Consider the following 143,418-nt stretch of genomic DNA (forward strand, 5'->3'; position numbering starts at 1 on the left):
AAGGCATTTTGTATGTAGGTATCAAGTCTTATTTTACATTAACGTAACAACCTTTTCTTACTGTTCCAACCAGGGCCGTTGACAGCTTTGGCTGGCTCTTGAACAAAGTCATCTGAAGGGCCCACTCACCCAATACATGCAATGTAACGTCAACTCAAATCTGGGCCCCCACTCTCGTTGGGCCCATGACAACTGACCCCTTTGTCCCCACATGTCAGCTTCTCTGGTTCCATTTTTTTTTTTTAAGTGTCATCATTGAAACAGTTTCATCTGCACATGGAGTGCACTCTTAAGTTCCCACTCTGCAAGATGTCTCACTGGGAAGGTCTTTTGATACACTTGTGATGTTTCTTGTAAATCGCCACCACGACTGCCACCATCACCAGTAGGGGTTGCTATTCTCGATGCAATCCCAAGTCTGCCACCCTGGGAAGAAGCCAGTGGTGATCCGCGATGGGCTGCCCAGCTGAGCACCCAGCTTCCGGATAGGCTTCTTGGGGCCTGCAGCAGCGTTACTGTTGTTGTTGTTGTTGTTTTTGTTGGTGAGGATGGAGGTGGAGGTTTCCTTCTTCTTATTGGACGTTGGCGACCACTTGCTTTCGTGGCTGCTCTGCCACGGCGCCGCGGCGACCAGTCGGTAGTTGTCGCCGTCGTTATTGTCCCAGTAGGTCTGGTCGGCCGCGCGGTAGCAGACGCAGAACTCCACGCGGTTAGCAGGCGCCACGTAGCACGGCAGCTCCACGGCAAAGGCGAAGGTGTCCGTCTCCTGGCAGCCGTACACGTTGTTCATGAAGGTGCAGTCCACGTCGCGCAGGCTCCGCCAGGAGTCGAAGGTCACGCGCAGCTGCACCGACTTCTCGAAGGCCAGGTTGCGCACCTTCACCGTGCCGGTGAGCGAGCGCTCCTGCAGCGTGCAGTTCTCCAGGCACACCTGGTTCCTGAGCAGCCGGCTTCGGAAGTCCAGGTAGTCGGCGGAGGGCTGGGGGAAGTCCAGCGTCAGGCTCTGGGACGCCGGCGGCGCCGCTGCCGTGGTGATGGCCCTGGTGGCGTTCTCCAGCTCCAACTGCAGCCGCGACAGCGCCTGGGTCACCTCCGCCGCCGGGTCGTCCATCATGGCGTTGCCGCCGGAGGAGAAGAGGTGCACGGCCGTCAGGGACATGCCCTTGGAGTCGGCGAACACCACCCGCTTCTTGTCCTTGGCTGCGACCTTGGTGGGGCTGTTGTCGCTCTGCCAGCCGGCCAGGCAGGGAGGCTCCAGGTCCAGGCGGTCCAGGTCGTCATCGCCTGAACGGCGCCTGGAGCTCAGGCAGGGCCGCAGGGGCTTGTAGCAGTGGGAGCGTTGGGCGTTGGCCAGGTTGCGGGAGGCCGCGCGGCAGTCCTCGTAGGAGCTGAGGAAGCTGCGCAGCGGCGGCGAGCTGGCGATGTACAGCTGCATGGCCACGTCCACAGGCATGGTGGGACCGGGCATCGGGGCACTCAGAACATGGAAGAAGCTAGCAGGAAGGGGGGAACATGGAGCAAAGGCACATTGTTATTATTCATTCTATTTATTATAAGTGTACTAGAATAAAACTGTAATGTCCCACGTGTTCACATTCCCTCACGTTCACGCACTCAGAACATGGAAGAAGCTACCAGGGAGGGGGGAACATGGAGCAAAGTCACATAATAGGCTACATATGTATGAATAATAATGCATATGTAATGAATAATAATATTATTATTAATAATAATAATAGCAAACATAATGAGGCAAAGACATTTTGTTCTGTCAGCAACAGGTGGTGCAGGGAGGGACTAAGTACATCTCACAATGGTGCAATTCTCTTTTCAGTCTGCTGCACTGACAAAGTAACAGTGGCAAGAAGTCAGGAGAGCTTCTGCATATTCTCAGTTTGGCATTATAAAACATTAGACTATCTATAGAGGACTAACTGTGTGCTGTTTTGTTGTTGTGGTTGTTGATGTTGTTGTTGTTGTTTTTAGTACTTCTCTTTTAAATGTTTGCATTAGACTCTAAAGAAAGACAGATTGGATATATCTTACAAGTTAAACATCACACAGCACAACTTTCAGCCAGCAAAGATTTTAAAAAGGAATGAATGAACCCATTCCATATAGAAACACAGAGTGCATGGTTTAAAACTCCTCTTACCTGGTAGAATTCATAACTTTTTAAACCATTCCAGAACTAGCCTTTGAAGTTCTTCAGACAGGGAAGTAGGTGAACTTCTGCTAAAACATCTCCTTAGCTTGCGTTACAGTTCACGCCCCCTCAGCTTTTGCAGAAAGCACAGTTGCAGAGCAACTCAACTCGGCCTCAAATATCAGGCGGCATATCGGGCTCATTTGCATATTTCATTTTGGAGACGCCCAGTAACCAATAGAGGCTCGGTTAAGTTTAGCCTCTGCCCAGTCAGAAAGCAGCATATCGAAAGACTGTGTCCAACCAGGCGAGGCGGTGCTTATGTGTTGTCACAGTGAAGGATTTCACAGAGACCATGGACCCCTGCTGACGGAAACAGTTAACTACAAGTATAATTATTTCTCCCCTGTATTACACGAATAAGAAAAAAAGAAATAAAGAAAAAGGGCATTATAGGTGTTAAATGCTGAAAAATTTAGCATGCAATGTATGCTCCACAAGAATATGTTTACAAATTAGCAGGACATACTGTATAAGAAATAATATCAAATCACTGATGTTCAGTTTGTTATGTTTGTATTACAAACTTTGTAACATTAGAATAAGGGGTTATTTTAAGATGTGTTACAAAATACTCAGTCAGAATCATGTGACTACACTGTCTTATTGTAATAGTTTGAACTAATAGGCCTAAATAGGCCTAAAATTATTTGTAATTGTGTATGTACTTTGTGTATCTACTTTATCAAGTCAAGTCAACTTTATTGCCAATTTCTTCATATACACAGGTCATGCAAGGAAATTCAAATTGCGTTTCTCCCATGCAAAGACAGACAAACAGGACTGATATTTAACAAGACATACATTAGCCTACAACTCAGTAGTACCAGACAGGACCAATAACAATGTAACAAGTAAGAAGTAATAATAATGTGATTAGTAATAATTATGTATCCACTTTAAGTTACGAGAAAGATAAGTAATAAGTGTTAATTTGCAGGAAAAAGCATGCGGGTCCCCTAGACTAAATATACACACTAAAAAATACTGGGTTAAAAATAACCCAAATTGGGTATTCTAATACCCAGTCACTGAGTAACTATTGGACAGCACACATACTGGGTTATTTTTACCCAATGGATTGGGTTAGTATTTATAACCCAGCATTGGGTCAATACAACATGCCCAGTAATGGGTTAAATTAACCCAGCCGTAGGGTCAGAAATACCCTGTACTGGGTTGCTGAGTTAACCCATTTCACTGGGTTAAAATAATAACCCAATCCAATGGGTAAAAATAACCCAGTATGTGTGCTGTCCAATAGTTACTCAGTGACTGGGTGATACTGGGTTAAACATTGGTGGAAACTGGGTTATTTGGGAATTGCCTTTTACTTTTCTCCAATTATTTCAGTTGTTCCCTTTGACAAATTATGTCGAGTTCCAAGCAAGCAACTATCATTGAATCTTATGGGACCAGCCAGCAGCTAGTTAATGCCACTGGTCAATGATAATTGCCTGCTTGGAGGTAGAAGTTGCATTGCCAAACTCAGGAAATGGCTGAAAGAACAGGAGAAAAGTAAGGCTCAATTACTCAAGGGGATGTGTAAATATCTGCCTATTTCCAGAAATGGTTAAATATCACTTTAACAATATGCAACACATTTGACCATTTTAAACACTCAAGTCACTGATAACCATTGCTCAAATAGAACCAATCTGATCACTATTAATGTTTTAAGTAATTTGTATACATTATTGTATACATGTTAACATATGTGATAATTCAATGACAATATACGAAAACACATCAAAGCAATGAATCAATGGAGAGAGAAATTATTTTCTGGTCAACCTTCCTTTATTACCAGGGATTCACGTTCTTCAATTTGCATCAATTCAAAGCAATATTTGAAAGGAAAAAAGTGTCCAGGCACGAAAAGAAAATCTGCAAAGATATTTTACAAAACAAATGAAACTTGATCAAAAATAAACATACAGCAAAAGTCATGAGACATTGCTTCTCTAAATGGTCTATGCAGCACTTTTTACATTGTATTGAGGAAAGGCAGATACAGTATTGGCAATAAGTCTTTGTAAGATAGGATAGCTAAACACATACAGTGTGCAATTATGTGTAGGAATCACCATGTGAAAGAGTTCAAGATGAGGTACACAGCATTTCTCTGAATGAAAAGAAAGACGGCAACTTAGCATTCAGTTACACATTAACACATTACAATTATAATGTGAAGAAATTGCAAGACACAGACTATACACTCCAATGAGTTGTGAATCCAATATTCATGCAATGTGCAAAATACAAACATGTAAATGAAGTTTCCAGTTCAACCCAATCTGACAAAATATGTAGTAAAAACAAAGGAGATACGCACTCTGTGCTTCTAAATTAACACTCCGGTGCAACCAGAGCAGGACTAAATGATAAGTACAAAGGAAAAAGAATCTGGTGCCACACGGATGTCTATTTTCTGTTATTTAATTTTTCAGTGCAGTAAGACTAACGTCTCGACATGCGTCTTCATCCTCTGAAGACGCATGTCGAGACGTTAGTCTTACTGCACTGAAAATATAAATAACAGAAAATAGACATCCGTGTGGCACCAGATTCTTTCTCCTTTGTACAAAATATATAGTAACTTGTAGACCTACTGTCTTTTGGCTTTTTAAGGAAACATGAATGGTACACATATTCAAAAGAGAAACAGAGGCTTACCATTTAGGTTTTCGTTCAGTCACCTACAACCATAGAAAAAAGTAAGAAAAACAAATTACTCATGTTGAAATACATTAGATGAATCTTTCATAAAAGATGCTTGTTGACATGCAAGTGTCCGTCACTGCGCAGACCTTTGTTATTTATGTTCATTTTGAAGTTTTTGAACTTGAGATGTCCAGGCACACTCTCTTTTTTTGGACCATGTTCGGGCAGTAGGCAGATGGAGGAGTATAGCTATTATTCATCCCCCCCATTACTTACCCATGACTGCCAGAAACATGGAGATTATTGGTGTCCCTGAACTGTGTTTTCAATTCAAGTTAATGAACTAAAAATTAACCTTTCATGAACATATGTGGGAGATTATCACTGAACGAAATAAAACTTTTTCCCCGACCCTAAACTTGTAGAATATGTAGAATATGACTAATTCATAGTCATGTAAATAAATAGTATACACATATGTGGAAAAAATCTGAGACCACTTGAAAATGTTCAGTTTTTCTGATTTTACTATGTATATGTAAAGGAGGCCAACTATCAAAGTGTGAGGTGGAATGTGACGGAGGTCATCTTGCACCTGTTCACCCCCCTCGGGCATCCTCGTCAACTACAACGGTTCGGCAGTGGGAGACACAGTACGATACCGCTGGGCCAAGAGACTACGGGTCACGGCACCACTGTGACGGAGGTCATCTTGCACCTGTTCACCACCCTCGGGGATCGAACCTGCATCCTAGTCAACTACAACGGTTCGGCAATGGGAGACACAGTACGATACCGCTGGGCCAAGAGACTAGTCTCTCGGCCCAACGGCACGAGACTGTATGAGGCTATCGGAGGGAGGTTTACCAACGTTCCACGCCAACTCTGTGCTAGTTAGCCTCCGTTACAGGAACGTTAGTAAAAACCTCTCTCCCAAAGCCTCAATACAGTGCGGTAACTGTGGGGTAGCTGACCGGTCCTTTAGCTCAGCAGTCTTGTATTGTGCCTCCCATTGCCAAACCAGATGCGTTGATGAGGTGGCCGGTTCGCGGCCTGAGGAAAGTGAACCGTGCAGGAACACCTCGGTCATAGATAGGTGTGTGTTTGAGTAAAACAAACATTGCTATTTCATTCTATGAACTGCTAAATACATTTTCTCCAAATTTCTAAAGAAAATATTGTCATTTTTTCCACGGCTGTATATTGAAGTATCCAGATACTCACTCTGTCTACAAAACCTCCAGGACAAGTGCTGCAGAGCGAAACAGATTTTGGTCACCTTAGAAATAAGGAAGAGAGAGAGAGAGAGAGAGAGAGAGAGAGAGAGAGAGAGAGAGAGAGAGAGAGAGAGTTAGCGAGTGTTGCTCAAGGTATTGCTGAATGTTACTTTCTGCTCTATAAAGGAAACAGACATTAATTACATGGGCCTGAAGGCTAAGCAAATGCTTTATCAATATCATGCAGTATCCCAACTGTGCTGGTGCTTTAATATTTTCTTAATAGCAAGAAGTTAGAGATGGAGGTGTTCTGTTAAGTTCCAATCTACATTCCTAATAAATACATGCATGTGATCATTATTTTGGCTTTATGGGGTATGGCTACATTAATGGCAGGCAACACATATTGAGAAGCAGCAATACTAACCTTGCTGAAAGAATAAGTCTCCGTTTTCTTTCAGTCACTTCCAGTCTAGGACAAAAAAGGCAACACATTAGAAAAAAAATCCAAGCAGCACCTCGGTCATAGATAGGTGTGTGTTTGAGTAAAACAAACATTGCTATTTCATTCTATAAACTGGCAAATACATTTTCTTCAAAATTCTAAAGAAAATATTGTCTTTTTTCCATGGCTGTATATTGAAGTATCCAGATACTCACTCTGTCTACAAAACCTCCAGGACAAGTGCTGCAGAGTGAAACAGATTTTGGTCACCTTAGAAATAAGTACATGAGAGAGAGAGAGAGAGAGAGAGAGAGAGAGAGAGAAAGAGAGAGAAAGAGAGGGAGAGTTAGCAAGTGCTGCTCAAGGTATTACTGAATGTTACTTCCTGTTCTATAAAGGAAACAGGCATTAATTACATGGGTCTGAAGGCTAAGCAAATGCTTTATCAATATCATACAGTATCCCAACTGTGCTGGTGCTTTAATCTCTTCTTTATACATGGATTCTAAAATTTGTTTATAACCTGACTGCGCAAAGCTAACTGTGCACAACTCAACCTCTGATTGTTGGAAAGCGCTGTCGGTCAAAAAATTAGCTCACGTGGTTGGCTGCCAGTGTCTTGCCCCTCTTCATAACATCATATTGATAAACACTAAGAACCCATGTATAGCAAGAAGCTAGAGATTGAGGTGTTAAGTTCCAATCTACAATCATAATAAATGCATGCATGTGATCATTGTTTTGGCTTTATTGGGTATTCCTACAATAATGGCAGGCTACACATATTGAGAAGCAGCAATACTAACCTTGCTGAAAGAATGCATCTGTGTTGTCTTTCAGTCACTTCCAGTCTAGGACAAAAAAGGCAACATATAAGAAATACTTTCTTTCCAAGCAATGCCTTGGTTTGGCAGCATCTATATATCAAATCACACAGAAACAAATATCTTTAGCCAGTTGAAAGTGTCAGTGTTGATGTGGAGAGGTGACCATTGCATGGCTGCATTAGAACTAGTTATCTGCAGTTAATTTGTTCGGGCTTCTGACAATGTGGACAGTTATTCCCCTGTTAAACATAATGCAGAAAGTCTCGTGCTGAAACTGTTAGTGAGTGACTGACGTGGCTTTAAAAGAGGCCTAATTCAAAACAATTGCATTGATGGCATCCTCTGAGGCGTCTGGTGAATAATGCTACAATATACAATGTTTGCACATACCTTAGCACAGACGGACATAACGTGATCAGCTTACAAAGGATCCGGACGCCAGTGCGATCTCTGGTTAACCTGGTGATTAATAATACAGTGAGTGCATACTCAAAACTGTTCGGGTGAAGCATAAAGCATAGTAAAGGATCTTAACACATGCACAAGCAATAACGAGACACACATATTCAGAGGGATAGCCTCAGTATGCTGGGATGGTCCAGACCGACGTCACATATCCCATCCCAAACTCGACCCCAGACGCACAGGCGGGTGACAGAGCAGCGCAGCAACAAGAAAACATCCGTAAAGCTCCAGTGAGCAGAGCATACATCAGGATGCCCTTGATAAAATAATTGCCTACGCTCGTCTAACCACAAACAATTAGCAACTCACCGGCTAGAGGTAGCCCACTAGACGTCGCCGGACTAGAGGAGCAGACAAGCCGCGAGGGGAAATCATTTTACAAAGTGCCTTGACAAGTTGTAGAATTTACTGCGGAGGCACTCTCCCCGTGAGCTCACTAAGTTTGGCGTTTCATACCAGCACTAAACCACTGCTATCTGCAACTAACTGACAGCCAGCTGCACGTAATCGCTAAACAATGTCAAGTTGCAGAATGTAATTACGAACGTCAAAATAAAAGGCTTCGGTTTAGTTATAATGTCCCATCACCCGACACCCCTAGTTGTCTCTCATTCAGACACGGGCTGCAAACAAATCTAACAAGTGCAGCACAACGGCAGGGGATGTTAAGAATAAAATACTTCACTTTCTGCTTCAATTACTAGTTAGAACATGCTAGCTAGACTCATATCTAACTAGAGCTAGCTTGCTGATAGCTAGTTTTTTTGTAAGCTTGAAGCTGCTGCTAGCCTCGCCCACAGCTCGGCCACCGTTTCCACCGTGTTTTATAAATGAAAAAGAGAAGTCAGGTGTTTACTGCAATTAGGCTATATGTAGGATAGGAAGTAGGCCTAATCGAATAATATCTGACGCTACCTATTAGGTCAACGTAGCGTGTTTGAACGTGCTAATCACTTCGAGACCGTGGTGGTTAAAATCTTGTGATAACATGAGAAACACTGTCTAAATGGTGGCGCCTTGTCCATTTTTTACCGTTATATCAAGTTTACTACTTAGACAGCACACATATTAGTTTAATTCATTACAAACCTTTCCTTGTTGTTGAAGGTTTTCCCCAGTTCAGTTGACTTCCAGGAAAAAGTCCGTTGGCTGGCTCTGATTTCAAATGTTATGATAAACCCAGTGATTGGGTATAATAACTCATCAATGGTTAGCATAACCCAGTATATGGTCAAACGACCACACACCAATAATTGGGTAAACATATAACCCAGCATGTTTCTATCAAATTACCCAGTGTGGGTATAAAAAACCCAATAAGTAGTAAAATTGTCATAAACCAGTATTTGGGTAAAGAAATAACCCAGTATTTTTTTGTGTGTAGGATTCACCATGTCATTTCAAAGTCCAGAGTCCACAGCAGCACGATGTCTCTGCATGGTGGTCCCTGAAAATAAACCCTTTTATCAACACTCTCCCTGTGATTACTCAATAGATGAGATATAAATAACAAAACAAACACATGCTATGGGCAAAGCCATGCCCTAGAGGCATGAAAACTTGATAACCTATGATAACTTTTCTTTTCAATGTATGATGCTTTCTTTTCAATGTATGGTGCTTAAATGAATGTACAGAATTGTGTAGAACTTTTAACTGTGTGTGATTTTATTGTTGGACCCCTGGAAGAATAGCTGGGTCTGCGTCCAGCTAATGCGGATCCTAATAAACTAAACTAAAGTAAAAGAAACTTGTTAATGTTATTTTAACCATTGTATGAGCACCAGCCTACTGCTCATCCGAAGAGTAAAAAAAGTATTGTTAATTGTTTACTTAATTGTTAATTTATCCTTAAGTGATCCTTAACACCCACACCCGACAAACAACCAAGATTAAAATCTCATCAAGAAGGTGTGAGGGAGTGTTAACCAGCATTGTTTACATGTAAACACATTAAGCAGATTTGACATAAGCACCGGTACTACTGTTTCATTGGGTTTGACCTCGCATGTGGGAACGTTCACAGTCCACTGGCTCAAGGTTATGTTCATATTTGTGCACGTGAGCGAGGTAGGCATACTCCCGTGTGGGAATCACACACACACACACACACACACACACACACACACACACACACACACACACACACACACACACACACACACACACACACACACACACACAGATGTGTGTGTTTGAATCCAGACACGATTTGGCAGCAAAAAATCAGCAAAAGATAAGACAGAGACAGTCAGTAGTCTGTGAACAGTGCACCATTCACGCCCGTATAGCTAACCTCACAGTGACAAAGCACATCCCAGAACGATCATCATGCCACGCCCTCTACTGTATACAGTCCACTGACAATGGCTCCTTTGCACCATCAGTGGCCTAAAAACATAAAGATCCCATTATGATCTCTGTGATCTCTAAGATCTGTAGAGCAATCTGATTATCATGTAGGCCCTGTCTTTTGTGTCAATTGTGTCACACACACACACACACACACACACACACACACACACACACACACACACACACACACACAAACACACACACACACACAGAGACACACAGACACACACACACACACACACACACACACACACACACACACACACACACACACACACACACAGTTCAGTTCAGTTATGGTTTATTTGAGTAGGGACAAATACACATCATGTAGGCTGTACAACAACCTAACAGATAAGTATCATAGCATTTGTAGCCATAGGCTAATTTCCAATGCCCGTCCCTAGAAGGGCTTTTAAAGTAAAATATAAAAAACTGTTTTAATGTTGTTTTAAAATACAACCTATCCATTCATCCAAGCATTCATTCAATCTAAGAAGACAGGCAATATACATACACATACCTAATCCTATATTAATGTACAGTCACTCGTTCATTCATCCACTAATTAATCAATTTGATAAAACATGTACAATAGCACCCCCCCCCCCTTACACACATAGTCAACTGCCACCCACCTCCCTCCTTCCCTCACACACACACACAGACACACAGACACTCAACTGCACCTCCTCCATCACCACACACACACAACACTCTGAACTGACCCCCCCCCCCTCACACACACACACACACACAGACGCAACACACACATTCTATCAAATCTTCACACACATAGAATCACACATGATTACATATCTGGTTGTTTTTTAGAAATTCCTTCATCTGACATCTGAACGACCCATGACTGTGATTGGCCTTGAATTCTGGGGGCAAACTATTCCATAAATTAAGACCTTTAATTAAAAACGAGGACTGACCAAAGGATGTTTTACGGTGGGGTATTCTACAGTTCCCTGCTACAGCCCCCCTGGTAGACCTCCCAACTGCCTGTATAGGTTGGGATAGGTCACAGAGCACTTGAGGGGCTTGACCATGCAGTCATTTATATATCAGGTTGATATTTGACAAAGCAATATAATTATCAAAGCTCATCATGTTCAGATCCCGCTGAACATCGCAGTGATGAGCTCTAATTGGCCTTTTAGCTAGAATTTTTAAAGCACGATTGTACAGTCTCTCCAGTGGTCTTGTTGCTGTGAGACCTGCCTGTGACCATGCAGTTATACAGTAGCCAAGGTGAGAGAGAATCATTGAATGCAGATATATATTTGCTGCTTCAAATGATAAACAATCTCTAATTAGTCTAAAAGTGCATAAGTTCAATCTAACTGTTTTGCTGATCTTCTGTATATGTTTATCAAATCTAAGATGTTCATCCAATATCAGGCCAAGGTATTTAACCTCTGTAACCTGATTTATTGGTTTGTCAAGGATACTGTTGTTTAAGATTGTGGACGTGGTGCACCTCCCAGAGGAAAAACACATTGACACTGTTTTACTTACATTGAGTGCTAGACATGACCTGTTCAGCCAGTGAGCTACAGTCTCCAGTTGTTCATTTAATTTTTGCGAGACTGCAGCCGCTGTTTTACCATAAGCATATAAAACAGCATCGTCTGCATACATTTGAAAACCTGCGTCTGGACAGGAGTCAGGGAGATCATTTATGAACATACTGAAGAGTATCGGTCCCAATACCGAACCCTGCGGAATGCCCGTTTTAACTTTTTGTAGTGATGACTTTGCATTGCCGATGGCAACACATTGTTCACGGTTTGTGAGATATGATTGGAACCAGGCCACTGTCCTTTCTGTTAAATTATAGTTAATAAGTTTAGATATTAGAATGTTATGATTAACTGTGTCAAATGCTTTTCTCAAATCTAAAAATACTGCCCCTACCAGGTTTCCTTTGTCTATGTAAGATTTAAATTGCTCCAAGAGAAAGCAGTTAGCGCTCTCTGTGGAGAATTTTGCTCTAAAACCAAATTGTAATGGGTGCAAATGTTTGTTGCCCTCTAGGTGTTCCATCAGTTGTGTGGCAACTGCCTTTTCCAGGACCTTGGATAGGGCAGGCAGGATGCTGATGGGCCGATAGTTGGTTACTTGGTCCTTAGCACCACATTTAAATATTGGGGCAACCTTAGCTTGTTTCCACGCTTCAGGGAATATCCCACTTGTTATAGAGGTGTTAACCAGGTGGGTCAACGGGTCAGCGAATGCATCAATATGTGTTTTTAAAAATGCTATATCTAAATTAAAAAGATCTTTGGAGTAGGTCGTTTTTAGCTTTTTAATTATTTGTACTACTTGACTTTTTGATACTTGTTTAAGTTCTAACATATGGCCCGTATGTGCAGCCATAGTCGGGCCAGACCAGCCACTTGTGTTAAAAGTGCTGGCTATATCCTCAACTGATTTAATAAAGTAATTGTTCAGCGCTTGCGCAATTCCTCCACTGTCTGTTATTGTTTCGTTCTCTGTTTTTAGTTCGTGTATGATATTTTGAGCTTTTTGTGGTTGTATTAAGTTTTTCAATTGTTTCCAGATAAGCAAACTATTGCCTTTTGCCTCCTTTAAGAGTGTGACGTAATATGTTGCTTTCGCTGAGCGCAGTTCTCTAGTGACTCGGTTGCGGAGTCCTTTATATTGAGCGAGAGCAGTGTTTGTCCGACTCTTTAGACAGTTCTTCAGCGCAAAGTCACGTTGTTTCATAAGCTGTCTAATTGATGAGTCCACCCACGGAAGGGATTTTTTTCTTTTGGATTTTTTGACAGGCTTGAGAAATTTTGACATGATTGTGTTGATAGCACACACACACACACACACACACACACACACACACAATCACACCCAGTGTCTAAATTAGTGTATGTTGTAACTGTTTCAAAGACGAATAGGATATTTCTAATGTCATTGAATGTTTCTGTGTGTCTAAAAGGCAAAGTGGTCAGGTCAAATATGTGAATGCGACATCATCGCCTTCATCTGAAACTTGGATTTATCCCTCTGCTGCTCGACACACATTTGACCCCTCTGGCTGCACCCAGTGGCTTTTCCCATTAGGCTGTGATGAGCTAGATTAGGGCTGGAATGTCCATCTGGCATAGGGGGCATTCCCCGGTGGGCCCTGCACAATCGTGGGCCCCTATTCTCAGAAATGTAAAAAAACAATAAAAAATATTTGATGAGTCATTTATATACCGGTGAGTCATTTCTGCGCTGATAATTATGAGGGGCTCTTTTAAGCCAAAAGTGCCCGTGCCCAATTTCCCCCCCAGTCCAGCCCTGGCTATGATGACATTGGTTTCATTATCTCATTATAACCAGGCAGGACTGGTCAAGAGGAGAGGAGAGGAGAGGAGAGGAGAGGAGAGGAGAGACAGGAGAGGTGAGGAGAGAAGAGGAGAGGAGAGGAACAGGGAGGAGAGGAGAGGAAAGGAGAGGAGTGGACAGGGTAGGACAGGAGAGGAGAGGAGAAGATAGGAGGGGGTGAGAGGGGAAGAGAGGAGCAAGGAGGAGAGGAGAGGACAGGAGAGGAGAGGAGAGGAGAGGAGAGGAGAGGAGAGGAGAGGAGAGCATCACAGGCTACAGTGCCACTGTTCAGTTGGACACTATGTGAAAGTTTACACACGGGTGACAGTCTGATATCAAACCTCTTTATTGGGTGTTGCATGCACAGACACAAAGACAGACATACAGACATAAAGACAGACAGACAGGCACACACACACACACACACACACACACACACACACACACACACACACACACACACACACACACACACACACACACACACACACACATCTATCTGTGACTCAGCAACAGGACTGAAGCGGAAAAGGAGAGAGATGGTGGAATGTGGGAAGGCTGTGACAGATTCTTCTCTTAATTTCCCTTTGGTCTGTTTATGTTTTGTTTGTTTATTGTTTCATTCTGACTCAACAGTAGCCACTCGGGGACTTCCGGTAATGGCGGGGTGCTGAGAGGCTGCGTGACACCTACCCTCCTGATTATAATTCCTTGAAAACATTTAATTCTACTCATATTCGAAATTTTTGATCTGATTTCAACACAATAGTGATAATGTCACAAACGAGGAGACAGACAGCTGCTCAAAAACTGCAAAAGCAAGAAAAAGACGTCGAAAGACCAGAACTTTCTGAATCTGAACACGAGGATGTTGAAGATGGCGACAGCGAAAATGAAACCCACGACGGTAACACTAGCAGCCCCAGCACTTCGGATGTCATGAAAGCAATACAAGGAATGGAAAAGCGAATTACTGAAAAGATAGATGGGGTGTTACAACAAGTCAAAGACATAACCGAAAGAGTTGAAGAGGCGGAAGAACGAATTTCGGGCGCAGAGGACGAAGTAACACAACTTAAAACTCGCGTTAACACTTTAGAATCCCAAGTGAAGTTGTTGCTAGAGAAAATGGACGAGATGGAAAACCGCAGTCGGAGAAATAATGTGAGGATAGTGGGCTTGCCGGAGAAAGAAGAAGGACGAGACGCTTGCAAATTCCTAGAAAGTTGGATTCCCTCAATCCTAGAGATGAAAGACACCGCGCTGGCATTGGAACGCGCACACAGAATCGGTCCACGACCCCAGACACAGACAGAGGAGGGAGCCGATGCCAATGCCGATGCCACTCCGCCTCGACCGAGAACTCTCATTATGAGGTTTCTCAACTTCAGACAGAAGGAAGAGGTGTTGCGAGCGGCCAAAGAAAAGGGGTCAGTGAAATATAAAGATGAAGCAATCCGATTCTTCCCCGATGTCACCGCTGAGACGCACAGGAAACAGAGGGCTTACGATGGAGTGAGACAGAAGCTGCGACAGAGGGGAATCGACAAGCACCGTGTCGTCTTTCCTGCACGACTGCTTCTCACCTACGACGGGAAAACCGAGCTGTATGACACGCCAACCGAAGTGGAGCAATTCATGGAAGGACTGGGTAACTGAGAAAAAGAGTTAAAACCATTTTTTTTCTTGCTATATTCTGATTTTGTCTACAGCTCAGGTTATGTTAAAGGCTTGAAGTAGGCTCAATTAGGCCTAATGTAGACGGACTGAGCAAGTTTAATAACTGAGGATTTAGTTTTTTTCTCTCTCCCCTTGGTTGACTAATGGACATTTTCTTTATGTTGTGATCTTCAAAAAAAGGGGGATAATATGAGACCTAGTCTGATTAACAGTGTGCCTTTTCTGAAAAACAAAAAAAGATTTATTTTTTTAAAGGCAGGTGTAATTTGAAGAAGTTGAATTTTTACTTTGACATTTTGAGTAGAATATTAGAAGGTAAAGGGTTGAGTCAAATGTAGGTGACTGAGAGGACCAATCAGTAGTTAGCTCCTCACAGATGTGTGGATCTAACATACCCATACAGGAAGTAAACGTAAAGGGGGGAGGGGGGATAGGCCAACATAATGAACAGGTTGGTGCGAAGGGGGTTACAAGGTTTAGTGTTAAAGTTCAAAATTGTGTGGCGTTTACTGTGTTTTTGTTTTTGTATGTGTTTTTTGCTTTTTATTTTGGCTTCTCAACGGTAGGTTCGTCTCATCGTTTGAAATGGGTGCATGGGGTGACTAAGTACAGTAAAAAATGTAATGTCTGAAACGGAAAAGGTGAAATTCATAACTTGGAATTGTAGGGGAATGGGTAGCCTTAAAAAAGTGAAACAAGTAATGGACAGAATTAAATTACTGCAGGCAAAAATAGTGTTTTTGCAGGAAACGCACATGACAACAGGGGAAACTATTAAAATTCAGAGGAGATGGCATGGTCAGGTTTTCTCATGCTGTTACGCCTCAAATGCCAGAGGAGTAATGATACTTATTCATAAATCCATCCCCTTTCAAGTGGAAAAAGTAGTGAAAGACCCAGCTGGTAGGTTTATTATAATTGAAGGGTTTTTGTTTGGAGATAAAATTAATTTAATTAATGTTTACGGCCCTAATGATGATAGTCCTGCTTTTTTTAGTGATTTGTTCCTTTCAATATCAGGTCTGAGAGGCCAACATATTCTGGCAGGTGATACGAACTGCACATTGGACCCAGGGAAAGATCGCTCAACAGGCTTAGATACTACACATACCAAATCTAGGAAAATAATAAAACAATTTATGAGAGATTTAAACATGTTGGATATATGGCGACAGTTTAACCCTAACGCTTTGGTTTACTCATGTTATTCTGGGGCCCATAAAACATACTCACGCATTGACTAGCCTACTTTTTGGTATCAGCAACACTGCTTTCAAACATAACAGATTGTACATATCACTCTGTGGTCATTTCTGACCATGCTGCTGTATCATTAGCATATACAGATAAAAGGATGGTCAACAACCCTCCTAAATGGCGATTGCAAGCAGGATGGTTACAAGACCCTTCATTTGTAGAATTTTTGGGCAAACAAATTGACCTTTATTTTGAAATAAATACATCTGAAACATCTGCTTGTATAAGGTGGGAAGCTTTCAAAGCTTACATTAGGGGTCAAATTATTGGCTACTGTAGCTCAAAATCCAAACAAGCTAGAAAAGACACAAAGCAGTTGGAGAAACAGATTAGTGAATTGGAAAGGACTATATATCAGAATAGAGTAGCAAATAAAGATGAACATGATAGACTACTTCTTTTAAGGGCACAATATAATGAAAAATCAGCAGTAAAAGCAGCAGCAAAAATAAATAAACTAAAACAGAATTTCTACGAGCATGGAGATAAAGCAGGAAAATTACTTGCTTGGCAAATTAAAAAAAGACAAGAGGAAAGGGCTATTGTTACAATAGAATCACCATCTGGAGACATCATAGATCCAGTAAAGATAAATGAAGCTTTCAGAGACTATTATAGTAATCTATATAGTCCAGAAATCTCTCCTCAGGATGAGTTACGAACACAATTTTTAGGAGATCTTGAGTTGCCTCAAATCTCAGAGGAAGATCATCTGAACCTTGAAGAGGGCATAACTGTTGAAGAGATAGCATTAGCTATTGATGCAATGACATCAGGAAAAACGCCAGGCCCAGATGGCCTTCCCATAGATATTTATAAGAAATTTAAAGAAAAACTGTTAAATCCCTTGTTAGATATGACATTAGAGGTATTTGAATCTGGCCTTCTTCCAGCATCAATGAGAGGAGCACTAATTACACTATTACCAAAACCAGGAAAAAGTAATACAAAATGTGAAAACATGCGCCCAATAAGTCTTCTTAATTCAGATACCAAAATTTTATGTAAACTATTGGCACGGAGATTGGAAGCAGTACTACCTAATTTAATAGGAGAGGACCAAAATGGTTTTATACAACGCAGACAAGGATTTCATAATGTAAGAAGGCTTTTTAACATCCTTCATAACCAGCGGAATGCGTCAGACACAGCCATCTTGTCACTGGATGCAGAGAAGGCGTTCGACCTTTTAACATGGCCCTACCTATTTGATCTATTGACTAAATTTGGTTTTGGGGAGAATTTTTGCAAATGGGTTAAAATTCTTTGTAATGACCTAGTAGCTGAGGTGCTTACGAATAATACAGTGTCAAAACCCTTCAATATAGCGCGGGGATGTCAGCAGGGGTCGCCTCTTTCTCCTCTCCTCTTTGTGATTTCTATAGAACCCTTTGCCATTGCAGTTAGAAAACACATGAACATTACTGGAGTTAATGTTGGCCAGATGGAACACAAAATTGCTTTATTTGCTGATGATGTTCTCCTTTTCCTTGAAAATACCGGCTCTTTTAGAGCTTATAGGAACATTTGGGAAGATATCAGGATACAAAGTAAATCACTCAAAAAGTAAGTTAATGTTACTAGACGATAATGATAGGGTACATTTCCAGAACAACCCTACAATTTTTCACTTAACCGATAGCTTTACATATCTGGGAATACGAGTTGTACCAAAACTAGAGAACATAGTTTCTGTAAATTATGAACCACTATTTGAAAGTATTTCTGATTCTATAGATAGATGGACACTGCTACCCATATCCTTAATTGGTCGCATAAATGTTTTGAAATTGAATATTTTACCCAAATTACTGTACTTATTTCAGAACATTCCTTTACCACCTCCAAAGCACCTTTTCATGACACTTACTAAGTTATTCACCAACTTCATTTGGAACAACAGACGTCCAAGGCTCCGCCTTTCACTCTTGTACTTGCCTTATGATAGAGGGGGGCTCCAGTGTCCTAATGTGCAATGGTATTATTGGGCGGCTCAGCTCAGAACCATAATGTTTTATTTTTCTACAGAAAGTCCCCCATCATGGGTTAATATGGAGTCAGCGGAAGTCGCACAGGGTCTTACCTTAAAAAGGTATATATATTCAGCTAATCTCAAACACCACCGGAAAAACTGTTCAAACCCAATTGTTCTCAATATGATCAATGTATGGTATGTGGTGAAGAAACACTTTGGTATTTCTAATAATTTATCTTGTTATAGCCCCATTTGGGGTAATACAGACTTCAAACCAGGCAAGTTGGATACTGGCTTTAAAAATTGGGCAGATAAAGGGATAAAATCTATAAAAGATCTGTATTCTTCAAACAAATTTCAGTCTTTTGAGGAACTAGTTAGTACATTTAATATACCTAGAAATCATTTCTTTAAATATTTACAAATAAGGAACTTTGTTTTTGTTGCACAGAATAATAGTTTAGACAGACCAGAGCTGAACAGTTTAGAGACAGAAATGGTAAAGGACTGCTATGCAAGGGGTTTAATATCACATCTAGTATAGTAGCAGAATCAAAAGAATCGTCAATCAATAAACTAGAGTCCTGGAGGAAAGACTTAAAAGAAGATCTGTGTGAGAGTGATTGGACAGAGGCATGTCAGGAAGCTCAGACACAAACAATAAGTGTAAGATTGAAATTACTGCAATATAAATGGTTGATGCGGACTTACATAACTCCAGCTATTCTACACAAGTATAATGAAAATATTCCTGATACCTGCACAAAATGCACCGTATTCAAAGGTGATTTTTATCATTGCATATGGGAGTGTGAACATATACTGTCTTTCTGGAAAGGTGTGAGGGATATGATTAATAAAATGACAAGCATTAATCTACCATTAACAGCAAAAATATTTGTTATGCACTTATACCCTCCTGAAATGCCTTTGAGAAGAAGGGAATATGCTTTTCTTGACATGTGTTTGTTACAAGCTAAGCGTTTAATAGCTTTGTTTTGGAAAAAAGTCCATGCACCACATGTAAATGACTGGCTGAAAGAAATGGCGACTAACATGATCATGGAGAAAATAACTTATATAGTGAAAGGTAAATGCAAAAAATTTGAGGAGATATGGTACCCATTCTTATCCTTTCTGGAAGAAGGTGGAGGTAATGGGATGTCAAATGTAAGCGATACTGATACTAATTGAGAAGCATTTTTATTTTCTTATGTATTTATTTTAATTTATTATTATTTTATTATTATTATTTTTTAAATGTGTATTATTATTTATAGTTTTGTTCTTTCTGTCATTTTGTTGTAATTTTAATATAAAAAAAAAAAAAAAAAAAAAAAACAGTAGCCACTGAGGCACCCATACGTTTTGTTTATTTTAGGGCTGGGACATTAACTAGTTAATTTCGATTAATTAATCACGCGATTCGATTAATTAATTAATTTGACTAAAAAAATAAATTGCAGTATAATATAGCTACATTCTGGATTAAATCAGTGGATTATGCCTGATGGTGAACAGCCTGCTGAAATTGAGATGAGTTCTCTCTTCTTTTAAAAATGAATAATATTTTTTAGAATAAAGGGGTATGCCACTATTTTGGGGCTTAATACAGTTCAAATCGTTGGCTGGGGTTTATAAAGGTGGTAAAGTGTCTTATTTTTCATGTTAAGTGTTGTCTTGCTTTAAGACAAGTTAAAAGAGGGAGTATGTAGTTAAGCTAGTGCAAGTCAATGGATCACTGGTAGCATGTAGCATGCTACACGGATCCGTTGACTTTCACTATCTTAGCGACATGTTCCCTCTTTTAACTTGTCTTAAAGCAAGACAACGGCTGACATAAAGACACTACACCACCTTTATAAACCCTGGCCAACGATTTTAACTGTATTAAGCCCCAAAATAGTGGAATACCCCTTTAAGCTTATTTATGGTAATTATTCAAAATCCATGTGAAAAAATATATTTGTTACTGTTCTCAAGTCAAATATTTAAATGCAATTAAAATGCGATTAAAATGTGATTAATTCGATTAATTAATTTCAAAGACTATAGAGTCATGCGATTAAACATTTTAATCGAGTCCCAGCCCTAGTTTATTTGTTTATTTTTTTCATTCTGACTCAACAGTAACTACTGAGGCACCCTTAGGTACTGTAAAGGACAGCACTCAGGCTGAGGACCCTTCTTTAGTTGCCTTATCATCGACTTTCAAATCTCTTCAAGATGCCGAAGGTATTGTGTCACTAAGAGGGTGTTGCCTGGCTATTTCTTTAGCATGGGTGAATAAATAAGAAAAAAAGAGTGCTGTCCTTTACTTCTTCAATTCATTTACTTCATGCGGGAATCCGCACCCCGTTAAAAAACTTTGAAGAAAAAGTCGATAGTGACCACATCTGTTCTTCTTTATGGTCTAACAAAGTGATCAGCCTGTGTGCTAATTAGAATTGGGTCATGTTGTGAATAACGTTACGTTATGTTGTGTTTGGCTGGCTGAGTTCGAAAAAAGTACCTATGAGACACAATGCAATGCTGCTATCGTCACTGTTGAACTGCTGCTGTTCTGTATCAAAGTAGACTTCTAGTTGTCGGCCTGTTCATAGAGTGAGAAAGAGAGAAGATTAAAGAGAGAGAGACAGACAGAGGTCTGCAAATTAAAAGTAAAAAAGACAGTTTCCTTCCAACACAGGTAACTTATCTGAGTAACCATGTAGACCTGTGTCTTCCGATCAGCTGATACTGGTAGGATCAATTTTGTGATAGGTCCTTGTTGGGTTTTTAGTGTTTTTCAGTAACAACACAGTCCTATCTCATTAGGCACAATGAAGTACATGGTGTAATACAGCTATGTAATATCATGTTCTAGTGTTGTACTTACACCAGGAATTTACTTTTATACTTTTGACACCTCTGAAGACAGAGATAGACAGACAGAGACACAGCGACGGAGAAAGAGATGAAGGCAACGGTAGACAAACAGACTAGGTGAGAGATATGGAGGTAGGGAATGAGAGAGAGAGAGAGAGAGAGAGAGAGAATTGTCAAGGAATGGAAAGGGAAGGGTGAAACAGGGTGAGAGGGACATCGTTGCTAAATTTATTCGTTGGCACTCCCTATGAATGTTTGGCCTGGACGTGAACTGTTACTGTAATAAAATGTAGGAGCAAAGCTACTAGGTGGACTGGCCACATGATCGCCTTGAAGCTGAACATAGCACAGGGATATGATGATATGATATAACACGAGACGGCGAACCCCCAGGCACATACCGAACAGTATATATGATGTAAAAGTGATGGCAGACTTAAAGGGGAAGTCCAGTTTTTTGAACATTAAGGCCATTTTCTGAGTGGTCTGCAATGTTTTAGAGTCCCCCTCACCGTTTATTTCATGTTTGCTGCAGTCTCTGTTATTTGGCTGATTTGGATTTGATCTCAACCAGCTTTAGAATGACCGTCTATGAGCACCTGCAACTCTGTTCTTAAAATCACCTTAAACATTTGTTTTCGAAAGTCTACAGCTCACAAAGTGGTTAGGGGTGTTCACTAGCAGTCCCTAACAAGTTTCAAGGCGAAATTTGGCTTCTGTCATTTTTTATTTGCCATTTTGTGAAAGAAAGTGAAAGTGAAAGTGAAACTTAATTTACAAATTGCTACATAAAACACACATAAAACATGACAGATGCCATATTTCGCTACAAAAATTGCTATGGAACACCAGTGTATATTGTTGAACACTTGCTGAGTTGCATATTCTTCAAAACAAATGTTAAAGGTGATTTTAAGAACAGAGTTGCAGGTGCCCATAGACGGCCATTCTAAAGCTAGTTGAGATCAAATCCAAATCAGCCAAATAACAGAGACTGCAGCAATCATGAAATAAACGGTGAGGGGGACTCTAAAACATTGCAGACCACTCAGAAAATGGCCTTAATGTTCAAAAAACTGGACTTCTCCTAAGAGGGCCAGGGGCAAAGTTGTATGAATTAGAAGTACGAGTACTCTTACAGATGTAATTACAGTACCAGTGTACAAACAGTACCTTCTTACAAAGTTGAAACCATGTACCAACCATACCACTAGTGTTGTGATTACATAAGAGTTCTTTTACGCACAACTCACAACTCTGGAACCAGTCTCCATTGATGGTGTTGAAGTGGAGATTGTAAGCACATCCACATATCTGGAGGTATATCTGGACAACAAACTCAGCCAATACAGATGCAGTGTACAAAAAAGGACAGAGACAGCTATATCTCTTGAGGAAGCTACGGTCATTCAATGTGCAACAAACTTCTCAGTATGTTCTATCAGACTGTGGTAGCCAGTGTGCAGTGGTGTGCTGGGGTGGAAGCACAAGGAAGAAGGATGTTGGGCGACTTGACAGACTGGTGAGGAAAGCTGGCTCTGTTGTGGGAGAAGAGTTGGAGAACTACACTTCAGTGTCAGATAAAATATCTATAGCCCCTTAATGCTCGCCGTACCTCCTGTGGCACGCTGTAATAGACATTGAAAGTCAACTACTATAGTACTACACTACTATGACAGTGCACGGGCCTTTAGTATTACATTATGACTTGGTCATTGCCATCCTGGTAACAGCTAATTTATAATGTTGTGTCTTAAGGGGCTAAGCAAACTGAGTCTCAAGAGCCATACAACTTTATAATCTGTCCATTAAGGACAAAGAGAAACTTCTGGACTTTTCTGCATGATCACCCTTATTTATTTGTATCATTTTTTATTTCATTTTTTCCTGTTACTTGCTTGCTTGCTTATCTTGTGCATGTCTGTAAGAATTGAAAACGTATCGCCTCCTAGGCCTTTGAAGATAGACACACCGTTCAAACACCAAAACGACCGGCTCGGCTTAGAGATGTTAATTTTTTTTTTGGTGAAAAACCCAATAGCAGTTTCCTATTCATTTTGAAGTGTCTCTGTTAAGAGGTCAGCGCATCTGCCTCAAGAGGTCCATTTATTGACTGAACCGTTTAACCTAAACTTGGTTGAAACATTTATATGCTAAAAAAATCAACTGTTCACTATGCTGATCATGCAGGATTGCTGTTTCCCCTTTTTTCCCCCATAAGCAGGTGCACTTTGGCTCAAGGAAATAAAGTTTCTTAAAATTATGGTCAGACTTAGCTCCAGTTGTGGCTGTTGATAAGGTCTGCCAAAGATTCCAAGGCACACTGCTAGTGAAGTTAAAAAGCCTTTAATTAAACAAGCTTTAATTGAAATTAATTAAAATAGTCCCCATCTCTTTCCACACTTGTTTTCTGTCGAACTGTGTACTATCTCAAATAAAGGCATGAAGTGCCCAAAAATATATTTAAAAAGAGAATAGAAAGAGTATGCAATACAATATAAAATTGTAAAGAGTATGCAAGGTGGCATAACAAGGTTTGTGCTGTCGAGAACATTTTTGTTGAGTACGGTTATGAAAGTCTTGGCATGACATGAGTCTTCACAAGCGTCTTAAAGGTCAAGATGACCATAACTCATAACTCTTTCCAGCCGTGGTGTTCAGTCCGGTCCAGACGCTGCTGTAGTCAGCTGACGTCTTGGGGGGGGGTATGGGGCGGTCGCCACCACTGCCCTGTGCAAGTCTCTGACAGCAGGGCTGGATTGGGACCACAAGAAAGCCAGGGGATTTTTGTGAAGACCCCTCTAAACTGTGGACCAGTCTCTGGAAAATCCACAAAAAAACCTCAACAGCATCAACCCCTTTGTTGACCCACTGGGACATGCCCTACACGCCAGATTGCCCGTGCACATCTGTCTTATACTGTAGGTATGGCATCATGCCCAAACCATTTGAGCTACATCTGATCCACCTAACCCGGTCAAGGTGCAGTCCTGACATACTGGATAATCACATGTCCAAACATAAACAAAACAGAACCTAACCAAAGATCCACCACATATCACTAGCAAATTAGGACATACCAATGTTCTCATACCAATGTTCTCTCTCACTCATCTTTTGTGGCATTCCATGATGCGATTATGTCATTTGTACTTGTTTTAATATTTGAGTTTATGCATTTGCTAATTTTCCAATTATGATGGTAGGTTATCATTCTTTTCTATTCTATTCTATTCTATTCTATTCTATTCTATTCTATTCTATTCTATTCTAAGCAAAGGATTAATGACAAGAAAGCTGAATAAGGAAGCATGTGCAACACCCACTCAAATAAGTAAGTAAAGTTTGCAATGCATCTGATTCTGAACACTACAGGGAAAATCAAAAGGCCAACCCTACCCTGTTCTGTGCGACACTGCACTCTAGTGGATACGATGTGTCATTGTAAACTATGAAACAGGGCACACTAGCCCAGACGTTGCTTCCAAAACGCACCATAACGCCAGCACGGTAAGCAGAGACTCTTCTATCGATTTACAGTTTCCTAGAAAAACTTTGGCAGCACCCCATATAAGGTGTGGGATCCACCATGGCACACAACCCCAGATGACCGAGGAGTCAACGTGCCACTGCTGTCCAGGACAGCATGGTTTGTTTACAGCAGTGGTTCTCAACCTCTTCTGTGCAGAAGCTTGCCAACGCCCCCGCCTCCTCATGAGCCTGCCAACAACCCCTTAGTAGAGCCCCCTTTGAGAAACCCCAATGTGCCAGAACAGAAGGACGGACACAAGTGGACAGATGGACAGAATGGATGGCTTTGTTTGTTATTTTGAGTGGACAAGGGCAGAGGTGTGTGTTTTTGTATGTGTGTGTGTGTGTGTGTGTGTGTGTGTGTGTGTGTGTGTGTGTGTGTGTGTGTGTGTGTGTGTGTGTGTGTGTGTGAGAGAGAGAGAGAGAGAGAGAGAGAGAGAGAGAGAGAGAGAGAGAGAGAGAGAGGGAGAGAGAGAGAGAGAGAGAGAGAGAGAGAGAGAGATGTAATCTGATGAAAAGTAAGCTGGCGCCACCTTGTGGCAGTGCAGAGTTTCATTTTACTCCAGCGTGTAGTAGACTGATGCTGGATCTCCCATGGTGCACTTGTGCACTTCAGTGTTCATGTTTCAGTGTGTATGGCGTGTTAGTTACGCACTGAAACATAGTGCCCGAAGTGCACAAGTGCGCCATTTGAGATACAGCATGAGTTTCCACGAAGTGAAATGAAACCGGCTGACATACCTCAGGCAAACAAGATGACGCACCAAGTGACAAAGTGACAAACTGCATAGACGTTTGACACTCTGCAGACACGTGTTCTAGACAAGATTCCACTTCACATGTAACACTTTGCAATAACAGATTTAAAGGAACATGAATCTGTTCATGAATTATTCAGGTTGATGAATCCATTTTATTTTTTAATATAGGAGGGTGTTGGCAGGCTTATGATGAGGTCAAGGGGGCATTTGATCCAGAAAAGGTTGAGAACCAGACCTGAGTCATCTATTTCACCAACAATGTTCACAGACGCAGGATGCTGCTTTAACATTTTTATAAAAAGCTGTCTCTGTGTGTACATTTTTGTTTACAATTACAGGTAATATAACGGGACAAGAGATCAAATCTATGTGAAGGTGTGGAGGACCTCTCATAATAAAAACAGATTTTAAACTGAAACATTTTCCATCTCTGAAAGAATACATGTGTTCATCCTGGAACACCTTTTAACCTCTCAAAAAGCCCCCAATTCCTTTTGAAAAGCAGTGTGCAAAGAGAGTCTCTGAAACACATGCTAATCTCAGGACATCACTGAAAACCTCCATCATCTCTTTTGAAAATCCACGTGCAAAGCAAAGAGAGCACAACAAAGGGCTGTGATTCCTGACCACAGGAGCCGTTGCTGTGACGTTGCACACTTCAGTGCTCACATTCAGGCCGCATGTCAAGGTCATTTGTCATTTGTCATACGCTTGTCACCTCAAAGGACGTGGCAGCGGCCCGTCACAGGGTGCCGCACCTCGGGCCAGGGCCACTGACAGCATTGGATAGGGCCAGGATAAAGTCATCTGAAAAGCCCCCCAATACATACTACATACAATGCAATGGGGATTCAGTTCTGGACCCCTCCTCTCTCTGGGCCCGGGAGAACTGACCCCTTTGTTCCCCACTGTTGGCTTCCCTGCCTTGGGCCATGCACTCTCCTGTGGCACCCATGTTGGGCTTTGTCATGGTGGCCACGGGAATCCATGAAGTGATAGAGGGACCTCCACGCTCCAACTCCCCTACCTCCTCCTCTCCTCTACTCCTCTCCTGCTCTCCTCTCCTCTACTCCTCTCCTCCTCTCCTCTCCTCCTCTCCTCTCCTCCGCTTTGTCATGGTGGCAACGGGGGTCCATGAAGAGATGGAGGCACCCCCCGACCTCCTCCTCTCCTCTCCTCTCCTCTCCTCAACCTCTCCTCTCCTCTCCTCTCCTCTCCTCTCCTCTCCTCTCCTCTCCTCTCCTCTCCTCTCCTCTCCTCTCCTCTCCTCTCCTCTTCATCACAGTGAATACGGGGTCTCCTCCACCTCCTCCACCTCCACTACCTTCTCATTTCCATCGCCTCCTCCTACCCCCCCACCTTCTCTTCCTTTTTTCCCCTCTTTAGCATGTCTCATTGCCCCCCATATACACATACACACACCAAAACACAGACATGCAAACCCAAACACACACGCACAGTGCATAGACATGTACACACACACACACACACACACCACTCATACACACACACACACAGAGCACTGCCGTGTCGCTGGATTTGAGGTTTGTTACTTAGTGCCAGGGCAGTGTAAGAACTCTGCAGCTCTGCGACAAAGGCAGGGCACACAAAAACACAACGGGAATAAAGACCACCAGTTAGGAGGGAAGAAAGAGTTGTAGGGGGTCTGGAACGCACGTACACACACACACACACACACACACACACACACACACACACACACACACACACACACACACACACACACACAACCAACACTCACACACACACACACACACAACGTGCAAAGAAATGCACATTGAAATGCACACACGCATGCACACATGCACACACACACAGTCTCTCTCTCTCTTTCTCGTTCTCTCTCTCTCTCTCTATCTCTCTCTCTTTCACATGCACACACACACCCACCCGCCCGCACACACGCACGCACGCACACGAGCACACACACGTGCACACACACACACACACAGGCACACATTTTCTTCATCGTGTGCCAGCGTTGGAAGCCAACCAGCAGTGGCAGTGGGGTTTCTTCATGAAAGTTTGGGCTTACTTTTTTTTTTTTTTAAACCAGGACGAAGGGACGTTTGTTTTTGTCCCCAACCCCTCACAGCAGCATAGAGAGCGGCATACAGGCCCAGGGCTGGGAAAAGTGGGTCTACCCCTGGGGTGTCTGGCGAGATGCCTGTCCCAAAACACTTGATTTATTGACAGGCGGGGACAACGCCAAAATGCACTCCTCTATAAGCTCCGTGTGTGTGTGTGTGTGTGTGTGTGTGTGTGTGTGTGTGTGTGTGTGTGTGTGTGTGTGTGTGTGTGTGTGTGTGTGTGTGTGTGTGTGCGTGCGTGTGTGTGCGCGTGTGTGTGTGCGTGGGTGTGTGTGTGGGTGTGGGTGCGCGTGCATGCCTGCTTGCGTGTGTATGCGTATATGTGTGTGTGTGTGTGTGTGTGTGCGTGTGCGTGTGTGTGTGTGCTCCATGGAGAGGGGGTCATATGGCGGCATGGGGGCTGGAGGAAGAAGGCTAATTAAGATTCTGTCTCAGTGGGCCTTTGAATGGTGTCAGAATGGGAAGAATGCACAAGCATCCTCTGTTCTATAGCCCCATCAGCTGCAGCCAGCACTCTGCCAGCCAGGGCAGTCCACTAATCGACTAATATTATTTTGCCTGCATTGCAATGGTCGATTGAGCTAGTCTTGCTTGTAACAACAACAATGACATAAACTTTTGCTAAATTTTTCTCCATAATATTGCCCTAACATTCAAATAAAATGCACAAACATAAACACACGCGCACGCACGCGCGTGCGCACACACACACACACACGCGCACACACACACACGCACGCACACACACACACACACACACACACACACACACACACACACACACACACACACACACACACACACACACACACACACACACACAGGGAAGAAAAAAGGGGGGTCTAAAGCAAAGGCTTAAAGAAACAGCAGGTCAGCGACTTAAGTGTATGCTGGTCAAACGGCTTCACATCTCGCTGCGTTCTCTCTTTATCTCCGCTGCTCCGTGTCCTGCTGTCTCCAATACAGCTCCTAATCCAATACATCTCCAGAAAAGATGAAGATCTGAATAATCGGGCAAATGACACCTGCCTCTGGTCCAAGTACAAAAGAGAGATTAACCCCGTTTGTGTGTGCGTGTGTGTGTGCGTGCGTGCGTGCGTGTGTGTGTGTGTGTGTGCCTGCGTGCGTGCGTGCGTTTTTGTGTCTGGGCCATGAGGCTCCGCAGTGAGCAGGGCTACTGACAGCTTTGGCTGGGCCCAGGACAACGTCATCTGAAAGGGCCCCCTACCCCAATACATACAATGTAATGGGGACCCCATCCTGCCCCCCCTATCTCCCTGAGCCCGGGACAGCATACCCCTTTTCCCCCCCGGTCGGCGGGCCTGGCGGTGAGCATAAGACAGGGTCCCAGTACAGTGCCAAGAGGAGCACCGTGCCATCTGTTAGTATCAGATGCTGGATGAAAAGGATAATACATAAAAACAGTGCTGCTGTGTGAACGCTAAGAAGCACAAGATGTTACGGACTGTCATACTTACTCACTTTTAAAAAGTGTGATGCAGCAATTTAAACTCCCCTTTCTAAGTATTCTCCTGCTAAGCCATTTAAAAAAATAAAAGGTAAACAAAACATGACCCCCTTTACAATGGTCAGGATGCCAGAAAGGGTTGAGAAACAAATAAATCTGCTGCATTGTCAATTCAAGAGTAGCGCGAGCCTGCCAGCTCCATGTTGAAAAGGGCAGGAATTCTACTTTAAGAAAACTGCAATATGAACACTTTAGAACTACTCAACTACTGCAACTGTTCAACATGTCAGTAGGAGACTAAAAATGTATACTAGTGGGCAGTAATCAGGCCAATTGTGCAGCGTGTGTCTATATGTGTATTGAGGGTGTGTGTGTGTGTGTGTGTGTGTGTGTGTGTGTGTGTGTGTGTGTGTGTGTGTGTGTGTGTGTGTGTGTGTGTGTGTGTGTGTGTGTGTGTGTGTGTGTGTGTGTGTGTGTGTGTGTGTGTGTGTGTGTGAGTGCGCGCGTGCGCGCGCATCATAGAGACAGAGTGGGAAGAGATTTTTTAAAAATACAATATTACAAGACACATAACGTTGTCACTTAGTTGTCCTGAATGTTTTATCTGGAATCTGTAATGTTATATTGTGTTACTACGACACGCGATAGTCTTCATTGCATTAAGATGTGTTCTGTTCACATGGTCACAAAGGACTCAAACGCATCCTTAAAATCTACAATTGTATTTATTCACAGAAGTAATAGAATTTACAAAAGAGTAACTGAAAAAAATCCTGATCTAAATGTGCATTTATTCACAAAGGTGCTATGGACTTTACAAAATGTTAGTGTTCTCTAAAAACAACAAAAGATTGTACCTAAAAGATAGAATCAGCTTTGCCTTAAATATTATACATCAAATTCTACAGACAATAACCTGTCCTCAGCTGTTTTTGTCTATGAAAAGTGCCTTGTATCTAACTCAAAGACTTAAAGTAAAAAAAGGGCGCTCTAAGCATTTCCCATAATGTGTACTCTCGTTTAATCATGTTCACAATAGGATTCCCACTTTTAATTGATTACGCTCCTTTACGGAAAAAAAACAATCGTTGTTTTCTTCTATGTTTCCTTTTCATGAAAGAGGCCATCTGCAACACCTGATTGATGGGGGAAAAAAACAATAATAGAAAAGAACACAGAGTGATTTATTTCAGAACCTCTTTACCCATCGAAGAACTTGACGAAGAAGGAACAGAGCGAGTGCCACCCCTCTGCGCAGTAGCTGGACACCTCCGAGTCTGCCCTCTGGCCCTCCTCCTCCCCCATGCCCCCTCCATGGCCCCCTCGGGCCCCCACCAGTGGCTCCTGCCTCCCCTCCCTCTCCATCCTCCGGGCAGCCAACTCCGTCTCCTTAGCCAGAGGTATGATCTCTGTCTCCGTCTGCCTCTCCCGCTCCCTCTCCCTCCCCCTCTCTTTCTTCTCCTTCTTCTGGTTCTGTCGTTCCTCCTGTACGATGTCCCCACCGCCGATGTCTTTCTCCTCCCCTTCTCCGCTCCTCTCCACCAGTCGGACGTGTGCGGCCCCCGGCCCCTTCTTGCACAGCCTGGTCTTCAGCACCTGTAGTAGATTAGGGGCATGTGTTTAGATTATTTATGGCCAACCGGTAGGGCACTCGTCCACCATGCGGCTGACCAGGGTTCGATTCCCGGCCCGGGTCCTTTGCTGGCCCTTCCCCGTCTCTCTCTCCCCACTCGCTTCCTGTCACCACCTTCACTGTCCTATCATAAAATAAAAGTCAAAAAGACCAAAAAAACATTGTGGGTCAAACGGTAGGACACTGCACTGCTACGCAGGTTTGATTCTGGCCCGAGGTAATGTCCCGATCCTCCCCCATCTCTGTCTCCCACTCGCTTCCTGTCACCATCTCAAAATGTCCTATTTGATGGGGTGATGGTTCTTCTCTGCTTTAGGGGTGAAAGCAAATAGACCATGTCGACCACTAAGGTTCAGAGGGTGACCATCGTAAACCATAGGGGCCAAGAACACACTTAATTGAAACAACCCCACACGCTTATCTAATCACCAGATGCTTCAGAATTAATTCTGGACAATATTTTGTCTTTATAGCCTACTGCATATTATATACATTTTGGGGCTTTTGTTTGAGATGGCAGTGAAGAAACACTGAGCTAAACACGGCACACCTTATTTGGCTGATGCACACAGTAAATGTTGTGGTGTTAATTCAACACTTAGAGAGTTGATTTGACATCATTTGGACTCAAATGAACTCTCTAAGTGTTAAATGAACACTGCAGAATTTACTGTGCAGCTACGTATTCTTCTAACCAGGACTGGACTGGGACCAAAAAACGGACCAAGCATTTTTGGCACAGATCAACCACAGATTTTCCCCCAAGGGGAAAATTTAAACAAACAAACAAATAAAAACAAAACAACCCCCCTCCAAAATAACCCCAAAATAAAACAAAACAAAACAAAACAAAACATCAGCCCCTGAGGGAAAATGCCCTGCATACCAGATGGCCAGATATTCAGCTCTGCTTCCCATACGGAAAGAAATGGTTAAGAATTTATCATTATTTATATAAAATATATATTCCATACATGATTTACTCCTGAAAGTGTCCCCTTTTGGTGTTTTCTCATACAGAATTATTATATGAACAAAACAGTATATGAAGCATGCAAAGAAAGTAATTGTGTACACATTATCTGTAAATGCCATGTACAATTTGTACTTTATTCATACTGGTCACCTATTGATTCTGTATGAGAAAAGGGGTCACTTTTTTGGTACATTTACAACAAAAATTATCTGTTTTCACTGTCATATAAAAATCTATTAGAATTTGTAAAACTTGCACAAAACTTCTCACCTTCTCCCCGTCGCAGGCATTGCTCCTCTTCTTCAGCTTGCCCACCACCTGTTTCCAGTACTGGTTGGCCTTGTCAGCGTAGGCCGTGCACTGCTCGGGCCGCCCTGCAAAGCGGCACTCGTAGGTCTGAGCCGGCGTCTCTCCTCCCGGGATGGTGCAGCTGACCTGCCAAAAACACACAAAAAAACAACTACTTGGAAATAAGGCATTCTGGTCCTGTCTTGAATTACCAAGTGGGTTAACAAGACATTTAATTACGCAGCAAGAGGTAAACCAAGTACACATAGATCTCTTTTTGAAGGAGAGACCCACACACATCAGGGTGTCTTTCAAAGTGCTGGCCACACAATGCTCACTTGCACAAGATTTGTGGGAAATTTAAATCACTGGAATCGGAAGAAGAGTCTGTCTGTCTGTCTGTCTGTCTGTCTGTCTGTCTGTCTGTCTGTGTATCTACTCCCAGGATGGACCAACTGACCTGCAGGGAGACGAGCTGGTCCTCCTGGGGTCCTGTGGCTCCATCCCCATCAGAGGAGGAGGGTGGCGTGGAGGCGGAGGTGGCCCAGGTGCAGCTGTGGCCGGCCTTGGTGCTCAGCTCTCCAGAGCCCGGGACGGCGGAGCGCGAGGCGGGACCCTGCGTCTTCTTCTTGGCCTCGGCCTGAGTGGACACGGTCAGGAGGAGGAGGATGTGGAGGAGGAGGAAGAGGAGGAGGGAGGCTGGTCGGCTGGTGTGCCGCATGGCTGTGAAGAACCAGGGCACCAGGCAATGTCTATGTGAGTGTGTGTGTGTGTGAGTGTGTGTGTGAGTGAGTGTGTGTGTGTGGGCTATGCAAGAGTAGTCCTTTTCTTTAGGTGCAGTCAGGCATCAGTAATTCACCACAGTGGGAGTGAGAGACCTGCACAAACACACACAAAAGGAAGACAAACGCAGGGTTAAACAAACCCAATGGGGTACAAATAATTAGCAGCGAGTGAATAATTAGGAGATGATAACTTTAATGGCCAAAGCATTTGGTCACACGCTTAATTTGCATAGTCCTGTAAGTGAACTTATACAGTAGTCTATTCTATGCAGAGTCTACAAACTCCACATCGAAGGTCTAACGGTACAGACAGGGTCTGATGAAGGTACATGTCAATTACCACTACTATATATACATATACCGGTAAATTCCTAGCTAGAGGTAAACAAAGTACATATGTCTATCAATATTATCAACAAAAACAAACTGAAATTTCACAAGCAACTCTGAAATGAATACACATCAGTCTGTGAGTAAAGGGTTCAATTAAAAAGTATTTCCAAAAATGTTCACCAAACACGAACCCCAGCATCATATGAACTATAAAGGGGTCTTTGTCCACCCCAGACATGGCTGGATCATGCCATCAGTGATGCATGCAAGCTCTCGCACCTGCTGTGAGAAGCAGCACACGCAGCACACGCACATACGCACACGCACATGCAGACGCACACACACACACACACACACACACACACACGCACACACGCACACGCACACACACACACACACACACACACACACACACACACACACACACACACACACACACACACACACACACACACACGCACACGCACGCACTCGTACACACAGTACACAAGTGGCCTGATTGCTGTCTTCATGGCCTTTCTTATGAAAAATTTACTAGCCCATGTCCTAAAAAAACACGTCTGATGTTAGAAACAGAAGTAGCCAGTAATGCACGCACAATGCAAAATGTTGTCTATGTATGTGTATGTAAAGATGGAGCATAGTGCTTACCGCGTGATGGTCTGTGTGTCAGCTTGGCTTGTGTGAGAGAAGCATGAAGACACTCAGATAAAAGGAGGAAGGGGAGAGGAGGAGAGCAGGAACGGGGGCAGCCAGGGAGGATAAAGAAGATAGGGGGCAGAGAAGGAGGGGGTGAATGGGGTTGGGAGGGAGCACAGAGAGAGAGAGAGAGAGAGAGAGAGAGAGAGAGAGAGAGAGAGAGAGGGAGAGAGAGAGAGAGAGAGAGAGAGAGAGAGAGAGAGAGAGAGAGAGAGAGAGAGAGAGAGAGAGAGAGGATGAATGGAGTTTGCCCAGAGCTACCCAAACTGGGCCCCTCCCAAAAGCCTGCCCCCATCTTACAGGCAAACACCCCCGAGTACCAAGGCAAACCGCCCTCCCATTCTCTCACCACTACTCCACCCCCTTCTCTCTCTCTCTCTCTCTCTCTCTCTCTCTCTCTCTCTCTCTCTCTCTCTCTCTCTCTCTCTCTCTCTCTCTCTCTCTCTCTCTCTCTCTCTCTCTCTCTCTCTCTGTGTGTGTGTGTGTGTGTGTGTGTGTGTGTGTGTGTGTGTGTGTGTGTGTGTGTGTGTGTGTGTGTATGTGTATCGCCATCAAAGGGGGGTTTAACTCACCCAATATAGCATACAACTAATGCACATGCAAAATAAGAATGCAGATGAGATGTATTAATGAGATATGGTTTAATGAGATATGGTTTCATTTACAGTATGCTGTGGGCATATAGGCCTACAGAGATGGGATATTGTACTGTATCTGATAGGAGATAGATTCTGGTTTTGTAAAGGGCCTCTCCATATGTTATACATTTTTTAAAACATAAGTTCCATTAGCCTACACAAATAAAGGAAGAGTTCTGGACTTACGGTAAATGGCAGCAAGTCCCCACAAGTCGGAACAATTTAATTCCTTGAAACGTTAAGGGGAAAAGCCAGAGGTGGCATAGTTATTTTCATTAAAATGGCATTTGACTTTTTTAAACAATTAATCCCCCTCTGAAAAAAATATATTACAATGGAGCAGAGGTGTCAATCCCGGGTTCAGAAAGTAAAAACCCTGCCACAAATTGGATCCAACCATCTCCGAATCACCTGATAATTGAACACTCAAGACCAGCTGCTTATTAGAGTCACCTGTGTTGGAAGGAAACTGTGGCAGGGTTTTTACTTTCTGGACCAGGAATTGACACCTCTGCAATGGAGTTCACAGTATGCAGGGCTGGCCTGTGAGTAAAAATGTCCCAGGCATGTTTGGCATAGACCAGCCCCCCACACATAGCCCCTCTGTGTTACTATGATATAATGGCTGACTCAGTCTTTTGTCTATATTAAAAAAAAAACAATCAATGGGCTGCCCTATTTAAATGGTGGGCCGTTCTCTGAAGGCAAAAAACGACACCAACAAACAAAACAAAACAAAACAAAACAAAACAAACCCAGCATTGGTCCCCTGACAACTGCCGGCCCACTGGGAGAATACCCTGTAAACGACATGACCAGTCCAGCCCTGACAGTACATGACTAGGCCTATTAGCTTTCACAGCAAAAAGCTTACAACATAGCTGAAATATTTGACTAAATAGACTGTTTAAATTCTGCTGATGCCTGAGGAATGGGAGAAATCACACAGAGATTTGAAAAAGCATTTACCGCATCAATAGGCCTAACCGGTTGTTATTTTGGTAGGCCTACACTCTGTCAGACACAGTGACAGAGGCTCCACCTGGTCGTAGTAGTCGGATCGCCTTGTTTCCAGGTAGGGAGATGACAAGTTTGCATGCTTGATAACATGACTCTTTAAACAAATTAAACTGTTGGAACGTGGAATGTGATACGGTCATGCATACAAATGTAGGCCTAATCTACATTTCCAATGAAATTGATTGTGATGGTGAATTATTTATGAAAAAAATATGTAAAAGAATGTGCGCGGGCAGTTTGCATTGTAAACAAATAAATAAACAAACAACAAATGAACAAACAAACAAATAGACAAATAAATAAATAGACCTACCACCAACACTGCATCACTAGCCAATAAAGCCCAGCAATGCCTCTACTTCCTGCACAAACTGAGGCATGCCAGTGCCCCACCAGCCATCATGACGACCTTCTACAAAGGGACCATTGGTAGTATCATCAGGAGCTGCACTGAGTACAACTGGAAAGCCCTGCAGCGTATAGTGAACTCAGCTGGAAAGATCATCAAGGCACCCCTTCTACACCGCCCGCCTCACCTGCAAAGCCCTCACAATTGTTAGGGACACTACCCAGCACACAACCTGATCAGCCTCCTGCCCTCCGGAAAGAGGTCCAGGAGCCAGTCCAGAACCACCAGACTCACCAACAGCTTCTTCCACCAGATCACATTTTTTTTTCAGGTGGCTCAACTTACCCCGTATATGTTCTACCCACCCATAACCCCTCCGCGACCCACCTTTGGGTCGCGACCCACCATTTGAGAAACACTGATGTAGAGTACAATGTAGAAAATAAGTAAATATTTTTGTTTGAGTTGGCTGAAGCATGCATAAAGTCATTCATCTCAACTCACCTGGGTATGATATGAAATAAATTATCTGGTTATGCTCAAATATCATAACATGGTGTTCAACCATTATACATCCCATTACGATAAGCGGCTCAACTTACCCCGTATCGAAAGGCTCAACTTACCCCGATGCCAAAATTATGTTAATAAATGCATTTAAAATTGATCATAAAAGTGCCAAAAGACTTTAAATATCACTCATATAGTAGCTTATTAAGACACATTTCAGATATGATGAGACCAGAAATTGTTCAATTTTTGTTTTCTCCAAATCCTCCATGTTTTGAACATGGAATTCACTTAAAGAGCAAAAAAAACATTTTCACAAATATCTCTCTTGCCAAATTTGGCACATGCTTCACTTTTCACAGGTGTTAGAAAAGGATTTCCACCACCTTAGAATATGGTGACATGTTAAATTTTATTTACCATTTTCGAGAAAAAGGGGGTGGCTCATCTTACCCCGGTCTCTGCTACAGTATAGCCTTGACTCATTTTTGTATTTTATTGTTATTTTGTCTTCTATTCTATTTGCCCTATATGTAAAATGTGAAATGTTCAATGTAAAATAAATTCTTTACTTCATCACTTTATTGTTACTGATTCATCACTAGCCATCACTGTCATCACTCACCAATAGCCTACATACTCAGCTATTAGGGTGACATAAGGTAAAGTGGGCCGCTTTTTGGTAGATCGCTTGGGAAAATAACAAAATAACATCTATTTATTTTAAATGTACATATATGATTAATAGCTACTATATTCCATCTTTTTGTGTTGTAATTATATTATAAAACGTAATTATTTAGGCCCTACAAGTCTTTAAAGTTTCGTTGTGACAACTTTTTTTGAATGGGCAGCTTCAGCCAAACTGGGCCACCTTATCAGGTTAAGTGGGCCGGTTAAATAAAAAAGGGAAAAAGTCAATCATTCATAATTTCTTTCGATGCTAAAACACAATGCTGTATAGCCACATGTCTCTGGACAGTGTTCATCCCATTTTTTCACTTTTTCTGTCTCCTATCTTTTCACATGTAGTGATTTCTTTTCACCTGCCATCTTCCCTCATCTTTTCTCCAAAGTGTACACAAACATAGCTATCTCCAGCTTGCTATCCCCAAACAACAGCAAACACCCATTGGTTATAATGGCGGCCCACTTAAGCTGAAGACGCGTGGCCCACTTTACCATAGGGGGTTAAGGTAATTTGGGCCACCAACATAAACCCTTTTTTTCTTAAATTAAGTTAATATATCGAACTACCACTATTTGATCTGATTTATACAAGCAAGACTGATGACATGAGTATTTTTTTTGAAGGAGGAAACCAACGCACACCAGAGGTTTCGAGGTGCAGGTAGCGGTGCAAGATCAATTTTGTAGAAGAAGGTACCGCACACTCTTGTCCATCGTGCTGCAATTTATTAACAAAACAACGTTTCGGCCCGTAGGCTATGGCCTTTCTCAAGTTTTTAAAGTTTTTTAAAAAAACTTGAGAAAGGCCATACGGGCTGAAACGTTGTTTTGTTAATAAATTGCAGCACGATGAGTATTTTTTTAATCTGTATGCATGTTTTAAAATAACTATATGATCCTTATAATATTCAGCCAGATTTGACATGCCAACCTACTTAGCATGCGGTTTCGTCATGCAGACAACATTTGTATTACTGCCCCTCCCACAATAACAACCAAAAACCAATCAAATTAAAGGGACAGTTTGGTCAATTTCAACATGCAGTTGTATTGCTCACGCTACCCTTGACTTGTCAGTACCTGGTGATGCCACATTTTTCGGCTCAGCCCTTTCCGAGATATGAGCAATTCTAATGGGGGCAGCGTTTGTTTACATTTTAAAAAAATGAAACATAGGCCAACTCTTAATATTTTCCCAAAAGGTACTGCTGTTTGCTAGTTATCTGCTGATGTTTTATAACCTTTTGGATGTTTTTGGGAATAAATAAAAATGTTTTTTTGAAATGTAAACAAAGAGCTGCCCCCATTACAATGACCAGGATCTCGGAAACGGCTGAAGAAGAAGAAGAAAAAATCTCAGGCACTGACAAGTCCAGGGTAGTGTGAGCATTACAACTGCATGTTGAAATTGACCAAACTGTCCCTTTAAGTGTTACTTGTCTAGCACAGTCATGGCAACAATTCAATATCCTTTGTAGACATTGGCTCTCATTTCCAGAGGCGCTGGGACCTCGAAATCTTAAGCGGCCCACTTTGGCTGATGGCCCACTTTACCTGATGTCACCCTATTACTTCATCACTGCTGTAGGCCTATTGGTCCATCACTGTTACTTGGCCTGTCTTGCACTTTAATGTCCGTTTTTAAATGTCAGTGTCCTGTCTGTCATTTAAGGTATATAGCTGACTCGACATACCCAGCAGAACAGTGTCCTTCCACCATGCCAGTAAGCGGCGCTACACATTCTTCTAAATTACTGACAGGACTTATAGGAAATCGGCGAGACAGTGAAGCAGCAGTTCTCGCCGGTGAAAGAAACCAACGTTGTGAAAACTTCATTATAAAGCTTTGAATTATAATTTGAACACGTGAAATACATTTACAACAACCATTCTCTACACCGCTTTCGTCCCTTGTTTCGCCGGAACATGTCGATGTGTATATGGTAAGCAAATAGACTAGTTACTCTGTGTTTAGTAAACCATAGTATGATGGCTAAGCAGCTGGTTAGCATGTTGATACTAGCTGAGCTAGCACACAAAGTGTGATTTTTAGTAGTTTGACAGATCACGTCAGCCGGAATGTGCGCATAGAGATGTAATAACGTTACTGCTGTAACACCATCACTGGAACGCTTTGCGTTTACGTTTGAAACGGACAATTCAGCCGAAAACATTTTGCTACCAAGTTACAATGACTCGCCTAGTCTCCTTCAGAATCTGAAGTTGATTGGAGACGTAAATATCGAGTTTATCAGGATTTAAGCTGTCACTTTCAAATGTGCCTATAAACGCTTTTATGATTGTGGTCTAATCTTACAGAATTGGAGCATTGTGTGGACCTTACATTTTTGAAGGTAACGTGGAGACGTTGTGCATCCCTCATACTGATTCTAATACCATTCTTTTGTTTACTACTGAGAGCTGACGTCCGTCCATTCCTCCATGTCTTGTAGGAGAAACAAGTGGAGCGAGTGAGTGACACAAGGGTATGAGTGCCCGCAGGAGAGGAGGAAAGCCCAACCGGGGAGGAGGCAAATTCAACAAACCCCGAGGAGGTGGTGGCGGAGGAGGGGGCGGAGGGGGTAGGAAAGGAGGGGGCGGCGGTGGAGGCAGTGGCTGGGACGATGGAGATGATTTCTGCCTCAACATGGGCCCACCACGCTCCCACAAGCCCAATGCCGGCAGTGGCCGCGGCCGGGGCAGGGGTAGGGGTGGCCGGGGAGACGGTAGAGGAGCGGGTGGGGGGTTTAGGGGTGGCCGGGGAGATGGCAGAGGAGGGGGCGGGGGGTTTAGAGGTGGCAGTCGGGACGGCAGGGGAAGAGGGTTCGCTCAGCCTCCTTTCCGCGGCCAGAGCCGCCCACGGCCGGACGATACGTTTCTGCAGCAGTTCAGGGCTGAGCAACCGGCTGCCTCCATGCCCCTGCAGAAGATCCACATGACCTCAGAGAACCAGCTGCAGGTGAAGGAACTGCTGAGAGAACTGCAGAGCCAGGAGTACAACACCGGCCACAGGTGTGTGTGTGTGTGTGTGTGTGTGTGTGTGTGTGTGTGTGTGTGTGTGTCTGTCTGTCTGTCTGTCTGTCTGTCTGTCTGTCTGTCTGTCTGTCTGTCTGTCTGTCTGTCTGTCTGTCTGTCTGTCTGTCTGTGTGCCTGGCCGTCTGTCTGTCTGAGACTGAGTGATGGGTGTGACTTGTGTGACTGTAAAGATTTTGTGTGCTGGAGAGGTCAGATGTGCCATCCTTTGGGCACCTTTTTGCTACTTGATGTGAAATCGGTATGCCATGATCTAAAGACGGTGTGTACAAACACCTGTGTGTGTTTGAAGTAGAGATGCACCGGATCCTGATTTTTAGGATCCTGCCGGATACCGGATCCACTGCTTAAGATCCTGCCGGATCCGGAACCGGATACCGGATCCTACGAAAGGGTTGAAACACATAGTCTACTCGCACACGTAGACCCTTTTTATTATGTTGGCTCAAACTATTTTTTTAGACTCATTGGCTTACTTACAAACTGCCTGCAACGGCCGCTTCCAAAGGGCTTTCACTCCATGCAGTGATTGGGGTTGTGAAAGACTGACTGAAAAGCCTAGGCTACGTAAAAACTAGAGATGCACCAGATCCTGATTTTTAGGTAACTGCCGGATACCGGATCCACTGCTTAAGATCCTGCCGGATCCGGATCCTGTGAAAAACCCTATTATCCTGCCTTTTCCGGATCCGGAACCGGTGCATCTCTAGTTTGAAGCCTGTGTGAATGTTATGATACACCTCTCTGATGTGTTTGTTAAAACACAGTAGAATTAACTGAAGTGTCTCTGTGTGTGTGTGTGTGTTTGTTTGTGTGCCTCTGGATCTGTGTGTCCGTCTGTTTGTTGATTTGTTTGTCTGTCTGCCTGTCTGTGTCTCCCAGTGGCTCGGAGTATGACGAGGAAGAAGAGGAGTATGAGGAGGAGGAGGAGTATGATGAGCTGGATGTGCGTGATGAAGGACAGTACTGGAGGACGCGTGAGGAGGGTGTGGAGAGCGCTGAGGCGTATGGGGAGTGGGAGTACGGGGAGCTGGAAGGGGAGGAGAGTGACGCACGCACCCCCGAACCCGTCGCCTCCCTCTTCGCTCTGGGCACACTCAGCAGGTTCATACAGCAGACACATACGTACTTGAACACACAAACTTAAACCAAAACCTAAATACACATTATGTATTGTGTTAAATATAGGGACATTGCAACAGCACTCACACACACACACACACACACACTATTGTCACTGTCATTGTATTGTGTACTGTTGTGTAAGCTTCTCTTTTTTACCTGCAAACAAATCTGCCTTCACACACACTATGTGGTGGAAGACCGATTCTTTGAAAAAATATTGGGTCATTTCACGTGAAATCAGACACTTTGGGACCCGACCGACCCGGATTTCAATCATACTTGGTGTGCCTTTTTAGTAGCAAGGTAGCACCCCAGAACTGCATTGGTTTGAATCTGACACTAATATTAAGGGAGAAACAGACTAGGAAAGGTTCACATGTGAGGGTAGGACACTATACATTCAGCCTTGAATATATCAGTCAGTGTTAGTCACAAAAAGATGCCTGTGGTGTTATTTGAAAGCTCTTTTCTGACTCTACATATTACACAATCAGCTTGGAATACAACAACTCTAAGAATATGAATTATGATAAATTGAAAAACTATATTTTAAAATGGCCAGTTCCTTGTCCAAACGTAGCCGGCAATGTCATTAGCAACACCTCAAATTCTGGTGTTCGGTTCTTTATTCATTTCAGAGAGAATTTGACTCACAAATATGGCATCATACAGACCACTTACTAATAATATGGTAATACCATAGTAGCATCACATGACAAAACAAAAACAAAACAAAAATGGTCAGTTTCCATGGTCCCAGGTTTCAGAAACTAAGGCAGATGTCCATTTGTACACACCAAATGATGATATGTGAATGTTTGAACATTCCTTCTCTGTGTACCTGTGTCATCTTCCCTTTACCGTACTCCCTTCACTCTTTCAACTCTGCCTTCTCTGAATGCTGAAAATGGCCTAACTTCCACTGTGTCCATTGACAATGGGCAGAAGCTGTGTAGTTTTTGAGTACCTGGAATAGTTCTTGCAGATTCCAACCTTTTCAACAGGTTCTCAGCTTCATGATGGTACATCTCTGTTGTGGTAAACTGGCAATGGATGTTCTTGAGAGAGATGCACCATCATGAAGCTGAGAACCTGTTGAAGAGGTTTGAATCTGCAAGAACTATTCCAGGTACTCAAAAACTACACAGCTTCTGCCCATTGTCAATGGACATTAGGCCATTTTCCGCATTCAGAGAAGGAGTTGAAAGAGTGAGCTCAGTAAAGGAATGTGTTACATTTTCAAGCATCAAAGGGTATGTTGTAGCTGTATATGATGGCAACTGATGGCAAGAATGTGTTGATGAATGTATCCTGAGCACTGGAGAGGTGAAACTGAACTTCCTGCATCCTCATGGACCATCTCCATCCTTCACTTTTCCCTTCAGACCAGATAGACTTGTCATGGATCATCAGGATGTGCTTCTGGTAGTGGAACCTAACTGCAACGGGACGTACTTATACATTATCTACAAAAGACACAGCTGCTGCTTCAAATGCACTGGTAGAGTACAACATGAGAGTGTAGCCATTGATTATCTCTTTAAAGTACGGTAAAGGGAAGATGACACAGGTACACTGAGAAGGAATGTTCAAACATTCACATATCATCAGTTGGTGTGTATAAATGGACATCTGCCTTAGTTTCTGAAACCTGGGACCATGGAAACTGACCATTTTTGTTTTGTTTTTGTTTTGTCATGTGATGCTACTATGGTATTACCATATTATTAGTAAGTGGTCTGTATGATGCCATATTTGTGAGTCAAATTCTCTCTGAAATGAATAAAGAACCGAACACCAGCATTTGAGGTGTTGCTAATGACATTGCCGGCTACATTTGGACAAGGAACTGGCCATTTTAAAATATAGTTTTTTTAGATATTCAATTTTTAATTTTTCAATTTATCATAATTCATATTCTTAGAGTTGTTGTATTCCAAGCTGATTGTGTAATATGTAGAGCCAGAAAAGAGCTTTCAAACAATACCACAGGCATCTTTTTGTGACTAACACTGACTGATATATTCAAGGCTGAATGTATAGTGTCCTACCCTAAAATGTGAACCTTTCCTAGTCTGTTTCTCCCTTAATATTAGTGTCAGATTCAAACCAATGCAGTTCTGGGGTGCTACCTTGCTACTAAAAAGGCACACCAAGTATGATTGAAATCCGGATCGGTCGGGTCCCAAAGCGTCTGATTTCAATTGAAATGACCCTATTCTTACTTAAGCTTCTGTGTGTGTCCTTGTGTCTCTGCTTGTGTGTGATGGCATGCATGCATGTTTCCGTTCCAGGTACGGCTTTGACCGCGAGCGGTGTCGGCGCGTGTTTGAGTCGGGCCCGGGCGAGGTGGGCGGCTCTCTGGAGCTTCTCCTCCATCAGCTGATCTCGGATCGCTACGGCGCCGCCTCCATGTCCCCCGCCACCTCCGACCCGCCGTCCCTCGCCGAGTGCCAGAGCCTGCGCCAGGAGGAGGCCCTCGCCCTCACCGCCATCTACGGAGAGCGCTTCTGCGAGCGCATCATCGACCGCGTCTGGACCGTCGACCTAGACCCCGAGTTGCTCCCGGGAATCGTGCGTGATGAGCAGAGCAGCAGCGCTGGCAAGTCGACCAATCAGGCCAAGCGGGGGGCGAGTGGCGGCAAATCCTCCTCCTCCTCATCTTCTCAGATTTGCAAGTTCTACCTGAAGGGGGCTGGGTGCAGGTTTGGTGATCGCTGCAAGTTCAAGCACCAGCTCCCGGGGGAAGACAAGGTGGTCCATGACCCACTCGGAGGCACCCAGGCGGGCTTCAGCAGTGCGGACGCCCCCCTCTATCAGCTGGAGGTGCGCTTCCCCCCCGGCAACCGCTACCCTCACGAGCCCCCGCTGGTGGCCTTCGGCACGAACGACCCCTCCCTCTCGGGGGCGGGACGTCTCAGCGTGACGGAGTACCTCTTCGGCCTATCGATGAACGCCGCTCAGGACGGCGAGCCGGTGGTCTACACGCTCATCTCCGCCCTGGAGGAGGAGGAGCCTATCAGAGAGATGTTCGCAGTGGCGCATCACAAATATAGTGCCCCGCCCCCTGTATTGGCCCCGCCTCCAACAACTCATGTGGCGGCAAAGAGCAAGGTTACCACGACGACCAACGCTGGGGCTGTATCCAAGACAACACCAACACCAACACCACCAGCAGCAGTTAACAGTGTCAGAAACAGACAGCCAGCAGGTATGTGGGAGTGCATATTGTACCATACCTTGACCACACAATATGCTTTCAAATGCACATTCATGTTTTCCACTGTTTCTACTGATTGTTCATAAATCATTTTTCTTGTCCATCGTTAGAGGGCAAATGAGGGCAGTGGATACTTTGGAAAGACACGTTTTATGTTGCTTCTAATGTATTTAACGTACAGTACATGCTCTAACCCAGAATTAGTGTACTAACTGACTAGCCTCAGGCTGTTCAGTCTTGCCGTACCAGTTTATGAGGCGGTGAGGGAGATTAACATTCAGGCCAAACGGTTCCACAGTATGTGCATTCTCTAAATGTTTTCTGATGTATGGCAGCACGACTACAATATTTCCTCACAAATTATTTTACTATGTGCTGCCCTTTGCATAGCAGTCCCTTTCACTGTAGTACACTTGACCAATAATACTTATTCTGTGTGTGTATGTGTGTGTGCAGCGGAGCCTGAGCGTGAGGAAGAGGAGGAGGAGGAGGGTGCGGAGGATGAGGAGGAGGACCAGACGGTGGAGGTGGAGACGGAGAGCTACGTGAACTTCAGGAAGAGGATGGAGAGGAGGAATGAGGCCAGACCCCAGGACACGGAGCAGGAGGACAAGAAGCTCTGCAGGGACTTCAAAAGGAAACAGGTAATGCAGACCTGGACGCACGCATGCACGCATTCACACACGGGTGCGCGCATACTTACACATGCATTGCATAAGCATACAAGTGAAGTCGCACTCCACTTTATCCACTTAATCCACGCTCGACTTGCGCTTGTGGACTCGGTGACGTCAGTGACACTGGACATTTCGTCATTCAACATCCTGATTGCACATGAGAAAATGACCTTTGAATTTTGCTTGTAAGAAATACTGAATCAAACTTCTATTTCTTGTCAATGACGTCTTGTAACGCCATCACGATCCCACAAGCACGAGGGAGGGCTGGAGTTTGGATGAACTAATGGAATGAACACACAGACTTGTGCATTCAAAATATGCGCATGCAGTACAAACACAACACAAAACCAAACATACACACAAGACTTCAACACTACAACACATGGCCAGTACCTGGGATTAGGGGTGGACAGGCATGACATTAACAATTTGGCTGTAGGTTTTTGAAAATATTCTACAGAAATGTAGAATGTAAACAAAGTGTTGAACATTTAATTAATTAATTCCCAAAGGGAAAATTGAATGCCACCTGGCCATCCACACATAATGGCAAGACAGGACAAACGCATAATAACTAAGAGCTAAAAGATGCTTAGGAAACAGTCCATCATAAAAACACACAAACAATCACCACAACATGTGCATACTGAAGTTGTATGACTGAGTGTGTTTGTAATTGTAAATATTAATAGCTTTGTGTGTGTGTGTGTGTGTGTGTGTGTGTGTGTGTGTGTGTGTGTGTGTGTGTGTGTGTGTGTGTGTGTGTGTGTGTGTGTGTGTGTGTGTGTGTGTGTGTGTGTGTGTGTGTGTGTGTGTGTGTGTGTGTGTGTATCAGTCGTCCAGGCGCTACATGTCTCTGCAGCAGCAGAGGCACAACTTGCCGGTGTGGAAGGAGAGGAAGAACATCCTGCAGCGCCTGGAGGACAACCAGATGCTGGTGATCAGCGGCATGACCGGGTGAGGCACACACGCACGCACGCACGCACGCACACACACACACACACACACACACACACTCTCTTGCTCGGAAGTGTACTTCCTTATGAAGTAGACATATTTAGTGTGATGAAGTATTTTTATTTTTTTTGACAGTTGTTTGACAGTTCCTCTGCAAGTAGCTTACACCGCATTGTGTCCGTGTGTGTGTGTGTCCGTGTGTGTGTGTGTGTCCATCCCTCCTGCTGTCTGTCTGCATTGTGTTCATGAAGTTGTGGTAAGACCACCCAGATCCCACAGTTCATCCTGGACGAGTCCCTCGGCCGTCACTCAGGAAGGGGCGTGGCCAACATCATCTGCACGCAGCCTCGCCGCATCTCAGCCATCGCCGTAGCAACGCGCGTCGCCGAGGAGAGGGCGGAGCCTCTGGGACGCTCCACGGGCTACCAAATCCGCCTGGAGACCGTCAGGGTAAACGGCATCATTATTACCCTACACTACATTATATGACATTACATTACACTTAACTACACTGAGCAGTTTTTTTTTTATATGGTTGTTAGTTTTGTAAATGTGATATGATGTGATATGATATCTGTATTGGCCATGATATAGCCATAGCTGCTGAAATGGCAATAAATGTAAACAATCAATCAATCAATCAATCAGTCTTAACTACACTGCATTTCAGTACACTACACTCCACTCCACTGTCTACCAGCTCCAGATACACTACATTACATTACAATACACTGGTTACCAGACTGTCAGAATTAGTGGCAACCAACCTTTTGTGTTTTCCACACCACAACCTTTATTGACCCCAGTGCCGCAACCATAATTCGACAGTCAGTCAGCACGCTGTATTGTTTGCCACAATCACAGGGTGGCACTGACTATATGAATTGTCATAACTCTGTCTCTGTCTCTCTCTGTCTGTGTGCCCCCCATCCCCCCACCCCCCTCTCTAGTCCTCCAGTACCAGACTGCTGTTCTGCACCACCGGTGTGCTCTTGAGGCGTCTGGAGGGGGACCCAGAGCTGACCGGTGTCTCGCACGTCATCGTAGACGAGGTGCACGAGCGCACGGAGGAAAGGTGAGTTACACCAACATTTGCATGGTTTACTGCGACGCTTCGGTCTACTGACCTTCTTCAAGCAATTCAAACTTTGAACTGCTTGAAGAAGTTCAGTAGACCGAAATGTCGCAGTAAACCATGCAAATGTGAATAGTGTGCGGGAGCTTTCTTTGCTATAACGTTGGTGACCCAGGGGTTCCACTCCTATGCACCTGACCAAGGAGGTGTGCAAGAATTCTTCACTCACTGTGTTACACCAACACACACACACACACAATATGCCATTTCTGCTTCCAGGTGATGCTCAAAATTACTTTTTTACTACAGAAACCTAATGTCCATTTCTCCTTTTCCTCTCTCCCGCTCTCTTCCTCACCCCCCTACCCATCTGTCTGTATCTCTCTCTCTCTCTCTCTCTCTCTCTCTCTCTCTCTCTCTCTCTCTCTCTCTCTCTCTCTCTCTCTCTCTCTCTCTCTCTCTCTCTCTCTCTCTCTCTCTCTCTCTCTCTCTCTCTTCTCACTCCAGTGATTTCCTGCTGCTGGTGTTGAAGGATCTGATCCTGCAGCGTTCTGACCTGAAGATCATCATGATGAGCGCCACTCTGAACGCTGAGCTCTTCTCCCACTACTTCCACACCTGCCCCACCATACACATACCAGGTGAATAGCACTCCCCTCTATACACACATACCACCATACACTTACCACCATACACATACCAGGTGAATAGCACTCCCCTCTATACACATACTGTACCACCATACACATACCACCATACACATACCAGGTGAATATCACATACCACCATACACTTACCACCATACACATACCAGGTCAATATCACATACCACCATACACTTACCACCATACACATACCAGGTCAATATCACATACCACCATACACTTACCACCATACACATACCAGGTCAATATCACACATCACCCTACACACACATACCACCATACACATACCAGGTGAATATCACATACCACCATACACTTTCCACCATACACATACCAGGTGAATAGCACTCCCCTCTATACACATACTGTACCACCATACACATACCAGGTGAATATCACACTACTTACACTTACCACTATACCCTTGCCAGGTCAATATCACACCCCCTTACACTTACCACTGTACCCTTACCAGGTCAATATCACACACCACCATACACTTACCACCACCAGGGCCGGATTAATGCACAGGGTAGATTTGGCTGCAGCCCATGGGCCCCCACCTACAAGGGGGCCATAATTGGCCAAAAGTGAAAAAAATGTGACGAGATACAATATTGAAAAACGTATCTGTTGTTTTCAATACAGTTGGTAGACGTGTTATTCTTACTTCCTAGCTCGTAATTTTGACGTTGTCTATGTAAAATTGTCACAAAATTTGTATTCTGGGGGCCCCCACAGCAACCTGTAACCTAGGGGCCCCAGGCCATCTTAATCCAGCCCTGCTTACCACTATACACATACCAGGTTAATATCACACCACCATACACATACAGTACATGCCACCATACACATACCAGGTCAATATCACTCCCCACCGTACACACACCACCATACACATTCCAGGTTAATATCACATAAAAGGTTAACAGCATTCCCTACCTACCCTTGCTATCACCAGACTATCTCACAAGTGATGGTGTCAGCTGCAATCAAACAAACTGCAAGCATGTGCTTGTCAAACAGTACGCGTCATCGCCTTTCCACCCCTACCTTCAGATTGTCTCCCAAAGTACTGTACCTCAGGCTAGTGCTTTTGGCACTGGCATTCATGATGTCTTTCAGATAGGAACGATCATGCATAGCAACATGGGATTTCCCAGGCTATTCCCTGCTATACACAAACCAGGTTATCATTCCTCCACCGCAACAAAACATGTTAACATCATACCCCACCATACACGTACCAGGTCGATCAGCAATTTAAGCTGTTCTAAGATGGTTCTTTCTCTCTTTCTGGCTGTAGGACGCACATTTCCTGTGGCCCAGTTTTTCCTGGAGGATGCTATTGCCAAAACAAGGTGACATTTACCAGCACATTATCCTCTTTGTGTGCGTCACATGCACACAAACTGATCAATCACTTGTGTTTGATATTACACTTTCTCAGGTAGTTTGTGTTTTTTGCAATGTTGACTGTGTAAACTAGTGTTTCTCAACGGGGGCGGTACAACCCCCCAGGGGGCGTTGGGGAGCTCTAGGGGGGCATTGTGAAGAATACAGCTAAGATGGGGCAATGCTTAGTTGCCATTGGGGGACATTAGTCCATTTAATTGTTTAATACTAAGGGGGGCGTTGTCAGGCTTATGATGAGGTTGGGCGTTGGGAGGCTTGTGATGAGGCCAAGGGGGGTTTGTTCAAAAAAGGTTGAGAACCACTGGTGTAAACTGTTCACATGTTTGTGTTTGCACTCATATGCATGTGTATTAGTATGTTACGTAGCAACGTATGTGTTTATATGATGTTCCGATTCAGTTAATGAAATTATCATTCAAATGATTGAATTCTTTTTCAGCGATAACTACACAGTTTGAAACATTTCTATACAATCTCTGTTTAGGTACGTCATAGAGGACGGCAGCCCTTACCGTCGCTCTGCCAAACCCAACGGCCAATCCGGCGGCCGAGGGGGCGGGACCACTAAGAAGAGGGACCTGGTGGACGACATGACACAGGATGACGGCTGGTCCTTCGGCTCGTTCATGAAAAAGGATGCGGTGAAGGACACCATCCCTGATGACCAGCTGAGCTACCAGGACCTGCAGGTTCGATATAGCGGTAAGAACAGTTCATATCATTTAAAATTATAAACGAAATTATGTACTAGTACAGTACTACCAAAATTAGCAAAAATATGCACTACCCAAGGTAACACTTTATATTGGAGACAAAGATGTAATCATGTTGGCAATTACTGTACAATACAGGTGAAGAAACGTGTTTGTGCCAACTGCGTGTAGTTTTTGTAGCATATCTGTGGTATTCTGTGACTACGGTAAGTTCCAGTTAAGCACTGGTTTTAGGCAGATTTTGCCTATACATTTTCAGAAACTTTTGAAAGGCAGCACTTTTGGCTTGTTGTTGAAGCTGTAGCATGGATTTTTCTCCTTTTTTTGCAGGTTGCTCCAAGTCTGTGCTGAAGACGCTGGCTGCCATGGACCTGGAGAAGATCAATATGGATCTCCTAGAGGATCTGCTGGAGTGGATAGTGGATGGAGACCACGACTACCCACCAGGTGTGTGTGTGTGCGTGTGCGTGTGCGTGTGCGTGTGCGTGTGCGTGCGTGTGCGTGTGTGTGCGTGTGCGTGCGTGTGCGTGCGTGTGCGTGCGTGTGTGCGTGTGTGTGTGTGTGTGTGTGTGTGTGTGTGTGTGTTTGTATGTGTGGATTAGCAGAACCTATGTTACTCATATCACACTCATGGAGACACACACACACACACACACACACACACACACACACACACACACACACACACACACACACACACACACACACACACACACACACACACACACACACACACAAATAACTAACCAGGCCATTGAAAGGTTTTTCCTGTCGAGGACATACACATGCAGTGTATCACCTCCAGGACCCAGGAGACAAAAATCAGCTGTGTCTGGGTTTAATATGACTACAGCATTGTACTGCACTGCACTACTGTACTGTCTCGAAAGCATGGCTCAATGGTTAGAGTGCTGGCCTTCAGATCAGAAGGGTGCAGGTTCAAATCCCACCCCTACCAGCACCTTCATCCATGGTTAAAGTGCCCTTGAGCAAGGCACCTAACCCCACATTGCTCCAGGGACTGTGACAAATACCTTGTGCCTAAATACCTGTAATTTAAGCGGCTTTGAGTACCTAGGAAAGTGCTATATAAAACTGATCTATTATTATTATTACCTCCGCCGAGGAGGTAATGTTTTCAGTCGCGTTTCGGTCGTTTTCTGTCTGTTTGTTTGTCAGCAGCATAACTCAAAAACTAATCCACTGATTTGGACAAAACTTCATGGAGTTGTTGATAATCACCCAAGGAACGAGTGATTAAATTCTGGTGGTGGACTTTTTGAAAGATTCTTCTCCATTGCTGGCCTATACAGTACAGGCAAAAAGTATGGACTCACCTTCTCAATTATGCATTCTCTTTATTTCCGTGGATTTTCATTGTGTATTTTCATGCAGGGCATCAAAACTGTACTTGAACACATGGGGAATTACGTGCTTACCAAAAAATATAATTCTAGCTGCTGTCCAACAACAATGCCAGCTGTCTATCCACCTGACGTCAACATGGCACAACTGATGGCCCCACACATTTCAATAAGCTTATTTTTGTCTATTTTCAAATAAAAATGTCCAGTCAGTCATGTCAATCCTAATTGAACATTGAAGTCCTCCAATAATCACTAGAATTGTAGAACTAGAATTTTGAGACCTAAAATCTATTTTAAACACTTGCCGATACAAGCATTTTACAGACATTTTCTTGATCTGATATTGAGTCATAGCCAGTTACTTGGGGAGGTCAAATCTGTGTTGGAGGGAATCTGTGGCAGGGTTTTTCACTTTTACTTTTACTTTTTGTATCACTGTTTCACTTAGATAACTAGCTATGTACTTGAACACATGGGGAATTACGTGCTTACCAAAAAATATAATTCTAGCTGCTGTCCAACAACAATGCCCGCTGTCTATCCACCTGACGTCAACATGGCACAACTGATGGCCCCACACATTTCAATAAGCTTATTTTTGTCTATTTTCAAATAAAAATGTCCAGTCAGTCATGTCAATCCTAATTGAACATTGAAGTCCTCCAATAATCACTAGAATTGTAGAACTAGAATTTTGAGACCTAAAATCTATTTTAAACACTTGCCGATACAAGCATTTTACAGACATTTTCTTGATCTGATATTGAGTCATAGCCAGTTACTTGGGGAGGTCAAATCTGTGTTGGAGGGAATCTGTGGCAGGGTTTTTCACTTTTACTTTTACTTTTTGTATCACTGTTTCACTTAGATAACTAGCTATGCTGACCAAGTGACCCATTATCAGATCAAGAAAATCTCTCTTGTATTGCTTGTGTCAATTCAAATTGACTCGACTGACTGGGTATTTTTACTTGAAAATAGACAGAAAAATAAGCTTAAAAAAAGACTGAAATAAAAAATCCTTTGTCCAGGCACTTCAGTTGGTTAATGTGGTAAAAAAAGCAAATGCATTAAAAAACACCAACGCATTTCGGTGCTGTGGCCTTCATCATCTTTATCGTGCAACTGACGTAGTGGACTTTAAAAAATAATATTTTCCTCTTTCAGGACAAATTATACAAACAAGAAAAAGGGACAGCCATGGGTGCATGCTTTGTTCCCAACTATGCAAACTTGTTTTTAGGCTTATGGAAGGAACAACACATCTTTTCAAACCAAAACCCGTTTAAAGAAAGAGGCAGGTCAGATCAAACACATAATCAAGAAAAATTGGAAAATTATTGAATGTGACCCCACCCTAAGAGAAATATTCACAGAGCCACCAGGAATCAGCTTCAGAAGGGCCCCCACAATTAAAGATAAACTTGTGAGGAGTCACCTTCCTGCTGAGAGAAAAGACACTTGGCTTTGTCGACCGAAGGGCAGCTATCCCTGTGGTAACTGCAATTACTGTGACAATATGTTAAAAACAAACATTTTTACAGATGTATTTAACAACAAGACATACCGCATTAACAGTTTCATAAATTGCAATACCACACATGTAATATATAGACTGGAATGCCCTTGTGGCTGTTTTTATGTGGGACTCACTAAAAGGACATTCCGAGACCGAGTGTCTGAGTATTAATGGCTAAATTGCAAAATTATAAAAATGGGAAATTGTTAACAACCAATTGCAAAACTGACATTGAATTTGGATTATTGAGGATGAAAAAAATACTTTAACCCAGGTTATGATACAGCCTTTAGGCCAGTAAGACACAGCTCCTGTTATAAATGAGCAGTTACCAGAATGTCCTAATGTATTTCACACTCCAATGTTTCTAATCCTTTATACGATATAAGTTAGTTTACAATTAAAACATGAATAAATACAGATGCTGCTGCATGGTAAGCGATAATTATATATACTTAGCACAAGAATTACAGACACAATAATTATGTAATAGTATTTATTAATAATAAAAAAACTATAACAAAAATAAAAAATAATCATAATAATAAAAGAAAAGATAAGGTTTTTTTTTCGTCCCACTGCCTTCAAAATTTTCTTCGTCTTTTTATCCTCCAGAGTAAGCCAAATGCACCACTGAAATAAAAAAGTAAAGGTTTTAATTTTTTGTACAGTAGAATCAGTAAATAGTAGTAGTTGATGGATCATAAAGTACTCATCAACTTGTTGCAAAGTAGCTACACTGTAAAACATCTCTCATTTTAGTACGAACTCTTAGTACTAGGGGCATAAGAGCAAATTGTGGGCCATATGTACAATCCGCTCCAATGGACCCCTCCAGACATATACATGTATCTACACAAATCATTCACTATTTGGGGCCCCTTATACACATGGAGCCCTGGTGACTCAGTCACACTTTACCCCCCTGTAAGACACCCCTGATAAAAACCTAAGTAGAATACAAACCTGACAATCCCTCTTTACAGAAGGTCCTCACAGAACCACAAGTCTTGGGTTTCCCTGTCAAAGCTCTCCTCTTTCTCCATCCTTTGAGCCCTCTTCTGGGCCCGTTTGGCCTCCCATTTCAACAAGAAACTCTCTAGGCGCTGCCGCATATCCTCAGCCCTCAACAACGCCTTCCTCTTCTCCTGCTCCCTCTCTGATCTCCACTGAATATTTGTACAGTACCCTGATGAAACAATATATGGCCATTTAGTGCCTGAATGCAACCATATAGGACTTTTTTTTTTTTTTAACAAAATATAGTCATTGGAGTTTGAATATTTTATTAATTTTATATTAAGCTACATTGACAGTGTAATGTAAGATACATACATGAGATCTTTTCAGATAGATAAAAACATTAACTACCTGAATGATGGAATTATAAAGCACTTATAATGTAAAGTATACCATGAAAAATGGGAATTTGCCATATCTTACATGGTGCATATAGCTCGTCCCCCTCCTCCTCCTCTCTCTTGAAAGTCTTTTCGATCTTCTTGCTGAGGTAGTCCTTTGCCTTCTTGTTGATCCATTTAAGGACCCTCCTCCTCACACTCTTGTCATTCACGTTCTCATAATCCACATCAGCTGTTTCATGCTGTGATAATGAGGCGGTCTCGGATCTGCCATCTCCGTCTTCACCACCACTGGCATCTGAACAGCAGGCCAAGAGGTTCACCAGAGAGGGACTTTTTTCCAGGGTCCCCTGGTCATTTGTGTCATGCCATAGGTTGTCAGCATCAGCACCCAGTGAAGGACAAATAGGCACCACAGAAGGACTGTTGCTGTTGTGGGTTGCTTGGTCCTCTGTGGTGTCTTCCCTGGCCTCCCCCTGTTTCATGGCATTTTGTTCATCATCTTTGTGAGCTGAGAATGAGAGGATTTGGCTAAAGGGGTGGGTGTCAGCCCGGCGTGCTGATTGTACCTGATCTTCCATAGATTCGGTCTGTAACACACATTCATCAGTTCAGTCATACATTGTGGACAAGGAAAACAAATGATGCAAAAAGTATGGTTAAGTATTCAGACATTTGTTTTCTCAGAAATGTAATAAATGTGACCAGGACCCCCTGGCAAAGAGAACTCCACAGGTTTTCCTTACAAATCTAAATCTTATAAGCAAGTTGACACTGTCATGTATTTCTATATGTATTAATACCTTTGTAGAGTCTCACCACTGAAACAAAATGTCATTTACATAATGATCAACATCTAAATGAATCAACTCATGTGCTGTCCTGAGTATCAACTTGACAAAATGATCATTCTAGCTTTTTTGAATTTCTACCTGATGCTTATTTTCTGCCCTCTGCACTGCATTCTCCAATTGCTGTTTCATAGTGCTCTCTCCATTGGGTTGTCTCTGTGGCTCTTGCTCTACATCAGGGCATTCATCTTTCAATTGCTCTTCTTCTCTCTGAATAGTTTGGCTGCAAAGCTTGTGTGGACCAGCTGTTGTTTCTGTGCACTCATTTGTCTTTGTGTTAGATTTTTGCTGCTGTTCTTTTATCAGCCTTACTAATTCCTCCTCCGCTCTCTCATCATTATCATCATCAGTGCTGTTGATGGTCCATGGTGCAGGCATGCCCTCCCTCTGTTGCAGTCTGTGAATCTGGAGAGAAAGAGTCTTCTCCAGCTTTTGGAGCCTCTTAAATTCCTTCTTCATCCCTTGCTTTGTCAGCCCCCAGCTCAGCTGAGCATCACATTTGTCCTGCACTTCCTCTTGCAGCAATTCCTCTCTCTGTCTGCTCTCATATTTCCTTGCAGCCTGGTCTAGCCTTCTCTGCAGCTCCATCACGTTCTTCTCCTCCACCAGTAGTCTGAGCTCCCTCATTCTCTCCTCTTCTCTCTGTCTTGTGCTGCCTCTCTTAAGAAGCCGTTTAGCACAGCAGCGACACAGTCTGAACATGACAAACCGGCGTGTTGGGGTCCCTTCACCGATGTCAGTCGGGTATTGCTGAGGAAGGCCCACTGGGTAGACTGTGTTGGTGATGGCTGCTCTCGGCTGTTCCTGTGCAGGGCCACGACTTGCCTTACTACAGCCAAGCAGTTGACGTTTCCTGGCCATGCGGTCACGCTGTTTCTTGTTCATGGCCTGCTTGGATTTTGGGAGGTTACTGTATTCTGGTGCCTTCGGGATTTCGGAATAGGTACGTGCACGGCCTGACTGACCGCCCTTTCTGCCTTTGGAGGTACGTGGACTCGCAACACTGTAATTCGTGAAGAAAAGATCATGCCATGAAAAATAATATAAGGAAGGTCATTAAATGGGTTCAAAACATGCACGTTATGATGATGTGTCTGTCACAAGAAGGACATACCTGAAAGTGCGGTCATTATCCTGTGTACCATCAGACAGGATTTGTCTAAAGGGGTGAGTGTCAGCCCGGCGTGCTGATTGTACCCGACCTTCTATAGATTCGGTCTGTAACACACATTCATCAGTTCATCAGTTCAGTCATACATTGTGGACAAGGAAAACAAATGATGCAAAAAGTATGGTTAAGTATTCAGACATTTGTTTTCTCAGAAATGTAATAAATGTGACCAGGACCCCCTGGCAGAGAGAACTCCACAGGTTTTCCTTACAAATCTAAATCTTATAAGCAAGTTGACACTGTCATGTATTTCTACATGTATTAATACCTTTGTAGAGTCTCACCACTGAAACAAAATGTCCTTTACATAATGATCAACATCTAAATGAATCAACTCATGTGCTGTCCTGAGTATCAACTTGACACAATGGTCATTCTAGCTTTTTTGAATTTCTACCTGATGCTTGTTTCTGTGCACTCATTTGTCTTCGTGTTAGATTTTTGTTCCTGTTCTTTTATCAGCCTTACCAATTCCTCCTCCGCTCTCTCATCATTATCATCATCAGTGCTGTTGATGGTCCATGGTGCAGGCATGCCCTCCCTCTGTTGCAGTCTGTGAATCTGGAGAGAAAGACTCTTCTCCAGCTTTTTGAGCCTCTTGACTTCGTTCTTCATCCCTTGCTTTGTCAGCCCCCAGCTCAGCTGAGCATCACATTTGTCCTGCACTTCCTCTTGCAGCAATTCCTCTCTCTGTCTGCTCTCATTTTTCCTTGCAGCCTGGTCTAGCCTTCTCTGCAGCTGCATCACGTTCTTCTCCTCCACCAGTAGTCTGAGTTCCCTCAGCCTCTCCTCTTCTCTCTGTATTGTGCTGCCTCTCTTAAGAAGCCGTTTAGCACAGCAGCGACACAGTGTGAACATCACAAACCGTCTTGTTGGGGTCCCTTCACCGCTGTCAGTCGGGTACTGCTGAGGAAGGCCCACTGGGTTGACTGTGTTGGTGATGGCTGCTCTCGGCTGTTCCTGTGCAGGGCCACGACTTGCCTTACTACAGTCAAGCAGTTGACGTTTCCTGGCCATGCGGTCACGATGTTTCTTGTTCATGGCCTGCTTGGATTTTGGGAGGTTACTGTATTCTGCTGCCTTCGGGATTTCGGAATAGGCACGTGCACGGCCTGACTGACCACCCTTTCTGCCTTTGGAGGTACGTGGACTCGCAACACTGTAATTCGTGAAGAAAAGATCATGCCATGAAAAATAATATAAGGAAGGTCATTAAATGGGTTCAAAACATGCACGTAAGGATGATGTGTCTGTCACAAGAAGGACATACCTGAAAGTGCGGTCATTATCCTGTGTACCATCAGACAGGATTTGGCTAAAGGGGTGGGTGTCAGCCCGGCGTGCTGATTGTACCCGACCTTCCATAGATTGGGTCTGTAAAACACATTCATCAGTTCATCAGTTCAGTCATACGTTGTGGACAAGGAAAACAAATGATGCAAAAACTATGGTTAAGTATTCAGACATTTGTTTTCTCAGAAATGTAATGAATGTGACCAGGACCCCCTGGCAGAGAGAACTCCACAGGTTTTCTTTACAAATCTAAATCTTATAAGCAAGTTGACACTGTCATATATTTCTACATGTATTAATACCTTTGTAGAGTCTCACCACTGAAACAAAATGTCCTTTACATAATGATCAACATCTAAATGAATCAACTCATGTGCTGTCCTGAGTATCAACTTGACACTATGGTCATTCTAGCTTTTTTGAATTTCTACCTGATGCTTGTTTCTATGCACTCATTTGTTTTCGTGTTAGATTTTTGCTGCTGTTCTTTGATCAGCCTTACCAATTCCTCCTCCGCTCTCTCATCATTATCATCATCAGTGCTGCTGATGGTCCATGGTGCAGACATGCCCTCCCTCTGTTGCAGTCTGTGAATCTGGAGAGAAAGAGTCTTCTCCAGCTTTTTGAGCCTCTTGAACTCGTTCTTCATCCCTTGCTTTGTCAGCCCCCAGCTCAGCTGAGCATCACATTTGTCCTGCACTTCCTCTTGCAGCAATTCCTCTCTCTGTCTGCTCTCATATTTCCTTGCAGCCTGGTCTAGCCTTCTCTGCAGCTCCACCACGTTCTTCTCCTCCACCAGTAGTCTGAGCTCCCTCAGCCTCTCCTCTTCTCTCTGTATTGTGCTGCCTCTCCTAAGAAGCCGTTTAGCACAGCAGCGACACAGTCTGAGCATGACAAACCGGCGTGTTGGGGTCCCTTCACCGCTGTCAGTCGGGTACTGCTGAGGAAGGCCCACTGGGTTGACTCTGTTGGTGATGGCTGCTCTCGGCTGTTCCTGTGCAGGGCCACGACTTGCCTTACTACAGTCAAGCAGTTGACGTTTCCTGGCCATGCGGTCACGATGTTTCTTGTTCATGGCCTGCTTGGATTTTGGGAGGTTACTGTATTCTGGTGCCTTCGGGATTTCGGAATAGGCACGTGCACGGCCTGACTGACCACCCTTTCTGCCTTTGGAGGTACGTGGACTCGCAACACTGTAATTCGTGAAGAAAAGATCATGCCATGAAAAATAATATAAGGAAGGTCATTAAATGGGTTCAAAACATGCACGTTATAATGATGTGTCTGTCACAAGAAGGACATACCTGAAAGTGCGGTCATTATCCTGTGTACCATCAGACAGGATTTGGCTAAAGGGGTGGGTGTCAGCCCGGCGTGCTGATTGTACCCGACCTTCCATAGATTCGGTCTGTAACACACATTCATCAGTTCATCAGTTCAGTCATACATTGTGGACAAGGGAAAGAAATGATGCAAAAAGTATGGTTAAGTATTAAGGCATTTGTTTTCTCAGAAATGTAATAAATGTGACCAGGGCCCCCTGGCAGAGAGAACTTCACAGGTTTTCTTTACAAATCTAAATCTTATAAGCAAGTTGACACTGTCATGTATTTCTTCATGTATTCATACCTTTGTAGAGTCTCACCACTGAAACAAAATGTCCTTTACATAATGATCAACATCTAAATGAATCAACTCATGTGTTGTCCTGAGTATCAACTTGACACAATGATCATTCTAGCTTTTTTTTATTTCTACCTGATGCTTGTTTCTGTGCACTCATTTGTCTTCGTGTTAGATTTTTGCTGCTGTTCTTTGATCAGCCTTACCAATTCCTCCTCCGCTCTCTCATCATTATCATCATCAGTGCTGTTGATGGTCCATGGTGCAGGCATGCCCTCCCTCTGTTGCAGTCTGTGAATCTGGAGAGAAAGACTCTTCTCCAGCTTTTTGAGCCTCTTGAATTCGTTCTTCATCCCTTGCTTTGTCAGCCCCCAGCTCAGCTGAGCATCACATTTGTCCTGCACTTCCTCTTGCAGCAATTCCTCTCTCTGTCTGCTCTCATTTTTCCTTGCAGCCTGGTCTAGCCTTCTCTGCAGCTCCATCACGTTCTTCTCCTCCACCAGTAGTCTGAGTTCCCTCAGCCTCTCCTCTTCTCTCTGTATTGTGCTGCCTCTCTTAAGAAGCCGTTTAGCACAGCAGCGACACAGTGTGAACATCACAAACCGTCTTGTTGGGGTCCCTTCACCGCTGTCAGTCGGGTACTGCTGAGGAAGGCCCACTGGGTTGACTGTGTTGGTGATGGCTGCTCTCGGCTGTTCCTGTGCAGGGCCACGACTTGCCTTACTACAGTCAAGCAGTTGACGTTTCCTGGCCATGCGGTCACGCTGTTTCTTGTTCATGGCCTGCTTGGATTTTGGGAGGTTACTGTATTCTGGTGCCTTCGGAATTTCGGAATAGGCACGTGCACGGCCTGACTGACCACCCTTTCTGCCTTTCCTGAAGGTACGTGGACTCGCAACACTGTAATTCGGAAAGAAAAGATCATGCCATGAAAAATAATATAAGGAAGGTCATTAAATGGGTTCAAAACATGCACGTAAGGATGATGTGTCTGTCACAAGAAGGACATACCTGAAAGTGCGGTCATTATCCTGTGTACCATCAGACAGGATTTGGCTAAAGGGGTGGGTGTCAGCCCGGCGTGCTGATTGTACCCGACCTTCCATAGATTGGGTCTGTAAAACACATTCATCAGTTCATCAGTTCAGTCATACGTTGTGGACAAGGAAAACAAATGATGCAAAAACTATGGTTAAGTATTCAGACATTTGTTTTCTCAGAAATGTAATGAATGTGACCAGGACCCCCTGGCAGAGAGAACTCCACAGGTTTTCCTTACAAATCTAAATCTTATAAGCAAGTTGACACTGTCATATATTTCTACATGTATTAATACCTTTGTAGAGTCTCACCACTGAAACAAAATGTCCTTTACATAATGATCAACATCTAAATGAATCAACTCATGTGCTGTCCTGAGTATCAACTTGACACTATGGTCATTCTAGCTTTTTTGAATTTCTACCTGATGCTTGTTTCTATGCACTCATTTGTTTTCGTGTTAGATTTTTGCTGCTGTTCTTTGATCAGCCTTACCAATTCCTCCTCCGCTCTCTCATCATTATCATCATCAGTGCTGCTGATGGTCCATGGTGCAGACATGCCCTCCCTCTGTTGCAGTCTGTGAATCTGGAGAGAAAGACTCTTCTCCAGCTTTTTGAGCCTCTTGAATTCGTTCTTCATCCCTTGCTTTGTCAGCCCCCAGCTCAGCTGAGCATCACATTTGTCCTGCACTTCCTCTTGCAGCAATTCCTCTCTCTGTCTGCTCTCATATTTCCTTGCAGCCTGGTCTAGCCTTCTCTGCAGCTCCACCACGTTCTTCTCCTCCACCAGTAGTCTGAGCTCCCTCAGCCTCTCCTCTTCTCTCTGTATTGTGCTGCCTCTCCTAAGAAGCCGTTTAGCACAGCAGCGACACAGTCTGAGCATGACAAACCGGCGTGTTGGGGTCCCTTCACCGCTGTCAGTCGGGTACTGCTGAGGAAGGCCCACTGGGTTGACTCTGTTGGTGATGGCTGCTCTCGGCTGTTCCTGTGCAGGGCCACGACTTGCCTTACTACAGTCAAGCAGTTGACGTTTCCTGGCCATGCGGTCACGATGTTTCTTGTTCATGGCCTGCTTGGATTTTGGGAGGTTACTGTATTCTGGTGCCTTCGGGATTTCGGAATAGGCACGTGCACGGCCTGACTGACCACCCTTTCTGCCTTTGGAGGTACGTGGACTCGCAACACTGTAATTCGTGAAGAAAAGATCATGCCATGAAAAATAATATAAGGAAGGTCATTAAATGGGTTCAAAACATGCACGTTATAATGATGTGTCTGTCACAAGAAGGACATACCTGAAAGTGCGGTCATTATCCTGTGTACCATCAGACAGGATTTGGCTAAAGGGGTGGGTGTCAGCCCGGCGTGCTGATTGTACCCGACCTTCCATAGATTCGGTCTGTAACACACATTCATCAGTTCATCAGTTCAGTCATACATTGTGGACAAGGGAAAGAAATGATGCAAAAAGTATGGTTAAGTATTCAGGCATTTGTTTTCTCAGAAATGTAATAAATGTGACCAGGGCCCCCTGGCAGAGAGAACTTCACAGGTTTTCTTTACAAATCTAAATCTTATAAGCAAGTTGACACTGTCATGTATTTCTTCATGTATTCATACCTTTGTAGAGTCTCACCACTGAAACAAAATGTCCTTTACATAATGATCAACATCTAAATGAATCAACTCATGTGTTGTCCTGAGTATCAACTTGACACAATGATCATTCTAGCTTTTTTTTATTTCTACCTGATGCTTGTTTCTGTGCACTCATTTGTCTTCGTGTTAGATTTTTGCTGCTGTTCTTTTATCAGCCTTACCAATTCCTCCTCCGCTCTCTCATCATTATCATCATCAGTGCTGTTGATGGTCCATGGTGCAGGCATGCCCTCCCTCTGTTGCAGTCTGTGAATCTGGAGAGAAAGACTCTTCTCCAGCTTTTTGAGCCTCTTGAATTCGTTCTTCATCCCTTGTTTTGTCAGCCCCCAGCTCAGCTGAGCATCACATTTGTCCTGCACTTCCTCTTGCAGCAATTCCTCTCTCTGTCTGCTCTCATTTTTCCTTGCAGCCTGGTCTAGCCTTCTCTGCAGCTCCATCACGTTCTTCTCCTCCACCAGTAGTCTGAGTTCCCTCAGCCTCTCCTCTTCTCTCTGTATTGTGCTGCCTCTCTTAAGAAGCCGTTTAGCACAGCAGCGACACAGTGTGAACATCACAAACCGTCTTGTTGGGGTCCCTTCACCGCTGTCAGTCGGGTACTGCTGACGAAGGCCCACTGGGTTGACTGTGTTGGTGATGGCTGCTCTCGGCTGTTCCTGTGCAGGGCCACGACTTGCCTTACTACAGTCAAGCAGTTGACGTTTCCTGGCCATGCGGTCACGCTGTTTCTTGTTCATGGCCTGCTTGGATTTTGGGAGGTTACTGTATTTGGATATATATATATATTATTATTGTTATAAGCAACTTGACTCTACATTTCCTGCTCACAATAGTAGTACTTTAGGCTATATTATATATTTTTTGAATACCTTTGTAGAGTCTCACCACTGAAACAAAATGTCCTTTACATAATGATCAACATCTAAATGAATCAACTCATGTGCTGTCCTGAGTATCAACTTGACAAAATGATCATTCTAGTACAAGAATCCTACTCTTCCATGGGAACCACTATGACATCACGTCAACCATCTACATTCTGTAGCTGCTGTTCTGTCATGGGAACCATTATTGAGTTATAGAATTCATCTCAACCAGTATTAATGGACCAACCTGGCAATTCCTCCACATGGTAGTTAGTTATTCTACAGTTTACAGTTTTTCTCGATTGGTTTGGCTAATTTCTCGAAACTGAGATGACATTCTCAAAACAACACGGAAAAATCCCCAAACCAACTTGCAATTTCCCAAAATAGAATGGCATTTTTCATTGCTTTCATCAGATATCAAATGCTTTGTACATTTCTCAAATGTTTAGTACATCTCTGCAGATGGCTATGTACAAATACCCTTCAGTTGACACATTCAGCATACATTTAGCACATTTTCCAAATAAATTGACCTTGCTTATCTAAACGAATAAGACAATTCTCAGTGTAATGGTTGCCCTCTCCAAAACATGTCAGCATTATTTCATTGTGTAAAATCATCATATGCAAAGTGGTCTACACAATCCCCAAAACAGTCAAGGACATCATATTTTAAGAATTTCATTACATAGTAAATTCATGACAGTGTTCAACAGGTCAGATGGTATTGTAACTTTACTAGTTAGTAGAAAATAATTTTACAACCGTGTATACTACAGTTTCCTCTGTTATTTGGCTAATTTCTTGACATTTTTTCAAACAACATTCTGTTTTTAACAATTGCTAGTTGCTTTGGCATTTGTCCATGTTATTTTGAGAATGTTATCTCTGTTTTGAGAAATGAGCCAAACCCATGAGAAACCTGTGATATATGGGCATTACTTTCTGCATATGAATTTACAGGAAAGAAAGTTACTGATAAATGTCCTTGGTTAATTGTCTGTGTTGTAAAACTTCAATGGTTTCACTCACTTTTTCATTTTTATACATAGTCGAAATCTGTTAGCTGAACGTAGATAAAACACCTAACCATTTTGACTGGCATTGCTTACACAATGACAAAGGGACAATGTATTTTGGGGGTACTGATGATATATGTGGGGAAGAAATTTAGTTTTGACACATGGGTAAACTGTTTTGGGGGTGATATGAGCAAGTGATGAGGATCCATGTAGTTATGCTGAAACATCCAGTTTATTTTGACAGAAGGACTAAATGAATGCAAATGAGCTAAAGCAATTGAGAAGGATCTATGCCATTTTGATGGTACTGACTATTTATATGTCAGACGGTTTAGTGCTGATGCAAGAATGAGGTGTTTTGGGAGGTATATGACATTTTGCTAGTTATCTGAACTGTTGTGCAGAAGTGTAAGAATGTTTGGCCAAATGACCCAATGGTTATAGGAATGTCATCTCAGTTTCAAGAAATTAGCCAAACCAATCGAGAAAAAACTGTAATGTTAGGCTAACAAATTGATGTGCTGTATCAAGAGGCTGCATTCATATCTTGCAGCATCTATTGAAATGGTCTACAAGCTTGGTTTAGTTACAGACTTGAATTAAGCGGAAGTTATGACTCTTGTCTACAGAATGAGTGTCCCCTAATCATTAGGGTCCGTGTACCATTCGTTCTTTTGTTTTTCGATTCAGAACCAAATAACAAAAAACGAAAAAACGGCTCGTTATTTCATTATTTCGTTTTAGTGAAAAACGAAAAAACAAATTTTGACCTGTATTTCCAAATTTTATTTTCTACTTCATTTCAAAATAACGCCAATGAAAAAAAGCTTCACGTGCTATTTTTATTTTTTGATATTTTCATTTCTCTGCCGCATGTACCCCGGAAGTTATAGCCTACAAGCCGACCTCGATTAAATAGGTTAAAATCATAACTACATCCATACTGGATGTTGTCAGAAGAGGTGTTTTGAAACATATATGTGAAATTCAAGTCTAAAGCAAATCCAAACGACAATATTTTTTATGAAAATGTATCAGAAAAGCTTTCATGTCCTTCTACATGGCCTGACGCGCCTTGCCTGCGTGGACGGGCGCCCTCTGTCCATGGTGCTGAAATCGCGGCACCAAAGATTCTTTTAATTCTAACGTCTCTGGCGGCATTATGTGTGAAGCACGTTACAGTTTCATGAGTGAATACGTACAGACAGTCTACAAAAGACCAAACAATACAACCAAACAATACTGTTGTACCCTTAGTCGACATAAGGCTCTCACGTGCACGTCACAAAACAATAATCCACGCGGCGGGACTATTTTGATTATAGGCCTATTCCTTCCAAAAAAATGCCAAAATGACACAAAACTCAGTAATTTGCATTGTCCGTAATTATACCAAACTAAAACAAAAGTATACACGTAGAAGATAGTCCACGTTACAAAACTTCAACAAAAATGCGAGCCATCTATCACAAATGAAGGGCGTCCAAAATGCTGGTTTACAGTAAAATAAGTGGAGGCAATTACCACAAAATCAATAGCATCAGTTTTACACTGGAACTTGAAGTGAAGTTTAAAACTTCACCCCCTCTCATCAGTACAGTAGGTTACATTTCTGAGTAGCTCTAGGTGCGATCAGTCTCTCTGGCATTTGCAGCTGGTGCAGCCCTTGTATTGCACTGCGAGCTGTCCACGTGTGTGGTGCTAGGTGAAATGTGCACTGGCAGCACTCATCGTTGAGTTTGGGAGATGTCTTTAGTGGGAGTATTTGAATGTGTAAAAACACGTTGAACACAGTTAGCTTTGGGAAGAATAGCCTTGCGCCCTATTTGTAAGCCTATGCGTTTTGTTTCACCGTCGTACTTGCATCAGCACATTACATTTGCCAAAATAACGTTGATGTGGTGCTGACATTTTACCGAAGCCTAATATCTCAACCAAATCGGGAGTAAATTGAATTATATTAAAGTCTCTCAACATGGCTTGCCATTCCATGAGGGATAAGGAGATTGCAGCTCACACACGCGGTGCGTTCCTTTGATAGATGCCTGCTGTGTTAAGTGCTGCGCACGCATTGTGTAGGTTTAGAAAAATGACAAGTGATAAACATATCCAGGTCAAAATTACTAACAGAAAAAGAGGGACAATGACAAAGGGAATGAATTCGCCAGGAAGACCGATTTTATTTGGCAAACTAGAGACTTTCTAGGGTTCATGACAAAATAATGCTTGGCATTAGATCGGATGGCTAGTGGGGAAAACGTCAGAGGGCAATTATTTCCGGGAGTCCAACAACAACACAATGTCAAAATGTCATGGTGGACTCGACCACCTGCCACCAAAAGTCAGCTCCTTTCGGTTCCTAGAAAACAGATGCCTTAAAAAAATAATAATCCAGATCCCATTCGGCTACTATAGGCTATCTCCACATAAGACAGCTTCGCTGATAAGCCTAGCTAATAGCTGTAGTAAGCCCACAAGACACCAAAACAGTGTTCGGTGGTCGTTGTCTATTACAAAACTGTTAATAAAACCTGGGGTCTTCAGGTAGCCTAGGCCTACGACATTTAAAACTATGTCAGTCGTGCGCGCTGTCAAATGAGAGCCACGAGAAACGCGGTGGAGCGCAACATCGTCCTGTGTTTCGCAACATCGCCAACGGCAGGGCCCAGGGCAAACGCTATGTACTTCCGGGGCACATGAGGCTGAGAAATCAAAATATCAAAAATAAAAAATAGCACGTTGGCTTTTTTTCATTGGCGTTGTTTTGAAATGAAGTACAAAATAAATTTTGGAAATTCAGATCGAAATTTGTTTTTTCTTTTGTCACTAAAACGAAATTATGAAATAACCAGCCGTTTTTTCGTTTTTTGTTATTTGGTTCTGAATCGAAAAACAAAAGAACGAATGGTACACGGACCCATTAGGTTAGGCCTTTCTCTTTCCTCTTTCCAAGGCGACCCTGATACAACATTAGGACCCCTTAGATTTCCAAGACTGTTTTGAACATATTCTGTAGTTATTAATTATAGTTGTAATTTTTTTTTTTTAAATTTGTTACCCATTCAACACAGCACAGAGCAGTTGCAATCCCCATTTCACTGCCAATTGTGCTTGCACAAGGAAGCACGTGACAAATAAAAATCTTGAATCTTGAATCTTGCAGCAAGCAACTTGACTATAAGCAACTTGAAACTGTCATGTATTGCTACATTTCCTGCTCGCAATAGTTGTACTTAAAAGCTGGGCTTTATTTTGAAAAAAATTAGGCCTACCTTTGTACCGTAGATTCTCACCACTGAAACAAAATGTCCTTTATGATGACCATCATTTAAATGAATCAATTCATGTGCTGTCCTGAATTTCAACTTGACAAAATGTTCATTCTAGTACAAGATTCTGTTTTAGGCCTACTCTTCCATGGGAACCACTATGACATCACGTCAACCATCTAGATCCTGTAGCTGTCATTCGGCCATGGGAATCATTATGACATCACTACTTGCATCTCACCTGTCACTGTCTTTGGACTTATTTGTATCATGTCTTTACTTATTGCTTATTTTATTTTAATTCCCGAAACACAAGTGATGACCTTTTTCCAAAGAAGTTTTGGGCCATCCCTCTCCTCCTGCCTAAGTGAAAGTTTGCAAAACTAATCTAAGTAATGACGCATTAAGACATTGTTGTGGTTGGAGGCCTAGAGATGTCGTGTGTGTGTGTGTGTGTGTGTGTGTGTGTGTGTGTGTGTGTGTGTGTGTGTGTGTGTGTGTGTGTGTGAGTGTGTGTGTGTTTATGTTTGTGTTTGTGTTTGTGTTTGAGAGAGAGGGAGGGAGGGAGGTCACACACTGTGTTATTTACTTACTCATAGTTACATTTTTTTTACATGTATTTTTTATTATTTCAAAAGGTAAACATGACAGAATGCACACACACACACACACACACACACACACACACACACACACACACACACACACACACACACACACACACACACACACACACACACACACACACACACACACACACACACACGGGATATATTTCATAGTTACATTTTTGTAAATATTTAAATCTCTTCCAGACTTGGTCTGACCAAGAGCATAACAATTAACATTTGCCAAACCGCATTTGTTTGCTAATGGTTGTTTGCTTCGGAGGAGTTCACGATTTTTGCGGGAGCTCAGAAAGTACTTGCATTGCTCTTGACCTGACTAGTAGCAACGCTGAAGGTGTTGCGTCACTAGGAGGGCACGGCCTGGCTATGGGACAGCTGAAAATCATGTACATCATATTACACAATATTTAATTTGTGTGTGTGTGTGTGTGTGTGTGTGTGTGTGTGTGTGTGTGTGTGTGTGTGTGTGTGTGTGTGTGTGTGTGTGTGTGTGTGTGTGTGTGTGTGTGTGTGTGTGTGTGTGTGTGTGTGTGTGTTAGCAAAACCAAAGGAGCACATCCCGAGACAGAGAAGTCATGCTCATGCTCATGCTTTATCATACTTTGATCAAGTCAGATGCAATGCCCTGCTTTTACTCAGACGTCAGGTGACGCAACGGCATCCAATGCCCATAAATTAATAAGTAATTGGTAGTTGATATGCTGCAATGACTATGCTTCTTAGATAGTCCACTAAAACCAACCAAACAAAAAAAAAACATACAATAGTGGCACTGCCCTGACGTGTGCTACTGCTGAAACATCACTGACCCTTGTGTGTGTATCTGTGTAAACAGGTGCAGTGTTGGTCTTTCTACCCGGCATGGCTGAGATCAAACAGTTGTACGAACAGCTTCAGTCCAACAGGACCTTCAACAACAGAACAGCAAAAAGGTACATACAGAAATTAGGATGGGTGTCGCATGTGCATGGTTTGCCGGTTACACACAATGAATATAGATTATATAGTATGGGTATCGACCTGACCTGTTAACACCGGTCTATGGATAGATGTAAAATTGCCATTTTGGCTAATTCTGCCTAATTCTGTTTTATTGTTCTGCACTGTAAATAAACAAATTAACTAGTTTGTTAGTGTCCTTCACAGGTGTGTGGTTTAACCATTGTACTCCTCCCTGTAGCACGTTCATTTTAGGGTGTGTGTGTGTGTGTCCATGTGTTCGTCCCCATCCCAGGTGTGTGGTGTAACCTGTGCTCTCTCTCCTCCAATTTATTGGTGTTTGTGTGTGTGTGTGTGTGTGTGTGTGTGTGTGTCTCCCAGGTGCGTGGTGTACCCTCTGCACTCCTCCCTGGCTAACGAGGAGCAGCAGGCGGTCTTCAAGCGGCCACCAGAGGGCGTCACCAAGATCATCATCTCCACCAACATCGCCGAGACCTCCGTCACCATCGACGACGTGGTCTATGTGGTGGACTCCGGCCGGATGAAGGAGAAGAGGTGCGTTTACTGTCCACATCATGGATGCCGCAATAGCTGAATGACCATAATAAATGAAGTGTTTGCAGACATTTTCTAGCAGTAAGATAAATCAAAGCATGCCTACCCAATGCAGAGGAGTGTGCTCAAGTTTGGTCTCTTAAGGGGGCATTGTCCCCTCCGTCTTCTGCTCTTTCCTCTCTTTTGGTGCGGCTTGTGTAAGATTTGCACTACCACCATCTACAGCATTAAGGGAAGTCCATTTACTCTCAACCTCGCTGGTCTCCTAAAGGAGTGTTCACCTGGCGTGACATGGATCCTGAAAAAGAGTGGACTTGATCCGTCTCTACCTTTTCCAATGTCTGTGGTGTTTGTGTGTGTGTGAGAGAGAGTGTTGGTCAATGTAAAACAATACTGTGTTTACAAGGTCACCAGAATCGTTAGAACACAAACTGTGTGTGTGTGTGTGTGTGTGCATGTGTGTGCACGTGTGTGCGTGCGTGCGTGCGTGCACGCGTTTGTGTGTGTTTGCCCCCATCAGGTATGACGCCAGCCGCAGCATGGAGAGCCTGGAGGATGCCTGGGTGTCGCGGGCCAACGCGTTACAGCGTCGGGGGCGTGCGGGGCGCGTGGCTTCAGGCGTGTGCTTCCACCTGTTCACCAGCCACCGCTACGACCACCACCTGGCCCAACAGCAGCTGCCCGAGATCCTCCGCGCCCCCCTCGAACAGCTCTGCCTCAGGTACAGGCCAGACACCTTCGATCTCAACTCTCAGCCAATCAGAGCCAGAGTTGCTTGTTCTTGGTTGTCTTATTCTTCTGTGTTGTTTTGTTACACTCTTTGTTGGTCCCTCTTGATGTATGTCTCTATCTCCATTTTCCTGACCGGTTTCCCTCTTAAACATCTATTATCTGCCTTGCCTCTTTCACCCCTTGTCTTTCCCTTTATTTCTCTCTCTCTCTCTCTCTCTCTCTCTCTCTCTCTCTCTCTCTCTCTCTCTCTCTCTCTCTCTCTCTCTCTCTCTCTCTCTCTCTCTCTCTCTCTCCTCTCCCTCCCCCTTTTTCTCTGTCTTCTTTTGATATATTATATTATATTATATTATATTATATTATATTATATTATATTATATTATATCATATGACTCTTTTATCCAAAGCAACTTCATTATTTTTAAGCACAGGGTATTGGTTACAGTCCCAGCAGCAGTATGAGGTTAGTCGCCTTGCTCAAGGGCAACTAAGTCATGGAGCTTGGTAGGGAGTGGACGGGAGTGATTCGAACCTGCAACCCTCTGATCTAAAGCCTATCTCCTTAACTATGCGGGCACGATTGCTCATCTGTCTTTTTAAAAAATATATATATATTTTTTTATTTATTATGGACAGGAGAGTATGAGAGGTAGACAGGAAGCGAATGGGGAGAGAGACGGGGAGGTTTCGGCAAACGACCCGGGCAGGGAATCGAACATGGCAGGAGAGTGCCCCACCGAATAGCCACGGCAGGGCCGATTGCTCATCTCTTATCACTTATCTCCACTCTGCCTTTTTCCTCCCTCCCTCAACCCCCCCCCTTCTTCCATCTGTAGGGTGAAGGTGCTGGAGCTGTTTGCCGATCGTCCTCTGGAGTCGGTCTTCTCCCGTCTGATCGAGCCGCCGTCGGATACCAGCCTGGAAGCGGCGCGACAGCGCCTGTGTGACGTGGGCGCCATGACGGCGGCCGACGAGGCCCTGACGCCGCTGGGGTGGCACCTGGCCTGCCTGCCCGTGGACGTGCGCATCGGCAAGCTCATGCTGCTCGGAGCCATCTTCCGCTGCCTGGACCCCGCCCTCACCATCGCCGCCAGCCTTGCCTTCAAGAGCCCATTTGTAATTATGATATCCTTGTCAACAACAACTATAATACAGTACTATATAACAACATATACTGTAGCCTGGCCTTCAAGAGCCCATTTGTAATTATCACCCTATCCTTAAATAAGCTCATATTACACATTCCCTTGAGTTAAATTACTTGATCCATGAGTTTTACCTTTCTCCTGTACTTCCTGCCGTTCTCTGAGTACGGCAGTGCATATTTTACCTCCAAGCTAGCCGTTAATATTGAGTCCTATCTATGAGACCAGCTAGCCGCCAGCTGGTCTCATAGGACTCAATGTTAACTGCTAGCATGAAAGTAAAATCTGCACTGCCATACTCCAAGAATGGTTGAAAGTACAGGAGAAAGGTAAAACCTAATCATTTAATTCAAGGAGAGGTGTAAAATAAGCTCATTTCCAAAAATGGCGCAGTATCACTTTAACAACGACAACAAAAATATAATATAATGACAATAATATACAGCCTCACCTTCAAGAGCCCATTTGTAATTAACACCATATTCTTAACAACAACAAAAATATATAATATAATGACAATAATATACAGCCTCACCTTTAAGAGCCCATTTGTAATTGACACCATATTCTTAACAACTACTATAATATAGGCTATAACTATAGGCTGTAAGTTATTATATGAATAACTTACAGCCTGGCCTTGAAGAGACTTGGCACATGATTGTTTCTTTTTCTTTATCTCTTTTTCTTCTACCAGGTGTCTCCATGGGATAAGAGAGAGGAGGCGAATGAGAGGAAGCTGAGTTTTGCTTTGGCCAACAGTGATCACCTGGCTCTGATCCAGGCCTATAAGGTGTGTGTGTGTGTGTGTGTGTGTGTGTGTGTGTGTGTGTGTGTGTGTGTGTGTGTGTGTGTGTGTGTGTGTGTGTGTGTGTGTGTGTGTGTGTGTGTGTGTGTGTGTGTGTGTGTGTGTGGGTGTGTCGGTGTGTGTGTGTGTGTGTCGGTGTGTGTGTGTGTGTGTCGGTGTGTGTGTGTGTCGGTGTGTGTGTCGGTGTGTGTCTATGTGCGTGTGAGTTTGTCTATCTGTCTGGTCTTTGTCTGTGTGTATCTGTGTCTTTGTGGCTGTGTTAAATTGTGGGGCAGAGTGAGAGGTACTATTGGCATGAAATACCGTGTACACCAAGCACGAACTGCACGACCTGAGCGGCGGAAGTCATTATTTCTCTATGGAGGGAAGGCGAATAAAGCTACCAGAGCGAATTCGCTTGGAGCGAAGCTTCTTGAGCGACCAGAGTGAATTTTGACGATTAAACTCAAGCTAATCTTAAGCGGATTCGCTATGACGCAGTTCGGCAAAAACCAATTGGATCGTTCATATCGACAAATGTCACAGGCTTTCAAGACAGCGCTGATATGTGATGAGCTGAATCAAACATGTCAATGCCGTGTCCAGAGCGAATAAAGCGAATTCATGGCGAAACTTCTTCAACCACCCTAGCTACTTGGGGTCGTGTAGGTAGCGCCTGGTCTACACATGGCATAAGTGATTTTTCCACAAAAAAAGCTTTGACATTCTAGTAGTCATTGCAAGAGTTGAACAGGTAATTCTGTCAATTTTCTTGGTGTTGAATATAGCAACGTCACAAAGATTTGCACATGAGCATCTGATACATGCTCAGTATGTAGAAGTATGTGATTACATGTGTCCATTGTGTATTGTTGTGTAGTGTGGTGTGTAGGGTTGGTGATTCCATGTGTCCATTATATACTGTTGTGTTGTGTGGTGTGTAGGGTTGGTGATTACGTGTGTCCATTATATACTGTTGTGTGTTGTGGTGTGTAGGGTTGGTGATTACGTGTGTCCATTATATACTGTTGTGTTGTGTGGTGTGGTGTGTAGGGTTGGTGATTACGTGTGTCCATTATATACTGTTGTGTGGTGTGGTGTGGTGTGGTGTGTAGGGTTGGTGGTTCCACGTGTCCATTATATACTGTTGTGTTGTGTTGTGTGGTGTGGTGTGTAGGGTTGGTGATTACAGTGAGGAGAATAAGTATTTGATCCCTTGCTGATTTTGTTGGTTTGCCCACAAATAAAGACATGATCAGTATTTAAGGTTAATGATAATATGTATTCTAATATGGAGAGACAGAATATCAAAAAGAAAATGCAGAAATTAACTCTAAAGAATATATAATAATTGATTTATATTTAATTGAGGGAAATAAGTATTTGATCCCCTGCCAACCATTAAGAGTTCTGATCCCGCAGATCAAATGGCACTTCCAATCAACTTATCTGAATTGAACACACCTGTTAATAGTAACCTACACAAAAGACACATTGAATCTGCAGAATCAGTCCATAGAATCAGTCAATCAATCAAACTAAACTCGCCAACATAGGACAGACCAAAAAGCTGTCAAAGGATGTCAGGGGAAAGATTTTAGAACTCAACAAGGCTGAAATGGGCTCCTGGATATTAAAGAGCAAACTGTTGGTGTATTTCTTCCCAATTTTAGGACATACAAAATGATCCATCAATCATCAATCTTAGGCCTGTCTCTGGTTCCATACAAGATTTGACCTTGTGGGAATTTAATAACCAGAAAAAAGGAGATAAAGCACCTTAAAACTGTATGGGAGGAGCTAGGAAATGATCTCAAGGCAGCTGGGACCTCAATCATAAGAAAACTATTGGAAACACTTTATACCACAGCGGATTAAAATCCTGCAGTGCATGTATGGTACCCCGGCTTCAGAAGGAACCTGTTCAGGCTCACCTGAGGTTTGCCAATTAACATCAAACTGGATTAGGATATGATTGGGAGGTGCTGGAATCATATGAGACCAAAATCAAACTGTTTGGCATTAACACAGCTCGATGTGTTTGGATGAAGAGAAATGCTGCCTATGATCCCAAGAACAACACCTTCTCCAACATCATAAATGAAAGTGGTAGCATAATGTTTTGAGGTTGTTTGTCTGGCCAAGACACAGGACAACTTCACATCGTCAAGAAATGGATGGAGGGAGACATGTAAACGTACAATGCTGCATGCCAACCTCTTTCCCACCACCACTAGACTGAAGGTGGGTCATGGGTTGGCGTCCCAATATGATAATAATCCATAACATACAGCCCAAGCAAAGAAGGAGTAGCTCAAGCAGTTTAAGCACATTAAGGTCATGAAGTGGCCTAGACAGTTTCCAAACATTAACCCTATAATAATCCTGTGAAGGGAACAGAAGCTCCTATTTGGCAAGCTGCAGTCATACAACTTAGGTGATTTAGAGATGATCTGCGTAGAAAAGTGGACAAAAATCCTTTCTAATATATCCACAAACATTGTCATTAACTGAAATAAACATATGACCTCTGTATGAGAAAACAAGGGCTTTGCCACCAAGTATTTTGTCTTCTTTGACTAGAGGGGTCAAATACTTATTTTCCTCAATGGAATACAAATCAATTAAAATATATTCTTCAAAGTTATTTTCTGGATTTTCTTTTTGATATTCTGTCTCTCTATATTAGAATACATTTTATCATTAATATTATAGAGTGATCATGTCTTTTTTAGTGGGCAAACCAACAAAATCAGCAAGGGATCAAATACTTATTCTCCTCACTGTACGTGTGTCCATTATATACTGTTGTGTGTGGTGTGTAGGGTTGGTGGTTCCACATGTCCATTATATACTGTTGTGTGGTGTGGTGTGGTGTGTAGGGTTGGTGATTACGTGTGTCCATTATATACTGTTGTGTGTTGTGTTGTGTGGTGTGTGGGGTTGGTGATTACGTGTCCATTATATACTGTTGTGTGTGGTGTGGTGTGGTGTGTAGGGTTGGTGATTCCGTGTGTCCATTATATACTGTTGTGTGTGGTGTGGTGTGTAGGGTTGGTGATTCCGTGTGTCCATTATATACTGTTGTGTGTGGTGTGTAGGGTTGGTGCACAGCAGCTAAGAGCAGCACAGGGGCAGGATTCCAATACTGCAGAGAGAACTTCCTATCCTCACGAGGCCTCCAGGTAACACCAGCTGCTCTCATTTGAAATGAATGATGCACGCACACGCACGCGCACGCACGCACGCACGCACACACACACACACACACACACACACACACACACACACACACACACACACACACACAGACACACACACACACACACACACACACACACACACACACACACACACACACACACACACACACACACACACACACACAGCTAGGAGGGTTTTGCCAGACTATGTGCGGAGCCAAAATGTTTGGGTGGAAGTACATAGGATGGCATCGCCAGGCTACATACACTTACAAATAGTCATTCATACACACATAACCATACAGGTAACATCACTCTACTACGTAAGGGTTAACGTTCGGCGAGAAGGTCGCTACCGTGGAATAGCAGCACGACAGAGAGAATCTTTAGACCCCGACGCGGAGCGGAGGGGTCTTGTTCTCTCTGAAGTGCTGCTATTCCACAAAGCGACCGACTCGCCGAAAGTTAACCCGCTTATTATATGGATATACTTAAATGATTCACACATGGCGGGGACATTTCTTTAGGCCTATTTAATGTTAAGATTGTTGCTGCGCAAAACAAAACAGTGCGGTTGTGAAACACCGCTAGGCAACAGCTATGTAGCCAGGACAACAGGTGTTGTCTATCACAGCAGCTGATTAGAGTCTTGTTGAAAAGTCGCTTTAGCAGTGAAAAGTCTTGTTGCCATTGACAGCGGTCTGTTATAGACCAACCCGGCTGTTATCGAAAAATAACAGACGTGCGAACGTTGGGGAGCCCCGTTGAAATGAATGGAGCATTCGACCGATGACGTCACACCATATAATAACATACTAATAACATACTCTCATTCATTCCAACCTATTTCAGAGCAAGATGAAATATTGTGTGTGCAAAGACACAGTTAGCCTTAGTGTTTACCCTTGCCTGGCTTCTTTAATGGTGTGTGTAGGAGATATCGTGTCTGAAGAGGCAGTTTGCGGAGCTCCTGTCTGACATTGGCTTTGTGAAGGAGGGACTGAAGGCCAGGGTCATCGAGAGGATGAGCTCCAAAGGCACCGACGGGGTACTGGAGGCCACCGGACACGAGGTAACACACACGCGCACGCACGCATGCACACACACACACACACACACACGCCTTCACATTGCAAATGCCCACTCAATTGGTCTCTGTGTAAAACACACACACACACACACACCTTCACATTGCAAATGCCCTCTCAATTGGTCTCTGTGTAAAACACACAGGCACACACACACACACACACACACACACACGTCACACACACATGCATTCACATTGCAAATTCCCACTCAATCGTTCTGTGTAAAACAAGGCGTCTTTCCTCTCTTCCAGCGTGCAGTGTTCCTTTTTATGTTCAGGCACTTGTCAAGCTCACACAACACATATAGCCGAACATGCCTTAACGATCACAGTGAACTGCACAAATATGTACACAACCCTCAACCCACTCATTCCTAAATCATCTGCAATAAACGAATGCTAAATGCCTAAGCCTGTTTTGGGAAAAGGTGCCCTCGGCCTGTAAAAACCTAGATATCTCAGCCTCTGAAGCACATAAAAACATGAAATAAGTTGCATTTAAAAGCGAAGACCTCATCTTGCAATAGAATGTGTTCATTCAGCTGTAACCTACCAACATTTCAATAAACAATCTCAAATCTCATGAGCCTGAATGCTGCATCCATGCGGCTTCAGGCGCCTGGGTCAGTGTTGTGCTACGCAGGATCCAGCATCCATGGGTTAATACTGTGTGAATGCATTGCACACCTTAACGCAACACTGGATCTTTTTGTGAAAGCGTGGCGTTTCTGTTTGTCTCCAGGCGAACCTGAATGCTGACAACACCAAGCTGATGTCTGCCATGCTGTGTGCCGCCCTCTACCCCAATGTAGTGCAGGTGAGTCACTATATGTCTGAATTTCAACTCCACCATGGCAGGTTTTTGTGTTTTAAGTATGTGTAATCTTAGAAGCGGTCATACAGATTTTCTTAAGATAACTAGAAAAAAAGCGAATGACAATGGAAACGCAAGTACCGTAGATGCTGATAATTTACAAATTTTCACAAATTGTATTAATTTATTTTAATGTACAGTCCTGCAGATGAAATATAGTATGACTATTTTCCTGAATATTTTTATGGATGCTGTTTATGTTGTTGTACATGTGTATGTGTTTGTGTTCTGCATGCACATGTAGGTTCGTGCCCCGCAAGGCAAATTTAAGCAGACTAGCAAAGGAGCGATGAAAATGCAGCCTAAAGCAGACGAGCTCAAATTCATGACCAAGACCGATGGAGCCGTGCACATACACCCTTCATCTATCAACTACACGGTACTCTCTCTCTCTCTTTCTCTCTCGTCTCCCCCATACACACACTGAGATTATGCAACTACCATGAGTTGTTTAGTACTGTGCCATGTTGTTTGGAGTACATTAGCTGTATGTTAAAGGGCATTAAATGCAATGCACTGGCCTCTTATCACTGTGTGTATGACATGGCTCTCTAACGCCCCCTGTTGGTTTCATGTCTCCACTGCAGGTGTGCCCATATACTGTGTAGAATACAGTTGTATACAGCTCTATAGTATACACTATAGTACATACAGGAGTTTAGTTGCAATCATTAATGGCTGCTTTTAAATGTTCAAAATGTCTCTTGTTGTGTATGTGTAAGATGGCTCTCTAACGCCACCCGTTGTGGTCTCCATGTCTCCACTACTGTTGCACCACTACGACAGCCCGTATACAAGTCCTTCTCAAATAATTAGCATATTGTGTTAAAGATCATTTTTTCCCCATAATGTAATGATAAAAAAATAAACTTTCATATGTTTTAGATTCATTGCACACCAACTGAAATATTTCAGATCTTGTATTGTTTTAATATTGATGATTTTGGCATACAGCTCATGAAAACCCAAAATTCCCATCTCAAAAAAGGGTCATTTCACGCGAAATCAGACACTTTGGGACCCGACCGACAAAGATTTTAATCATACTTGGTGTGCCTTTTTAGTAGCAAGGTAGCACCCCAGAACTGCATTGGTTTGAATCTGACACTAATATTAAGGGAGAAACAGACTAGGAAAGACTAGGAAAGAACTAGGGTTGGACACTATGCATTCAGCCTTGATTATATCAGTCAGTGTTAGTCACAAAAAGCTTTCTGTGGTGTTGTTTGAAAGCTCTTTTCTGGCTCTACAAATTGCACAATCAGCTTGGAATACAACAAACCTCAGAATATGAATTATGATAAATTGAAAAATTAAAAATTAAATATCTAAAAAACTCACATTTTAAAATGGCCAGTTCCTTGTCTTAACGTAGCCTGCAATGTCATGAAGGAACACCTGAAATGATGGAAAGTTCTGGATATCCTTTATGCTTAGCTGTCAGCTGTTTTTTGTTGCGTGATCTGGTGACCCACACTTCCCTCTTCATTATACCCCATAGATATCCATACCAGGTTTTGGTGCTTTGGTGGTTATGGACATTCTAATTGGCCAGAAATGAAACCCCATTGAAAGTCAGTGGAATGTTCTGTCTGGTGGTTTAGAATGTCAATAACCACCAAAGTACCTAAGTGTGGTATAGAAATCTATGGGGTATAATGAAGAGGGAAGTGTGGGTCATCAGATCAAAGAACAAAAAAACAGTTGACAGCTAAGCATTAATGATATCTGGGCTTCCATAACCCTCATGCAATGCCACTACCATTGACTTCAATGTTAAACACAGTCAGGTCAGCAGTCTAACCCATGACTGCGGTTTTGAGTGATGAACCAGGCTGGGACTTTTTAAAGCCTCAGGAAGCTTTTACCAGTGGCTAGAGTTAATTCTAAGGTTAATAGCTTGTTTAGACAACCTTTTCATGATATGCTAATTTTTTGAGATGGGAATTTTGGGTTTTCATGAGCTATATGCCAAAATCATCAATATTAAAACAATACAAGACCTGAAATATTTCAGTTGGTGTGCAATGAATCTAACTTGAAAATGAATGGTCGTCGCACACTCAGAACTTCATGCAGTTACAGTTAATAAGACCAACGTTTCGGCTTACGCCTTCATCAGGGTCATCTTGGTGCAATGAATCTAAAACATATGAAAGTTTATGTTTTATCATTACATTATGGGGGAAAAATGAACTTTAACGCAATATATACGCTAATTATTTGAGAAGGACCTGTAGAATACAGCAGGGGTTCCAGACTTTTTCCAACTTGGGGCCCACCCCTCTGGCCCACTCGGAAAACTTTCAGGGCTCACAGTTTGAGAATCTCAGGTTTACATGTTAATACTCTGTTCTTTCTCTTACTGTTTATGTGTAGGTATTATTGCTCTCTAACATTCTCTGTGTGGCTCCACTGCAGGTGCGCCACTATGACAGCCCGTACCTGGTGTACCACGAGAAGGTGCGCACGAGCCGTGTGTTCATCCGGGACTGCAGCATGGTGAGCGTGTACCCGCTGGTGCTGTTCGGGGGCGGCCAGGTCAGCGTGGAGCTGCAGCGAGGCCAGTTCACCGTCTCCCTCGACGACGGATGGATCAAGTTTGCCGCCGCATCACACGAGGTCAGTCGCATTACATGACATTACACTTAGCTGACGCTTACATCCAAAGTGACGTACAGATATTGCAGGGTATTGGTTACAGTCCTTGGAGCAATGTGGGGATAGGTGCCTTGCTGAAGGAGGGAGCGATTGGTAAGGGTGGGGATTGAACCTGCAACCCTGTGATCTACAGTCCAGCTCCCTAACCATTACACCACAGCTGCCTCAAGCAGACCCAGTTTTGTGTGTGGTGTGTGTGGTGTGTGTGTGTGTGTGTGTGTGTGTGTGTGTGCGCGTCTGTGTGTGTGCGCGTCTGTGTGTGTGCGTCTGTGTGTGTGCGTCAGTGTGTGAGCGTCAGTGTGTGTGAGCGTCAGTGTGTGTATGTGCACATTTAGGCTCTGTGCCCCCCTGTATTCTGGTTGCCCAGGACTTGTGTATGGTGTGCATACAGTATGTGCTTTGTTAAGGTAATATTGCATTGTCATATTTGTTTGCTTGTGTGCATGTGCATGTGTGTTTTCCGAAGCTAATATTGCATTGTTAAATGTGTGTGTGAAGTGAAGTGAAAGCCCATTGGGAAACTCCAACTCCCATTGTCATTGTGACACAGCACTCCACAGCACACAAGTGAACACTGCACACAACGAAATTGCATTTATGCCTCACCCGTGTAAGGGGGCAGCCCTCAATGGCGCCTCTAGGGAGCAGTGCGGTGGGACGGTACCATGCTCAGGGTACCTCAGTCATGGAGAAGGATGGGGGAGAGCACTGGTTGATTACTCCGCCCACCAACCTGGCGGGTCGGGAGTCGAACCAGCAACCTTTGGGCTACAAGTCTGACGCTCTAACCGCTTACCCATGACTGCCCATGCTTAGCCATGACTCTGTGTGTGTTTAGGTGGCCGAGCTGGTGAAGGAGCTGAGATGGGAGCTGGACCAGCTGCTAGAGGAGAAGATCAAGAACCCCATGATCGACCTCATCACCTGCCCACGAGGATCACGCATCATACACACCATAGTCTCCCTCATATCCACACAGTAGCACACACACACACACACACACACACCAGTATCGACCTCATCACCTGCCCACGAGGATCACGCATCATACACACCATAGTCTCCCTCATATCCACACAGTAGCACACACACACACACATATGGACCTGATCACATGCACACAAAGATCAGGCATAACACACACACACGCACACACACAGCGCTTGTGCATCATATATGCTGGTCTTGGCCACTGTTAACATATTCAGTGGTTACTCTCACTGTCTCTCTTGCTCACAAACACGCACACCTTGACCCATGTACACACAAACATTATCTACTAAACTGTACTAGTAGATGCCCTGTGCCCTATTTCAACCCATCAACACACCGCAAGGCTGCCATTCTCCGTATTTATTCATTTTGGCAGACCCAATGTTACGTAACCCTCAGAGAGCCGAGACGTTTCAAAATGTCTGATGGCCAGAGTGAAACTACAACTTTGACCTGACACACTGGTGTACATGTAGTTACCCTATGCTCACGGTGAACAAGGTATTCACATGGACATAAGCCAAGCCCATCAGTCTGAGCTGCCAAATGTATCTCAACTCAGTTTACAAGTACATGCTCTGACATGATTGTACGTATATATGAGTGTGAGTGAGTGTGTGTGTGTGGAAGAGAGGCAGTGTTTTCTATACCCTCTTACTGGCTTGTGTGAGCAAGAGCACAAGATTTGCGTGTAATAATAGTGTCCATATTGGACCCGGACTGTCCTTTGATGAATTACTGTAATTATAATTGCACGTAACGAATGGTCCTCGTCCCAAATCATGGTATTTATGTGCCCAAGGACTTGTGTGGATAAAGCGCACGTCGTGGCTGTTTTGATACACGCACAGCTGTTGTGCTACCCATGATGATGACGATGACGAATAAATAAGAGTCAACTCTCATTCCTAACTCAGTGTGTGAGTGTTTCGTTTCCATAATGCCATATGTCTAGTGACTTGTCTCTCAAATGAATTCATGCTGAATTAGTGCACTATATCCCAACAGAAATAGTATATGCCTCAGAGATAAAGTTTTATCTGTAAAGCAAGAATTTATGTTAATTGTCTTATGTGCATAGCTTGAGTTATTTGGAAGCAATAGCATCTATGAAGATTCACAAAAGCAAGAGTCATAAAAGCATCTCTGAAGTCACAATTTCCCTTTATTAATCTTAAACAATCCAAAACCTTTAACATTCATGATTGGCACTGGCAAAGGAATGTACATTTGTGTACTGCATGTGTTTCAGTTTCCTGAGAATTCAATGAGATTATAAGGCAAAGGAGTTTCTCCCATTCACAATACTGCTTGCCTTGTGTCTGACAAAACTCAAACTACTAAGTTCTTTATGTGTGTGTTTGGGTCTGTCACACCATGGTACAACTTGCAGTAATGACCCAGAAGCATGACATTGCATCGCAACTCCAAATGCATCGCTGTTGTCCTCGAAAACGTTTTGATTACTGTAGGCTTAGATGATATGTGCAACTGCTCTGTAATGTGACTGGACAACTGTACAGCCCATTCCTAGGTCTTGCTCGGCTTTTGGGCCCTCGCCTCACGATATGGTCACAACGGCAGGTGAATTTGGTGATTTCTGAACTTTTGGTCACATCGCATAGCTATATCGCGTACCCACCATGCTGTGCGGGAGCAAAATTTCTTCTCTTTGAAAATGTATAGGGCGTGCCAGTGGATCATTAGGGCCTCTGCACACTAGTTCCGCCAAAGTGCGGCGCACTGCTCCGCCGATGATTGATTCCACTGTTTTCAATGGAACCCTGCACACTGCTGCAGATCTGCACCAGTGTGCGGGGTTCTATTGAAAACAGTGAGGGGTATGATTGAGAGAAGACAATGAATGTGTATGAGTGTCTTACATCACAGTAAACTTGAAGCAAGGAATGACGTTTGAGACAGTGGAATGATTATTATGCATGTGCACCACAGTAACCTTGAACTGGGTGGTGTGTTTGAGAGATGAGAATGACGTGTGAGTGCGTGTGTTACACCACAGTAAACTTGGAGCAAGGAATGGCACTCGAGACAGTGGAATGATTGTTGTGCATGTACACCACGATAAATTTGAGGTGGGTGGTGAGTGTGTGTGCGTAGGTGGGTGGTGAGTGTGTGTGTGTTACACCACAGTAAACGTGAAGCGTGTGGTGTGTGAGTACTCTTCCTCAGGCCTCAGCAGGCAGTCAGGAAACTGCGGCTGTGAAAACAAACACGTTTGCATGTAAGCCTTGCACATAATCTTCACGATTAGATAATTCAAAGTACTCCTAAAGCAACTGAATTGGGCAAGACCAGCGGGGTTAAATCTAATATGTCAACAACAACAACACGCCCCCATCGTGCCACTGGCATTACTTGAATTTGATTGGCTCCCAAAACAGATTTCAAACCCAATTTGGCTAGAGACTGACACAAGTCAAGTTTTGAACTTGCTCAAGTGGTTTGATTGACAGCTATGCCTACCTGGTTGACTGCGTTGGGCCAGTTCTGGGTCTCCAGACAGACGCCGCTGTGCTTGGGGTAGCAGATGCCGCCTTTCCCCCGCAGGCTCCCATCCAGGAAGTTGGCAGTGTAGAACTGGATGCCTGGCTGGGTGGTGCTCACCTCCAGAACTCGCCCACTCTCAGGATGCACAAGCCTACAAAACAGACAAACAAACAAAATGCGACTTTTACACAACTCGTGTGCAGAGCAGAATAAAGTAGAAGTAGGAGTACTCCTACAAAATGTACTTAAAACAGTAGTGGTACTAGTCAATTTTGTAATAACATGCTACTAGTGTTGTTACTACATCTGTAAGAGTACTTCTACTCTATACAACTCAGCTTGTGTGTGGGTGCATACACATATACGTGTGTGTGTGTGTGTGTGTGTGTGTGTGTGTGTGTGTAAAACACAAGAGACTGTTTCTCAAGACGTGAGTGTGACCAAATTTGTGAGGTTACACGCTGAATAGGCTAGGAATCGTTTGAGATGATAATATGCATAACGCATATGGTAGTAACACTTTGTTTTGACAGTATGACTTTCGGCAGGTGGGTGGTTCCTGGAGATTTTGACTTTTTCTATTGTTAATTGAACCTAATCCATCCAAAATATTTACCCAGTTCAGCAGCACCCTGTGTGCCACTTGAGGGTAAGAGTAATCTTGGGTTAATCGTCTGTATGTACCCGTGTCAGTAGATGTGTGTTTCTAGCCTGATTATCATCGACGCTCAAATCTCTTCGAGACTTGGTCTGACCAAGAGCATAACAATTAACATTTCCCAAACGGCATGTCTGACCCGCCTCCCTTAGTTTGCTTATGGTTTGCTTCCCAACAAAGTGAAAGGAGTTCCCGTATTTGCGGGAACTCAGAAAGCACTTGCATTGCTCTTGACCTGACTAGTTGCAACGCTGAAGGTGTTGCGTCACTAGGAGGGCGCGGCCTCCTAGTGTGTTTCACAGCATGACAGGAGGGGGAAAGGGCTGGATAGTAGCCTACCTGGCACACTGGCGCTCCTCGTGTGGCTGGCCTGGCTCCCACAGACAGAAGTTATGGTCAAACCCCGGCCCGGCAATTTCCTTTAACCGGGAACCAATCAGAACAGGCGCCCTGAGGTCAAAGGGTGTGTTTTCCACCGACTTCACCTCTCCTGTGTGAAGGAAAAACCTTTAGACCAAGACCTCCGAGCTTTAGAAGCGTAGCGTGTATATGAACCGACCGAACTCCTTCACATGGTCCAAGTCTGGCTAAATAAATCAGTCATTTACTTTTGTGAATACTTAATGCATCTAAAGAACCATGTTATGCACTAGAGATCTGAACCACTTTCAAGGCTAAACTGAGAGAGAGTGTGGACAGCTTTCCCTCAATTAACTTTAATTACAGTGTTGATGGCACGTTCCCTCCCTAGAGATTATTCTCTGCACTCCCACCAGGGGGGGCTGTGTGGGGTTACATTTCAGGCTGAGAGGGGGAAAGTCCCATAACTCATGAGAAGAGATCTAGCTACAGTATCACATGTCGCAACTCTAGCTGGTTAGCAAATGCAGCAGCAAGGTGTTAAGCTTGAAGTCACGAGGCTCTATTATTACCCCACAGCAGACATTGATGAATGACAAAAATGATAATTTGGGCAGCGAATGATTCGGATCGAAATGTCTCTTGGTGCATGCATAAATGAAGACCGCTTGAGACACAGAGAGAGAGAGAGAGAGAGAGAGAAACGCACCTGTTGGAATCATTGTGTCATCCATAGGTAGGTACGCCTGGGCAGAAACCGTCACTTCATGGTCATAAATGTCCTCTTTTCCCTGTAGAGATGCATAGGACATAATTGTGCATACGGTGAATATGTGACCCACCACCACAAAACCAGGCATAAGTCTCTGGATATCAAAAATGAGTTATCTATGTGGATTGATAGAGCAGAACCCAAGGTTTATTATGGTGAAAAAATTATGTTTCTATCATAAGTAGAACCAAAGTTACGGAAATTTTACTTTTGGAGTTTGGACATATTTCGCGAAACGCCTTTTCGAGAAATCGGCCGTCAAAGTTTTGGACTATTTTATAGGTATAAAGTCCTTAGCAACGCATATTAATTATCATCCGATTGACATGAAATTTTCACAGATGATTAATGACACTATGACGGACATGTCACAGAAGTTTTGTTTAAATCAAAGAACTTTAACCTATTATTTAAACGGAAACTGACTTTTCCATCCAAATGGGGAAATCATCCACCTGAAATATGATCATCTTATATCACCAATTCATGCTCTCATACTGTATCTGTCTTCATGTTATGCCTTAAAGAAAGTGAAAGCCCAACTGGGAAACTCCTACTACCTTTGTCATTGTGACACAGCACTCCACAGCACACAAGTGCACACTGCGCACAATGAAATTGCATTTATGCCTCAAAAGGGGGCAGCCCCCAATGGCGCCCCAAAGGGAGCAGTGCGGCAGGACGGAACCATACTCAGGGTACCTTAGTCTTGGAGGATTATGGGGAGAGCACTGCTTAATTACTCCCACACCAACCTGGCGGGTCACGAGTCGAACCGGCAACCTTTGGGATACAGTCTGATGCCCTAACCGCTTACCCATGACTGCCCTACCGCTTACCAATGGCAACCCTAAAAGAACTAAAAAAGACAATTTAACTTGCATATTCAAATTCAAATGTGCTTTATTGGCATGCTTGGAAGTATCAATGCTGCCAAAGCTTAAAAAAAAAACACAACATACAGTGCATCAAGGACATGAACATTTAGGTCAATATAGCATTAAATTAAATGCATTTAGCATAAACACATACACACATGCACACGCATGCACGCGCGCGCGCACACACACACACACACACACACACACACACACACACACACACACACACACATTACTCACGTATTCTCTTGTGTACTTGCCACATATTTACAGATTTAAAAGTTCATCTCCACGCCCACAACCTGTCTATGGGCACTCTCAGAGTCAGTGTAAGATTCAGATATGCGTTGCTTTCTTCAAGTCTCCACTCTTGTTGGTGCTTGATGGTCCAATAGTTCTTCTCTATGAAAAATAACAAAAATAATGAATTGACAGAAAAAAAGTTTTCAAAACAAAAATAGTTATACCCTAAGACAGCTACATTTTTTTCTCTTTTCCAGCTCAACTGAAATTAATTATTTAAATATAAATCGATATAGCTCATTATATGGAGTAGAATTTTAACAATCGCCGCCCATTGTAAAGCAAGATATTAACTTTAAAAGCATTGAAATATGACAGCTGCAGCATAAACATGAAATTCATTAAAAGAATGGCTACCAGCCAACTATGACACCCATATTACAAATAGGTTAGATGACCACAATATTTAAAAGAGAATGTTAATTACCTGTCCCAAGAAGAACATCTTTGTAGCTTTGGTTGACCTTGGTGGCAGTGTGAACTGAAGGCAGGGGCTGTAGATCATCACGTTTAAATCCAGGGACATGTCCAGTGAGCACTAGGGCATTTTGTGAAACCTTGTTGTTGGATGAATGTCACCTCTCCTTTGATGTTGTCCAGCTGAAGGATCTCTTTCTCCCTCCTGTCCTGTCCCATTGGAGTACCATTTCAGTAAGCCTGTTAGTCTTTCCTTGCTGATGCTGGAATAAAATAATAGGAATAGTATGTAAAAAATACCATTCCAGTTAACTACAGGTAGAATAGTTGCATATACTCTCAGTATTATTTTAAGTTTAGCCCATTTCAAAACGAGGAGTATGTAATCACTAAAGGCATGCACTGAGACGTTTTTCTAGAGCTCCATTATACCCACACATACATGTCATGCAGATGAAATCCGGAGGGTTAAAACGTAAAAATCAAGAAACAGAAAGTGTCCTCTGCTATGTAACTAAGTTGTACACTAACTTACCAAAGATTATTGGTCTTTTCATAGCCAGAATTGGGAGATACGTCCGCGGTAAAAATCGCATTGGTCTTCTCCACTGCTGAATCTGTTCCCAGTTCGTGCACTCGATCGTCTTTTTCATCATCAAAGGCATCCCAGTCATCATCAGACTCCCAGTCGCCTTTGTCCTTGTCATTGTTGTCCAAAAATGAGGAGTAAATACGGCTATTTACGAGACGAAACATTAATCAAACTTGCAATAACACTAACCATGCTTGGTTTGTTGCGGATGTAAGTGAGAGAACTGCGCATGCCCGTAGAGCACGCGGTGGGCGTTTGACCAATCACGGAGCTTGATCTTGACAGGCATAGCAACAAGAGGGTTTGGTTTACTCTTTTGATTGGCTCTTTTAAAAGAACTACAAAATAATATCGCCATTTGACCTACGTGATTGGACAGGGCATTTCATTAGCTTTCTTCTCGTACCAAACACTTGGATGATCCGCAACAGATCGGAGGTTGTTTCGATCGGGGAAAAGTGGCCCTTTTCGGCTTTCTCTTTGCTCAGTGAAGCCTGAACTTTTGATCACGCTGACATAATTGACATAATAAACATCTTTATTGACCGAATTTGAATGTAATGACCATGGAAATTGAAAATATAAGTGTTAAGGTACCGTTTTCTTCCAAGATGTCAAAACACATAGAAAATCGCTTCCCTGACTAAATTTGGCTGTAGCTCTGAACGCGGCTGCGCGACTTATGCCTGGTTTCGTGGTGAGGGGTCACATATGAGTAAAATAGTGTGTGTATGTAATATGAATGGAATGAACGGTCAATATTCATTTTATTGAATGCGATATCCAGCTTAATGTTGTTGGTATTTGTATTTCATCTGCAAGTTTGCTTGAATGTTATGAGTAATGTAGTAGGTTTAAGGAAAAGTACCAAGGTCTTCTGGATTCAAGGGTTTCACCAATTTTAGGTCATGTCATACATGCATAAAAAGGACTTCCTGCTGCACCTACGTGTGTGCCCAATAGCTTTGGAAATGGAGACGACACCTACCAGCTGCAAAAACTCAAAGCAAAGCCCAGAGTGTGCAACCACCTCCCATGCGGATCATATTTCTCAAATCTCTGTGCAATTATTTTGCTACAATAGAAGTGTCTTCTCCGTCCAATAACAGGTTATGTAACCATGTTTTACAACGACAATGAAAGGAAAGAAAACAACTACAGGAGAGGGTTTGCCAAAGGCTAACAGCCCGGGCTAACGTGACATGAGAATGCTGCCATCTTCATGGCCAATTAAAATGACCACGCATTTCCAACAGCAACATTTCCACAAAGGGGTAACAGATGTGTCAGTGATGACTGAACCTTCTTTCATTGTAAGTGTGCGTGTGTGTGCGTGCACGCACATGTCCGTCCGTCCGTCCGCGAGTGTGCGTGCGTGCGTGTGTCTGATTGTCCGTGTGTGTGTCTGTGTCTGTGTCTTACATGGCCTCCCAGGTTAAAGTATGAGTGGTTGGTGAGGTTGACAGGTGTCGTTTTGTCTGTGCGGGCGCTGTAGTGGACACTCAGGGTGTGTTTTTCCAGGCAGTAGGTGACGGAGACACGCAGGTTTCCAGGGTAGCCCTCGTCCCCATCTGGACTGATGTGGCTGAACTTCACGCCGTTCTCAACCCTTTCACTCGTCCATAATGCCTAGAAAACAAACACATACACGCACGCGTACGCATACGCACGCACGCGCGCGCGCGCGCACGCACGCACGCACGCACACACACACACACACACACACACACACTTATGTCCTCCTTGGGTACCCTTACAGACCAGCCAACCATATAGGGATTAGAGTTGTGTGTGTGTGTGTGTGTGTGTGTGTGTGTGTGTGTGTGTGTGTGTGTGTGTGTGTGTGTGTGTGTGTGTGTGTGTGTGTGTGTGTGTACCTTGTTAAAGCCCCGTAGCCCCCCATGATGGGCATTAGGCCCGTTGTTCACAGCGAGTTTGTACTCTTGCCCATCTATGGAGAAACGGCCTTTGGCTATCCGGTTGGTAACCCGGCCAACAACAGCTCCAAAGAAGCGCGGATTTGACACATAACCTGGAAAAGACGCATACATTAAATCCATAGCTTTTACACACACACAATGCATCAAATCATCACAGTTCAGTATCACTCTACAAGTAAAATTAAACTGATGATAACCTAAATGTGGCAGCCACATTAAAGAGGTCAAAATATGATTAAGGTCATGACCAGACACGAAATGTTACTAATTGAAACAACTGACATTAACTGACATTTAAAAAAGCTTCGCTGGATCAGTTATTGACCACAATGTGTGAATTATGCCTGCTGCTGATCAGAGAGTATGTAGAGGGCAGTATTTGCTCAAAACAGTCTACCTGATATAAAAGAAAATCATAGCCTACATCCTCCTCCAGGTCAAGTGAGGTGAGGAGCAATTGTTAGGCAGGTTGCAAATTCAAATTGTACATAGCGTAGGCACAAGAGGTGATTGACAGACAATCTGCACTGTAGAGCTCTATGCACAGTTGGCCTATGGACTTTATCCAATCACTGAATGGCGTTCCAGCGCTTATACTCACTTGGCAAGTCATCAAAACCATGTACCACGTCTGCAAAGTTGCCGTGTCGATCGAGGGTCTTAATTGAGGTTATGATACAGCCCAGAGATATTACCTCCACTCGAACACTGCCTGTGCTCAATGTCCACTTCTCCACGGAACCCTGCTCTGGGATGACACCAAACACTTCCTTCGCTATATCTGTCATATCAGCTGTCTTCGCTGCAAAAATATGACTGAAGAAACGATCTGCTCAAAGAACTACAGTGATCAAAGATCCGACAGTGCACCACCGCAGCGACAGTGTCAACGTTTATTACCAAGCGATAACAGAAAGTCTAAAAAGTGATTTTCTCCTTGCACTGCACAATCACATGCACATCCGTGCTCGTGATGCGCGACGTCATTAACACATCATCAATGTGCGACGGGACAAGTGTAGTTTTCTCAGCTTGTTGATAGCCTACTTTTGTAGCCTACTTTCCTCTTTTTATCAAACCCTCTTTTCTTATAACTCTATTTTTTTAATATATGTTGATGAAATTGATGTATAGCTAACAGTTGTCAAACAAGATATTTTGATTGATTGATGATTTTGATTTATTTTGATTTTAAAAAAAAATTCACAACACCAGAAACTAGTAGGCTGCACCCGATGGGCTATTAGGCCTACTAAAGATCTGCAATTAATATCTGTGGGTGTCTGAGTAAAACCAACGTGGGTGTAAATAGAGCTGCCCCAGATTAGAGGATCCTCTGAGTGTCGTTCCACTTGTTGCCTCCCCTTATATTTTTAGCAACTGGGTTTTCCTCTGTGACCAGTGACCACATCCCCTTACTTGACTGGTCAAATTAGCCAGATGTCTGCAAGACACCTCCAATAATTGATTGTAGTCTGAGTCTGAGGCATATGATGCAGCCTTCCTTATTTATTACAAGATTCATACAGTCATAATCTGACTTAATCTATCAGAATACTGTTACCCCCTTTCCCATGTGCTGTTGTTGTTGTGTGTGGTGTTCTTTGAACATGTTGTTGTTGCAATTATTATTATTATTATTATTATTATTATTATTATTATTATTATTATTATTATTATTATTTTTTTAAATATAATAATATATAATACAATATAATAATAGGATGAGTTCCCAATTCAGTAATTTGCAAAAGTATGGGTAATTAGAGTGGAGTAGGCCTAAAGTAGAGTAATATTAATAAATCCCAGAGGAGGTGTCTAGTGTCAGGTGTCTAGCAGTTTACATAAACTGTATATGCATTTTTCAAAATATATACCATAGATTGAGTGGGCTATATGGTTGGGTCCTGGTAGGCTACAGGCTAAAATTGCTTGTACACTAGCTAGCCTACTTTTGGCTCAGCAGTCAGCAGTGTCCCAGCACTGTATGTGGGGCTTCTATGCAGCACCTGTCAGTGTGCTGTCTGTGCGCGTTTTCAGGCAACAACAGTCGCGAGCACACTCCCCTCTGGGCACCTCACAAACAGACGTTCTGTTTTCGTAGTTCGCAGGCAACAAAACTCATTATACGACAGTGTGACTTTTTATATCGTTGTGGAGTTTCTGGGGGAAAAAACATCGTTGTGTGTGATTTGACTTGCTTTAGGACCAAGCGGAAGCGCCAACAGTAGGCGCTCTGAAACTTTATAAAAGTGGTCGGGGCAGAATGGAGAAATCGGTCTGCATGCAACGTCACGCTGGAGAGTTTAAACTGGACAAGATGGCGGAAGACAGCGGGTTGAGGACTCGGAGTCGCTCGTCGAAGAACCGTAAAAGTAGACGATTGGAACAAGGTAAAGTGTATTCTTTAACGACCGGATGTTCTCTCAAGCGCAGTGGAATAGTATTATAGCACACACATTCTCCAAAGTTGTTATGATGAAATGACAATGTCAGGGTAACTTTGTTCGCGACTAGGTGACCTGGTGAAAGTTGCACTTAATCTATTCTCGTGGACAGCTTTACGTTCACCTGGCTATGTAATGAACGTGACCCGTTGACTTGACCATCAAGCGAACCACTAGTTCTATGCCCTTCTACCTCCGTAGAGTATGGATACAACACAAAAGGACAACTCTTTTTTTATTTGCGCGCTTTCCAGTTGGCACAGTCCTGTCTTATAACGGTTCGGTTTAATCTTTTGTTTTGGCAAATTGTTTTACTTTTCTTCACGTCGGTTTGTGTGTACGTCGTTGGTTTGGTACTGGTATTTATAAGTAGGCTATTATTAGCTAGCTAGTTTACTTTCAAGTCACATTACCTCTTGCTTGGTCAACGGTTCTTGTGTTTTGCTTCCAGGAGATGTAAAGCCGAGCCCCCTCAAACGAGGGGATACAGTTTTAGACACAGCATGTGTTTGTGACTCTTGGTTTGTGTCCTGTTCTCAACGGTTGTGGGACTGATCAAGAAACGGGAATATGCTCATGGGCATGTTTGTTCTATCCAACTCGGCGAACATGCTTAGTATGCAGTTTTCGATTTTGAATGCGAAAACCAGTCTCACACATGAAGTCATTAGTCACACACGCTTCTCCTGTTACAGTATCGTATCAGCTCAAGGGATAAAATTATTTGACTCGGGTGAGCATTCTGTCAGGAGATGCGGTGTGTTCCGCAGGATCAAAAGTTGGCATTGAATTCTCGTCAAATTTGACCAGAACCAGAAATTCATCCTACATGTGGTGTTTGGCAATTCATCATAATAAGATCTGACCAAGGTTAGATTGAACGTGTGAAAAGATAAACATTCCACGCGCCAGTGTAGGAGCGTAGACTGTAAGCCTATTAGAATAACAAGTTGTTTTCAAGATAGACCTGGGTAGTATTCACTGTATTTTGGTACTGTAGACGAGTATGTATTTTATTAAAAACTGACGTAGTGACTAGTTACGATATTGACTTGAGTTTTCAACAGAATTCGCTGACGGCTTTGTCCTTGGCGCTTTGCTGGTCTGCACTCGTTTTAAGAGTTTGACAGGCGGCCAACCCGGGTCATCTGGCTCAGGCTGCCCTCCTGAGTCGCGCTCCTTCCACGATGGACAATTTGCTTTGCTTCTCTTTTTTTGGTTGTTGTTCCATTCACAGGGACCAAAATTTTGCCATATTTAGACTTGCGACTTAACGGATCCAGGCTTATCGCCGCTCACGGATAAAGTGCAGGGGTTAAAGGGACTCTTGCGCCGGGAATAGAACATGACGGTAGTCTAAAGAGCCTGGTGAAAGGGACTGACAGACTAGACGGCATTGTTTGTATGCCTCCGTGGAGCCAGAAATGCAGATTTTCAGCCTGAAGCTATACCACAGTGTGATATTGCAGTTGCAGACTGTTTGCTAACTTGGTTAGAAACGCTACAGAGTCATTTAATTAGAAAACTTGTGAACTCCCCATGCACCGTATTTAGCATAAACACCTCTATTTCAAGTTCACCCTCCTGATCTTGCAAACGCCTGGCCCATTTCCTTACATTTCCCCTTTGTATAGCCTTTGACATTCCCCTTTGCTTTACAAAAATAACACCGGCTTTATCCTCTGACTGCACCAGTTTCAGGTGTGGAAGACGTCCCCAAGTTTATACCGCAGCAAATGCCCCAGACGTTTGTGAATAACAAGATGCGCCCCGTTGATGGCAATGCACCATTGGCCTACATTGATGACGAGGATGACGATGAGGTGGTGAGGGTGAAGAAGAAGAAGGAGAAGAAGGTTCTAGTAATCAAGGCGGAACCTCCAGCACCTCCCGTGGTGGAGCTGATGCAGGAGGAGGAAGAACAAGAACCCGAAGTGGAGTTGGAACTGGAACCTGAACCCGAGCCGGAACCTGAACCTGAGCCGGAACCAGAAAGGGCGAGGCCGGTGCAGGTGGTGATTGCCCATGACGATGACCACGGGTTCGAGTTGGACGCAGCGGCGCTGGAGAGCATCCTGATGCAGGAGCACGTGCGGGATCTGAACGTGGTGGTGCTGTCGGTGGCCGGGGCCTTCCGCAAAGGCAAGTCCTTCCTCCTGGACTTCATGCTGCGTTACATGTACAACCAGGTAAGCCACACCCACATGCACTCAACTACATGCTCACTTTTTTATACACAAAGTATATACACGTGTATATAATGATGCACATACACAGGGATGCTTCTCTAGGGAGACCTACATATACACACTTAGCAGTAGGCACACACACACACACACACACACACACACGCAGACACATACGAATGCGCGCAGACACATACGAATGCGCGCAGACACATACGAATGCGCGCAGACACATACGAATGCGCGCAGACGCACGCACGCAGACACCCAGGCATGCACGCACACACGCTAGGGTTGTGCCGATAGACGATATCATCGTCCATCGGCGATGGACAGCTGGCATCACGATGGACAGCAAACATCGTGATGCCAAGGAATCTTGTACTTGTGAATTTTTGAAGCAGCTGCTATAGTAATCATTACGGTACTTGACATCACATTACCGTAAAATCCTAGTAGCAGCGGTTTTCAAGACAAGTTGTGAACACAAGCCCCAAGCGGAGTGAATTATATAACTACGAAAAAAACACAATGGAATAAAAAAAAAAAAAACAACTTGTGAACTAAGCCCAACTATTGTTTGCTGCAGATGTAAGTAGGCCTAAGTGATATCGTTCATTTATTTCTGTGACCTAAGTTGTTGACTACAAAGGGGACTCTTTACGCATTACCTAGCTGGCTCCTCCGGAGTAACATGACGATAAGCAACACGTTCGGCAATTGCGACAGTTTAACATTTCATGTTTAACGGTTCACCTCAAAATGTTTAATCGCTATTCTCGGTGGAGATGTCTTGTGAAGCAGCGACTCAAGAGTGTACACCTCTGATAAGCCCACTGTCAATAAGGTGAGCAAGCGGTTCCATGTCCGCCCACTCGTCTTCATGGCTTCACCGCCAGAACTACTTGTAGAACTATCCATTGATCAACTCCATTGATGAGGGGGAAAAAAAGTCTCGATATGACCTAAAACAAAACATTCCGTATTCTAGTGCTAGGAATTGACAAAGTCGGGACTAAAATCCATTGAAATGCCTCTCGAGAGGGCACGCAATCACGCATGGGTTCTCATCTCTTTCCCATTTAGTTTTCTGGTGAGCGAGAGGGGCTAAAGTTATAGCCTACTAGCCTGTGCAAAAACGCAGCGCATATGTCGTCTTAAAATAGTTACACAGATAAATAACTCACAGATGTAACAAATTTATTGACAAGTCTCCCAAAAACGCCACGCAATGAACTGATGGTAAAGTAGCAAGCACTGGGCTTGCAGGTGACACGGGAGGAGAGACGAGAAGGGCGAGGGGGAGGGGTCAGCGGGGGATCTCTGCATCTCAGCGACCATCTCACAAAGCAGCTGAGCAAGAACGCTGAGGAGGTTTTAAAAAAAATCCCCCAGAATGTAATAATAATATTAATATATTTCACTTACTCTTAAATTAAATAGAATTAAATAATAACTTAGCTGAAGATGAATAATAAAAATAAATACAAAATATATATCTTTTTTTTTTTTTTTTAATTACCCCCCCCCCCCTAAGACGATGTCATCGTCCATCGCATCGTCTCACTGTAAACATCGTCAGCTGTCAATTAGGGGGACATCGCCCAAGCCTAACACACGCAGACACGCACGCACGCACGCAGACACACACACACACACACGCACGCAGATGCACGCACACACACATGCATGCACGCACACACACACACGCAGACACACACACACACACACATGCAGACACACACGCGCAGACACACACACACACACAGAGATACACACACACACACACACACACACAACACACACACACGCAGACAAACACACACACACGCAGACACACACACACACACGCAGACACACACGCAGACACACACACACGCAGACGCAGACAGACACACACACACGCAGACGCAGACAGACACACACACACGCAGACACACACACACGCAGACACACACACACGCAGACACACACACACGCAGACACACACACACGCAGACACACACACACGCAGACACACACACACGCAGACACACACACGCAGACACACACGCAGACAAGTGCTCATTCGCTTGCGCGCACGCAGACACACACACACACACACACCTCTGCTTCTGCACATATACCTACATGCATGCATAGTTTGTTGCCTGTGTCTAACCGATTTCTGTTTGCTCCCTCCCGTTTGACACTCATCCCCCCTCCTGCATCCATTCCTTCCTTTCTCCTTTACCTCTCAACACTGCACCCCCTCTTGTCTTTCACAAACACCCCCATGGCTTTACAGGCATCCTTCCCCAAAAAAAGAACACGAACGAAATGGGTGGGTTAACAGAAGCAGTAATAATCTGTAAACATTGAAATTACTGTATACAAACTTCAAATCAAATAGAGTTGGCATGATTAGCAATTAAGTGTAGTTAAAATGATTTGTATACAAATAACAAATCAAATGCTTAACATCACTTTCAGTAACGTGAGACATTTAAGTGATTGTGCAAAAACAATAATTTAAAAAATAGAGTTGACATGACTCAGTTGGGTATAGTAATGATTACAAACAAGAAATCAAATCACATGACTAGCAAAATAAACTGTCGACATTGAAACGATTGTACACAATCAACAAAAACGACATAATGCAAGAATGTGATTGACACCTGCCTCTCCGTATTGCAGTCCTCCCCCGAATGGTTGGGGGGCAACGATGAGCCCCTGACTGGGTTCACCTGGAGAGGGGGCTGCGAGAGGGAGACCACAGGTATACAGGTGTGGAGCGACGTCTTCGTAGTGGAGAAGAAGGACGGCAGCAAGGTATGGTTTTACTGTGTGTCCGTCTGTGTGTGTGTCCGTCCATAGCTCAAGAGTGTGTGAGTAAGTGCATGCAAATGAGTGAGTGTTTGCGGTAGTATTATGAGTTGTTTGTCAATATTGAATGTAGGTCTGGTTAGATGCCTTCTGCATACCATCACAGGGGTTACAGTGATTGTGATCTTTGCTTTTTTTGAGGTGTGTGTGTGTCATTGTTTGTGTGCTTGCCTGTTGCCTGTCTGTCTGTCTGTCTGTCTGTCTGTTTTGTGACTGTTTGAGTAATGAGATTTATAGCCCCTGCATGGATTTCAACCCCATCAAATGTTACCACGATTTGCATTGAGCCTATCTTGTTGTGTTTGAATAAACAAATCTGTGTGTCCGGGTGTGTCTGCGTGCATGTGCGTGTGTGTGTCCTACCAGGTGGCTGTGCTCCTGGTTGATACTCAGGGAGCCTTTGACAGCCAGTCCACCATCAAAGACTGTGCCACGGTGTTCGCTCTCAGCACAATGACGAGCTCTGTCCAGGTAAGTGTGTGTGTGAGAGAAGTGGAACAGAGGAGATGAAACCCAAGTTTCTGCCTGATAAACAGAGAATGAAGGGAATCATTGTTAGTAACCATTCTGTTAGAATGGACACTTCACTGTAACTCGCCACAATAACTTTTAACCATGACATTTAAGAGCAGACACGTATGTCTTCACAACACTTTTTGGTTTAACGAATTTGCTGGCCAAGAAAGTGGAATGCTAACCAGTGCACTTGAGGTCTGCACTGCATGAGTGGCTTTCTGTAACTTGCAGCCGTTCAAATAAAAGTTAAGGTAACATTGCATTATATGACGGCACAGATTTGTCCTTATTTCTTGGGATTCCAGTGAATAGAAGTTGCTCATCATCATCAGTATTCAAAACATTTCCAGTACAAGTGTTTTCCTTACTGATTATGAGGGTGCAAAGTAATGAAATGAGTCTTTGAACACTACATGTACTCCTCCAGAATATCACATGGGTGTAAGATTTTCTGTGTGTAAGTGATAGACATGGCTGGCTTCATAGACATCCTCTGACTTTCTCGCATAGTTTGACTCTCAACCCTCCACCTAAGACATCGCTGAACTGTCAGTGGTGGCGTGATGATGAGTCATGTTATTGTAGGAAGGTGACATGGGGAGTCCGTTCCAATAACCTCACTAAGACATGCTATGATGCAACATGTGTCTGGAAGAGTAGAGAGTAAAGCTGCTGCGATGTGTTGAAACCAGTCAGCAGTGTGTGGGAACACACTCCCAGAGGTGGTTCTCAAGAGGACTAGTGTGTGAGTGTGTAAGCGCTTGTTTGTGTCAGAGGTTTTGGCCATTTGTGTGTCAGAGGTTATGGCCATTTGTATATGTACAAACCCCAACTCCGGTGAAGTTGGGACGTTTGGTAAACTGTGAATAAAATCAAAATGCTATCATTTTCAAAACATTCAATCTATTCATTAGATGGAGAATAGTGAAAAGACAACATATTAAGTGTTAAAACCGAGAAGAAATATTGTTTTGGGGGACATATGTACTCATTTCTAATTTGATAAATGCAACACCTCTCAAATAAGTTGGGACGGGGATCAGTGAAATTTAGTAAACATCCAAATAAGATAAAACAACAAAGAAGAACATTTCAAAATGAATTGTACTGACGGACAATATAGGTGTCCAGGTATAAGATCATCACAGAGAGGCTGAGTCACTCAGAATTAAAGATGCAAAGGGAATAATTACCATAGTTATTACATACATTTTTGAATTCCCTTTGATTTACCACGATTGAGTGTATATAAGACATATTTTTGTTATTAAAATCATTGTATAGGTTCATGACATCATGAAATATATATTGGCTGTAGTCTCACTCTAGCACTCCAGGAATTAGAGCTATTGAAAATTGACCATATTAAGAATGCTTAATTCGTGCAAATGATACAGGGGTGTAACATTCTCCTAAGCACTTGAGCTCACTTGAAATAGACCCAGAAGACATGGGAAACTGTCCTTTGCTTACAGAAGTCAACAGAAGTTGTAGAAGTCCATTCTTTTTGACAATAATAGAGCATTGCACATCCTGTGCTATAGTGAAAATGGACCATCCAACTTGTGTTAGTGCTTACTTCAAAAGTCAGCCTCCATTATGGCATGGGGGTGCAGTAGCGCATTGGTTAAAGGGACAGTTTGGTCAATTTCAACATGCAGTTGTAATGCTCACGCTACCCTTGACTTGTCAGTACCTGGTGATGCCACATTTTTCGGCTCAGCCCTTTCCGAGATATGAGCAGTTCTAATGGGGGCAGCGTTTGTTTACATTTTAAAAAAATGAAACATAGGCCAACTCCAAATATTTTCCCAAAAGTTACTGCTGTTTTCTAGTTGTCTGCTGATGTTTTATAACCTTTTTGATGTTTTTGGGAATAAATGAAAATGTTTTTTTGAAATGTAAACAAAGAGCTGCCCCCATTACAATGACCAGGATCTCAGAAAGGGCTGAAGAAGAAGAAAAACAAATCTCAGGCACTGACAAGTCCAGGGTAGTGTGAGCATTACAACTGCATGTTGAAATTGACCAAACTGTCCCTTTAAGATGTTCTCACTCATATGTAGAGTTAAATACAGTGCTGAATGGTATAAATGGGTTTTAAACAGCATGAAAAGCCACTCATGCATTATATTTTGAAGGGAGATCTTCGATTACTGCCACATAGTAAGGTCAAATTGCATTTTCTACTATGTTTTAACAGTTTGGCTCCATCATAAGGATCAGCAGGTGATACAATGGTGGGCTTTTGGTCAAGACCTGTCACACTGTAAGCACTACAGAAAGGAAAACATTGCAAAACATGACAAGGAATACACCCACCATTTAAGCTGGTGAAATCATGTCCAAGATAGGAATTAACACTGTTTTTTATATAAAATCATCTCATCGGTTAATGTATTTAACTGGTAAGTGTTGTCTTTTGTTTTGTTTTTAGTCTTCCTCGACATTTGCTGCCATTTATTGTCCCCGTCCCAACTCTTTTGAGACGTGTTGGATTTATCAAATTAGAAATTAGTACATATGTCCCCCAAAACAATATTTTTTCTCGGTTTTAACACTTAATATGTTGTCTTTTCACTATTCTCCATCTAATGAATAGATTGAATGTTTTGAAAATGATAGCATTTTTATTTTATTCACTGTTTACCAAACGTCCCAACTTCACCGGAGTTGGGGTTTGTATGAGGCTGCAGTTCATTTCATGAAGTGTGAGTGTGTGTGTGCACACGTACATGCGTGTCAGAGGTTAAAGTTTTTTTTGTCAGAGGTAACATTTTGTTAAGCGCACAGGAACAGTTCTAGTCAAACTGCACTGAGGACACCACACTATTGGCATGGCATAGTCTGTACAACTCGCCCTTCTATGTCTGGTCCCTCAGCTAGCTGGATGTGTTAAGAACATCATCTGGTATAATCTCAAAGCCAAACGTCCGTGACCCATAGCAGGGTAAGGGATCAGGTGGGACGATTTCATAGTTCATAATCTAATACAGAATGAGATGGGTTGGAGGATTTATTGGTAGTGCAGAGGATGCATTTGTTTCTCGGCGGAATGCGGGTTAGGCAAAAAAAAACAATGGCTGTCTGAGGGTTGCCTCTGGTATGTCTGGGAGCACTTCTGTTTTACGCTCTGCATGCGTGTTCAGCACAAAATTCTGTTTGCCGAAGAATTCTAAGGTCTTAAGGTCAGATGGGTGGAATGAATGGTTAGACAGAATGAACTCATGCTCAGGCTCTCAGGCTGGCCAGGACTGTGTTTCCCAAATCAATTAAGTAGTACCGGTACTTAAGCCCAAGTAGTACTAAGTATGAGGGCACCCCTAGGCAATGCAGCACATCACTAAAAGTTTATACATACTTAAGTGCTACTTAGGGCCTAAGTACTATGTAATAGTTTTTGGGAAATGCAGTCCTGATTGGTGCTGGTGCCTGTTCCCACCACACCAGTTAAGTTTGGAACCAACGGGTTTAACATCAAAGGACTCTCATTCGTTCAAGTTTGCGTACTACTACCTAACCATGTGTTGTATTTTTTTACCCGGAAGAACCCATTTTGTCATTACGGTTCGCAGAGAAAAAAACAAGTATTGTAATTTCTGGTTCCCGAATGTTCGCATTTTTGAACAGTTGTTTCAGTTGTTTTGAGATAAGGTGTGGGAAAAGACACATTTCTCTGTCGGTCTGAACATGCCAACAGGGCGATATTCTTTAGCCTCGCGAGCCATCCTACGTACTTCCACCAAAGGATTGGCTTCACTACGGTAGTCTGGCCGTGCTTCTCTGTGGAGTGCCTGGAGCAGTAGGATTTTGATCGCAACGCCCCCCCCCCCCAGAAAATAACCAATAAGCGAATAAGCGCCCCACGTGGGGGCGAAAGGGGAAGGACGCTCGTGACAATGACGTACACGTACACATCTGCGCCAGAGCCATTGGTCTATGTTGTTGTTGAGTAACTGCCGGCGATTGGGTGTGAGGTGTCCAATAATTTCAAACCGTAAATGAGTGCAAACTTCCGGCTTCGTGCAATCGCTTCAGAGCAAACAAATGCCAGACCATAAATACGAAATGAAATGGTAGTATTATGGGATGGTCAGGACCAGGCTAGATATTCTTGGGGTTGGGGTGTTATTGGGGGTGACATTGAGTGCTTATTTTATTTCTGTACCTGTTTGAGGTGATGAGTTTTTTTTTAAGTTTGTCTATTTGTCGTCCCCTCTCTAGGTGTATAACCTGTCCCAGAATATTCAGGAAGATGACTTGCAGCATCTCCAGGTATGAGCTGGCACCAGTAGAATAGATCATAGTGTTTTGTATGCCAGTGAGCATACAGTGACACTAACAACTATATAAATAAGTTGCCCTATTTATAGTGTTGCACCGATACCGATAGCCGTATCGGCCGGGGCCCCGATACCGCACTAAAATGGTGGTATCGGTATCGGCCGATACCAACAAATAGGACACCGATACCATTTACAGATGCTCGTATGACTCTTAAACACAGCCTTGAACTTAGTTATTTTATATCATAGGTATTTAAAAGGTATAAAAAGTTCTACTGAAGTAGGCAGCAGCCTGACAAAGCCATAATAGCAATGATGTTACATCCAAGTAGTAGCCTATATCATTTTTCATATATATACTGTATATACATTTCAAACAGAGTAATATCGGTATTGTATCGGTATCGGCCGATACTGCATAGTCAGGTATCGGGTATCGGCATCGGGGCTAAAAAATGGTATCGGTGCAACACTACCTATTTATAATGCTTAACATTGTTAATGGTGTAGTATTGATGCTCTGTTCCTCGTGTGAGGTAATCATAAATGTGGCTTATTTTTTCCTTCTGTGAAATCCTCTTTGTCTTTTATGTGTAATAATCATCAGTGTAGTAATCCGTTTCTGCTCTGTTGGCAGCTCTTCACAGAGTATGGAAGACTGGCGCTGGAGCAGATCCATGACAAACCCTTTCAGGTACGCACAGCACAGAGACGTGACACACTGCCTGTGAAACCAGGTGCTTAAAAGCAGATGTATGAGTACCCTGCGTTCCCAGCGTCATGGAAATTCCCCAATAAAGGAATGGAAATAAGACTGGGAGAATGTAAAGTCCTGATCAAGTCTTGATTGAAAAGATAAGGATTTTGGTACTTTATGAACCAGAATTCATTGAAAGTTTTTGAGAGATTCAGAACGGTGTGGATTGGTGTATGTAGGTCTGGTCTCAAATGGGCCACTATACTCATCTGAGGATAATGATTTGTTGTGCTAGTTTCTGTGCTGACACAGTTTCTAATTCCACTTCATTAGTGATAATGGAAAGCGAATCGAAAAGATGGTTGTTTAAACCTTCATTTTTTATAGTAGTAAGGCACAGTCTCTTTTTTTTTTAGACAATGGTATACACATCTTGTTTTATTTATGTATTTATTTATTTTTGTACATGATTTGCCGAGGAAGGTTGACTGAAGAATGTATCTAAATGTAATCTAAATGACATTTAGTTGTCCGTCTTGGGTTTCTCAATGTTTCACTTTCTCTTTCTGTCTGTGTAGAAACTGATGTTCCTCATTCGAGACTGGTGTTACCCTTACGAGCATGACTATGGCCTGGAGGGAGGGAACCGGTTCCTGGAGAGAAGACTTCAGGTGAGGAGGGGGGACTGACCTAGCTCACTCACTCTCTCTCTCTCTTGTGCTCTCTCTCTCTCTCTCTCTCTCTCTCTCTCTCTCTCTCTCTCGCGCTCTCTCTCTCTCTCTCTCTCTCTCTCTCTCTCTCTCTCTCTCGCTCTCGCTCTCGCTCTCGCTCTCGCTCTCGCTCTCTCTCTCTCTCTCTCTCTCTCTCTCGCTCTCTCTCTCTCTCTCTCTCTCTCTCTCTCTCTCTCTCGTGCTCTTTTGCTCGCTCTCTCGCTCTACAGTGTTCCGGATTCAGAATTTGATTAGCAGAAGAGCATGAACCTCATTAAAACCTACATTACATAACAAGCGGCACAAGCCAGTAGTTGGCCAAACATTAGTGGGGGGAAAAACACAAATTACTTGCCCTCAAAGCAAATTCAGCTGGCCCCCTCCCTTCCCCTCCTTTTTCGTTCCCTCCCTCTCTCTCTCTCTGATCCAGTGTATCTGGGATGCAGCTGATGTTTGCACTAGTTTAGCGAGAGTGTGCAGGAGATTTGCATCTAGGCTGAGAACCTTTGGGAGACAACATTTAAGCCTTTCTGACAGGAAAACGTATTGCATACTGCTCCAGCAGAACACTTCAACTGTCCAGCCTTGAACCCGGGTCCACATGGGCATGCAAGCCCATCCATGGTCGGATACCTTAGCGCACTGTACCACAGTACCAAACCCCAATCTGTTATTGATCAAACCCCCACCTGTTGTTGTCCATTTGGTTGGTGATAGCTGAACGATTGTCCATTACATCAGGTAGACCATTGAATAACATGTTTCAAAGGAATAGATGAGGTTCACTTTCAGTTGTGTGAGTACGTCTGTTTACATGTTCACGTATTGTAAATTGTGAAGTCAAACCAAGCCCATTTCAGTATTTCCCACAAAAAACGACATTGTCTGCCCTTAGTATATTCCAGAAAATTCACACTGTGTAATGTGTAATGTAATGTTACGTTGCCGTGCTGGACACTGTGATTCTGGTCAGCACATCAGATTTTGCAGGTTTTCAGACCGCGGAAGCAGTCAAGATGGTAATCATTCGCTTACTAACCTGTCAGGGTTATTTAATGAAATTAAAAACATTACATTGTGCACCTTTTAAAGTGTTTTATCTGTGTGTTTTCAGGTGAAGCAGAACCAGCACGAGGAGCTGCAGAACGTCAGGAAGCATATCCACGCCTGCTTCTCTTCTATTGGCTGCTTCCTGCTGCCCCATCCTGGCCTCAGGGTCGCCACCAACCCACACTTCGACGGCCGGCTCAAAGGTTGGACTGTGGACACACACACACACACACACACACACACACACACACACACACACACACACACACACACACACACACACACAGCTTACTTAGACATTAGACTTACATACACATACCACTTACTTAGACAAACTCAGGTCATGCGCATTGGTGCAAATATCCACAAGCAAAAAACATTTGATTGCAACAGAAAGCCAGGGTTATTCGAATGTACAAGTATAAGAATGGATGCACACAAGCACTATTGTTCCCATCTATGTGCACAAATCCTTAATCTTGTGACACACACACACACACACACACACACACACACACACACACACACACACACACACACACACACACACACACACACACACACACGCACACACCTCCATGATCTAAAATCCTCTTGAGCTTCACACCAGTGGAAGCTGTGGGCTGGGAAGTGCTTCAGGTTCTTAACCGCGTTTCTGCCTGCAACCTATAGAAGGCCTTTTAAGCACGAGACACCGGAGCAATTGGTTTGAGAGAAAGCTGCTAAGACGGCGCGCAAATCCTGTTTGGGAGGGATTGGTGGGATTTGTGTTGTATTTTCTCCACATGGGGTAGAGCAGTGATTCTCAGACGGTGGGCCCTGAAGGTAGTCCAAGTGGGCCTTGAAATAATTTTCTAAAATCAAAATGATATTTGTGTGTGTGTGTTGCTGTTGTTTTTGAATATTAATTTGAGTTTTGTTGTTTATTGGGTCAGAGGTGGGCCCCATATAGTTGTGAAAATTGCAAGTGGACCCCAAGTTGGGAAAGGTTTGGAACCCCTGGGCTAGACAGAGAGCAAAGAGAGTCACACTGCTGGTGGTTGGAGTTGTTGGTGTTTTTAAGTTGCTGTCAGAAACCCACTGTCACCATTCCTGTGGGAATTGGGTTGTGCTGGAATGTGTTGGTGATTGAAATAGAGGCCTTGACTCTGCATGGCAGTAGGGATATCTAGTGTCTGTCTAGTTAGTTTATTCAGTTGAGAAGGAAGATGGTGCACATCCTTGTTCAAGGTGTAGGAGAGTCTAAATCAGATTTTTTTTTTCAGCGAGGGTCTGCACACTTGATATCTTTTGTCTTTGTTTCATTCCATGGCAGAGTAACATTTTGAGCAGTGAGGTCTCCTTCAGAGAGTTATTGTAGTAGTAGTTATAGTGGCTAGAATAGATCATGACTTAAGGGCAGTGATGCCTCCTTTAGCATGAAGAGCACACTATATGTCAAGTCAACATGCCCCTTTCCCACTTATTGAAAACACAAGGTATTTGTCAAATGCACAAGTACTTTTGTGTGTTTTCCTAAACCTGGCTAGGGAGGACTTTTCTTGAATGGCTGACGCTCAAATTATAGTATTAGTGATCGTAATCTCTTCTGGTCATCCCAGGTCGGCTGGTTAAACTGCAGATCGCCGACCTGGGATGACCAGAGCGCTGGAGGGAAAAGTCCTCACCTTTCTTCACTTAAAAAATAAAGTTAACATTTAAAAAACATTTCTTTGTTTTTGTTTCATGTCTTAGTTTTTGTTTGAAAGCAATGTATTAGTTTGTGGTTACCACATCCATTGTCTTTTTGAATAGGAAGTAGAGTAATTTGACTGGATCTTCTCGGTGTGTGTGTGCCTGTGTGTGTGTGTGTGTGTGTGTGTGTGTGTAGACATCAATGATGAGTTTAAGGAGGAGCTCCAGAATCTGGTTCCGCTGCTGCTGGACCCTGAGAACCTGGTGGAGAAGGAGATCAACGGAGCAAAGGTCACATGCAGAGACCTGCTCGAGTACTTCAAGGTACACACACACACACAGCATTTCTAGTGTTGCATAGCACTGTTAAAAACCTTGTGATTCTCTTCCCCCACCCTCCGTCAGTGGAGACGGCAGCACATGCGCACCTTTCTCTCTGCCCATCATTGGCCCTCATTCAAAGTGTAACAATATTTCTATGATTAAATAAGTCTTCAGTTGATGCAGATACTGAGGCCTCACAGATAACTGCTGAGATGTGTTTACAGATAATGTGAAACATTTTGCCACATGCGTTTCATTGTCTTGGTGAGCTGGTTTGAATACTTTATGATGGAAATTTGTGCATTGTTAAAAGAGCGTTTAAGATTATGTATGAATATAGCCCACCACTGGCAGAAAAAAAGGTACATTTGTTGATCCTTGAAGGGTTTAGAAAGTGTGAGGATGTCCACTCAGTTCAATCAAAAGACGACACGCTTTACGCTCTGGGATGTACAATCGGGCCAGATACCTCAGCATCCCTGGTCTGCCCTGACAATTTATTGTTGTTGTGAAGACCTCAACCTGTTGGTGTGGGGGTGCTTTGTGTAGGTGGTCACATCCGTCACATTTTTACAGAGTAGAACACTGAATTTGTGGACTTAGTTGATTAACCCTTGTAAGGTGTTCGGGTCATTTCGACCTGTTTTCAACTTTTTGCTCGAGAAAAATATTATCAATTATAGTCTTTCACACTGAGATTATCTAGCTTTAGCTCATTTTGTGGAAAAAAAAGTTACCCCCTCCTTGCTACCCCTATTTTCTAAACTCTTTTATACAATACTGATCAAATGTTGAGTAGACAAGGCAGAGGGTGAATTATGTGTAAAAGGAGTGTGGATATTGTTCTCCTGTCCTCCAGTTGTGCATCAATGTTGCTACCTTATGCGAGAAGGGCACTAGTGGCTCAATCTGAGATCTTGGATTGAGTTTACTCATTTTCTTCACTGTCTCCTTACCTATCTCTCTCTGTATCTCTCACCCTCAAAAATAAATATACGCAGGAATTCACAAGCAGGATGAAGGGAACATGAGGGTGAATATGAGCTATGATTTTTTTTCTTTTTAAAATTATTTTTCTATATACCGGGGTCAAAATGACCCGAACACCTTATATGTAACAAACACGAACACCTTACAAGGTTTAAAGATAATATGAATGTTTGAAGACGGAATTAGTGCAAAAAGTAGAACACAATGCAAAATACTACTTTTCCGCTTCACTTTTTAAATGTTAGTTAATTACAAAAAATCCCACTTAAGTTGTGCATAAGAAGAAATGTTTTCTTAATTCTTGAGTGTGGTATCTAGCCATAAGCAGGATTAGAAGAGTTCAACGTGTGGGCTTCCAGGGATTTCATGAACTTGGCAGAGCCAGCATCACTGCAGTTTACGAAATTCTATGAAATGCAAGGCCTGGCATTACATCCTAATCTGTAATTTAGGACATTGTAACAAGCAGAGCTATTATATGACAGTACACAACTGCTGTGAAAAAGGTTGATGGTAGGAAAGTTGGCTCCCAAGTTGGTTTAATTATAATTAAATCATTTCAATTAGCAATGACTTCCAAAGCATGTATCACTATGCATGCACACAGGGATTACTAGCAAGAAACAGAAAATAACTATTTCCTGCACAAGAAACAAAAGCTCAAAAGTTTTGTTTGTTTATCCTTACACAAAAAATATTAAAAAATCCAAACGTAATAGGCATCATCATCATATATTTCATATGTCATCTAATTCAGCAGTGTTTAGTGTTTTGAGCAGAGCTGGCTCGACCCGCGATGCCCCATGCTGGGCGGGTTGAGTGACAAGCTCACCTGCTGGCTGGGGCAACAGGAGCTGAGTAGATGGATAGACTAGTGTAGTGTAAAGTAGAGCAAGGGGGGGATCAGCTGGCCCAGATCATATGTGGCATTACAGGCTGCCCATGCCGGCATTGCTGGAGCTCTCCCAGTCAACACACACGCATAAACACACACACATAAACACAAACGCACACGGCAAGCAGCCCAGCCAACCTGCGGACAGACAGCCCTATTGATGTCATTAGGTTGTTTACGACGCATGAGCTTCATTATGGGGTGTACAGGGGAGAAGACATGGGGTAGATGGGTGTACTGGGGGGCAGGGAGGAAGGGGTGTGTGTTTTCTCTGGGGTCATTCCAGGAAGTGGAGTGGAGGGGGCAGTGGGTGGTGGAAGGGGCAGTTGGGGGCAGGAAATGCAGTTTGGACCAAACAATGCTGAGTTTTGGAAGCGAGGCAGGCGCTTTGGCAACATGTGACCCTCGGCTCATGGCAAGGGGCTCATGGCTGCAATCCCTGAGACTAACTGTGCTGACCCTCAGGCTGCCATTGTGTACGCCTGGACTTGGCTTTCTTATTGCCTACTGTTGCCAGGGGGAAATGAGAGCTGGCAAATCCTTGACCCGGCAAGAGAAATATCAAAGGTCCACACACACATACTGCTGGTTGTCTTGAATCCCAAACGGGACTCAATTGGCACGTTTTGGGCACATTATTTCAGAACGTGGCCTACCAGTGTTTGGACTTCATTCCTTTACGGTTTAAGGGTTTTTGTTCCAGCACGGTCATGCACGTGCGTTTGCTCCGTTTTGAAACCCTTGACCCTCCTCTCCTCATCTCATCTGTGGCCTTTGCCTTGCAGGCTTACATCAAGATATACCAGGGGGAGGAGCTGCCACATCCCAAGTCCATGCTGCAGGTTGGTCAAGATTCAAAACACACACACACACACACACACACACACACACACACACACACACACACACACACACACACACACACACACACGTAGACTTGCACACACACACACACACACACACACACACACACACACACACACACACACACACACACACACACACTATTGCACAAGTGAACAGTCGCACATAATCTGCTAAAAGAGCACACACATTCCCTTTTTAGAAATATGCTTAACCTTTTTTTTCTTGACACATTTGTTCCCAGGGTAAACATGTCCTACTTTTGTAAATGGTAACACAAGATTGCATATTTCAATAATGTTACGTGGAGCAGCGCAACAAAACAGCTGCGCGAGCACGCGCACGCACACACGCACGCATGCACGCACACACGCACGCACACACGCACACACACACACTGAGTGACCGTGGTGAAGTTGAACTTGATCTGTCTTGAGAGCACTTGACCCTTGCCCTTGATGTCTTAGCGTTTACATGTGTTGTCACCCAGGCGACTGCAGAAGCCAACAACCTGACTGCTGTAGCCGGGGCCAAGGACTCCTACAGCAAAGGCATGGAGCAGGTGAGCAGCACCACTAACCTACAGTACACACAATCAACATTACACTACACTTACTAGACTATTTTATACAAAGCAACTCATGAACAGGGTTCGTGCAGGTAAATAGAGTTAACTGTAGCCAGGGATAAGGAATCCTAGGACAGGAAAAAGTCTGGCATCATGTGGACATAACAAAATATAACATTTACTTTAGATAAAAGTTTCTGCTAAGAATACTCATAAGGGAGGGCATTATGAACAACATGCGGCGTGTGGGGAGAATACAGAGTACACAGCCATAACAAGGTTTCTGCAGGGGGAAAGGGTGGTTTGTTTTGATAGAGAGATCCTGGAGGTTGAGGGTTAGTCATGTCAGCTGATGTAGACATTGACATCTGTGGTATTTGAGATTCACGAGCAAACAGCATAGCAGGTGATTACCGGTGATGGGAAAGGCTGATGGCAGCCGTGTTGTATTTATTCAGTCTGACTTTTCTGGATTATGAGGGCTGTTAAGATATGTATTGTCTAGTACAGCATTAAATAATTATTGACATACTGTATATGCATTTTTTAAAATAAAAAAATTAGATTGCCCACCTGATACTTTACAGATGGTATGCTGACATGCAGTTCAATTTCTATTTTCCATTACTCACTTGTCACCTTCATCAGTGCTGTAGTGATGGAACTCAACTGATGGTTTGTTGATGTAGATCTTGTGTAGGACTGACCATTATCAGAAGCTTGGTATGGCAGCAGGGTTTTTGCGTGCACAAAAACACAGCTGCAGCAGTGCAGGGCAGCATGGACTACTTTCCCATGACCTTGCAGCTGAGGCCACCTGACTCACACCACAGGACTCGTTATAATTTCAGTTGGATGTTTTGACGGATAGATGTTAAGTTTATTGAGTCTGTGGGTAAAACTTGTCTTGGCTTCTCTTGGTTTCAAGGTTTAGAATTGAGCCCCCCATTTCTTGATTTGGACTGTGGATGGGGGTGGGGGGTGTCATTATGTAAGGCACCCGATCCAGAGTGGCAGAAGTTAGCCTAGATACTGAAAATACTGCAAAGGAGAACGGGTCCAGAATAGCAGCTTTCTCAATTGACCCAGTTGAGAAAAGCAGGACAGCTATTTTCTGAGGTGCTGGGCCAAGCCAGCCCTGTAGAGAAGTGTGTGTGTGTGTGTGTGTGTGTGTATGTGTGTGTGTGTGTGTGTGTATATGTGTATGTGTGTGTGTGAAGAACGACCTTGCTGATCCCATGGGGGCTTGATTTCCTAGTGGACAGGGGAGTGTGTGCTTTCTGTGATTGTGATTGGACGCGTCATAGCTGGTAGTCTTGGCACTCATGTTGTGGAAATGTTTCATTAAATTTGTTAATTCTCATATTTGTTTATTCATAAAAAATGTCTTGTTGCTGTAGCACTCAGTGAAAGTGGATAATTCTTACAATATTGTGCACTAAGTTTACACAACACAGAGTGGTCTAATCCTAGCTTGAAGTAAGACAAAGGTCATCTTAACAGTAAACGTGACTTTGGTCTCTTGTCTTGGGGGGAAATCAGTGTTTGCCCGTTTCACATATAACTATCCAAACATTATAAATAGTACATGCCTTCTTGCTTGTGAAAGTATGGCACATTGTGTTGGTGCATGGGTCTGAGGGACTGATTATATCTGGTGGTGTAAAATAGCGATGGCCTCTCCCTCTCCCGTTGCTTCTGCTTGCGTTTAGGAGCGAGCCAAAAGTGGCATCTCCATATCCTGGCTGCCACACCCAGCGCGCGTAGACAGAACTTGGTTTGGCAGCTCCCCAAGCTCCCCACAGACAGGACATTCTCAAAGGAAATTCTCCAATTCTGAGTCTAGACTCTACATCTATCCAATGCCCCTACCAATTGGACCACTTTCGCCCAACTGATATGAGCACTGAACTTAATGCACTGAACTTAATGAAACACCTGGTCATCTGTCTTGAGTACTTAATATGAAGAGTTGATTCAGAGCTGGTTGGACCAAATCTGTGGAATGGATTTTGCTTTATGAACCTGGGATCTTCAAGTGTGCGTCGATGTGTGTTTGCGCGTGTGTGTGTGTGTGTGCGTGCATTTGTTAAAGGGACACTGTGCAGGAAATGGTCAAAAAAGGTACTGCAACTATGCTGCTCATTGAAATTGGGCTGCCTATTGCCAAATTTGATCTTTACATGAAAGTTTATTAAGTGTTAAACAAATATTTTTTAGTGTGGTCCAAGTACAGTCATTTTTGTAGCTAAAAATGGCTATTTTTGGAAATTCAAAATGGCGGACCATGGAGAAGATCCCTTTTTCATGTATGAAAAGTGCAATTTTACCTGTCACAATGAATACTTAGAATTTGATGCTGGTGGTAAGTATTCATGAAAAAGGTAACATTAGTGAATGGGCTGCATGAATTCTGGAAATAAACAACTAAAAATCTCACACAGTGTCCCTTTAATGTGTGCGTGCGTGCGTGCGTTTGCGTGGCTGCATGCGTGCGTTCCATTGTGCCAGACCTACGTTGGCAGAAAGACCTACGTGGCTGTGTGTATCTCTCTCTCTTCCTGATAGCTTTGCTAAACGCATCTTAAAACTCTGTGTGTCATGTGTCCGCGTTGCCAGATCTGCGGCGGCACCAAGCCCTACCTGGCACCCTCGGACCTGCAGCGCTGCCACGAGGAGCTGCGCGAGGCCTCGTTGAAGCAGTTCCGCAGCGTGAAGAAGATGGGCGGCACGGAGTTCAGCCAGCGCTACCAGGACCAGCTGGAGGGCGAGCTGGACGAGCAGTACGCCAACTTCATCAAGCACAACGACAGCAAGAACATCTTCTACGCCGCGCGCACGCCCGCCACCCTCTTCGCCGTCATGTTCGTCACCTACGTCATCGCCACGGTGACGGGCTTCGTGGGGCTGTCGCTCATCGCCATGCTGGCCAACCTGGTGATGGGCGTGTCGCTGATGTCGCTGTGCGCCTGGGCCTACGTGCGCTACTCGGGCGAGTACCGCGAGGTGGCCGAGGTCATAGACCTCACGGCGGAGGCGCTCTGGGAACAGGTGAGGAGGCCGCGCCGCGCGGTCCACTGCACACGCCATCGCTTCTCTTCATCTGCTTTCTCTGCCTTCTGCGTTTTTCCTTTCTCCCCTGCACTTTCCCTCATCTCGCTCTCTCTTTTTCTCTGTCTCTCATTCTCTCTGTCTCTTTCTGTCTTTCTCTCAGTCTCTCTCTCTCTGTCTGTCTCTCTGTCTCTCTCTCTCGCTTTCTCTCTCTCTCTCTCTCTGAATGGGTCAATACTCATACATTTGCTATTGTTACATTCTACCATTGACTCCCCCGCGGTGTGCTGCCAAACACTTTTCCCAACCAGGGGTTGCGCTCATCACTTGGGTATGCGTACCCCTGGTTGAGAATCACTACTTCAGAATACCTGTGTGCTGAAGTCTATTATTTAGAAATCAGCATTTCTCTGCAATGTTTGAGATCAGCTCAGCCACAAACATGCCTGTTGTTTCCCTCTCCATTCTTCCTTTCTTTCCCTTCTTCTCTTCTGCCTGGCCGAGGTGCTCTGTGTTTTGGCCCTGATCCCTCTCTCTGCAACCCCCCTTTCTTTCTCCACTCTATCCATTTTTTTCTTTACTGTCTTCTTAACTGTCTGAAAAAGCCAGTGACCTTATCTACCATAGTATGCATTACATCAGACATTACCCCGTTTTCTTTTCCTCATTCCTCTCCATCACATGGTCACATTAGTCTGTGTTTTGCCCCTCCTCTATCTGTCTCAGGTTTTCTTTCTCATGTTCCTCATTCTTTACCTTTTCAGTCTGGCTGTTAAGAATATGGTTATTGTGGGAACAGATGAGGGGCCCAGTCTGCTCTACATCACCTCACATCACTGACTTCCCCTCCTCTCTTCATATAGTTGCTCTGTCTGTGTTGCCCTTCCTCCCCCTCTGCCCCCATTCTCTTTTTGCCTTTTTGTCTCTTTGTATTCCCCCATTGATCTTCCATTTACTCTGTGGCTGTTAAGAATGGTACAGATGGCTTTACGTAAATGCATTTGGACATTTGACCTATTTTGCATCAGTTGTTCCTTTTTAAACTCAATCTTGTCATTTTTGTCATCCTCTCTTCTCTTCTCTTCTCTCTCTCTCTCTCTCTCTCTCTCTCTCTCTCTCTCTCTCTCTCTCTCTCTCTCTCTCTCTCTCTCTCTCAGGTCCTGAAGCCACTTACCGAACAATATATGGAAGACAATATCCGACAGACTGTAGTGAACTCAATAAGAGCCAGTTTAACAGAGTCAACGGTGAATAATCCAAGCACAAGGTTAAAAAGCAACTGACCCCGCTCCCAGCCGCCACCCCTCATCCCTCAGAACACGCCCTCCACCCTCTAGCTGTCGGTCAGCGGTTTTATGTGTGTTTTTGTTTATGTATGTGTGCGTGTGTAAGAGAGAGAGAGAGAATGGAGCTCATTTCATAGTGAAACTAAAAACCAAAGTTTACACTCAACTCCTGAAGGATAGTTTGTCTGGAGGATAGTTGTCTGTTCCTGTTGACTTATTTTATCGGATGCTGGCAAAAAATCAGACTGACTTTCCGCACACATGTAGCGACAGAGCCACACATGCTGACTTCATTCATTCAGGTAGAATGTTTTTGATGTGGTGTTGGTCTGTTTAACTGACCCATGTTTGACGTACATGTTAGCAGTGCTCACACTGAAACGAGACTATCCTGCTCTGCCAAGTGATGTGTTAACGGTGCCATGACAACCAATTATCTGAGCCTCTGAAAGGACCTCAGCGGTTTTTATTTTGTTGCCTTCTTTTTGGTCTTATTTTAAAAAGCCGCCTTGTGAACACGTGTGTAACGCACACTCGAACTGACAAACACACAGTGACTGACTCCCCAGATGGATGTGTACCAGCGAGACTTGACCAATGACTTGTCTTGTCTTAGCAGCACGTAACACCTGGATGCTCAGCTCTGTACAGCACCACACAATCCATCCTTTTACCAAGTCCCTATAGCTCGAAAGCTCTCTGTTGTACAGCTCTTAGGAAATCATGTTAATTTGTATCATAGAGATGACGAAGCATGTATATGAATGTACAAATACACAATTTTTGTATCATTTTTTGTAGATGACTGTAGATTGAGTGTAAAGGTTGGTCTGGTTGTTTTTAATGGTTCGGTGGAGGTGGAGACCAGTGTTGTCTTGTTTTTATTTTCTCTTCTTGTCTGTTTAAGCTCCACCTCTGACCCCACCCCTCACCCCCAAAAGCTCCAATCAGATGTGGCTTTTTAACGAGCATAGAGAGGAGCCTATTGGTGGGTTAAGAGGATCAGGTTTCATCTGGCCTTTAAAAAGTTTCATTCTGTAATTTATTTTTTAAAGATGATTAAAATGCATATTTTAAATTTTACGACTCACTTGTTTCATTGTTTTTTTTTTTTTGTTGAACTCTTGAATAACTGAACACTGCAGACAGTTATGTCAGATCCACTCTAGTCAAAAATGAGACGAGAAACAGAGATACATTTCAGAAGCTTTATTTCTGATTGCACATTTTGTGTTTGGCGGTATGGCTCTGTTCGGAGGAAGCTCCCCGGCTTCTCCATGAGCCAAGACAGGGAACAGCAGCATCCTCAGGTGGAGTGCCTTCCATTTAGCTGGAAGGGCAACATACCCCCTAGAACAGAGCAAGCAACAATGACAACAGTATGACATTGTTTGGCAATGATAAGTCTGGTGGAGCAGGGGAGGTGGTCGGTGCAAAACACGTAGCAAAAAGCACTGACAGGAAAACAAATTTTGTAGTTAAGATAAAGCGCGCCAAAGGCCAGTATCCAAATTGCGAGCAGCAGCTGATTAACTAAAGGACAGCTGATTCGTGGACTGCTTTAGGGGTTAGGTCGGCGCCTGCCAATAGGTAAAAGGGAGCGGCCGAAATACCTAGGAGGGCATGCCAACCTAATTAACAACTAATCAAAGTCCTGTTGTCGATTTTGGTTCAGAAAGTATTATATTGATTATTAATGATCAGGGGGCAAATAATGGTGTCCTTGTCTTTTTTGCCCTTTTTGTTTAAAGTTGGTATAGCATTAAAAACCGTACAAATTCAACTTACTGGACATCATCGCCACAGTGGATTTGTTTACAGAAAAACAAAATTGTTAATAATGGTCATTCTCACTGAGAAATCAAGTGAGCTGTCTAACAGGAGGGGGCTAATAATATTGTCTTTAACTATATGTAGTATGATATCTGGCCATACAAATGAAAACCACAAAAAAGGTGTGTGTACTATGTGAACTACTATTGGCCTGAAAGAAAGTAATGTTATGACCGTAGGTCTAAGATTTCTCTGTGACCTTCAAAACTACACAAGCTGTGTGCACTTATTGTGTAATGTGTACTTGCATATTGAACATACTTTTGTGCTTTGGTCAACCAATATGTCTACGAGTTGCTGAAATGGGGATATCATTTATCTTCAGAGCTAAGAAATCTGTCAAAAAAAATTAATAATGATTGCATTCATGCCCAGGGCCGCTGGCAGCTTTGGGGCTGGGAAAATGTCATCTGAAAGCCCACAACCCGATATATATATATATTCTGAGGACCAAATTTTGCGCCCCCCTCCCTGGGCCTTGGACAACTAGGACTCTTTGTACCCCGCTGTCGGCAGGCCTGTTAGTGCCTAGCCCAAAACCTATTGTATCCATTCAATGTGAAGATGGTGTTTGTGTTGTACGTGTTGAAACCTGACTCTTGAGAGAACTTGTTCTGAATATTGAGGAGACTCCAGTCCTGAATGAAAGGCTCCTTGTAACTGTTTATAGTTTTAAGTTCCTCTCCACCTTCAACTCCCTGGGTAGACGCCTGCACACACACCACAGTTGTTATGGAGACCAGTGTTTTTACACACCCAGAACAATGAGGTACCAGACGCACAGGACTCAGCCGTTACTGTTGACCGGCAGTGCAATTTAGGGGGTCGCTGTGGTATGAAAGCAAGGTAAGACTTTGTCTTTTATTCTTTTTTCCATCCCTTTTTTGTTAGGTTTCTGTGTGGAGAAACATTTGAACACTTCTATGTTGAGATGCCATCAGATGATGCTTGCTTTCCAATGTTATGACATTCACATTTCAAGGTCATCCTTGGGCTTAACGTACAGGGACGTGTGTGTGTGTCTGTGTGTGTAATAATAAAAACGTATGTAAATTGGTCTGTCTGCACCTTGGTAAGATTTATTTCCATGTGGAGTAGTGATGGCTTATTTGGGTAAGAGTGGGAGATTAGGGCGGACATTTACAGTTTTTCTCGATTGCTTACACACAATTTCTGGTACTTCACACACAATTCTCGGAACATCTCACCCATTTCCCAACTCCCCTAACCAATGTCACTGAACACATAACACAATTCCTTCTTTTCACTCACATTACAGTTTTAAAACACACTCTTTTCAAACCACTACACACTATTCTCTGGATTACACACAATTTTCATGAAGAAAAACCTTGGTTGTCGCATTGAACACACTGTCATTCAAAATACTACAGTTTTTGCCTACTGCTTAAACATTATAGGCAGATGCTTAAACCAAAGTAGCATATCGTTAAGTTGTTGGTGCATAACTTAAACACTTATTGCTTGACTTTAAACAAAAGTAAGCATTACACTTTCATACCGGTTTAGTAAGGCACTTGCTCCTTTACGCAACACACAGACTCCAGCTGTCTACACACAATTTCATACACAAGACACTTTGTTCAAAAGTAAAATCTCAGAGTGTCATTGTGAAAACACATCTGTTAAAAAAACAAAACACACTGATGTATGACAAGATTTAGACACAGACAATAAAACACATGCTTTCAAAATTGAACACTATTCTGCCATGTTACAAAGTTGCATGCTTTATATTACATTGCATTTGTTTTATTTTGCATTTATTTGTTTTACTTTGATTGCTTGTATGCTAAACAAGGCGAATAGTACAATGGTACTAAAGTGTAGAATATGGAGTATGGCATTGACTGACTCACGTACTGTAAAACCTAGCCTGATGCATGCCGCCAAGAGTAGCCTTTTGTCTTCATCATCACATGTTAGGTAATGTGAACATGATAGTTTGTAGAAATAGTGTCATTTTCAGAACACAACCAAGCAAGACCACTTGAGCAAACTGACTGAACATGATATAATTTTGATGATGTCATGTAGTAGATGTCAGCTGCATAGTGTGTCTGTGAAAATGTATTGTATTTCGTGAATACGTCATACCTCATAACCAAACAAAGTAGCCTATATTGACTTGATTGTCATTGATGATTGTCATTACAGCATGTTGACGTAACCCCATATTTATATCATATTTAGATGTTTGAAAATGTGTGAATACGTATAACCAATACAGAAAAAAGGTATAAGCTCACATACACACTGTTGTATTTAGAGTGATGTACTGTTTGAGATATATTTTCTATATATTATCTTCGGTTTAATGTCCTGTACTGTAAGGTCCAGTTTTGTAATGTACAGTAGGCCTATTGAATTTTGGGGTCTTGTGAAAATGTACATTCTGTGAGACTGAATAGACTGCTCCAAAAAGAAAGACTGCTGTGTTTTGTATAAAGCAGACAACTGTTTTAAAGTTGATCTAATTTGTTTTCTCATTTGGTGCTTTTGTGTCTCTTTTGACATGAAAGTGAGGTTTTGACAAAAGATTGTAAGGTTTTTATGGCAATGTTTATGCTTTTATAGCAGAGCTTCATGTTGCCATATATGTGATGGGTTTATCTCCAAGTGTTGACAGTAATTGGCTTGTGTGTAGAGTTTTGACTCTATGAGCCAAATTTTGCAAATTGTGTGCAAGCTGTCGGCAAAAACTGTAAAATCAACTGCCATACTAAGTTCACTTCCTCATCACATGGGCAAACTCTCTTCATACCGGTTTACAATCTGAAATCATTACCTCATAAGGACACACATTGCATGTCATATTGATGAAAAATGAGTGGATGCAAGGAGAAAACACATTTGTTTAGTTTTGAACTTCAAAATATGTTATACAAGACATCACTTTCATGTGGTTACCCAATATTTTACAATAAATTAGTGCAATTTTTAAAATGTCAAAAAAATATGTAAAATATATACACATCTGTGTACTCCGAGTCTAAAAACAATATTTTAGTATTTTACTACAGAAAAATACCCTCTTTAGTAAGTAGAACACTGAAGAAAATAAGTTTCTACTGTGTGTCAAGTTGAGTATAGAGTTTTACCTTGTGCATATTAGTGTTCAATGGTTCACATAAAAGTGTATTAAAATTACTGCTTGTGTGTGTCATTTGAGAACAAAATGACCTTTTTAGAAGAGAGTACATTGTTTTGAGGCAAGACGTGCATTTTTCAGAGGTAGTGAGGAGTTTTGCCCGTTGTGTGTGAGGTTTGAAGATTTGTGTGTAGAGTTTTGAGAATTCGAGAACTGATTCCGAAAAATGTGTGTAAGCAATCGAGAAAAACTGTAATGTTCACTTTGTGTGTACAGGGACAGATTAATGCATAGGCTAGGTATGTATGGCTGCAGCCTAGGGCCCCCCCACCTGCCAGGGCCCCCCCAGTTGGCCAAAGGGGGGGAAATCAAAATAATTTGTCAAGATATCAAGATATGTGTCAATCAAGATATATGTCAATCAAGATATGTGTCAAGATGTGGTGTTGATAACTCAGTCTGCCTTGCCATATAGAGTTTTAAATCTTATTAGTACTCCATTTCATTTGGAAGTGTGACGCCATCTATGTCATTTTTCCAAGAAATTTGCCTTCTGTGGGGGCCTACAGCAACTTGTTGCCTTGGGGCCCCAGGTCTGTACGTGTGTGTTTGTAGTAGGACAAATTGTGTTTTAAGTCTTTAATTTCCTTAGGAATGACTAAAATATCTCTACTGATCAACTACTATGTGAAGCCCTAGTACGCCTATACCGTATTTCTATATGATGTCTAGCACTACTATGATATATATTTTTTATCTTCCTAGATACTCTTATCTCGACCACATCTGACAACCATTCATTCTGTGCAAAATAAAGAGCAATAAAATGAACACAGACACTGAAGAATTCATGTCCACGTCCCCCACGTCCCCTTTACCAAATGCCCACCACCACCATCTGTGTCTTGAGGACCTCCTAACATCTCTGAGGACTAGGAAGTGCAGCCAAAATATACCCAGCAGCACTCCTACTATACCCAGGTGCAACCCCCTGGCATGTTCCAGCCTGAATACCTTCACTCAGCAGCAGACACTGGAAGACCTCCTGCAGGATCTACTATTGAGTATGCCCCAGAGTCAGCAGAGACAGTCATGTCACGCTAGTGCACCAAAATACCAAGATGGCAGCTTGAAAGGACTTGGAGGCACAGATGGACACACGGCTAGCCAGGGGTTTGGCCATAGTTGGCCTGTGACTGAGAGTTTGGGATTTGGTGGTGGCGGCTTACCAAGTACTCATCAGACCTGTTCAGCATCTGGGCTGTTGAACGAAGACAACCACACGGAAGCCGAATGCCTGCTGGCTCCTCAGGTGCTGAACTGTGGCGTCGGGGACGTGGAGGCCTTCCACCTCCCTCACGCTGGGTTTCTCACTGGATCCAAGCACAACATGTCAGTCAAGGATGCCAAAGCAGAGAAAATGTTTCAGAGAGACGTGATCACACAACCAGCCCTAACAAAACTCCTACTGATGAAACAACAACAGCAACGACAGGAGGAGATGACTGAGGCTAGCAGCGGCCTTCTAGGCCTGCAGCTGAGAGAAGCAGAGACGCTTCAGCTTCACCTCCAGGAGAGACTGAGGACGGAGCAGCAGAGGAACGCTCACCTCGCCGCCAGCTTCCAGCAGGTGTGCGAGGCACTCAAGGCCAAGCTGTCTCTGACGGAGAGCGGCAGCGAGAGGCTGTCAGGTCAGCTTAAGGCCGTTGTGGAGAAGTACAGCCGCCTGAGGAAGCGGGCGTCCTCCACCAAGAGGAGACTCCTGCACGAGGTCAAAGACAAGGAGAAGGTTCAGACCAGCCTGAAGGAGGCGCAGAGAGATAAGCAGGAGCTGGATGCTCAGGTGAGCCTCCTCTGCGAGCAGAAAGAAGCTGCCCAACAGGAGCGGTCTGTCTTCAGGATAAAACTTCAGGTTGCAGAGCAGCAACGAGGTGAGGCTGTGAGAAACAAGGAAGTTCTCGAGGAGGAGCTCTCCAAATTCAAGACCGACGTTGAGTGCCTTACCCTACAGCTTGGTAGAAGTCAGCGGGAGAGCGAGAGGCTCGTCAAGTCGGCCCGCTCCAGGGACTTGGAGCGAGACGCCGGCCTGAAGACCCTGCAGGAGCTTCAGGACACGGTGAAGAGCCTCTACGCAAGACTGGAGAGGAGCGGTGCGGAGAAGCAGGCAGCGCTGGATGAGATGGAGGCCCTGAAGCAGGAAGCCAAGCTGCAGCACAACAGGTGCGCCGAGGACCTACCTGTACAAAGTAGCATATCTACTTTGAATTCACATCTCTCTCTCTCTCCTCTCTACATTTTAAATGTATTTTATTATTTTATCATAATTTTTATGTTTAGTTAGTTTTGTTTTGAAGGTGACCTTGGGTGTTCTGGAAGACACCATATAACAAATTAAATATATGTTTATTATTATTATTACTATTATTATTGTTATTATTATTATTATTATTATTATTATTATTATCATCAATTAGACCAACAACAACAACAACAACAACACTACAACTACGACTAATAATAATAAATAAGTAATACTACTACTACTACTACTACTAATAATAATATCAACAGGCAGCGTGTGGAGCTGCTACAGCTTCGGGAAGAGCATGGAGGCTGTGGAGAGAGAGACGAGAGGCTGCGGAGAGAGACCAATGTCCTGGCTCAGCTCGTGGCTGACCTGAAAGACGATAAACGACTATTGGCGGAGGAGTTGGAGGGCATGCGTCGGGAGAGGGGGAAGGCGGAGAGGAGCAGAGCAGAGGAGAGGGAGAGGCTGAGGGAAGCCGTGCGGACTCTGGAGGGCGAGAGGCAGGCGCTGCTGGCGGAGATGGAGGTGGGTCACTGATGTTTTTAGCAACACAAGTCAGCTGGTGCAATCACAATCAGGACCGCTGACAGCTTTGGCTGGGCCCGGGATAATGTCATCTGAAGGGCCCCCGCCCTCACCCAATACATGCAATGTACCGAGGACCCAAATCTGGGCCGCCTCTCTCCCTTCACCCCCTTTCCCCATCAGCTTTCCTGACCACAACTATATTGGATGGATTACATTATTATTTTTGTTGGATTACATGTAAAACATTAATTCCATGTAAATGAAACATGTTGCAGAATTAATTCAGTAATGCACTTCATACGTTTTCTTTTACTTTTTCCCAGGACATTGCACATTAATGAACACATTCATACATGTAAATGTGCCAGATTGCACAGAGGCCAATTTCCATCTGGTGTCCAAAATAATTGTTCTTTCATGAATGTGCCACCCTAACATCTGCTTTTAAAAACATCAACGACCCAGGTGCTGAGGCAGGACTATGTTGCCCTTAGTGACCGCATTGCCCAGAGGATGGCTCAGGTGGAGCAAGAAGAGGACGGAGGACCAATGAGCATGGCCGAAATGGCACTTGGTCACCAAGGCGACAGAGAGCAGTGTGAGCAGGAACACTCCAACTCCACAGTAGTGAATGAGGATGGTGAGTACTATACAGAAACCAGTTTGCTTCCATATATTTGTTCATTTGTGTTATGTTGATAAATTCAGGCATTGATGTTGTTGGTATTACCATCTTTTCAGGGAAGTCGAAAGGGGGTGGAAACAAAGAGGATTGTTATCCCGGGCCAGAGGAAAGAGGGGGCCCAAAATTGCGTCCTCATTAAGTGTATGTTTTGGGTGTGGGGCCCCTTTTAGATGACTCTGTCACTCAGGGGTCCAGCCAAAGCTGTCAGCAACCCTGCATGTTATCACCATCACATTATTGTTTCTAGGTCAAAGTACTACTCACTGCAAGACTGTAATGCCATCAACATTCACACTAGATTTGTCGAGTCATCTTCACAGATTTCACACCTGTAGAACGTTATTCAGTAGGCCTACGTACAGTATACGCATAAGACTTTGCACCAGTATAATACAACCATTTTGTTTCTATCAGTTATAGAGCAGATAAGGAGGAAGCTACAGGCTGAGGAATGGCACCGCACATCAAGGAAGAGCTGAGCTGAGCTGCACATTCCAGCTGATGGCTTCTGAGGAATGTCAAGGGGTATTTCCTGAAATGGGGAGGTAACGACAGACCAAAAAGAAATCATGTGATGAGAGGAGCGGGGGTGAAGGTGGAGGTTATGATCTTGTTTCTTTACAAAATATGCTTACTTGACTGTACCATGGAGCATGTGATGGGAGGGGTTGGAGGTTATGGTTTGTTTCAACAAATGTGAAAATGAACATTCAGGATTACTTCTATGTGGCTACCCTCCAAATGTGGGCCATCTTTATTTTGTACAACCCTTTCCCCACTGTATTATCCATTTATTTTGCTTTGAAGATTTTGATGCAATAATTAGAGGTTTATTTTCTAAGTGGCTTGAAAGGACCATTTTAACCGCTTCTTATGGGCAATGTGTTACTATTCCATAGACAAGTGCAATGCATATTAGTCAAGCACAAAATAAACGATCCTTTTCGTACAAAGTTTGGTTTCCTACTGTAAATAGTGATACCTTATAAAGGACCGAATACATTTTCATGATATCAGACCAGCTGGGTTGGTAATGGCTAGTGGCAGAAGGTATTCATTGGGCTCCTTCCTAAGGGCGCATTCCAGAAATTTCTAACCAGAATGCATCATGATTTTGCAATGCGCTGCCGCTACACCAGATTTGCGCAGGATACGCCGTCATGAACCGGGCCATTTTCAATTCCCATCATGTTCTGTTTCACTTCACCTCAACAAGACCCTGGACACTGAACCATCCAACATGGCAACTCCAAACTGCTATCTTTGGTGCCCCTCTTTGCATGCCTGTGTTAATTTCTCACATACTTTGAAGAAATAAAATCATTCGAACAACAACTTAGAATCAAAAATATTTATTAAAAACAGTCATAATCACAATGCAAGAAAAACAAAACAAAACAAAACCATAACACAAATGTGAAAGGGGAAAAGTGCAGATAGTTCTCCTAAGGTCAGTGGTATGTAGACCTGTCTACTGTGGGTTTTTATACAGAACCTATGACGGAAACATCTTTCAGTGAAATAAAGTTAGGATTTGTGCGTTAACGAGGACAAAATCCTACAGACCTTTCATTTTACATGAGGTTGGATTTTGGCCTGAGTTTCAAAAGACAGCTGTAAATCTACACTGAAAACATCCCTCACTTCGAGTCAGCCGTTTCTTGACCCTGGCTACAAAAAAAAAAAAAGAGAGCTCGAACTTTCAGTGATTTCAGGCTGGGATTTGTACACTAGCTTAGAACATGGCAGGAAACATCTTTTAGTCAAGTCAGTTTGGAGTTCAAGATCCTTGCTGACAACAGGCTGAACAACGTATGCTGTAAAACGTCTATGAGTGAATTCAGGTAGTTTGGGGTCCTAGCTTACAAAATGGTGGCAAAACGGCTGAAAACTCCTAGGGCTTGAAACATCTTCCAGTGAAGTCAGGTTGTGTTGTGTTGTGTTGTGGTCCTCCTTACAGCAGGGCAGAATAACAGACTGCAGTCAGCAGTGCTTTGAGTGGTAGAGGCCAGTCTGGCCTACATGGGTCATGTTGGCCTGGCCTTGCCTGGGTCGGGTCGGGTCGGGGTGGGCAGTGCAGTGCGGTGTAGCGGTGCTGCGCTGCGCCAGGCTCTCTGTGCCGTGCCGTGCCGTGCCCCTCAGCTCAGCTCAGCGAGATCTCCGCTTCCTGTTTGGTGTCCACCACGCGGAACACTCCGTCCTTCTCCTGCTTGACGCTGCTCTGCTTCTTCTTCGCAGCTTGATCTGTGGCCAGACCACACACACACACACACACACACACACACACACACACACACACACACACACACACACACACACACACACACACACACACACACACACACACACACACACACACACACACACACACACACACACACACACACACACACACACACACACACACACACACACACACACACACAACGAAAATTACATATTTGAGTGCAAGGGCAGCGCCATACGCAGCTTACCGTATGTCACACCATACACCATCTGTGCACAATTGTGCGCATGACATGTGACTGGACCCCACAGATATTTTATTTGCATTCCACAATGGCATAACTACACTCAAGTCAAAATGGCACAATAATGATATGGCTAGATCATAAACCATTGTTTACACACTCCTAAACAGATAATGCATGCATTTCCTTGTTTGTGTGTGAAAGTCAAGTGTGTGTGTGTGTGTGCGTGTGAAAGTCAAGTGTGTGTGTGTGTGTGTGTAAAAGTCAAGTGTGTGTGTGTGTGTGTGTAAAAGTCAAGTGTGTGTGTGTGTGTGTGTGCACATGGTGTACAGTGCGTTCAGTCCACCTACCGATCAGCAGATCGCTGCGATCCAGCAGAAACTCCAGGTCCTTATCGCTGATCACCTTGCCGTTAGTGCCTTTTACTGCCCTGTAAATATTATGACACTTAGTGAAAGTCTATACACACTCAGGGGAGTGTTCCTACCCTTTATAACATCTAGGCAAACATTTGACTGTGCTGTTAAGTGCAGGCCTGTGGCATGCTGCAAAGCCTGTGCTCTGGCGCCCTCTGGTGGCCCTTTGGGTTAACTACACAAATCTCCCAGCTCCAGTCCCCAAAGCATAGTCATGCGAAGCATGCATTATAAATTTAGAAAGAGTTATGAATAGTATATACTGTAAAGGCAGTAAAGTAGGCAGCATAAATAGCAGGGAACGACAGTGAGCTCAATCTCATATAGCAAACATATCCATTTATGTGAGATATAGTGCTGGTTTGAGATGGGACAAACGCTGCATCGTCTCAGAGATAGTTTGCTAGTTTACAGTTTTTCTCTGTTGGATTGACTCATTTCTTGAAACAGAGATGACATTCTCATACCTAGAACATCATTTGGCCAAAGAGACTCACTGTTTAGCACAAGATTTCAGTTCAGCTGCAAAATGTCATACTGTACGTCTCCCACAACTACTCATATACGTCAAAACTAAACCCCTTTCCCATATAAATAGTCAGCATCATAACAATTGCTTACATCCTTCTCAACTGCCATGGCTCATCTTTATACATTTGGTGTTTTTGCCAAAATAACCTGGATGGTTTAGTACAACTTTGTGGATCACCTGCAAAAGATCATATTTCTCCCTGAAGTTAAAAAAAAAAAAAAAACTTGCAGAGTTCCAATTTCACCTGACTGCCAATTACTGTCATGCATTCACTTTTCAATGAAATTGTGAACATATTATGCTGACCATTTTCAACAATTTTGCAGACTATTTTCCATATGATTACTTAAAAACAGTGAAATCATTCCAATATGTTTTGGAGAGAACAACCATGAGGTAGAGAATTGACAAGTCCGTTTAGATAATGTGAAAAATTGCAAGTTGTTTTGGGGATTTGTCCATGCAATTTGGACGTCTGTGTTTCAAGAAATGAGCCAAACCTACGAGGAAAACTGTAAGATGGTCCAAACATGGCATAGTCTGTTGTGTACTAAGTTTGATCACTAGTTTGAGATGGGACCAACCTTGCATGGTCTCTTTGACAGGTTGCTAGTTTGGATTGGGTTCAACATTGCATGGTCTGTGATGTACTAAGTTAGGTTGCTCGTTTGAGATGTGACCAACCTTGCATAGTCTGTAATCTACCAATATATAGTCCTAATTAGGGATGCACGATGTATCGGCCAGATGTATCGGTATCGGTCGATATTTGACATCTCAACACATCGGACATCGGTCCGATGGGTAAAACTGGGCCGATGTTAACGCCGATGTTTTTTTTTTATATGTTACGGTTTTAAAAGATTGGACTTGACGGTGACTTTCATTGTTTGTCTTCTAATTTGTCTCTATTTTTTATCTAATTTTATCACAGGGAGTTAAAACGTGCTTTTGGAAGTAAGAGGACATTCAAAAATTCTGTTTATTTGCATCATTGTCATCTCTTTAAAAGAAAAAAAAAGAAAAACATCGGTATCGGTTATCGGCCAAAACCGCAATATCAATATCGGATATCGGTATCGGTCGAAATTTTTGACATCATGCATCCCTAGTCCTGATGTCCAAAGACGGGTTGGGAGGTGGGACTGACCTTGCATAGTCTCTGGACTTCAGTAGCTCCATCAGCTCGGCCTCGTCCAGAAGGTTGGTGCTGCGCTTCAGGTCAGCTGTGCCGCCCTTGAACTTCTCTGTTACAGGGGGAGAGAATAGCAGGTTAGCTGGACAAAAGGTATGACATGGCCAACACCAGCCTTTGAAAAGAGTTTTTAACATTAACAAGTGCAAGAAATACTTGGAATTATGACTGTAGTAAAATCGGCTAAAACGGATTTGCTAAATGAACATCAGGGCAAGACTATACAGACAAAAAACCATCTATATCCCATCGAACATTGAGCAGCAGAATTACACAGAAATCAGCGTGGCCTACTTTTGTGAATGACCATCTTCTCCAGCTTCCTCTTGGCGGCGGCACGCTCCACAATCTGCTGGTCGATAGTGTTGCCGGTGACCAGGCGGTACACCAGCACGGGCTTGGTCTGGCCAATCCTGTGGCAGCGGTCCTGGGCCTGCAGGTCTGCCTGGGGATTCTGGATTAAAACCAGATTACACAAATCAGATGGGACTCTACGCATCACGCTGGTCACAGTGGGACAAACATCACTTAAATGTGACTCGAGTTGGGAGTTGACATGAAATCTTTTTTTTTAAACTAAGCTCCAGTGTGCTCCAGCCTCTACTTTCAATAGATTAAACAAATGTTTGTAATGTTTGTTAAGTTTATTAAGAAATAATATCTGAGTAATAATAATATCTGAGTATTTTTCTGTAGATTTGGGGTAGTGAAAAAAAAACCCACCATTTTCAAAAAGCCTGAATAACATTCAAAATGTTGCATCAACATTCATTACAATGGAAACAAAAGGTGTTAAGACTCCACGAAAAAGCCATTGGTTTTGATCGTCACATACACAAAGCACGAATACTAATCTCTCAAGCATTGTGGACCACTTGTGGAGGAGTTTTTTTTTTTTTAACAAGTGCTTCTCAACCCACCCAGTCGCTGTCGAAGATGATGACTGTGTCTGCTGAGGTCAGGTTGATGCCCAGACCTCCAGCTCGGGTGCTCAACAGGAACAGAAACCGCTCAGGGTCACTGGCAAACTTCTTCATCTGCAAACACACACACATGCACACAATCAGCATCAAGCCATTTCCCCCACTGATACAATATGCAAAGCATCTTCCAAAGCATCCTGGCATTACCGTCCATACACACATGCTAACACCGGAACATAGCTGGTAAAAAAATAATAAAGAGTTAATGTTCATTCAAGCCCTAAATGAGGCCTGGTTGAACTTTCAGGCAGTCTGGGACAACAAAGACGGTGGACAGAGCAGTTATGGACAGCAGTGGTCATGGACGGCACGGCACACTCACGTTCTCGTCTCTGTCGACGTAGGACATGCTGCCGTCCAGCCTGCTGAACTCGTAACCACGCAGGTAGCAGTAGTCCATCAGGATGTCCAGGATGGACGTCATCTGGCTGAAGATCAACACCTGGACAAGGGGCAGACATCAACCAAGCATTAACACACACCTGCAGACATCAACCAAGCATTAACACACACCTGCAGACATCAACCAAGCATTAACACACACCTGCAGACATCAACCAAGCATTAACACACACCTGCAGACATCAACCAAGCAGTAACACACACCTGCAGACATCAACCAAGCATTAACACACACCTGCAGACATTAACACAACAGCAAACACCAGGACAGGGTCAACACCCTAAACTTCAGAGGAGTACTGAACATTAAAGTGTGATGTGTGTGTGTGTGTGTGGTGTCTGTGTATTGTTCTGTGTTGTTATGAGTCAGTGCTTCTGTAATGTTGCGTGTGTGAATGGCTATGTATCGTGCGTGCAGGTGTTGTCGTCTGACCTTGTGTCCCCTCTTCTTCAGTTCTGGAAGCATTCTGTCCAGAATCAGAAACTTCCCAGACGTTTCCACAAGCTGTTCATCCACCTAAAAGAGCAGATTGGAACAAAATGAATACATGAACCAAACTAACAAACACTCATGCATTACCAGTGCAATGTGTATGCAAATTAGACCACTGAAATGTTATGCACTTGTATCATGTTTTTTGGACTGTGCCTGTGATAACATTGTCATTTTATTGTAATCAATCGATGTGACATCTGAATCTAGAATCATTGGAGCCCTCTGAAGAGTTTCCTTTTCATGTATGGAAATATTTCTGGAAGAAATCATTAGTCCGAATTAAAACAATACTTCACTATTTCTGAAAATGAGCTCATTTTACACCTCCCCTTGAGAAATAATTGTGTTTCCCCTTTATCCTGTTTTTCTAGCAGTTCTCTTAGTCTGGTGATACTACTTCTAGTAACAAGTTAGTAATTATCATTGAACTGCATTAGGATTAGCTAGTCGCTAGCTGGTCCCATACAGACATGGCGGAATCCCTAATAGTGAAGGAACGTTGAATTGGCGTCGATAATCGTCAAATCAAAGAGCAAAGCTGATTAATCAAAGCCCTTGCGCCATTTGAGATGTCAGTTTGAAGTCTGATTTGACAGAAATGAGCATCTAAAAACAGCAGAGCAGTATGTAGTCAGTTCTGCAGTGTCTCCTGGCGTGCCTCACCTTGAACTCGCCGTCGGGGGTGAGGGGGTACTCGATGAGGTAGGGGTGGTTGCAGCACCTCTTCAGCAGCATCATGAGGTTCTGCAGCTTCAGGTTGATCTGGGCGTCCAGAGACCTGGTCAGCTTCACGTCCAGTACTGGTGCACTCCTGAGATGGGGGAGAGGGAATATTCCTCGTCACTCAGAATCAGAGGCATCAACTTGAGTGAAATGGTCACTCGCACTTAATGGCACTTGTTCTCGTATGCATACATTACAATTAGCTGACGCTTTTATCAAAAGCGACTTTGTTATTTTAGGTAGGTAAGATATTGGTTACAGGCCTTTGAGCAATGTGGGGTCAGGTGCCTTGCTCAAGGGCACTTCAGCCAAGGATGAAGGTGCTGGTAAGGGTAGGATTTGAATCGGTAACCCTCTGATCTAAAGGCCAGCACTCTAGCCATTGAGCCATGGCTGCCATATGATGGGTAAAAAAGGGAAACAAAGTGTTGTGAGCAGTGTGGTGTGCGTGCAGTATAAAACCACAACTGCATTCAACATTAGGGAATCACTGTAACTATGGAAACCAAGTTGATGCCTCTGCGTGTGGCATTGATTTCCATGCATTTCTCTGCCCAGCTCTTGTCCATCTCCTTCTGCAGTCTACAGGTGTGTGTGTGTGTGTGTGTGTGTGTGTGTGTGTGTGTGTGTGTGTAGCATTGATTTGCATGCATTCCTCTGCGCACCTCTCGTCCATCTCCTTCTGCACCTTCTCCAGGTATTTCTCCAGATCGTATGGCGTCTCCTGGTGCTGCTCATTGTAGTCCACCGCTCTCCTGCTGCGCCGCTTCGGCCGCCCGTGGGACGACAGCTGCACTGGCGCTTCCTCCGCCTAACACACACACACACACACACACACACACACACACACACACACACACACACACACACACACACAAGTCATTTCGCCATCCAGGTGCCATCTCAGATATTACACACACACACACCTTCATTCTGCTTTACCATCATTGTACCAGATATCAGAGTTTACACCTCCATACAAGTGATAAGAAATAAATAATAGGAACCATCTGTACCGGCCGGATTAGCAAAAAAGCAGGCGATGCATTTGAAGCTTGATTAAAACCTTATGAAACCACATTAACAACTAGGTGGGACATTTCAGGTAGGGATGGGATGGGACGGTATCGGTGTATCGGGTTCAGATAAACATAATTCAGAGATCGTATCGGATCGAAATTTTTCCAAAGTATCGGAACTTTCCTGATGCTGACATTGAGCCAGGTGTAATGCTAATTTGAAATGGTTACTTTTTTACTTGTTATTTTTTTACTTATTAATTGGTTTCCTGTTCTTCTGACTTCCTTTTCTGACCAAATAGTCTACTTGGGCCTACCTCAAGTTGAAACCCATGCATACATGGTGGTTTTGGTATAGGATCGGAGTAGTATCGGTAGATATCCAAATTTAGATATCGAGATCGGATCGGAAGTGAAAAAAATGTGTATCGGTGCATCCCTAATTTCAGGTGGCTAAAGCCATCCCTTCAGAGAATGTCAATATTTCCAATGTGGCTAGTCAGGTACGTACCTCCGTGCCCAGCATTTTGGCGACAGTCCTGTTGAGGATGGCGGTGTAGAGGGCCTCCTGTTTCTGGGTGAGGGGGGCGTAGACCAGGATCTCCTTCTTGGGGGGCACCTCCAGAGTCACGTCCGACTTCAGACGCCGCAGCAAGAACGGCGTCAGGATCTGAGGACAAGGACAAGCAGACAATTAGACACGACCGGTATTATGGCATCCAGGTATCAGGAATAGCGTTACACTGATACCGAGGGGCCCGGATCGGCACTAAAATGGTATCCGTAGCGGCGAGTAACAACAAACAGGGCACCGATATCATTTACCATGCTTGTATGACACTTGAACGCAGCCTTGAACTTTTATTTTGTCTCTGGTGTTATAGAGATATGAGGTTGGCGGTTTATAGTTTGATAGATATTTTATATCAGAGGTATTTAAAAAGTGTAAAAAAAAAATTCTACTGGATTCACACATATACACACACACACTTCAAATTGAGTGGTATTGGTATAGGCCGATACTGCACAGCCAGGTATCGGGGTCAAACATTTATCGGTGCAACACTTATGAATACAAAGCGGTGATGATTCAAGTAGTTGACTTTGTATGGAGGAGCTGGTGACAAAAGCAATTTGGGTGGCTAGAGGCGATTTAAGCCACAGTTTGTAATTGAACTTCAGTGAATATTATGCTAATTAGCCATGATGCGGCTCAGCACAGCCAATTGAAATGTCGAAAAGCTTGCATTGGGCTTTTAATGTGCATAATCTGTCGCTTCGATCGCTTGAGACGCTCTTGCTAGGAGCACACTTCCAGCGGCTGTAGCTTCGGTCTCTTCTGACGTGTTCGGCAGGGTTACAAATGTGCACATGCATTTCAGAATACCTCTACATGTAATTATAAGCCTATGATATTGTATCAAAAATACATTTACCAAGGGGTAAAAAGTGAATAGAAGGACAAAGACTTTTTACCATGTGTAAATGTAGCATTTCTAATCGGTGTCATTTTAACACTCATCTAGACACATGGTTACTGCAGAGCCCTCACCTGGTGAAGCATAGAGAGGACGTTCTGCTCTTTTTCATTGGCCACAATGTCCTCTGCTTCTCCAGTGCTGATGCTGTCAATGTCAAACCAGGACTCGAAGCTGCATAAAAAACATCACATAAACAAAGAGAAAAATAACCATTTTAGACTGATAAAAAGTAGTCATGTAGCGTCCCATGTCAATAACTTAAGACTGAAGATTGATCTGTGATGGCAATGGCAGAGATTGTGCAGAGATCCAAGAGATTCAAGTTTACCTCAATTGTTTAACATTATTGTTGAAATTACAGAAATAAAATCAACTTTTTCTGTAGTGACTGTAGTGTACTGTAGTGTGGCTGTAGTGACCTGAGCTTGGCCAGGAGCGGAGTGTTGGATTCTAAGTCTGCTTCATTCACATCAGCGGTAACTACCACCACTAAAATGACATTCAAGCCGTTTTGAGTTTTAGAGCACAAGCTTGTCCAATTTCAGGTGCTACATCACAGCTAACTCCCATCATCTGTGATATCCCTGGTTTCGACTTGAAGGGTCCAAACGTCTTGGAGTTTAAACCGGTCAGATTACATAGCACACCATCAGTGATGCCTGACCTCTTCATGTTGTTGAGTATTGGAGTCTAATCTTGTCCAAATGCAAATACTATGTTAACTACAGATAACTCTCATCATCAGCAGTAATGTGATGTGATGTGATGTCTGACCTCTTGAGGTCGTCGAAGACGTCTGGCAGGAGGAAGTTGAGTAGGGACCAGAGCTCGGACAGGTTGTTCTGGAGCGGCGTGCCCGTCAGCAGCAGCTTGTTGTCGGTGCTCAGCATCTTCAGCTCCCGCACCAGCCGGCAGTTCAGGTTCTTGATGCGGTGGCCCTCGTCCACAATCAGGAACTTCCACTGGAACCGCTGCCAAATGACACACACACACGTTTATTTGCAGTTCACGTTCTTTATGCAGTGGCCCCAGTGGTGTAGTCTACTTCTTTGTGGTGGGTGTACTGTATATTTGAGCATTTTTTTGAAGTGGGTATACTGTTTATATGTGTGCTATTCTAAATAATGGATCAATCAATTTTAAGTGGATATACTGAAATCCTTGACATTTTGAAGTGGGTATACTGCGTAGACTATACCACTGAGTGGCCCACATTACATTACATTACATGACATTTCATTTAGCTGACGCTTTCATTTGTTCAAAGCGACTTACGGCTATTATTTTTCAGGGTATTGGTTACAGTCCCTGGAGCAATGTGGGGTTAGGTGCCTTGCTCAAGGGCACTTCAGCCATGGATGGAGGTGTAGGGAGAGGTCGTGGGGGATTCGAACCGGCAACCCCTAGATTGAAAGACCAACTCTCTAACCACTAGGCCATGGCTGCCCAATTCAGGAACTGCCACTGGAACCCCCGGCAGAGGATGCTAATTTGCACAACATGAGGTGAAACTGCAGTTGACCATTCTACAACTGGAATTGCTGCCAAAGACACACAGATAAAAAGTGTGTCAGGAATCTTCTTAACACTGGTAACAGTCATAATAACCAAATGAAAACGTAATGATATACTGTAGTTGCATTATGAAGATAATAAACTTCCAGGAATTCTTCCAGTTTTGGAATATGACATTTTAATGTCCATAACTATTCCAGGACTGGAAAAGCTGTATAATTGTGAATTCCATAATACCGATAGCATCTGAACATCTACATTTGGCAGTAACTGGCTCCGTACCTGTAGTTTCTTCCTGTCGATCATGGCGATCTCAAAGGAGGTGATGACCACTGGGGTCATCTTCATAGGGCCTTTTGATCTACGGACCTCCTTCAGGAGAACATCACGCTCCGGCTGAGACCCGTGGTACAGCATCACATTCAGCTGGGAGGACCAGACAGACAGACAGACAGACAGACAGACAGACAGACAGACAGACAGACAGACAGACAGACAGACAGACAGACACTTCAGTTAGTCATGACTTGGTAGGGACAGCACATGCTACTGCTCGGGTGATGCAAGATAATGTTTTAAAAGATTGAAAGATTCTGACTGACCCCAAGAGCAATACATCATCCTCATGTGTATCCTCATCTCTTACTACAATCACAGCAGTTTGCTAGTAATTCAAATGGACAACCATCACCGAATTCATACTGAATCAAACAAAAAAGGGGGGACCAACACACTGAATGTGGCAAACGCATCGGAAGTAATAGACCGTGTAGGGAAAAAGCAAGCATCATAAGCAGCAACAGCGCTAGGGCCATCAAAGAGGAGTTAAACTTCAGTTATATACAAGTAACGAGCCATTTTAACACTTGCGCTACATTCACCCTATTCGTACAATAAAACGAATAAACTACTTTAGATGACGTACATCAGGAGCAAACCGCTTGAACTCGGATATCCAGTTGGGCACAGTGGAGAGTGGTGCCACCACCAGGAAGGGCCCCAGCACCTTGCGGTCCACCATCATGGCGATGTGCGCGATGCACTGGATGGTCTTGCCCAGGCCCATCTCATCTGCCAAGATGCCGTTGATGCCATTCTCCCACAGCATCTGCAAGGAACCATGAACAAACTTTCAAAATGAGTACAAAATACTAAGAAGGTACTTTTATTATTTTTCGTCAATTCGTTATCAACTGATTTCAGCTATATACATAAGGGATTTGCATCGATTTAATTTTTTTACTTCAGATAATCCCATTTGAGTTCTTAGATTCTATGAATAAATTGCACATTATTATTGATAGCCAATAGTCATTCTGTTTCTATAGTCATTACCTCTAATCATGTGAACTACTGCTTGCCATATGTCTTATGTTCCTTTTATAACAGTGAGACACACTCTCCTCTCCAACTCGTCTGCTGAGTTAAGGCCAGAAAATCAACCAAAAGTTTATCATTTTTTAAAAGAGTGGTACGCACCCTGAGCCACTCGATGCCCTCCACCTGGTACCAGCGCATGATGCCACCGGTAAAGAGGCGGGGCTGCTGGGCGGGCACAGGCTGCCCGTTCACCTTCCTCTCGGGGTCCAGGAAGTGCTTGGCGTTGTCGCGCACTGCCTCCGACAGGCGGCCCTTGATGGCGTCGTTGGAGTCGCTCAGCTTCTCGATGTCCTCCACCTCCAGCGTTCGCGGTGTGGCCTCCGCCTGTCAAGTCAAGCCAGAGCAGAACAGGAAACAGGAAACCAGAGGGTGTAAATTATGTCTCAGGTGCAGTGGTGGCACCACAGAGGAAGTGTAGCAGTGCCCCCAACAGAGCACAGCTGCAAACAGTCACCAATATGACAACTGCACGCGCTTTTACAAAGCGGTGTGTTGTACATGACATTACAGTACCAGGGATGCGAAAAGAAAACCCTGAGCCTGAACCTTTAACACTTTGAAATTAGAAAAACACAATGATTTATTTTTTGCAGTCAAACCGTCAAGCCAGAAATCAAGCACTGAGCCTGAGCATTACGAGTCCTGTAGTACACTAACGCACTTATACAACCACATTAAGCCCGTTTATATGGCCGCAATAATCAGGTTATTGAAATAAACAGGTTATTGGAGTAAACGATTTATTGTTGTTTATATGCAGTCTGTTGGTTGCTGTGTTCCACTAAAGTGTGTGACACGAAGCTAGAATTTAAAGGAACAGACCACCCTTTTTTGATTTTCACATAATTGCAGTATTTCCAAGCATTATTCATGAATGTGCATATCATTTTCGTCTATGTGTTTGCATTGCCCTGTTTGACAGTATACCCAAATTAGGCATAGTAATGCAAGTCTATGGTACAAAATAAAACATCATCAAATGTACTTATAAACCACTTTAAAATTAATGTAACATTCACCAGAGTATAAAACAGCAATTTAATTCGGTCCAGTGATCACTTGTGGCTTGATGCTAAAGATACCAGTTACTTTCAGTGATTATGCTAAGCTATGCTAATAATTCTGATCCAATAAATCTAAGTACTGAAAACAAAGAGAAGAAAATGATATGCACATTCATGAACAATGCTGGGAAATACTGCAAATGTGTGAAAATCAAAAAAGGGTGGTCTGTTCCTTTAAAGGCTTGTGATTGACTACTTATCCTCCTAGAATGTCAATAACCCGATACATGACACGAGAAATCAGTGTATTAGCCAAAAACCTACCTGTGCGAATCGGATTTCTCATAAACCGATAACGGCAATAAACCGATTATGAAAACTGTTTATTCAGTTTACATGAGCGCTTGAATAAACCGGTAACTCCAAAAACCTGATCATAGACTGTTTATTGATGCGCATATGAACGGGCTCATTGTTCCAGCTGGTATGCAATTCGTTCAGTAATGACTGACTTTAAAAAGCTTACCTCATCTTCCACCTTTGCCTTTTTAGCTTTGGACAAAATTTCCTGTAACACAAGGACAGCCCGCATTAACATAAAATGAACACACACCATCAAGGTGTAAGAAAGCAGAACACACTACAAATGTAACATCACGAAAGCGTCTTACCTCTTTGGACATCACATCAGATATTTTGTAGTCTTCCTCCCTTTCGCGCTTCTTTCTTTCCGCTGCTTTACCCTTCTCTGGCTTCTTTTCTTTGTCCTGCAGAAACAACAAAGCACACATGCATGTGTAAAGACAGATGTGTGGAGAGTAAAAGTGTGCATAGCAGCTTAAGATTTTATATAGATTTTATATACATATAATACAATACATACAACTTGCATCACAAATTTCATGTCAGTACCTTGTCTTTTTCCGCTTTCTTCTCCAGCTTTTCCTTACGAAGTTTCTCCTGTTGTGTGCAAGCCAGAGGGAAACTATTAACTTGGTGGCTTTTTGTCTTCCTCAGTTAACATATACACGGGAAATGTAAAAATCCTTCCTGCAAACTGGAATTCCTTTCTTCTAAATTAGCAGCAATTAAACAAGATAAAAGTAAAAGGTCATTAAGTGGATGTTGAGGCTGCCTGCCAGCCCTCTCAGTGGGGTGCAGGGGGTTTCAGGGGCTTACATGAGGGGAACTCAAAAGTCCCTCCCCCCCCAGCACTCACATTCCTTCATGATGAACGTGGTGCTTCACAACCATCTATCAGGTACTATAGCCATAGCCTGGCGACCCCATCCATGTACTCCACCTAAAGATTTTGGCTCCGCACATCGTCTGGCAAAAGCCTTGAGCTCGATTCTCTCAGTGTTTAACCAGTCAAACAGTTGAGAGTGGTGACGTAGAACTCACCCGCGAGCTCCGTTACTGATTGGTTAAGGTAACTATATTCTCACTTTCGTTTTGTAATTTGTATGCTTTTGCAACGCTTAAACGTAACAGGCATGCTAATAAAGCACAATATGGGTTTTAATTTGAGTTTGGAACTTCTATTAATTTAAATGATAGAGTAAGATCAGACCATCTCCCACCGTTCACGGAGACGGATTCCTCATGGCTTTTACCAGACTGATTGACGGAGTCAACAGTTGGCTATTCGCCGAAGCTACTATAGCCAAAAATCCTTGCATGAGATTAGAAAAGCCACTTGTAAACCGTCTATCAGGTACTATAGCCATAGACTTAGCTCTGCGAAGGCGTTGTTTAATCAAAAATCCTTGCAATTGATTAGAAAGCAACTTGTCTGACATTTTCATTGACGTGCTTCTTTGATTTGAAAATACAGTTGAATTTGCAGAATCAATGTCAAAGTGCGACACAAACCGCCACAGCGGTCTGAAATAACTGATGCCTTTAACCCCCCCTGTGACTACGCCACATCTCTGAGAATCCTGATTGGTCTGAGTGCCTCGCCACTGTGGACGCAGGGCGAAAAAGACCATTTGCACAGATCCAAATGAAACTCACAAAACTGAACAGGAACACACAAACAAAAGCTAAACGAAAGCAAATATGCTTTTGACAGATAGTGTTTTGGATGTGTGACCTTATACTGCCATTTAGGGGTACCCACCTCCTGCTGTTGCATCTCCATCTTTGTGAGTAGGAACTTTGCATAGATGTTACTTTTCTCCAGGAGATGCTGCAGCCTCTTCAAACGCATCTCTTTTGACTCCATCTGCCAAGCTTGCTTGGCCTGTTGAGTGTGACAGAATCATTTTTTAACATCTTCGCATCTTATCGAATATATTTTAGTAAAACACCACAAGTGGTCTTAAAATTAGGCAAGTTATAAGAGTTTGTGTGACAACAAAATTCAAACACTTTCCATTGAAAAGCCTTAAACCAAGCAAAGCTAAAAAGCCCTAATCAAAACAATCCAACCTAATCTCCCTCCCTTCGCCCCTACTGGCAAACTCCCTGTGGCTGACAGAAAGGTAATATGATATGGCAATGCTTGTTCAGACAAGTGTGCAGGTAGACAGCCAACATTGTGCAAGTGCCCACATCCCCTTGCCCTGCTGTGCACCACTCTCCATACCTCATCCATTAACTCCTTCTCCTTTTTCTCGCCCTGCTCCATCGCCATCTTCTCCTCTTCTTCCATCTCCTTGGTAATGATGACCTCAGAACTTTCAGCCTTCACAGAAGCTGTCGGGGGCAAAGAGTCAGATTATTTAACTGTTTAACCACACACAGTGGATATGTAGTCGACCATCTGGTCATCTTAACACATTTTTGCAATATTTAGCAGAAAGTACACGAATTGATGACTGGGGCTTCAGCTTTTGAATGACCACAATCTAGATACCTTCACTAGTTGTGGCAGTCTCCTCCATAGCAGTACCCTGAGGCCCCTCTGACTCGTTGGGGTTGGGACACTCGGGAGACTCGCTTCTTGTCCTTTCCTTCACACTTCAATGGAATCGACATACGAGAGAGAAAATATGACATCAAGTAGCTGTCTATTTCACACAGACAATAACTGTTAAAAATGGCACCAATACTAACAATACCACTAAAACTTTGATGAACCTTAATTAACAAGTCTGAATAAACATTATGGCCTAATCACTCCAGAGTGGTCAGACATTTGATGAGAAACACCTGTGAACCTCAATTAATAACAAGTCTGAATAAACATTATGGCCTAATCACTCCAGAGTGATCAGACATTTGATGAGAAACACCTGACACATGTCGCCATGGCGGCACCTACATTCACAAAAACTAAGACGCTTGGGGGTTGGGCTGCATCCACCAAAAACAAAGCATTACCTTTACCTACCATCCAAGTCTACATGCTATGGAAACAAAGGTCACTAGATCATTTAGAGCCAAGGATGACAGGATGCAGTGGACTACAATGACTTATATTTAATTGCTACTGCGTGGTTTACAGTCTTTCATGAATCCTCCCTTAGCTAGCAAGCTAATGCGAGAAAACTTACCCATTCATCCTCGAAGCTTGTCTGTTCAAAGACTTGCTGCAAACGTTGACAGTAATTTTTAACGTTACTTTGACGGGTAACGCTAAATACAGGTTAGTAGAAATACTTCAAAGACGGTTGAGATTTACCACAGATGCTAGCACTAACACACAGGACGTTGCTGCTGCAAGAAACTGACAAGCCTGTAGCTCAACTCTAACGTTTGCTGACGCTAGTGTATGTCCAATGTTACAGGAGTTGTAGGTTTAGCTCTTCTGCACCGTGTCGAGGGGATACAATCATTAGTTAACGGCTATTTTAAAAAACTGCAGTGTTGGATGTAACTTGTTGCCTTGTTACCCAACATACTCTGCTGAATGGAGGGAGTGGCCAACAGAGTGGTTCCAGTGGATTTGGCGCCACTTGGGTCGCAACCATTGCACAGTTTAGGGGTGCCTTGGAGATAAGGACTGTAGTTTAAATGTAGTTTATACTATTGTTAAAAAGTTATTGCCAAAACTGAAACTTTGATATAATTATGTAATTGATTTAGGGTATTCGTGGTGTTGGGTGAATGTAAGAAATTCGCCAATGTTGTTTAAAAAAGATACCGACCCCCCCCTATGGTATCAAATATCATTTGAGCGCCTGTTTAATATTTCCCGCGAACGGCGAGTGATTATGATTGCGAAAGAAGAAAACAGCCTGCAAAGCACATGTTCACCAGAGAGGTATGGATATGTTGACCGGCTGTGGCACCTTTTAACCTTGGTTACAACGAGTCATCAATCATTTTGGTCATTGTTCGAAGAGGGGATGCAGGTGGAAATCGTTGAGAGCCGACTCAATGACTTGGTAATAAGGGCTGTGGTAATAAACGGTGACAGTTTGATCCATCTAAATAAACCTACACGAATCTGTAATCTTCGTCTATGAATGAAATACTGGCGGTGGGCAATAACCAGGGCTACTTCTGTATTTATACTACTAACTAGGCTATGTACCTACACAGTTATAAGCAAGTCAGTCAAGACAAGTAAAGTCAGCTGTTATTGTCAGTTTCTTCACATGCACAGGTTAGACCAGGAACGTTTCTCTTTCTATAATGGCAGGACGTAGAGGTCTCAGGTGGTGCAGGTAAGGTGCAGTCACATGGGCCAGTTCCATAGTGTGTGAGTGCGTTTTAATATGCGACCTTGCCTCCTCCACTTGCGCTTGTCTCCTCGTCCCGCCTCCTGGCCCCTCCTCCGTGGAGAAAACGATTAAGTTTCCCAGCTGTCAGCCTAGCCACAACAACTTTTGAGGGACTGTTTTTCATTCACCATCCCAATTGCAAATGAGAAAAAGACTCTACAATTGAGCTTTTGCAAGATATTGAAATATAATGCTGTTGTCAGTGATGTCATCATGACGAGAAGCAAGTGGAGGAGGCAAGGTCGCATATTGCAAAGCACATTCTCTCTCTCTCTCTCTCTCTCTCTCTCTCTCTCTCTCTCTCTCTCTCTCTCTCTCTCTCTGTGTGTGTGTGTGTGTGTGTGTGTGTGTGTGTGTGTGTGTGTGTGTGTGTGTGTGTGTGTGTGTGTGGCCTTTTCCATGAGGGGCAGTATAGAGTGTTGGACGTTGCAGGGCCCAGACAGTTGTGGAGTAGTGCAGGTAAGATGCAGTCACTGTGTGGGTGTGTGGGTGTGTGAGTTACTAAGAGAGAAAAAGATAACCAAAGCAATGCATTGGTTATAAGCAATCAGCAACCCATAGCCAGAGGTGTCAAAAGTAAAAGTACTTTTGTGGTGTAATTACAACACTAGCACATAGCATTACATAGCTGTTACACCATTTACTACCTAATGAGATAGATAGACTATGTTACTGGTTACTCAGATAAGTTTCTGGTGTTGGAAGGAAACTGTGTTTCTTTTTTTATTACTTTTACTTTTGACACCTCTGCCCATAGCTATACCGTGCGTGTGTGTGTGTGTGTGTGTGTGTGTGTGTGTGTGTGTGTGTGTGTGTGTGTGTGTGTGTGTGTGTGTGTGTGTGTGTGTGTGTGTGTGTGAAGGGACGGATTAAAGAATGAATTGACCCTGGGGAGAAAATACTATTTTGGGCTATCCCCGGCGGCCCCTCTTATGTTTTTTTCCTGACATATGCATTATGTGACACTACCTGACATTATACTTCCTACCCCACATACTGCCTCCATATTGTTTTTTTAATCTAAAAAAGTCTAATCAACCGAAGATTTTGTGACAGCCATACAATAGGGTACAAGTATATCAGGTACCCTCTCCCTGACCAGTTCTCTACAGCAAAGTTGTTACAATAAAATGTAGCCTAATGTATCTGCCAACAGTAAAAAACACTTGTTTTTTTCCATGTACTTTCAAGGCATCACCACTAGAGGGTAGAAGAGAGCGGAAGTAAAACGGCTCTGGAAGTAGATGATGAGAGCTGGAGGATGATTTGGGAGAACGCTCAGCCAGCATCCTTAGCACAGCCATGAGTGTTTTGCTATAGGGCCTAGCCTACACGCATGAACGGTGTGACGTGTTCCATGTGCGTTACGCCCTTTTTGGGAGGAAAACATTGAGGGGAAAGCCAATGCAAGTCAATTGGTGGTGTTGGGAAAGAATAAATGAAAGACAAGCAAAGCGAAGCGAAAGCGAAAGCAAAAGCGCAACTGGGAAACTCCAACTCCCATTGTCAGTGTGACACAGCACTCCACAGCACACAAGTGTTCACTGCACATAAGGACCTGTAGACTGGCACTGATCATGCTCAACATGCCGAAAACGTGTTATGTTGCCAGCTGTTCAAATAATATAGCCAAACAGCAGTGGCTGAAGCATGGACTGTGTTTATTTTAGGGATGGCACAAACCGCACCGAAAACCGAAACCGTACAATTCACACACATACCGAACCGAACCGTGCAATCCATCGCAAACCGCAATTCATGTACTGCCCAGAAAAATATGTAAAACAGAGATTCTAGGAGTATCTTATCCAGTCTCTCTGATTAAAACATTAGCGTATAAGACCAAATCAGAGGATGACACAATTAAAATCACACCATTTTCACATTATAAGTCTATACAAACCATATGTAGGCTATTTAGTGATAAGTCTGATTCTATTAGCCAGTGCACCATTTATCATGAACTAAAAAAAAAGAACCGTAGAGAACCGAAAACCGTGACCTTGACACCGCGATATGAACCGAACCGTGAATTTTGTGAACCGTACCACCCCTAGTTTATTTAGGCTAGCCGATGTAGCATCTAAGTTAATGAGACATTCGGTTTGCTTTCCCCCATAAAGGGGCGTAACGCACATTCACGAGCAAAGTACCCGGATACGCCGTTCATGCGTATGCATTTTCCACCGAGTGATAGTTCTTATCCATTCTAGTACATTCTTTGGTGTCCCGTGACCTGTTCCACACTCCAGCCCTGGCGGTAGTGGCATTGCACTTAACCATACCACCAGTACTGACCGTAGAGCAGGGGTGGGGAACTTTTTTCATTCGAGGGGCCACTTCAAATTTCTACAAGGGTCATAAAAGTCCTCAGAGGGCCGTACTATGAACACAAATTAGGATTTCCCCATGCAATTTAGGCCTAAGGTAGACACCTTTAAAACAGTCCCCACCTTCTCTAGGTCCCCTGAATATAACTTAATTGCATTGGAAATGTAATTTCTAAGATTCCTTTACAAAATATGTCATATTTCATGTGAAGTTGCATAACATTAAAATGATGTCGGGATGAATGAATAATTCGGAATTAAATGGTTCTGTAGAGTTTACTTTGATCTTTCCTTTAACGACGTTTCCAAAGCGGAATTAAGCTTTATTCAGAATGAAAGTCAGTTAGTTCTGTCTCATGTATTATGTTGCCAAATGCTGGAACCAGTTTCCTGTCCAAATTAGAACTGCTCCAACGGTATTGCTGGATCTCAAATGGCACACTTGTGCACTTTGGCCAGTACCCTCTCTAGTACCCTCTCCTTCCCCCAGAGTCCTGACCTCCTATTTAAGACCTCCACAGCAAAGTTGTTATAATTGTAATGTCTCTGCCAACAGTGAAATGCATGCTTGTTTTTTCCCCCATGTACTTTCAAGGTATCACCACGAGAGGGCAGAAGAGAGCTGAAGTAGATGATGAGAGCTGGAGGATGATTTGGGAGAACGCTCAGCCAGTATCCTTGGCCTCAGCCAGGGCGATGAGAATATTCTACCTACCTCTCCACCTATATGGTCAGTCACGTCAACATCAACACTCTTACCTTACTCTTTGCCTCACTCTTTGCCTTATGTAACCAAAAAGAACAGCTTGATGACTTGAGTGAGTGATCAGGGTGTCAGACTTCTTGTAGCCCTAAGGTTGACG

General features: G+C 43.4%; 9 protein-coding genes and 1 long non-coding RNA gene across 15 annotated transcripts in view; 3 read left to right on the forward strand and 7 right to left on the reverse strand.

Moving 5' to 3' along the window:
- Positions 1-2,306, reverse strand: part of ppp1r3ca (protein phosphatase 1, regulatory subunit 3Ca) — a 3,271-nt gene extending 965 nt beyond the window's left edge. The window contains exons 1-2 of the mRNA XM_063191662.1: positions 2,156-2,306; positions 1-1,493 (exon numbers count right to left, since the gene is read on the reverse strand). The exon at positions 1-1,493 is cut by the window's left edge and continues 965 nt beyond it. Of these exons, the coding sequence (XP_063047732.1) occupies positions 380-1,493; positions 2,156-2,169 (1,128 nt within the window). The 5' untranslated portion in view covers positions 2,170-2,306 and the 3' untranslated portion in view covers positions 1-379. The remainder of the gene's footprint in view (positions 1,494-2,155) is intronic.
- A 1,678-nt stretch (positions 2,307-3,984) lies between these two features.
- LOC134441873 (uncharacterized) lies at positions 3,985-9,142 on the reverse strand. 2 transcript variants are annotated; one of them, XR_010033220.1, is made up of 8 exons: positions 8,914-9,142; positions 7,750-7,818; positions 7,339-7,383; positions 6,748-6,802; positions 6,515-6,559; positions 6,095-6,149; positions 4,883-4,905; positions 3,985-4,331 (listed from the first exon to the last, which is right to left on the reverse strand). It is a non-coding gene; the product is annotated as an uncharacterized LOC134441873 (long non-coding RNA). The 2 variants fall into 2 exon arrangements; XR_010033221.1 differs by lacking the exon at positions 8,914-9,142 and adding an exon at positions 8,134-8,903.
- Positions 9,143-29,875: 20,733 nt separating this feature from the next.
- On the reverse strand, positions 29,876-39,523 carry fgfbp3 (fibroblast growth factor binding protein 3). 2 transcript variants are annotated; one of them, XM_063191647.1, is made up of 4 exons: positions 39,435-39,523; positions 32,527-32,944; positions 32,049-32,213; positions 29,876-30,765 (listed from the first exon to the last, which is right to left on the reverse strand). In XM_063191647.1, exons 2-4 carry the CDS (start codon positions 32,785-32,787, stop codon positions 30,370-30,372), a joined length of 822 nt encoding a protein of 273 aa, XP_063047717.1. In that variant the 5' UTR covers positions 32,788-32,944; positions 39,435-39,523; the 3' UTR covers positions 29,876-30,369. The 2 variants fall into 2 exon arrangements, with proteins under 2 accessions (XP_063047717.1, XP_063047719.1); XM_063191649.1 differs by lacking the exon at positions 39,435-39,523 and adding an exon at positions 33,836-33,902.
- Positions 38,878-81,535, forward strand: dhx57 (DEAH (Asp-Glu-Ala-Asp/His) box polypeptide 57). 2 transcript variants are annotated; one of them, XM_063191642.1, is made up of 24 exons: positions 38,878-39,033; positions 39,410-39,444; positions 39,544-40,102; positions 41,006-41,227; positions 43,543-44,459; positions 44,925-45,112; positions 45,984-46,105; positions 46,357-46,555; positions 47,056-47,180; positions 47,688-47,821; positions 49,152-49,206; positions 49,746-49,963; positions 50,305-50,421; positions 68,483-68,579; positions 68,968-69,141; positions 69,662-69,862; positions 70,707-70,986; positions 71,713-71,808; positions 74,904-74,987; positions 75,940-76,077; positions 76,838-76,912; positions 77,214-77,348; positions 79,391-79,591; positions 80,469-81,535. In XM_063191642.1, the coding sequence occupies exons 3-24, from the start codon at positions 39,579-39,581 to the stop codon at positions 80,610-80,612; spliced, it is 4,446 nt and encodes a 1,481-aa protein (XP_063047712.1). In that variant the 5' UTR covers positions 38,878-39,033; positions 39,410-39,444; positions 39,544-39,578; the 3' UTR covers positions 80,613-81,535. The 2 variants fall into 2 exon arrangements, with proteins under 2 accessions (XP_063047712.1, XP_063047713.1); XM_063191643.1 differs by lacking the exon at positions 38,878-39,033 and having other exon boundaries at positions 39,282-39,444.
- On the reverse strand, positions 53,381-56,829 carry LOC134441364 (myb-like protein X). The gene is made up of 5 exons (XM_063191644.1): positions 56,712-56,829; positions 55,154-56,290; positions 54,304-54,811; positions 53,827-54,049; positions 53,381-53,493 (listed from the first exon to the last, which is right to left on the reverse strand). The coding sequence occupies exons 2-4, from the start codon at positions 55,955-55,957 to the stop codon at positions 53,841-53,843; spliced, it is 1,521 nt and encodes a 506-aa protein (XP_063047714.1). The 5' UTR covers positions 55,958-56,290; positions 56,712-56,829; the 3' UTR covers positions 53,381-53,493; positions 53,827-53,840.
- LOC134441365 (uncharacterized) lies at positions 59,994-62,165 on the reverse strand. 2 transcript variants are annotated; one of them, XM_063191645.1, is made up of 4 exons: positions 62,023-62,165; positions 61,498-61,601; positions 60,696-61,386; positions 59,994-60,274 (listed from the first exon to the last, which is right to left on the reverse strand). In XM_063191645.1, the coding sequence occupies exons 1-4, from the start codon at positions 62,086-62,088 to the stop codon at positions 60,113-60,115; spliced, it is 1,023 nt and encodes a 340-aa protein (XP_063047715.1). In that variant the 5' UTR covers positions 62,089-62,165; the 3' UTR covers positions 59,994-60,112. The 2 variants fall into 2 exon arrangements, with proteins under 2 accessions (XP_063047715.1, XP_063047716.1); XM_063191646.1 differs by having other exon boundaries at positions 59,994-61,386.
- A 235-nt stretch (positions 81,536-81,770) lies between the features above and the next one.
- On the reverse strand, positions 81,771-90,020 carry galm (galactose mutarotase). Its single transcript, XM_063191742.1, has 7 exons — positions 89,656-90,020; positions 88,992-89,146; positions 88,537-88,743; positions 84,859-84,940; positions 84,129-84,279; positions 83,108-83,282; positions 81,771-82,841 (listed from the first exon to the last, which is right to left on the reverse strand). The coding sequence occupies exons 1-7, from the start codon at positions 89,840-89,842 to the stop codon at positions 82,764-82,766; spliced, it is 1,035 nt and encodes a 344-aa protein (XP_063047812.1). The 5' UTR covers positions 89,843-90,020; the 3' UTR covers positions 81,771-82,763.
- A 1,034-nt stretch (positions 90,021-91,054) lies between these two features.
- atl2 (atlastin GTPase 2) lies at positions 91,055-114,549 on the forward strand. 2 transcript variants are annotated; one of them, XM_063191623.1, is made up of 14 exons: positions 91,055-91,447; positions 93,197-93,690; positions 95,975-96,010; positions 96,367-96,501; positions 96,922-97,026; positions 101,296-101,346; positions 101,995-102,051; positions 102,633-102,725; positions 103,879-104,017; positions 105,685-105,812; positions 108,483-108,539; positions 109,052-109,123; positions 111,749-112,180; positions 113,338-114,549. In XM_063191623.1, the coding sequence occupies exons 1-14, from the start codon at positions 91,321-91,323 to the stop codon at positions 113,461-113,463; spliced, it is 2,052 nt and encodes a 683-aa protein (XP_063047693.1). In that variant the 5' UTR covers positions 91,055-91,320; the 3' UTR covers positions 113,464-114,549. The 2 variants fall into 2 exon arrangements, with proteins under 2 accessions (XP_063047693.1, XP_063047694.1); XM_063191624.1 differs by lacking the exon at positions 95,975-96,010 and having other exon boundaries at positions 91,057-91,447.
- An 8,719-nt stretch (positions 114,550-123,268) lies between these two features.
- On the reverse strand, positions 123,269-139,404 carry hells (helicase, lymphoid specific). Its single transcript, XM_063192142.1, has 22 exons — positions 139,053-139,404; positions 138,413-138,516; positions 138,143-138,252; positions 137,675-137,797; positions 136,462-136,509; positions 136,221-136,316; positions 136,076-136,117; positions 134,645-134,869; positions 134,091-134,273; positions 133,448-133,591; positions 132,425-132,621; positions 131,722-131,821; positions 130,681-130,839; positions 129,816-129,961; positions 129,091-129,238; positions 128,365-128,448; positions 127,852-127,971; positions 127,467-127,583; positions 126,841-127,000; positions 126,502-126,598; positions 124,754-124,833; positions 123,269-124,176 (listed from the first exon to the last, which is right to left on the reverse strand). The coding sequence occupies exons 1-22, from the start codon at positions 139,058-139,060 to the stop codon at positions 124,076-124,078; spliced, it is 2,592 nt and encodes an 863-aa protein (XP_063048212.1). The 5' UTR covers positions 139,061-139,404; the 3' UTR covers positions 123,269-124,075.
- A 3,721-nt stretch (positions 139,405-143,125) lies between these two features.
- Positions 143,126-143,418, forward strand: part of si:ch211-250c4.3 (uncharacterized protein LOC100535981 homolog) — an 81,382-nt gene continuing 81,089 nt past the window's right edge. The window contains exon 1 of the mRNA XM_063191630.1: positions 143,126-143,285. Within this exon, the coding sequence (XP_063047700.1) occupies positions 143,138-143,285 (148 nt within the window). The 5' untranslated portion in view covers positions 143,126-143,137. The remainder of the gene's footprint in view (positions 143,286-143,418) is intronic.

The sequence above is a fragment of the Engraulis encrasicolus genome, chromosome 24, assembly GCF_034702125.1.
Source record: "Engraulis encrasicolus isolate BLACKSEA-1 chromosome 24, IST_EnEncr_1.0, whole genome shotgun sequence".
Lineage (NCBI taxonomy): Eukaryota > Metazoa > Chordata > Actinopteri > Clupeiformes > Engraulidae > Engraulis > Engraulis encrasicolus.

Coding starts and splice junctions, on each gene's coding strand:
- hells (XM_063192142.1), bottom strand. Junction 136,317..136,461: donor AGAAAGCGGAAAAAGACAAG/GTACTGACATGA, acceptor TTGTTTCTGCAG/GACAAAGAAAAGAAGCCAGA. Junction 126,599..126,840: donor GAAGATGGTCATTCACAAAA/GTAGGCCACGCT, acceptor CCCCTGTAACAG/AGAAGTTCAAGGGCGGCACA.
- fgfbp3 (XM_063191647.1), bottom strand. CDS start 32,787: ATGCGGCACACCAGCCGACCAGCCTCCCTCCTCCTCTTCCTCCTCCTC. Junction 32,214..32,526: donor ACCAGCTCGTCTCCCTGCAG/GTCAGTTGGTCC, acceptor TGTTTTTGGCAG/GTCAGCTGCACCATCCCGGG. Junction 30,766..32,048: donor ATGCCTGCGACGGGGAGAAG/GTGAGAAGTTTT, acceptor AATCTACTACAG/GTGCTGAAGACCAGGCTGTG.
- atl2 (XM_063191623.1), top strand. CDS start 91,321: ATGGAGAAATCGGTCTGCATGCAACGTCACGCTGGAGAGTTTAAACTG. Junction 91,448..93,196: donor AAGTAGACGATTGGAACAAG/GTAAAGTGTATT, acceptor TGACTGCACCAG/TTTCAGGTGTGGAAGACGTC. Junction 102,052..102,632: donor TCCATGACAAACCCTTTCAG/GTACGCACAGCA, acceptor CTGTCTGTGTAG/AAACTGATGTTCCTCATTCG.
- galm (XM_063191742.1), bottom strand. CDS start 89,842: ATGACAGATATAGCGAAGGAAGTGTTTGGTGTCATCCCAGAGCAGGGT. Junction 88,744..88,991: donor GGCTACGGGGCTTTAACAAG/GTACACACACAC, acceptor TTTGTTTTCTAG/GCATTATGGACGAGTGAAAG. Junction 83,283..84,128: donor GAGGAGCGCCAGTGTGCCAG/GTAGGCTACTAT, acceptor TCTGTTTTGTAG/GCTTGTGCATCCTGAGAGTG.
- dhx57 (XM_063191642.1), top strand. CDS start 39,579: ATGAGTGCCCGCAGGAGAGGAGGAAAGCCCAACCGGGGAGGAGGCAAA. Junction 49,207..49,745: donor GATGCTATTGCCAAAACAAG/GTGACATTTACC, acceptor ATCTCTGTTTAG/GTACGTCATAGAGGACGGCA. Junction 71,809..74,903: donor CTCTGATCCAGGCCTATAAG/GTGTGTGTGTGT, acceptor TGTGGTGTGTAG/GGTTGGTGCACAGCAGCTAA.
- LOC134441364 (XM_063191644.1), bottom strand. CDS start 55,957: ATGAACAAGAAACAGCGTGACCGCATGGCCAGGAAACGTCAACTGCTT. Junction 54,812..55,153: donor GGGCAGAAAATAAGCATCAG/GTAGAAATTCAA, acceptor TGTGTGTTACAG/ACCGAATCTATGGAAGATCA. Junction 54,050..54,303: donor GGACGAGCTATATGCACCAT/GTAAGATATGGC, acceptor TTGTTTCATCAG/GGTACTGTACAAATATTCAG.
- LOC134441365 (XM_063191645.1), bottom strand. CDS start 62,088: ATGCCTGCACCATGGACCATCAACAGCACTGATGATGATAATGATGAG. Junction 61,387..61,497: donor GATAATGACCGCACTTTCAG/GTATGTCCTTCT, acceptor CACGAATTACAG/TGTTGCGAGTCCACGTACCT. Junction 60,275..60,695: donor AGAGAGCGGAGGAGGAATTG/GTAAGGCTGATC, acceptor TGTGTTTTACAG/ACCCAATCTATGGAAGGTCG.